Below are 144,179 nucleotides of genomic sequence, written 5' to 3'. Positions count from 1 at the left end.
CAGCTATAAAAATTTTCTGCTATTTGTGACAACATGGATGGATCTAGAGGTACTATGTCAAATAAAATAAGCATCTCTCTTTGTCTAGGAAAAGAAATAGCACATGATCTCACTCATACGTGGAATCTAAAAATCAGAGCAAACAATACAAATGAAAACAAATTCGTGGATACAGAGAAACTTTGGTAGTTGCCAGAAGGGAAGGACTGAAGGGGTGGCTGAAATAGATGAAGGAGATTAAGAGCTATAGCTTCCAGTTTTGTAATAAACAAGTCACAGGAATGTACTATACAGCATAAGGAATGTGGTCAACAATATTGTAATGACTTCGTATTTTGCATGGGGACAGATGGTTAGTATACTTATCATGGCAATCATTTTATAAGTTATGCAAATATCAAATCATGTGTAGTACACCTGAAACTAACATAATATTGTATGCCAACTATATTTCAATTAAAAAAATAAGGGAAAGGTAGTGTTTTGTTTTACAGTCTTTTCTCTATCACCAATTAACAGGAGGACCTGACCTGTCACAGGTTCATGAAATAGCATGTTCTATATGCCTAAAGTGAAGTGTGGCAGACGTTGAGAGGAAGTGAAAAACAGCAGAATTCAAAGATATGATACTATGGTGCCAGATCATCCTATATTTGATGAGAAATGTTTAGAAACAAGAAGTCATAAGAAACAATGGAAATATTTTAAATTTGATGTTATCAATAATTTAAAAGTTCACTGGCTAGACTGTTGAAGATAGTTTAGATTGTACCTGAAGATGAAACAGCATGCCACAGCAGAAAACAAAACAAGAAAGAGACTAAATCAATAGTAGTTGGACAAAGTGGGAAATGATGAAGATTTGAAGAATATTCAGAAATTTAAACTACTGGACTTAATATTTAAGTGTAGGAAGACAAGCCATGGGAGAACTGTAATCAGATTCGCAGCAGATTCACGGGTCTTTTATTTCTATGGGCTGAATGGCTTTGTGGTTCACTGAAATGGAACATACAAGAGGAGGAGCAATGACTCAGCAGCAGAACATTTCCCTTAATTATCTAACAAATTAGTAATCCCAGTCTGATGTCTTTACTTTTTTTTTCCCCTCTGAAATAATGTTCTTATGTATGTTACACTGGTCCAATAGAGCCAATTAATTAAAATCTGTAAGGGACTTGTGATATCGTATTCATGATTTACAGAAATCTCCGTGAGTGAAAGAGAGAGCCTCTGAGGAAAACTGAGTGATTTAAACTAAATACACTAATTTCACAGTTGATGACTTGAATAACATAACCAGACTCTGTATGATAGCCTCTTGTTCAACATCTCAAGGAGATCCTGTAACTGAAATAAATTTTCTAGAGGCAAGTCGTCAATCTTTCAGTGTCGCTTGGCTCTAATCTGTGGAGGGAATCTGATCACCAAAAACACAAGATTGAAAATGATGCATGAAATAAAATGTCCAAAACATATTGAAAAGTTAAAGGGTTGATGAGATTGGATGTGCATCCTCCTTACTGATTTGTCTCCCTTCCTAAATAACCACTTTCTGACAGAGGCCTTTTAGTGTTTCTTCCAGGATACTTAGACTGTCCCCCTAATCCACGTTCACATCCACCCAAAGCGAAAGCAAAGGTGTTTGTTCTAACTCTGCTCACGGAAGAAAAAAAAGTTCTATTTTACCTAATTTCTCTCTCACTGCCTTCCAATCCACATGTTCCATGCATTTCTGGAAATAAGGGGCCTCTAGTGTAGTAAATCGGAGAAGGCAATGGCAAGTCACTCCAGCACTCTTGCCTAGAAAATCCCATGGATGGAGGAGCCTGGTAGGCTGCAGTCCATGGGGTCACTCAGTCGGATACGACTGAGCGACCTCACTTTCACTTTTCACTTTCACGCATTGGAGAAGGAAATGGCAACCCACTCCAGTGTTCTTGCCTGGAGAATCCAGGGACGGGGGAGCCTGGTGGGCTGCCGTCTATGGGGTCGCACAGAGTCGGACACGACTGGAGTGACTTAGCAGCAGCAGCAGCAGTGTAGTAAATGGTTACAAAGGAAATGTGAGATTAATAGAGGGAGGCAATGTAGAAGGTGCAAAGCATGTTCAGTTCTGGGTTCAGATCTAGACTCTGGATCTCTGTGACTGAGTGATGCTGATAATGTATCAACCTCAGTTCTATTATGTGTAAAATGGAACTCAAATAACTCATAATAAACAGAATTAATGAGCTGGTGAAATGAAATACATGTCTTTAATGATACTGAAATGAAAATAATCTACTTGGAACATTTTTGAAATGATTAGTCTAACATAAATGCTCTCTAGCTCAGAGTCTTGAAACTTTATCAGAATGTTAATACTATTAATTATTTTTACTTAATTCCTACCTTTTTATGTAAAGCATACTTTTATTAGTTTAGAACCTTATTTTAAATGACACATTTGAATAATCATAGAGTTAGGAATTTAAAGGGAAATTGTTAAAGGAAGAATCAGCAAGATTGTTTGGGGCCCAAATAACTCCAGATCCGAAAGGTAAAACAATTAAAATTATTTTTAGCTTTAATTTTAATAATAATTAACTGCCCCTGATACATAAGTGATCTGATGTGTACTTTGTTGAGAAGTACTGATAAGTAGTGGAAAACTGCTTAAAAGTTGGAGAGTTATTAATTCAAGTTTCTTTTAATAATCTCTATTATATATCATCTATAGAACACTGCCTTAAATCTATGTGTATTTGTGTGTATTCATGTCTTCATTGGGAGGGGAAGAGATTCTCTTCTTCCCTGAAAATATGAATGCATTTTCTGTTTCCACTTGAAAAGTTCCAAAGTTTAAAAACATACTGATATTTCATATATTTGAAAAATTTCCTGCTGCTATGATAAATTATGCTTTAAAAATTATTATTTTGATGACATTATTTTTTGTTTTCAGTGTTGCCATTCAATAAATAGTTATCAAGGACTGAAAAAATAACATGAGAAAATAATTAGTTAAAAAGTAATAAAATCACGAGAAAATCAGAAAAATTGATATAAATAAAATAAATCAATTTCCAGGACCAGATGGAATTTCCCCAACAGTTTTGGAAGAACTCAAAGGTGTAAAATTGTTAGCCAAAGTGCATTACCTCTTGGAACAAAAGCTGGAGTGTCAGGGTATGAAAAGCCTGACAGTGCATCAAACATCTAGACAGTCTTCCAACATGTTTTGAGAGTTAATTCTTTCATTCCTAAGCTGGTGGGATACGTAAAAATGAGTGGATTATAGATTTTTTTATATTTTGAAAAAGGAAGCTTAATTTTATAAGCAAATTTTAGCTTTGCTAAGCTGTTTTTAAGAATTAATTTATCAAGAATTTCAAAAAGTATTATTGACATTGCTCTTCTACCAAAGATTATGAAATATTTTTATTTTGTGTGATTCTATCATGTGTATTCCTTAGAGACAGGAGTTTAAAAAGAGTCATACGTCTAGATGCATGTGTGTGTGCTAAGTCACTTCAGTTGTGTCTGACTCTTTGCAATCCTATGGACTGTGGCACACCAGGCTCCTCTGTCCATGGGATTCTCCAGGCAAGAATACTCAATGCAAGACTGGGTTGCCATGTCCTCCTCCAGGGGATCTTCCTGACCCAGGATTCAATCCCTTGTCTCTTACATCTCCTGCATTGGCAGGCTAGTTCTTTACCTCTTGCACCACCTGGGAAGCCCCTATGTCTAGATGTCAAAGTGTCAGTGGCAATGCTTCACCATAAGCCATGCTTTCTTGTTGTGGGCTGCTGCTTCACTTATGTTGGGCTCTTTGATCCTATGGACTGTAGGCCTCCAGGCTCCTCTATCCATGCAATTTCCCAGGCAAGAATACTGGAGTGGGTTGCCATTTACTTCTCCAGGGGATCTGCCTGACCCAGGAATCAAACCAGCGTCTCCTGTGTCTCCTGCATCTCCTGCATTGGCAGGCAAGTTCTTACCACTAGGCCACTAAGACAAGAAAGGAAGCTCCTTTTCTTGTTTTACCTATAGTTTTAGATGATAATAGAAAAATAGAGCAAAAATAGTAAGTTTGCAAGTATAAAATATTTTTAAATTATTGGCGGTTAGATGACATATTTAAGATCATAAAAGTCATTGTCAGCTGTATTTAACTATATAAACACACACCCATACCCACACACAAACTCAAACAGAATGTAGAATAGCAGAACTAAAAGCTCACACTAAAATAAGTAGTTTTTATTCAAATAAAACTATACTGGGTGGCAAGCTTGATATTATCATTATCCTATGTGCTATTGAATGCTAAAAATACAGACTCAAAAACATCAAAATTAATTCACAAATTAGCCAGTTTTTGCATGAAATTGGGGATGCTTGAAAATTCTTCAGTTCAGTTCAGTTGTTCAGTCGTGTCCGACTCTCCGCGACCCCATGAATCACAGCACGCCAGGCCTCCCTGTCCATCACCAACTCCTGGAGTTCACTCAAACTCATGTCCACAGAGTCGGTCATGCCATCCAGCCATCTCATTCTCCGTCGTCCCCTTCTCCTCCCGCCCCCAACCTTTCCCAGCATCAGAATCTTTTCCAGTGAGTCAACTCGTCCCATGAGGTGGCCAAAGTATTGCAGTTTCAGCTTTAGCATCAGTCCCTCCAATGAACATCCAGGATTGATCTCCTTTAGGATGGACTGGTTGGATCTCCTTGCAGTATAAGGGACTCTCAAGAGTCTTCTCCAACACCACAGTTCAAAAGCATCGATTCTTCGGCGATCAGCCTTCTTCACAGTCTTAAACCTTATAAATTTCCTGGTCTAGATGGATTACTGCTTAGAAACAGAATACCATAAACTATATATACTGCGTTTTTTTGATGCATTTGTCTAATAGCTAATTTTGTCACCTCATTACAAATAGGTGGAAAGGGAAATCAGTCTTAAGGTCTGAGATAATATAAATATTTAAACATTCAGTTCAGTTCAGTCACTCAGTCGTGTCTGACTCTGTGACCCCATGAACATCGAGTTGGTAATGCCATCAAGCCCTCTCGTTCTCTGTCGTCCCCTTCTCCTCCTGCCCCCAATCCCTCCCAGCATCAGAGTCTTTTCCAGTGAGTCAACTCTTCCCATGAGGTGGCCAAAGTATTGGAATTTCAGCTTTAGCATCAGTCCTTCCACTGAACACCCAGGACTGATCTCCTTTAGAATGGACTGTTTGGATCTCCTTGCAGTCCAAGGGACTCTCAAGAGTCTTCTCCAACACCACAGTTCAAAAGCATCAATCCTTTGGTGATCAGTTTTCTTTATAGTCCAACTCTCACATCCATACATGGCCACTGGAAAAACCATAGCCTTGGCTAGACGGACTTTATGGCAAAGTAATGTCTCTGCTTTTTAATATGCTATCTGGGTTGGTCATAACTTTCCTTCCAAGCAGTAAGCGTCTTTTAATTTCATGGCTGCAATCAGCATCCACAGTGATTTTGGAGCCCCCCAAAATGAGGTCTGACACTGTTTCCACTGTTTCGCCATCTATTTCCCATGAAGTGCTGGGACCAGATGCCATGATCTTAGTTTTTAAGTTGGACAAATACTCAGCTGTATGTAACATCATTGTCTTATTCATGGCTTCAGCAATGACCATGGCCTTGAGATGCTAAATGTGAAAATCCAAAGTTGCCTTTACCTGCTGCTGCTGCTGCTAAATCGCTTCAGTCATGTCCGACTCTGTGCGACCCCATAGACAGAAGCCCACCAGGCTCCCCCGTCCCTGGGATTCTCCAGGCAAGAACACTGGGGTGGGTTGCCATTTCCTTCTCCAATGCATGGAAGTGAAAAGTGAAAGTGAAGTCGTTCATTCGTGTCCGACTCTTAGCGACCCCATGGACTGCAGCCTACCAGGCTCCTCCATCCACGGGATTTTCCAGGCAAGAGTACTGGAGTGGGGTGCCCTTGCTTTCTCCGTGCCTTAACCTAGTGGTGACTAAAAGATGAGTGCTCTGAGACACTTGCAGTCTGGGTCCACTCTAGGGAAAGTCCTGCTCCTGATTCTAAAACATATCCAATTCTTAATTCTGTACTTTGATTTCTCTTTACTCTGAAGGGAAATAGCTAGCAAAGAGGGAGAGAAGTGAATTTTGTTGATAAGAGAATGACATGTAAGAACTGTCTCCTCTTCTGAACAAAATTTTCTTTGTAGTTTCAAGGAAGGAAACATCTTTCATGGGAAAGGGAGAATGAACATACACAATTGTTTTTTGATAAACTTGAGATGGGGACCAGCAGTGAAATATAGCCGGACTGAACAAAATGATTTTGCCAGGGGATAAGAAAATGATAAGGGAAGACACTGGAGAGTGAAGCTTATTCATTTATCTGAATTTTCCTGAGAGAAGCTAAATTTTAGCAAGTTGTTTTGTTTTCAAAACATCTGCCCAATTTTGTTCTTCTATGTTTCTTACAATCATTTTGATAGTTAGCACTGCTTCTGGTTTGCATATATGGAACTGATTATCTGTCACAGTGGGAGTGGGCACATTTAAATTTCTTCCCGGCTATGGAGAAAAAAAAAGAATGAGCTGCTTTATGATGGTACAAAGAGGGGTCAAAGAGATCCAAATATTAGAGAGAATCATTTCCAAACACACAGTGATTGCTATTTCTTAAATAGCAGGGTGACACTTATTTTAATGCTATTTAAATGCATCAAGATTCTTCCATACTGTTCTGTGTACATGTATTTATGAGAATGTCTACATTCTGTGCATAATGCATAGAATTTTGAGCTAATCATGTTTCATTTTTACATAGTTGCATATAAAACTATATATTCATTAATAACCTGGCATTTAATTAATGTAAAATATCCATCTGATTAAATCTCAATTAGATGCCTGTTTAAAACTGTGACATTTCATGTGTTATTAGACAACCTGACTGCCCACACAGATGGCATGCAATAAAAACATTAGCCAAATATTTTACTGTGACTGGTTGAAAAAACTAAAGCACATCCATCTTAATAAGATATATTATAGACCAGGCCTCTGCAATAGAGCCAACAATGAAATTATCACCATAACAGATTGGTGTTCACTCTAACATATGCTGCCAATCGAACGTATTTTGCTTTTGTGTGTGTAAACAAGCAGATGCAGATGTGTAATATTCTGTCTTGGATCTTGAGCACATTTTACTTAGTATTAAGTAATAAACACCAAAGCAGATGGTTATGGAACTACAAATTTGAGTATATCTGATGACCACTTAGGATATTCATCAGAAGTATGCTATTAAAATTATTTAAAAATTATTAATCATACTTTGGTTATTCATCAGTAGAAAGATATCTGTTTACTTTATCATCACTGGTTAGACAATTGGCAAAAATGTAAATAAAACAGAATACAGTAGTTCTTACTAATAGTTATAATAAACATTCTCTATTAGAATGCATGAGATATTATTCTAAGAGTTTTACCTAGATTGTGTAATTAAATTATCAAGCTGAAGAAATATTAATATTACATTCATATTTTACTGAGAAACAAAAGTATAAAGAGAGTATAAAGTCAGTTGTTCATGCTGGTGGAGTTTAGATCCAGGCGATCTGACTTCAAAATTCATAAACAATCTGCTGTGTTTTCTCTTTGAATACATTTACTCAAAGACATGACATCAGTGTTTCACTGAACAAAGAATTACTTTATAGAATCGACTGTAAGGTCAGCAAGTAAAGGACAATTTCCATTGATTTCTGTAATCTAGATACCTAATATAGTGCTTAAATAAAAGCAGACATTCAATATGTTTAAATGATTGATGAAGCAAATGGTCTATTGGTTGCTGAGTAGCTGATATAGGTGATATCCTGAGAAATACTGACTTTCTATTTATTTATTTTTTAATTAAGACAATATTTTTTGGAGTAGTTTAAGGTTCACAGTAAAATTTGGGAGCAAGTACGGAGATTTCTCATAAAGAATTTTCTACCATGAGTTCAGTTCAGTCACTCAGTTGCGTCTGACTCTTTGCGACCCCATGGACTGGAGCACGCCAGGCCTCCCTGTCCATCACTAACTCCTGGAGTTTACTCAAACTCACGTCCATTTAATTGGTGATGCCATCCAACCAGCTCATCCTCTGTCATCCCCTTCTCCTCCTGTCTTCAATCTTTCCCAGCATCAAGGTCTTTTCAAATAAGTCAGTTCTTTGCATCAGGTGACCAAAGTATTGGAGTTTCAGCTTCAACATCAGTCCTTCCAATGAATATTCAGGACTGATTTCCTTTAGGATGAACTGGTTGGATCTCCTTGAAGTCCAAGGGACTCTCAAGAGTCTTTTCCAACACCACAGTTCAAAAGCATCAATTCTTCAGTGCTCAGCTTTCTTTATAGTCCAACTCCCACATCCATACATGACTACTGGAGAAACCATAACTTTGACTAGGCAGATCCTTTGTTGGCATATAATGTCTCTGCTTTTTAATATACTATCTAGGTTGGTCACAACTTTCCTTCAAAGGAGCAAGTGTCTTTAAACTTCATGGCTGCAGTTACCATCTGCAGTGATTTTGGAGCCCCCAAAAATAAAGTCAGCCACTGTTTCCACTATTTCCCCATCTATTTGCCATGAAATGATGGGACCAGATGCCATGATCTTAGTTTTCTGAATGTTGCGTTTTAAGTCAACTTTTTCACTCTCCTCTTTCACTTTCATCAAGAGGCTCTTTAGTTCTTCTTTCTGCCATAAGGGTGATGTCATCTGCCTATTTGAGGTTATTGATATTTCTCCTGGCAATCTTGATTCCAGCTTGTGCTTCATCCAGCCCAGCAATTCTCATGATGTACTCTGCATATAAGTTAAATAAGCAGGGTGACAATATACAGTCTTCACGTATTCCTTTCCCAATTTGGAACCAGTCTTTTGTTCGATGTCCATTTCTAATTGTTTTTTCTACCTTGGACTGCAAGGAGATCCAACCAGTCCATTCTAAAGGAGATCAATCCTGGGTGTTCATTGGAAGAACTGATGCTAAAGCTAAAACTCCAATACTTTGGCCACCTCATGCGAAGAGTTGACTCACTGGAAAACACTCTGATGCTGGGAAGGATTGGGGACAGGAGGAGAAGGGGACGACAGAGAATGAGATGGCTGGATGGCATCACCAACTCAATGGACATGAGTTTGAGTGAACTCTGGGAGTTGGTGATGGACAGGGAGGCCTGGCGTGCTGTGATTCATGGGGTAGCAAAGAGTCCGACACGACTGAGTGACTGAACTGAACTGAACTGAACTGACCTGCATACAGATTTCTCAAGAGGCAGGTCAAGTGGTCTGGTAGTCCCATCTCTAAGAATTTTCCAGAGTCTGTTGTAGTCCATACAGTCAAAACTTTGCCATAGTCAATAAAGCAGAAGTAAATGTTTTTCTGGAACTCTCTTGCTTTTTCGATGAGCCAACAGATGTTGGCAATTTGATCTCTGGTTCGCCTGCCTTTTCTACCATAGCCTCCTCCATTATCAACTTCCTCCCTACCAGAGTGGTATTGCTACATTTGTTACCACAGATGTACCTACACTGACACATCATAATTTCCCAAAATACACAGTATATATTGGGTTCATTCTTGGTGTCATAAAAATTGACTTTTAAAGACATACTTGTTGATCATATCCTCATATAAATATTTTGGTTAGCTGGATTGAGACTGAGAAGACTTTTCAGAATTACACATATAAAATGTATACACCTACACATAACGTTTATGTACCTACATACGTATACAGATATGTACATATGGATATGGGTATGCAAATATGTTTGCTTAGAGGGATTTTAGACATTGTTGCGATAGCTGTCCTATTTTTTTTTTTGTAATAAATTTTCTTGCTTCTGTCTCTTCTGTGAAAGGAAAAACTGTGTTTTAGAACATAATTTTAGAGCCTGACTACTTCTTGGTGAATGAGTGAAGGCAGAAATTCCTGACTTACTTCCTTCTTTGTGACAGGAATCTCTTTCAGCTATTAGCTGGTATGTCAGTCTTTGTTTCCCCCTTTTTCTCTAATGATGCATCTCTATTTACCTTTTTTTGGATACCAAGGGTGTTTTGGTTGACATTCATGCAATCATTGTCTCGACAACAACAACAACAAAAAATCACTTGGTTCCATAGGAGAGCATACACTAAATAACACTCCTGTGTTATTTTAAATATTTGAAATTATCACATATCTTAAGGTTCATTTTCACATATTTAATTAGTGGAAATATCAAGCACCATCTGTCTGTATTTTTTCAAACAATGGCTTGTGTATTCCACAGAAACACGTTATTCACTATAGCATTTCTCTAACATAGATATGGAAAAGTTACAAACTTCCTAATTCCTTGTTCATCATTCAGTAAGCCGTTAAGTCTAATATTTCCCTCATAAGCAGAAGCATTTGTTTGGTAAGTATAATCTTTCTGATTTCATTTTCCTCCAACTCTCTTCTAATTCATATTCTGCATCATTTCAGATTGACTCTGGTAACTCTCCTCTTTCAAACCCTGTTCTCTTTGCTTATCCGGGTTAAACCTCAATTTACTTCAAAAGACAAAAAGTATACATCAAAGGTTCATTCTCTTTTCCACTACTCTTCTTCTTGATGAGTTGTTACATCTGTTCACTCTGGCAGTAATGTTCTTTTCTATTTTGGATTTGTCTCTGAGACAAAAAGACCAGTTGAATGGACCTCAGGGTCACTGGTGATTTGGAGGTTTACAGGGGATAAAGTCAGAAGTGGAGCAGCATTCCAAAAGAAAAATCAAGAGTATATTTCTGAAACAAAGACACAAGGCCTTATTCAAGAGAATAGCTATGTTCAGAATCAGAAGACAGTTATACAGAGGTCTGAAGGAAAGGAAAACAGCAGAATAAATGGTGACATCATTGCTTTGGAATTCTTAGAACATAGAAACAAGGGCAAAATATGAATCTGATTGAGCAGAATGAGTCATTAATCCAAAAGAGATATATCATAAGATGGCTTTTTATATGGTGTCCACACACTGAGTTTTGGTGTGGATTGGTCAGGACAGCTATTTAAACATTGAGCTAGTGTGAGCTTGAATTCACTAGAATTTTTTTATGAGACTTTTCTAATCATGCTCCATGGGAGAAGGTGGCACATTTAAACACCCTTTAAAAATGAGATGTGAGCTCTCCTTGATGCTGGAACTGAACTGACATCTGTGGTAACATGAAGCAAGAACCACCCATATGGAGCTCTCTAGTTCTTTTTTATTTTTAATCTTGATTATCAAGACAGGGTTGTCAAAATAGGATATCATAAAGTCTGGGTTCAGAAGAGACCTGTGAAGTGCATGCTGAATATTCCTAGGGTAACTATGAGCTCTGAAATTAGGATTGATAGTCTGAGACACTTGGAATGGATTGAGGTGACAGGGGCCTACATTGGAATGGGCTCCTCAGCAAATGGTTCTCTTTCAACAGTGTTCTGCTAGTTGGCTTGGACCTTAGAAGGGGATTGTGAGAGTTTTATAAAACAAGAGTTCCTGGCTGTCAGAAAGTTTTATCATCCTATTTAACATTTTAGGAAAAAGATTGCTAAAAATTATAACTTCCACAGAGGTGAATTGAAATTCATGGGGGGACTTTCACAAGTGAATTTGATCATGGGGAAATGGTGACATAATTATCCTGCTGGGAGGGGACATGTCATATACTATGTTCTATCTGGGTTTTAGTTTGAAGTGAAGTGAAAGTTGCTCAGTCATGTACAACTCTTTGTGACCCAATGGACTATAGAGTCCATGGAATTCTCCAGGCCATAATACTGGAGTGGGTAGCCTATCCCTTCTCCAGTAGATCTTCCCAACTCAGGAATCAAACTGGGGTCTCCTGCATGGCAGGCAGGTTCTTTACCAGCTGAGCTGTCAGGGAAGCCCAGGTTTTAGTTTAGAAGAAGCAGATATTGGATCAATAATTTCTAAAGGAATTTGAACAGGAATTTGACTATTAATTGAGAAACATGTCTAAAAATACTACAAAAATTTCATTGATATTTTAAATAGTATATTCTTAATTATGTTTTTAAAATACCTTTGCTAATTTTAGAAATGTAAAATAGATATATTGAACTTACATTCAATAATTTATAAAATTACTAAAATTTCTAATAAAATCTATCATCCCTTTGTGGTTTTCTATTTAGAAAATGACAATCTGTGAATGTGACAGTTTTGTTACTTCCTTTCCAAACTTTTATGCCTTTACTTTTCTTAAGCTATTACTTGGCTAGGTCCACCAGTGCACGTTTGGTAAAATGTATGTCAATTCAGTTCAGTCACTCAGTTGTGTCCAACTCTTTGTGACCCCATGGACTACAGCATGCCAGGCTTCCCTGTCCATCACCAACTGCCAGAGCTTGCTCAAACTCATGCCCATCAAGTTGGTGATGCCATTGAACCATCTCACCCTCTGTCATCCCTTTCTCCTCCTCCCTTCAATCTTTCCCAGAATCAGGGTCTTTTCTAATGAATCAGTTCTTCACATTAGGTGGCCAAAGTATTGGAGCTTCAGCTTCAGCATACGTCCTTCCAATGAATATTCAGGACTGATTTTCTTTAGGATGGACTGGTTTGATCTCCTTGCATTTCAAGGGACACTCAAGAGTCTTCTCCAACACAACAGTTCAAAAGCATCAAAATGTATGTCAGATATTGACTTTTATGTAATTTTAAAGAAAAACTTCTGATATCGTTTACTAAGGGTAGTAACTGTTGTAGGTTTGGGTAGCTACTTTTTATCAGACTAAGAATGTCACCTTTTATTACCGTTTCCTAAATTTTCACTTGTCTACTTATTTTTAAGAATGAATGGTAAAAGTTATCAAATATGTTTTCTAATTTCATCAAAATAATGTGAAAATATTCTCAAGCTTCTCATATAATCAGTAACAAACTTTTTAATGGTTTCATTGTTTTCTGAAAGTAATCCTGGATTGAGGTGACTAATATGTATTAAAAGTTTTCCATCTCTCTTCACTAGTGAAACTATTTAATAATTTTGTTTGCTTTTTCAATCAAGATTATTTTTAAACCAGAAAGACTGAGATGGAGTTCCTATTTCTCTTTCTTATCTGGAAGAGTTTGTGTAAGATAAGAATATTTATTCTCTGCTATTTTGCTAGATTTCACCTTCAAAGCAACTTGAGTTGATATTCTTAACTATTCAGTTAATTAATGCTTCTGTGATTATTTATGATTTACAATTCCTTGTAACATTTTTGGGCTTCCCTGGTGGCTCAGAGGTTAACGCGTCTGCCTCCGATGCGGGAGACCCGGGTTCGATCCCTGGGTCGGGAAGATCCCCTGGAGAAGGAAATGGTAACCCACTCCAGTATTCTTGCCTGGAGAATCCCATGGATGGAGAAGCCTGGTAGGCTACAGTCCCCGGGGTCGCAAAGAGTCGGACACGACTGAGTGTAACATTTTTATGTATTTTTAAATATATTGGAGCTTCCCTGGTGGCTCAGTGGTAAAGAATCTGCCTGTAAATGCAGGAGACCCAGGTTCAATCCTTGTGTCAGGAAGATCCCCTAAGAAGGAAATGGCAACCCACTCTGGTATTCTTGCCTATGAAATCCTATGGACAGAGAAGCCTGAAAAGCTAGGGTCAACAGGGTCACAAAAGAGTCAGACACAACTTAGTGACTAAAAAGCAGCAAATGTATTAGAACAAAGACTTACGTAGTATCCACTATATAGTTTTCATCTTTGATAAATTCTTCAACTTGATTTATTTCTGCCTTCAATCATTCACCAGAAATACCAGATACTGGACTTTATTACTAGTCTTTAAGGAAAAAAACTGTATATTTTGATCATCTCAGTTATAGCATTTTTTAATCCATTAATTTCTGCTCCATTAGCTTATGTTTCCACTCAAAGTCACTCAACCTTTCTTAAAGCATGTAACGGTTCAACTTTTTCTTATTTCTTTATTTATATACTCAAATAATTGATAATCAAGATTTTTCTTTTCTAATGTAAGAATGCAAGGAAATAAAATGTGAAAGTGTTAGTCACTCAGTCACATCTGACTCTTTGCTGCTCCGTGGACTGCATGAAGCCTGCCAGGTTCTTCTGTCCATGGAGAACTGTAGGCAAGAATACAGGAGTAGATTGTCATTCCCTTCTCCAGGGGATCTTCCTGACACAGGAATCAAACCCTAGTCTTCTGCATTGCAGGCAGATCCTTCACCGTCTGAGTCATGAGGGAAGCCTTGAAAGCAGAATTTTTACGTTTGAAGAAATATTGATATATAATATTTCAATTTTTCTTCAACTCAAAATATTTAACACATGAGCTATTTAAATATTATTGCTTAAATTTCCAAAACTACACTTATCTTTATTTGTCTTTCTATTATTGATACTAAATTTGGTGTCACTGTAGTCAGAGAATAGTATGTATGACGTAATTTTAAAATATGTTGAGATTTTCTTTATGATTCATTTTTTTCATTTATTTTGGAAACCATTAGGATCAATGGAGCCAGATTTTTTAAAACAACTTTAGAATATATGCTTAATACGTGTGTGTACTGGGTCTTCAATCAGCTTTCACTGAAGGGAGTTGCATTCAGTCTTTCACACCCCGGTATTTCAAGATCAGAAGCTATAACTTCTTAAATCATGAATGTTTTTAAATATTCCGTGTGTTTTGGACAAGGTTGTGTTGGTCTAATGCCTGGATACATAATTTTATACACACATGTAAAATTAAAATGCTTAATTCCATGATTCAGATTCTCTATAGGTTTATTTCTTTATGCTTAAAGGAGCAATAATTGAAACAATTGTGTCAAGAACACTCAGAATGATGACAGATATGGTGATTAGTCATTATACTTCTATAAATTTCATAGCATATTTAGATCATATATTTCATGAACACAATTTTATAGTTGCTACATTGGCCTGTTTTATATGTGTGATATAATTAGTAACAAAAGTAGAAAAAGAAAAAATATGCATAAAATTCTATTTTATATTTTTTTGGAAAAATACATACATATTTAAAGGCTTTAACAAATACAGTGGATGTCAATGGGAGGAACAGAAGTTAATGAAAATATTTAAATTGAAAAAATAATAAAATTCGAACAGTAACTCCGCCAAACTGATAAACTAAGGGGTAGACGAAGGGTTAAGATTGTCTCTCTGAACTGTGTATCTAAGGATCAAGAGAAAAAGAAAGAATAAAATATGAGATTATTCTGAGAGAATAATTAAAGCCTGGGTCCTTTAGCAAAGTTTTCTGAGGAAATTATTGATTATTCTGAACAATTGCTTAAACATTTGAAAGGAAGTCAAGGGGCTAGAAAACCCATAAAAGATAATATAGGAAAATATTTCCCTTGGAAATTAGAGAGGAAAAGCAACTGACCAAAAATATATAGAAAGTAGGAAATTCTTTTGTTTAAAATTTTGGAAAGCAAACACCATACCCTTTCCCTTTGCCAAAGAAAAATGTTAATATAGAAGATTCTTTGTGTTTGGCTTATTTTCCAGGCTTTTAAATAATTGCTATTACCAATTTATTGACAAATATTTTTATCATTGTAAAGCAATGAAACTATATAACTCTATGAATACTTCTAAGAGGAAGATAGTGGTCTTTACTACCATCAGAAATCGTCAATTATTTTTTGTATGGTTAAGAACAGTTTCCGGAGAAGGCAATGCCAAGCAACTCCAGTACTCTTGCCTAGAAAATCCCATGGATGGAGGAGCCTGGTAGGCTGCAGTCCGTGAGGTCGCTAAGGGTCGGACACGACTGAGTGACTTCACTTTCACTTTTCACCTTTCACACATTGGAGAAGGAAATGGCAACCCACTCCAGTGTTCTTGCCTGGAGAATCCCAAGGACGGGCAAGCCTGGTGGGCTTCCGTCTATGGGGTCACACAGAGTCGGACACAACTGAAGTGACTTAGCAGCAGCAGCAGCAAGAACAGTTTCCTTGTTATAAAAATAATACTTGTTCATTTTATCAAAAATTAAAAGATACGTATAAATAATTTAAAAACAGTGAAAAATAGCTTTAAGTTCCCAGTGTAGGGATAACCATAGTTAGCTTGTATAACTACTGATCATCCTTGTATATATATGGAGAGGCAGGTCATGAAGGTCTTTTTATGTCAGTGAATATTAATGACCAAAATAATTTTTAATAAGTAAAAAGTATCCACAGTGGGATGATTTATTTAATTTGGGCATTTATGTTGCTTTTTTTTTCTGCACATAATTTCAGTTATGATCCTATATTATTTTCTTGGGATTCATTTGCACAAATGGTATTACTGGAGTGAAGGAAATGAATACCTTTAAGGATTTTTAAACATTTGCTAATGCTAGACTAAATCACACTTCTGAAACCAGTTTAAGAAAACTATCTCTGTCCTCTGTCAATATTTAGATTTTTAATTCTTGAACTAAGAACTCATGTGTGTTTGTGTATATATCTATATATTTGTGTATACTATATATATATGTTTGTGTATACTATATATTTATGTTATATATATGTTTGTGTCTATACTATATATATGTTGTGTATGCTATATATGTGTGTGTGTGTGTGTGTGTGTGTGTGTGTGTGTGTGTGTGTATACACACGCATGTGTATGGGGGCCTCCCTGGTGGCTCAGTGGTAAAGAACCCACCTGCCAAGCAGGACACACAGGTTTTGACCCCCAGGTCAGGAAGATGCCCTGCAGAAGGAAATGGCAACCCACTCCAGTATTCTTGCTTGGAAAATCTCGTGGAAGAGCCGACCCATTGGAAAAGACCCTGATGCTGGGAAAGATTGAAGGCAAAAGGAGAATGGGGCAGCTGAGGATGAGCTGGTAAGATAATATCACTGACTCAATGGACATGAATTTGAGTAAGTTCTGGGAGATAGTGAAGGACAGAGAAGGTTGGCAGTCCATGCAGGGTCAAAAAGAGTAGGACATTATTTAGTGACTGAACAACAAATATATATGTGTATATATATACACACATATATAAATAAATGGATAGGTATCTTTTTATTTTTATACCACAATTAACTCTTTAAATGGAAAATCTACTTCATGAATAAAATAGCTTTATATTGCAAGTTATTTAATTATTTGTGATAGAAGAAATATACTGTCATCCTCTGAAATATTTTTCCCTCTGAAATAATACTTTAAATATATTTGATTCATATGAATGTTTTTCTGTCATGAATTTATGAAATACATTTTTGATTTTTTTGTTGAAAAATGATGAATGTATTTTAACTTTTTTAACATGAATTTGAAAATTATTGGATTCCTCTTATGAATAAATTAGACTCTACTTCAGTTCAGTTCAGATCAGTCACTCAGTCATGTCTGACTCTTTGCTACCCCATGAATCACAGCATGCCAGGCCTCCCTGTCCATCACCAACTCCCGGAGTTCACTCAAACTCATGTCCATTGAGTTGGTGATGCCATCCAGCCATCTCATTCTCGGTCGTCCCCTTCTCCTCCTGCCCCTAATCCCTCCCAGCATCAGAGTCTTTTCCAGTGAGTCAACTCGTCGCATGAGGTGGCCAAAGTATTGGAGTTTCAGCTTTAGCATCAGTCCTTCCAATGAACACCCAGGATTTATCTCCTTTAGAATGAACTGGTTGGATCTCCTTGCAGTCCAAGGGACTCTCAAGAGTCTTCTCCAGCACCACAGTTCAAAAGCATCAATTCTTCAGCGATCAGCTTTCTTCACAGTCCAACTCTCACATCCATACATGACCACGGGAAAAACCATAGCCTTGACTAGATGGACCTTTGTTGGCAAAGTAATGTCTCTGCTTTTTAATATACTATCTAGGTGGGTCATAACTTTCCTTCCAAGGAGTCAGTGTCTCTTAATTTCATGGCTGCAATCAGCATCTGCAGTGATTTTGGAGCCCCAAAAAATAAAGTTTGACACTGTCTCCACTGTTTCCCCATCTATTTCCCATGAAGTGATGGGACCAGATGCCATGATCTTTGTTTTCTGAATGTTGAGCTTCAAGCCAACATTTTCACTTTCCTCAAGAGGCTTTTTAGTTCCTCTTCACTTTCTACCATAAGGGTGGTGTCATCTGCATATCTGAGGTTATTGATATTTCTCCCAGCAATCTTGATTCCAGCTTGTGCTTCTTCCAGCCCAGCGTTCCTCATGATGTACTCTGCATATAAGTTAAGTAAGCAAGGTGACAATATACAACCTTGACGTACTCCTTTTCCTATTTGGAACCAGTCTGTTGTTCCATGTCCAGTTCTTACTGTTGCTTCCTGACCTGCATACAGGTTTCCCAAGAGGCAGGTCAGGAGGTCTGGTATTCCCCTCTTTCAGAATTTTCCACAGTTTATTGTGATCCACACAGTCAAAGGCTTTGGCATAGTCAATGAAGCAGAAATAGATGTTTTTCTGGAACTCTCTTGCTTTCTCCATGATCCAGCGGATGTTGGCAATTTGATCTCTGGTTCCTCTGCCTTTTCTAAAACCTGCTTGAACATCTGGAAGTTCACGGTTCACATATTGCTGAAGCCTGGCTTGGAGAATTTTGAGCATGACTTTACTAGCGTGTGAGATGAGGGCAATTGTGCGGTAGTTTGAGCATTCTTTGGCATTGCCTTTCTTTGGGATTTTAAATGAAGACTGACCTTTTCCAGTCCTATAGCCACTGCTGAGTTTTCCAAATTTGCTGGCATATTGAGTGCAGACTTTCACAGCATCATCTTTCAGGATTTGAAATATCTCAATTGGAATTCCATCACCTCCACTAGCTTTGTTCGCAGTGATGCCTTCTAAGGCCCACTTGACTTCACATTTCAAGATGTCTGGCTCTAGGTCAGTGATCATGTTATCGTGATTGTCTTGGTCGTGAAGATCTTTTTTGTACAGTTCTTCTGTGTATTCTTGCCACCTCTTCTTAATATCTTCTGCTTCTGTTAGGTCCATACCATTTCTGTCCTTTATTGTGCCCATCTTTGCATGAAATGTTCCCTTGGTATCTCTAATTTTCTTGAAGAGACCTCTTGTTTTTCCTATTCAATTGTTTTCCTCTATTTCTTTGCATTGATCACTGAGGAAGGCTTTCTTATCTCTCCTTGCTAGACTCTACTTAGTAATGGCTAAAGTAAATATATTTTAAGCCAAATAATTGAAAATGCTTTCTATTTTTAAGCATTTGAATTAAGCCAGATCAGAAAGCAACATTTCATTTAATTAAGAAAAAAAGTGGTTTGTGTGTATGAATATTGGAGAAGGCAATGGCAAGCCACTCCAGTACTCTTGCCTAGAAAATCCCATGGATAGAGGAGCCTGGTAGGCTGCAGTCCCTGGGGTCGCTAAGGGTCAGACACGACTGAGCGACTTCACTTTCACTTTTCACTTTCACACATCGGAGAAGGAAATGGCAACCCACTCCAGTGTTCTTGCCTGGAGAATCCCAGGGATGGGGGAGTCTGGTGGGCTTCCGTCTATGGGGTCACACAGAGTCGGACACGACTGAAGTGACTTAGCAGCAGCAGCAGTGTATGAATATTATTATAAAATGAGGTTAACTTTTGAAAGTTGTCTAAACTTTTTAATACTTTTTCTTTGTATTTAACAGTTCAAGCTTATACAAATAACTCAAAGAACTGGCTTTTAGATATCAAATGTAAATGACAAATTTTTGTCAATTACATTTTTGTGATAATATTTTAATTTGAGATTCATAAATAATATCATATTTAATAGGGAAATTAGTCATATTTTTGATTACAAACACTGTAATTTTCTGAGCAAGAGGTTAAGGAGCTTGAATTTCAGTTTGGTGTTTACACTATTATTTAATCTTGGTGCAAATTTTACTAATGCTATTACTAAGTAATTTTATCACTTTTGATATATCCTACCCTGATATATTTGATATTACTCTAATGGGCAATCACTACTTCTGAATGAAGTAAATGAGTACCCCAGTTAAATGAAATCCATTCCCATATATCTCATTATATCTCATTACAGCAATTTTTTTTTTTTAACTTCATAGGAGCTATCACCATTGTGATCATAACTTTCTTTATTTTTATTTTGATAAAAATCTAAAGTCAAAGGCACATCTATCTTATTCATTCTTTTTTTTTAAGTTGAAATATGGTTGTTTTATAATACAACATTCATTTTAGGTGTACAACATAGTGATTCAGTTTATTTGGGTGGTTATATTCAATATATTGCAATAACCTATCTTATTCACTCTTACAACTCTAGAGTTTAGTTGAAGCATAAACAACACTCTTTTTTGCTTAGACTTAGAAATTATTAGAGTCATGCTTACCTTTAAAATTATTACAACTTCTGCAAAAATAAAAAAGAGATAACTTTATTTCAAAATAAGTACTGGAATATTTTGTTGTTTCACTAATTTAAATAAAACAAGGAAGCTAGCTAGCATTGTGTTTTAGGAAAAAACATACACATTTCTGAAAGTTCATCTTAATTGAACCTAAAATAATCACCATATGGGTGATTGTTCAGAGACAAGAAAGCAAGTGATTCTTGAGTGAGCATTTTCAAAATAATTATTGTGAAATGTGGAGGTAAACTAAAGGATGGAAAGGTAAATTTCTTTTTATATTGACCAGTATTGGCACTGCTAAAACAGCTGGAGATGGTGGAGGATACTTTCAAAGAGCTACAATATGCTACCCACATTAAAAGGTATAAATGTGGCAATAAAATGTATTAACATCTCTCTGACTTCTTTCATGCTTTTATCTTTATAGCTCTTTTGTCCTTGCAATATTCTCTTCATAATGCTTGTGTTGGAGTTACTCTGTCAAGATTTTCTGCTCTGAAAAACCCATAATGTGCCTTGAAAAGATTTTAGATATACCTTGTGTATTCGTCAATATGAATAACTACAGAGGTTCTATTTTTTTTCAATGTTGTGACTTGATGAATATTTTCCTTAGTAATCTTAGTAATGCATGTTTATTCTTGGTAATTAAAAAAATCAGAAGTGCACTGTAATACTTCATTTTGCTGTTCAGTCACTCAGTCATGTCCGACTTTTTGCAACCCCATAGACTGCAGCACACCAGGCTTTCCTGTCTTTCACCATCTCTGGGAGTTTGCTCAAACTTATGTCTGTTGAGTTGGTGATGCCATCCAACCCTCTCATCCTCTGTCACCCCCTTCTCCTCCTGCCCTCAATCTTTCCCAGCATCAGGCTCTTTTCCAATGAGTCAGCTCTTCTCTTCACATCAGGTGGCCAAAGTATTGGACTTCACCACAGCATCAGTCCTTCCAATGAATATATGTATACTGATATGGAAATGAATTACCTAAAATTGTTATTCTAAATTAAATGTTAAGGGACTCTCAATAACTGTGGTGTTAGAGAAGACTCTTTTTAAGAGTCCCTTAATATTTCATTTAGGATAACCATTGTTAGTAATTCATTTATATATCAATATGCATACAAAATTTCAGATTTTAAATATAGTATATGAGAGTAGATAACAGATTTGAGGTAATTTTTCTTAAAGTAGTCTTTTTTCTTTCTCTCTTTTTCTATTTTTCCCCTTCCCACATTAAGTAACCCATGTTGGAATTTAGAAAGATGGTAACCTTAACCCTGTATACTAGACAGCAAAAGAGACATAGGTATATAGAACAGTCTTTGGGACTCTGTGGGAAAGGGTGAAGGTGGGATGATTTGGGAGAATGGCATTGTAGCATGTATATTATCATATGTGAAATGAATCACCAGTCCAGGTTCGATGCATGATACAGGATGCTTGGGGCTGGTGCACGGGGATGACCTGGAGGGAGGATATGGGGAAGAGGGAGGTGGGAGGGGGGTTCAAGAGGGAGAACACATGTACACTTGGGGCGGATTCGTGTCAATGTATGGCAAAACCAACCAATATATTAATGTAAAGTAATTTGCCTCCAATTAAAAAAAAAAAAAGAAGTAAATGTAAAAAAAAAAAAAAAAAGAATGTTGAATAACTAGCCCCTTCTCTTAGTCCTTCCTTAGACTCTGAGTAGCCTGTGAGACCAGATTCATTCTTGTTGGGCAGTGCCAACTTTACTCACAAAGGATGATGATTTTATAGGTCAAACTCTTTCCAGAACCACCAGCATCATAATTTTTGCCTTAGATTTCAATTGTAATGGAAAGTTCTCTGATCAGTTAAGTGTTGACCTAACAGGAGGAAAGTGTTGTGTCTTTGTTCTGGAGAAGAATACAGATTAGAGAGGGAGGAATTGAAAAAAAATTCAAGCTTACTGTTGTCTCAAAGATTCTCACCCATGATTCCACTAATTAGAAAAAAAATATGAGACAGGAAAAACTACAGGCTAAAATCAAATAATATTTTTTTAAATGGTAGAATTTTATCAAAATCTGGCCATGTGCCTCTTCCCTCTTTGGAGACAGTATAAATAAGGTAAGGTTATTTCAAAGCATACATGCAAATATGTATACAGACAGATGTAATTCAGAGTTACGTCCCTCTATATATACACACACATATGCTACCTACCTCCCATCTAATTTTGGTTGCATCAGTTACCATGCCCCTTGCAGCTGTCAGTCTCAGTGTACTGATGGAATGCAACATAAAATCTGTGCCTAGGTTTGAAATGATTGCATCATAAACACGGTTGTATGTTCTGTAGAAATAAACCTTTCTTTATTGATTCCTTCAGATGTTCTCTACTGCAAGTTATCAGAAACATTTTTACAGAGCATCTGCATCAAAATTCATGTGCAGCTAGCCTGCCTAGTCAAGCATTGTATTCTTTACTTTATGTTCAAGACAGTTGAATGATTCCACTTAGTTTGAGTGGCACTCTGCCACATGTATATTACAGCATGAGGGGAACTTGGAAGAATCGCTGAAGCTAACCATACATTACATGCATGGTGCACACCAGATGTCTCTTCTTGCATTGTTATGGTTTCATAAGCTACACTGACATTGTCATTAAGTTCAGAAATTTCATTCTGCTCACTGCCATCTTGAAAATAGATGACTCTGAGGGTTGCTGCTTTAACAAATAGAATTTGCATACAAAGAGAGTTCTGTCAGCAACACTTGTAAATAATTATGTCATTCCATTTATTCATATTAAGTAATAAGAGTCGATTCAGAAATAAGAAATCATACCAAGCCACAGCATGAAGAAATTCTAAAAATTCCATCACTGAGCTTTCTTTCCCACAGTATTCTGAAACAACCACTTGCCTACCTCTCTTTTATTCACTTTTGGAGTCATTTGTCTTTTATGATGTGTACTAACATATATGACCGAGTCTATAGAATGCCACAAATTGGATAATACTGAAGTATTCTCCTTGTTAAAGTTTGTGTGGCTTAGTTATAGAGCTCAATTTGTCTTTGTGGTATAAACCTGGAAATGCTGAGCTTCCCTTAATTACACCACTGATGACTTTCTGACATGTGGACATGCAAGTCTAAGTTTGCCCAAGTAATACTGCAGAGGGCTGCAGCATTGAGAAATGTTTGTGTGCTTGGAGCATTGCTTTTCCAGTATCGATGCTACAGATATTTCCACTGCTGATATTTCACAATAATCAAGAATTCACCTATGATTAAAACTGTATTTTTTTTTTATAAATAGCATTGTAAAGAAGGGTTGGGTCCTGGGATAATTAGAGTCCACTGTATTTTTCTCATTTGCTTATGTGTTTCTGAATAAATTTAGCTTTGACTAAAATTGCTTAATAGTTTCTATATTTATTACTGATGATTTGATAATGTTTTGTTAAATAAATTTTTCATTTAAATATGTTTTGCTCTAAGTGAGTTCAGTTCAGTTCAGTTCAGTTCAGTCGCTCAGTCGTGTCCGACTCTTAGCGACCCCATGAACCACAACACGAAAGGCCTCCCTGTCCATCACCAACTCCCGGAGTTCACTCAAACTCATGTCCATCGAGTCAGTGATGCCATCCAGCCATCTCATTCTCTGTTGTCCCCTTCTCCTCCCGCCCCCAATCCCTCCCAGCATCAGAGTCTTTTCCAGTGAGTCAACTCGTCGCATGAGGTGGCCAAAGTATTGGAGTTTCAGCTTTAGCGTAAGTCCTTCCAATGAACACCCAGGATTGATCTCCTCTAGAATGGACTGGTTGGATCTCCTTGCAGTCCAAGGGACTCTCAAGAGTCTTCTCCAGCACCACAGTTCAAAAGCATCAATTCTTCGGCAATCAGCTTTCTTCACAGTCCAACTCTCACATCCATACATGACCACGGGAAAAACCATAGCCTTGACTAGACAGACCTTTATTGGCAAAGTAATGTCTCTGCTTTTTAATATGCTATCTAAGGTGGTCATAACTTTCCTTCCAAGGAGTAAGCCTCTTTTAATTTCATGGCTGCAATCAGCATCTGTGGTGATTTTGGAGCCCCAAAAAATAAAGTCTGACACGGTTTCCACATCTATTTCCCATGAAGTGATGGGACCAGATGCCATGATCTTTGTTTTCTGAATGTTGAGCTTCAAGCCAACCTTTTCACTCTCCTCTTTTACTTTCATTTAGAGGCCTTTGAGTTCCTCTTCACTTTCTGCCATAAGGGTGGTGTCATCTGCATATCTGAGGTTATTGATATTTTTCCCAGCAATCTTGATTCCAGCTTGTGCTTCTTCCAGCCCAGCGTTCCTCATGATGTACTCTGCATATAAGTTAAATAAGCAGGGTGACAATATACAACCTTGATGTACTCTTTTTCCTATTTGGAACCAGTCTGTTGTTCCATGTCCAGTTCTTACTGTTGCTTCCTGATCTGCATACAGGTTTCTCAAGAGGCAGGTCAGGTGGTCTGGGATTCCCATCTCTTTCAGAATATTCCACAGTTTATTGTGATCCACACAGTCAAAGGCCTTGGCATAGTCAATGAAGCAGAAATAGATGTTTATCTGGCACTCTCTTGCTTTCTCCATGATCCAGCGGATGTTGGCAATTTGATCTCTGGTGCCTCTGCCTTTTCTAAAACCTGCTTGAACATCTGGAAGTTCACGATTCCCATATTGCTGAAGCCTAGCTTGGAGAATTTTGAGCATGACTTTACTAGCGTGTGAGATGAGTGCAATTGTGCGGTAGTTTGAGCATTCTTTGGCATTGCCTTTCTTTGGGATTGGAATGAAGACTGACCTTTTCCAGTCCTGTGGCCATTGCTGAGTTTTCCAAATTTCCTGGCATATTGAGTGCAACACTTTCACAGCATCATCTTTCAGGATTTGAAATAGCTCAATTGGAATTCCATTACCTCCACTAGCTTTGTTCATCGTGATGCTCTCTAAGGCCCACTTGACTTCACATTCCAAGATGTCTGGTTCCAGGTGAGTTACTACTAATATATTTTATTCACTTATGCTCTTCTGTTAATTATTTTGAAAGTAAGCATCCTAGAGGATTGTTTCTATTATTAGTCATCAACATTCATCTTCTTCCCTTGAAGGTGTATTTCTTTGACATTGTGGGATATTAGAATGATGATTTTTCTTGATGAACAGATTTATGGTTGATTCCCTTAGAAAGTAGATATGTTTGTTTGGTTTTTCATATTGAGTAAGCTTTGGTAAATTGCCCTCTAAATTTTTACAGATAATAATTTTCTATGATATGACGTTGGTCTCAATTTCTTATTTTTCTTTTCCATGTTATTTTACTTTAGTTCATCTTACCTACCATTTAGAAGTCAAAGTATTTAAAATGTTTAACGCAGGGTTGATTAATGCATTTACGACTTATTTCATTTAAATTTTAAATATCTTTTGAGAATGCTATCACAGAAAACCTCTTATTTTCTATCAGAATTTATATTACAGCCTTTCAACTTTGCTCACTATTATCAAATAATAGTATTATACCAAAAGTATACATTTAAAACTTAAGGAATTAACAGAATTCTAAATCCTTTATAGATAGTTAAGTTGGTATTATATTCATGATAAAGTATAATTTATTAAAAATTTTCCATCCAATATTTACTATTTTCCCATGTTAATAAGACTATAATGTAAAGGTTTTAATATTATAACATTAAATGATGATATAATGATGTAATATTATTTTAGTCTTTGATTTTCCTTTGGAATTTGAGTAAATAGTTCTTTCCCTGTGTCAAGTCCATGATGACTTGAACCACTCTTCAGTAATGAAAAGTCATATTATATTTCAAGTAAGAACACAAATAATTCAATTAAATAATTAAGATATCTACTTTAGTAATTTAAAGTTTCCTCTTGATTTAGAGTGGAGGCTTCTCTCATCCCTCCAGGTGGAACTGTTGGATGCCGCATGGCCTGTGACAATTGTAATTAGTAGAAGGACATGACTGAATTTTAAAGTTTTCTTCTCTAGTATTTAGACTTGTCACTGCTTAAAAATGCAAAGTATGTAGGGGAAGGAGTGTGTAAGCAGGATTGTTCTTTCTGATGAATGTGGCAAGGTGATTAATATTAGTGTCCTTTGAACTTAGCAGATGCTGAAAAATGACATTTTAGGTGCTGTCCTGTTCTGTTCTGTAAATTTCACACAGTCATGTCTGACTCTGTGACCACATGGACTGTAGCCTGCCAGATTCCTCTGTTCATAGAATCTTCCAGGCAAGAATTCTGGAGTGTGTTGCCCTTTTCTTCAACAGGGGATCTGCCTGACCTCAGGGATCGAACCCAAGTCTCCCACGTCTCCGCATTGGCAAGCAGATTCTTACCACTAAATCACCTGGGAACACCTTTTAGGTGCTATCTGCCATCTTTTGATCTCCAAGTCCTCTTTTTTCAGCCCCTCCAAGCCACTTTTTGAATGAAAGCAGGACGTCAGCTAAAGATTTACAACCTCTTTTTCTATAACAATCTGTTTGAATATACAACTGCTGTTGTACTTCATTCGCTAAGTCTGCCTGACTCTTTGTGACCCCATGAACTATAGCAGGCAGGCTCCTCTGTCCTCCAGTATCTCCCTGAGTTTGCTCAAATTCGTATCCATTGAGTCAGTGATCGGAGAAGGCAATGGCAAGCCACTCCAGTACTCTTGCCTAGAAAATCCCATGGACAGAGGAGCCTGGTAGGCTGCAGTCCATGGGGTCGCTACTAGTCGGACACGACTGAGCGACTTCGCTTTCACTTTTCACTTTCACACATTGGAGAAGGAAATGGCAACCCACTCCAGTGTTCTTGCCTGGAGAATCCCAGGGATGGCGGAGCCTGGTCGGCTGCCGTCTATGGGGTCGCACAGAGTCGGACACGACTGAAGCGACTTAGCAGCAGCAGCAGCAGAGTCAGTGATGCTGTCTAACCGTCTCATCCTTTACCACCCCGTTCTTCTTGTGTCTTCAGTATTTCCCAGCATCAGAATCTTTTCCAATAAATCAGCTCTTCGCATTAGGTGGCCAAAGTAATGGAGCTTCAGGAAGCTCCAGCAACAGTCCTTTAAATATATTTAAGGATCTAATATTTCTCTTTGAAACCAGCACCTATTATTTTAATCTCAGAAGGCATTGGAACAGAAAACACCCACTTCTGACATGCTGGTCAATAAATCCTTGACTGTATCTCTAACTTGTTAGTGTTGGTGTTGTATGTGTTTTTATTCCCCCCTAAAGAGTAGACTCATTAAAAATGTCACCTCCTTGGAAGGTAATGGGCATTTTTAAAACTCATAAGACATATTGGAAGATAATTTCTCAGAAAGGTTGGACCCCTTTTTGTAAACTATCAGCCATCCCCTCACTAACTCCTTGCCTCTAACATTCCACTGTTACCTTTGAAGATTCAGTGAGGCAATGGCAGATTGCCTTAATGGTTTAATTTACATGACTTTAATCACTAGCAAGAGTGATCTTCATTGTTTGTTTACCAGATGTCTGTCTTTTCTTAGGTTTTATCTAACCATGTCATTTTTCCATTTGCTGAGATAGCATTTTTTCAGTGCTTAAATATACACATACAAAATAATGTATAGTACAGTATAAATACCAGACATAATGTATAATATAATTAGGAACTAAACATCACTCAGTGTAAGAACTAAAGCATGGCCAACACATTTGGAACCCATCTGGTGTGAACCTTATGTTGGAAAAACAATTATCAACAATATTTTTGTAAGTATTTCTAAATTGTTGCTTTTGTTATGAGTTTTCATAAGTACTTTAATTGTTAAGTTACAAAATATCAACAAGCAATCAGCTTGATTGCAAATGAATTTGACATATAATTTATATTGAGATTAATGTAATTTCAATCTTAACATCCAGAAACATCTTTGCACTTATCCACATCTTCTATAATACCTCTCTATAAAGCTGAACTTTTTCATTTAGATCCTTGATCAGACTTGTTTGTTTATATCAAGTGCATCATTTATTATTATAGTAACTAACAGATCTGTTTTGTAACATTTTTATTGATATATTAGTATCAGTAATTGAGATTACTGATTATCAGTAATCAGTAATTGAAAGTATCAGTGATTGAAAATCAATTGATATTTCTAAGTAATTGACAAGCTAATTAAACTTCGGTTTCATTTATAAGTGATTCTCTTCAGTATTACTAAAATACAATTATATTAAGATGATTCTGTCATACTTTCTCATAGATATTTATCTTATTGCTATACGCTGTCATAGTATAATGGGTAAAATTTCTTGTAATAATGTAGTTTTATGTCCCTAACTTGAATGAAATATTTCTTATTACCTATTCATATTATTGATATTTATTGAGGTGTATTATTTCCAGAAAGCATCTCTCTTCTTATACTACTGAGTATTTTATTAGTTTGTTTTTTAGGAGAAGAGATTTACCTTTTTAGTACATACATATTTCCATATTTCTGCCAATCATTAGTTTGGCCTTCATCTAAAATGGTGTTGCTCTGCAAACACTGCAACCTATTTTCTGCATAGATTGATTTCCTAAGGAACTGGGCTTCCCAGGTGGCACAGTGGTAAAGAATCTGCCTTCCAGTGCAGGAGATGTGGGTTTAGTCCCTGGGTTGGGAAGATCCTCTGGAGAAGGAAATAGCAACTCACTCCAGTATTTTTGCCTGGGAAATCCCATGGACAGAGGAGCCTGTAGGACTACAGTCCATGGGATCACAAAATTTTCAGGCACCACTTAGCAACTAAATAATAGCAAGGAATTACAACACACTGTTTTTTTTTTGTAGTTAATTTATTTTTTATTGGAGGCAAATTATTTTACAATATTATATTGGTTGGTTTTGCCATACATTGATATGAATTTGCCCCGGGTTTACATAAGTTCCCCCTCCTGAACCCCCCCCCCCACCTCCCTCCTCCCTTTATCCTCCCTCTGGGTCATCCCCGCATGCCAGCCCCGAGCATCCTATAACATGCATCGACCCTGAACTAGTGATTCGTTTCACATATGACAACATACGTGTTTCAATGCCATTCTCCCAAATCATCCCACCCTCACCCTCTCCCATAGAGTCCCAAAGACTGTTCTATACATCTGTGTCTCTTTTGCTGTCTCATATACAGGGTTATCATTTGCATCTTTCTAAATTCCATATATATGTGTTAGTATACTGTATTGGTGTTTTTCTTTCTGGCTTACTTCACTCTGTATAATAGGTTCCAGTTTCATCCACCTCATTAGAACTGATTCAAATGTATTCTTTTTAATGGCTGAATAATACTCCATTGTGTATATGTACCAAAGCTTTCTTATCCATTCGTCTGCAGATGGACATCTAGGTTGCTTCCATGTCCTGGCTATTATAAACAGTGCTGCAATGAACATTGGAGTACACGTGTCTCTTTCAATTCTGGTTTCCTCGGTGTGTATGCCCAGGAGTGCGATTGCTGGATCATATGGCAGTTCTATTTCCAATTTTTTGAGGAGTCTCCACACTGTTCTCCATAGTGGCTGTACTAGTTTGCATTCCCACCAACAGTGTAAGAGGGTTCCTTTCTCTCCACATCCTCTCCAGCATTTATTGCATGTAGACTTTTGGATAGCAGCCATTCTGACTGGTGTGAAATGGTATCTCATTGTGGTTTTGATTTGCATCTCTCTGATTATGAGGGATGTTGAGCATTTTTTCATGTGTTTGTTAGCCATCTTTATGTCTTCTTTGGAGAAATGTCTGTTTAGTTCTTTGGCCCATTTTTTGATTGGGTCATTTATTTTTCTGGAATTGAGCTGCAGGAGCTGCTTGTATAATTTGGAGATTAATCCTTTATCAGTTGCTTCATTTGCTATTATTTTCTCCCATTCTGAAGGCTGTCTTTTCACCTTACTTATAGTTTCCTTTGCTGTGCAGAAGCTTTTGATTTTAATTAGGTCCCATTTGTTTATTTTTGCTTTTATTTCCAATATTCTGGGAGGTGGGTCATGGAGGATCCTGCTGTGATTTATGTCGGAGAGTGTTTTGCCTACGTTCTCCTCCAGGAGTTTTATAGTTTCTGGTCTTACATTTAGCTCTCTAATCCATTTTGAGTTTATTTTGGTGTATGGTGTTAGGAAGTGTTCTAGTTTCATTCTTTTACAAGTGGCTGACCAGTTTTCCCAGCACCACTTGTTAAAGAGACTGTCTTTTCTCCATTTTATATTCTTGCCTCCTTTGTCAAAGATGAGGTGTCCATAGATGCGTGGATTTATCTCTGGGCTTTCTATTTTGTTCCATTGATCTATATTTCTGTCTTTATGCCAGTACCATACCGTCTTGATGACTGTGGCTTTGTAGTAGAGCCTGAAGTCTGGCAGGTTAATTCCCCCAGTTCCATTTTTCTTCCTCAACATTGCTTTGGCTATTCGAGGTTTTTTGTATTTCCATACAAATTGTGAGATTATTAGTTCTAGTTCTGTGAAAAATATCGTTGGTAGCTTGATAGGGATTGCATTGAATGTATAAATTACTTTGGGTAGTATACTCATTTTTACAATATTTATTCTTCCAATCCATGAACATGGTATATTTCTCCATCTATTAGTGTCCTCTTTGATTGCTTTCAGTAGTGTTTTATAGTTTTCTATGTACAAGTCTTTTGTTTCCTTAGGTAGATATATTCCTAAGTATTTAATTCTTTTCGTTGCAACAGTGAATGGAATAGTTTCCTTAATTTCTCTTTCTATTTTCTCATTATTAGTGTATAGGAATGCAAGGGATTTCTGTGTGTTGATTTTATATCCTGCAACGTTACTGTAATAATTGATTAGCTCTAGTAGTTTTCTGGTAGAGTCTCTAGGGTTTTCTGTGTAGAGGATCATGTCATCAGCGAACAGTGAAAGTTTTACTTCTTCTTTTCCAATTTGTATTCCTTTTATGTCTTTTTCTGCTCTGATTGCTGTAGCCAAAACTTCCAGAACTATGTTGAATAGTAGTGGTGAGAGTGGGCACCCTTGTCTTGTTCCTGACTTTAGGGGAAATGCTTTCAGTTTTTCACCATTGAGGATAATGTTTGCTGTGGGTTTGTCATATATAGCTTTTACTATGTTGAGGTATGTCCCTTCTATTCCCACTTTCTGGAGGGTTTTTATCATAAATGGATGTTGAATTTTGTCGAAGGCTTTCTCTGCATCTATTGAGATAATCATATGATTTTTATTTTTCAGTTTGTTAATGTGGTGTATTACGTTGATTGATTTGCGGATATTGAAGAATCCTTGCATTCCTGGGATAAAGCCCACTTGGTCATGATGTATGATCTTCTTAATATGCTGTTGGATTCTGATTGCTAGAATTTTGTTAAGGATTTTTGCATCTATGTTCATCAGTGATATTGGCCTGTAGTTTTCTTTTTTTGTGGGGTCTTTACCAGGTTTTGGGATTAGGGTGATGGTGGCCTCATAGAATGAGTTTGGAAGTTTCCCTTCCTCAGCTATTTTCTGGAAGAGTTTGAGTAGAATAGGTGTTATCTTTTCTCTAAATTTTTGGTAGAATTCAGCTGTGAAGCCGTCTGGACCTGGGCTTTTGTTTGCTGGGAGATTTTTGATTACAGTTTCAATTTCCGTGCTTGTGATGGGTCTGTTCAGATTTTCTATTTCTTCCTGGTTCAGTTTTGGAAAGTTGTATTTTTCTAGGAATTTGTCCATTTCTTCCAGGTTATTCATTTTATTGCCATATAATTGCTGATAGTATTCTCTAATAATCCTTTGTATTTCTGTGTTGTCAGTTGTGATCTCTCCATTTTCATTTCTAATTTTATTGATTTGGTTCTTCTCCCTTTGTTTCTTGATAAGTCTGGCTAGTGGTTTGTCAATTTTATTTACCTTCTCGAAGAACCAGCTTTTGGCTTTGTTGATTTTTGCTATAGTCTCTTTTGTTTCTTTTGCATTTATCTCTGCCCTAATTTTTACGATTTCTTTCCTTCTACTGACCCTGGGGTTCTTCATTTCTTCCTTTTCTAGTTGCTTTAGATGTAGAGTTAGGTTATTTAGTTGACTTTTTTCTTGTTTCTTGAGGTGTGCCTGTATTGCTATGAACTTCCCCCTTAGCACTGCTTTTACAGTGTCCCAGAGGTTTTGGGTTGTTGTGTTTTCATTTTCATTCATTTCTATGCATATTTTGATTTCTCTTTTTATTTCTTCTATGATTTGTTCGTTGTTCAGCAGCGTGTTGTTCAGCCTCCATATGTTGGCATGTTTAACAGTTTTTCTCCCATAATTGAGATCTAATTTTACCGCATTGTGGTCAGAAAAGATGCATGGAATGATTTCAACTTTTTTGAATTTACCAAGGCTAGATTTATGGCCCAGGATGTGATCTATCCTGGAAAAGGTTCCATGTGCACTTGAGAAAAAGGTGAAATTCATTGTTTTGGGGTGAAATGTCCTATAGATATCAATTAGGTCTAACTGGTCTATTGTATCATTTAAAGATTGTGTTTCCTTGTTAATTTTCTGTTTAGTTGATCTATCCATAGATGTAAGTGGGGTATTAAAATCTCCCACTATTATTGCATTCTTGTTAATTTCCCCTTTCATACTTGTTAGTAATTGTCTTACATATTGCGGTGCTCCTATGTTGGGTGCATAAATATTTATAATTGTTATATCTTCATCTTGGATTGATCCTTTGATCATTATGTAGTTTCCTTCTTTGTCTCTTTTCACAGCCTTTGTTTTAAAGTCTATTTTATCTGATATGAGTATTGCTACTCCTGCTTTCTTTTGGTCTCTATTTGCGTGGAATATCTTTTTCCAGCCCTTCACTTTCAGTCTGTATGTGTCCCTCGTTTTGAGGTGGGTCTCTTGCAGACAACATATATGGGGGTCTTGTTTTTGTATCCATTCAGCCAGCCTTTGTCTTTTGGTTGGGGCATTCAACCCATTTACGTTTAAGGTAATTGTTGATAAGTACGATCCCGTAGCCATGTTCTTTATTGCTTTGGGTTCGAGTTTATACACCCTTTCTGTGTTTCCTGTCTAGAAAAGATCCTTTAGCATTTGTTGGAGAGCTGGTTTGGTAATGCTGAATTCTCTCAGCTTTTGCTTGTCTGTAAAGCTTTTGATTTCTCCTTCATATTTGAATGAGATCCTTGCTGGGTACAGTAGTCTGGGCTGTAGGTCATTTTCTTTCATCACTTTAAGTATGTCTTGCCATTCCCTCCTGGCCTGAAGAGTTTCTGTTGAAAGATCAGCTGTTATCCTTATGGGAATCCCCTTGTGTGTTATTTGCTGTTTTTCCCTTGCTGCTTTTAATATTTGTTCTTTGTGTTTGATCTTTGTTAATTTGATTAATATGTGTCTAGGAGTATTTCGCCTTGGGTTTATCCTGTTGGGGACTCTCTGGGTTTCTTGGACTTGGGTGATTATTTCTTTCCCTATTTTAGGGAAGTTTTCAACTATTATCTCCTCAAGTATTCTCTCATGGTCTTTCTTTTTGTCTTCTTCTTCTGGGATTCCTATGATTCGAATGTTGCAGCGTTTAACATTGTCCCAGAGGTCTCTAATATTGTTCTCATTTCTTTTAATTTGTTTTTCTTTTTTCCTCTCTGTTTCATTTATTTCTACAATTCTATCTTCTAGCTCGCTTATCCTGTCTTCTGCCTCTGTTATTCTACTGTTTGTTCCCTCCAGAGTGTTTTTGATCTCATCTATTGTATTATTCATTGTATATTGACTCTTTTTTATTTCCTCTAAGTCCTTATTAAACCTTTCTTCCATCTTCTCAATCCTTTTCTCCAGGTTATTTATCTGTAACTCCATTTTGCGTTCAAGATTTTGAATCATTTTCACCACCAAAATTCGAAATTCTTTTTCATGTAGATTCCCTATATCTTCCTCTTTTGTTTGTGTTGGTGGGCATTTATCTTGTTCCTTTACTTGCTGGGTATTTCTCTGCTTCTTCATCTTGCTTATAATGCTTTGCTTGGGGTGGCCTTTCCCTCTTCTGGCCGTTTGTGGAGTTCTCTTTATTATGTAGTTTCCTTGCTGTGTATGGGGTTGGACAGGTGACTTGTCAAGGTTCCCTGGTTATGGAAGCCTGTGTCGGTGTTCTGGTGGGTGGAGCTGGATTTGTTCTCTCTGGAGTGCAATGAAGTGTCCAGTAATGAGTTAGGAGATGTCAGTGGGTTTGGAGTGACTTTGGGTAGCCTGTGTATTGAAGCTCAGGGCTAGTTTCCTGTGTTACTGGAGAATTTGCGTGGTATGTCTTGCTCTGGAACTTGTTGACCCTTGGGTTTAGCGTAGGTATGGAGACGTTTGATGAGCTCCTATCGATTAATGTTCCCTGGAGTCAGGAGTTCTCTGGTGTTCTCAGGATTCGGGCTTAAGCTTCTTGCCTCTGGTTTTTGGTCTTATTCTTGGAGTAGTCTCTAGACGTCTCTATATGTCATTTCTAAGGTGGTTCCCTCTGTTTTAGCTTCTGTCTGCTGGTCTCTTCAGTGACTAATTTCCGCCCTGATACTAGGGGGTGGGTGGACACTTTTTAAGGCTCAGTTGTTCAGTCCTGTTCTGGGAAGGGAGGAACGCTGCAGTCGATTATCTCTGGCGTCTGTGGGGAGTGCTCGCAGCGTCTCGGCCACACTGGGTTTGCCCCCGCTCACAGCACTTATGCTGTCCCAGTCTACACTGCACAGTCTCTAGGTTGCTCTGCCGGGAACTGTCCGAGGCCGGCGCTGGGTTGAAGGACTTCCCAGGTCTGAGCGGCTCAAGTTCAGGTTCTCAGGTACTCCACAAAGGCGCAGACTTGGTTGGGCCTGCGTTTTGTGCCTTCCCCGGTCCGAGCAGCTCAGGAGACCAGGTGTTTGGCGAGCGCGGTCTCTGCGACTTATCGCCTCCCCAGTCCCCGCCACTCAGTTTTCTGGGTGTACAACCGGCTCACCTTCTCAGGGGGATATCGACCGGCCCGAGCCCAAGAAGTCCTGATTAGCAACAAGCCTGTCTGCAGTTTGTATCAGATGCCTTTCTGGGGCCGCGGTTGCCCGCTCCGGCTCTGGCTGCGCTCCCTGCCTGTCTCGGCGGGGGATGGGGGAATGGGCCGACCGCAGCCGGCTCGCTCTGCTCAGTCCTTTATTCTGTGAGCGGGGCTGGCCGAGTCATAGGTTAGAGCTTTCCGCCTTTTCGTGGGGAAGCTATCCCACAGTCTGCTTTGCTCTCCCCAGTTCTCTCAAATTGTTCTCGCGGCATTCAAGCCCAGTCCTCTCTCTAAGCAGTTCAGCCGGCTCCCCCCTGACCAGCCCCCGCTTGCTAATGGCGTATGCAGGCGTCTGCGCTGCTTCTTGGCTGCGAGTTACCGTTTGGCGGGTAATCTGTGGGTTTTAAAAAAATCTTAAAAAAAAAGAGGGTTATGTGGCCCTCTGAGCTTCCAAGGCTCGCCACAGAATCGCCAGTGAGAATGTTTCCTGGTGTTTGGAAACTTCTCTGTTTTTAAAGCCTCCCTTCCCGGGACGGAGCTCCGTCCTTACTTCTTTTGTTTCGCTTTTTATCTTTTATGTTTTTTCCTACCTCCTTTCGAAGACAATGGGCTGCTTTTCTGGGTGCCTGACGTCCTCTGCCAGCATTCAGAAGTTGTTTTGTGGACTTTACTCGCGTTCAAAAGTTCTTTTGATGAATTTGTGGAGGAGAGAGTGGTCTCGCCGTCCTATTCCTCCGCCATCTTGTTCCACAACACACTGTTAAGAAATCTTATCTTGGGTTCCAGATTCTGGCTCACAGAAACTCAGGCCCAGGATAGAGGGCCACTCATCCTCCTGGATGATACAGGTCTTCCGTATCTAATACAACTAACAAACACTGATGCAGGGGGAAGGGCTTCTTTTATAGCACATGTAGCTTACATGTGCCTTTCTCTCTGCTACCATTGATTTTGCAGTTAGTGAAAATCCCCTCAGATTATGGAAAAGGACACCTGTTTTTCTGAATACACACATGCAGTTTTTCTAATGAGATTTGAGTGCTCTCACAGAATAATTTTGATTATTTTTTTTCTTTTGGAATTAATTTTTCGATTATCTCCTTATATTTGTATATGGATAGAGTGAAACAATGGGGGTTTTATTTTAAATTATTCATAAGTTCATACTATTTCTCAGTTATTTTATAGCAAAACAAGTTATTGTGGTCATTATATATTAATAGTACTTAGGGAAAATAGCCACAAAATATGATGCCAGAAATGAACAAATTATATTTACTCATTAGGATGTTTCTGACTGCAAGTACAAGAAAACTCAAGTCAAGTTGCTAAACAACAACATAATGCATTGTTTCATATAACACATAGGGAAGACTTTGTTGGTCTAGTGGCTATCAACAAGAGTATCAAAGGCCCAGATTCTGTCAGTTGCTCTGTCTGCTGTCTGTGTTGTACATTTCCTCAGCTTATTTCTTTGTCTGGCTGTAGAAATTCTGTCGCTTGCCATAGGATTCTAGGTTACCTAGTGCACCTCTGGCAGCAGGAAAAGTGAGAACAACTCTTCCTCATCCCTTCCCTTTTGTCTACTTATGCAAGGCTAGCTCACATGCCCTCCTAGACCAATAACCAACAGTAAAGGGAAATCTTTGCAATGATTCCATGTACTGGTCTAGCCAATCTTCCCTGGTGGCTCAGATGGTAATGTGGGAGACCTGGGTTGGGAAGATCCCCTGGAGGAAGGCATGGCAACCCACTCCAGTATTCTTGCCTGGACAATCCCCATGGACAGAGGAGCCTAATGGTCTCCATTCCATAGGGTCGCAAAGAATTGGACTGAGCACTGGTCGAGCCCTGGATTCCTGGACTAGCAGTAAATCTAGGATTACTAATGAAGACTTTCAATAATCAGAATTTATAATATCAAAGTCTATTGCTGCCACATAAAAAGGGGAGGAACACAGACTTTATTGGGCTGTTGCATTTCCCCCCTAAAATTTGTTGTTTGCTATCTTGTATTGAAAGCATCTTTGTTCACAGAGGAAACAAAACTTACGTTTAAAGGTAAGAACTGTTTCATATTTGTTAGTATCTTTCAGGACTTAGCAATAAGGACTCAGTTCACTTCAGTTCAGTTCAGTTGCTCGGTCGTGTCCGACTCCTTGCGACCCCATGAATCACAGCACACCAGGCCTCCCTGTCCATCACCAACTCCTGGAGTTCACTCAAACTCATGTCCATCGAGTCGGTGATGCCATCCAGCCATCTCATTCTCTGTTGTCCCCGTCTCCTCCCGCTCCCAATCTTTCCCAGCATCAGAGTCTTTTCCAGTGAGTCAACTCGTCGCATGAGGTGGCCAAAGTATTGGAGTTTCAGTTTTAGCATTAGTCCTTCCAATGAACACCCAGGATTGATCTCCTCTAGAATGGACTGGTTGGATCTCCTTGCAGTCCAAGGGACTCTCAAAAGTCTTCTCCAGCACCACAGTTCAAAAGCTTCAATTCTTCGGCGATCAGCTTTCTTCACAGTCAGAATTAAGAAATCAGAACTAGTTATTTCATGGACATTTGCTAAATGAAGGAAATAGTTTCTTACTTCACATTTTAATTTTTTTTTTTTTTTTTTTGGTATTTAGGAAACAGACAAAATAGTTTCCTACTTCCTATTTTATTTTTCTTTTATATTTAGAAAATAGATGAAATAGCTTCCTACTTCCCATTTAATTATTTTGATGTTTGGGAAATAGAAGCTTACCCCTGTGTTTTGCAATAGTCATAGTATCATTAGTTTTTACTGTGACATCACCTCTTTACAGACCACAATTTTCTATGTGATTTTCCTAAATATGATTTTATATATAGATAAGCACCTTACTTATAATCATTTCTGTGGTAATGATAGGCTGTGTATATTATCTTTCAATCTGCCAAACTTGCCCTAAAGTACTCTGTTACTCAGATGCCTTGTGACCAGTGGAAATATGATGTTTATATATTTCTAAATTATATGGTGTTTATGGGATAGCAGAATAGTCTCTATAGTGTTCATAAAAACCTTTATATGAGATTTTGTTTTTTCTTTGGAATTGGCACCTCACCTCATGTTAAGGAAAAAAAAACTTTTTAATATGTTGTTGTGATGTTAAGTTGATCTGTAATAACGTAGGTGCTGCACTAACTAATAACATAGGTGCTTCACTTTGTGAAGAAATATCCATTCGATTTTTGTGTCTGCTGTAGAAAATGATGATCTATTTGCCAAGATTAATGTCTTGGGCTTTAACTAAGAATCAGTTCAGTTCAGTTCAGTCGCTCAGTCGTGTCCGACTCTCCGCGACCCCATGAATCACAGCACGCCAGGCCTCCCTGTCCATCACCAACTCCCGGAGTACACTCAAACTCATGTCCACAGAGTCGGTGATGCCATCCAGCCATCTCATTCTCCGTCGTCCCCTTCTCCTCCCGCCCCCAACCTTTCCCAGCATCAGAGTCTTTTCCAGTGAGTCAACTCGTCTCATGAGGTGGCCAAAGTATTGGAGTTTCAGCTTTAGCATCAGTCCCTCCAATGAACATCCAGGGTTGATCTCCTTTAGAATGGACTGGTTGGATCTCCTTGCAGTATAAGGGACTCTCAAGAGTCTTCTCCAACACCACAGTTCAAAAGCATCGATTCTTCGGCGATCAGCTTTCTTCACAGTCCAACTCTCACATCCATACATGACCACGGGAAAAACCATTGCCTTGACTAGACGGACCTTGGTCGGCAAAGTAATGTCTCTGCTTTTTAATATACTATCAAGGTTGGTCATAACTTTCCTTCCAAGGAGCAAGCGTCTTTTAATTTCATGGCTGCAATCAGCATCTGCAGTGATTTTGGAGCCCAAAAAAACAAAGTCTGACACTGTTTCCACTGTTTTTCCATCTATTTCCCATGAAGTGATGGGACCAGATGCCATGATCTTTGTTTTCTGAATGTTGAGCTTCAAGCCAACCTTTTCACTCTCCTCTTTCACTTTCATCAAGAGGCTTTTGAGTTCCTCTTCACTTTCTGCCATAAGGGTAGTGTCATCTGCATATCTGAGGTTATTGATATTTCTCCCAGCAATCTTGATTCCAGCTTGTGCTTCTTCCAGCCCAGCGTTCCTCATGATGTACTCTGCATATAAGTTAAATAAGCAAGGTGACAATATACAACCTTGACGCACTCCTTTTCCTATTTGGAACCAGTCTGTTGTTCCATGACCGGTTCTAACTGTTGCTTCCTGACCTGCATACAGGTTTCTCAAGAGGCAGGTCAGGTGGTCTGGGATTCCCATCTCTTTCAGAATGTTCCACAGTTTATTGTGATCCACACAGTCAAAGGCTTTGGCATAGTCAATGAAGCAGAAATAGATGTTTTTCTGAAACTCTCTTGCTTTCTCCATGATCCAGCGGATGTTGGCAATTTGATCTCTGGTGCCTCTGCCTTTTCTAAAACCTGCTTGAACATCTGGGAGTTCACGGTTTACATACTGCTGAAGCCTGGCTTGGAGAATTTTGAGCATGACTTTACTAGCGTGTGAGATGAGTGCAATTGTGCGGTAGTTTGAGCATTCTTTGGTTATACTTATTGGCATGTTGGTACACATGCATCTTATTAGATAGACAATGGCAGAATTAATGAAGCAAATAGATTGATACAGAATTTGCAAATTAGCATAACTAATTTAAATTTTGTTACTATAAAATAAATTAAATATCACCTTGTAAGCTCTTTTCAGTTTAACTCTAGATATTAAGCTAATTTACAACTGAAATGCATGAACTATTAATTTTTCCTCTTAAGAGATGTCAATTTTTAATTTTCTCAACATTTACTAAGCATCAGCAGAACATCATGTCAAACACTGAGAATGAAAAGATTAATAAAACAATTTCCATATTAAAGAAGCTCAAAATCTACTAATAAAAATGAAAATAAATGAGATAATTTAAAATATGCTAGAGTCATTACAAAAAATCTAATTGTAAAAAAAATCTTACAGAAACACAGAGAAGCTTTTGAGGGAGTTGGAAAACGTTCCTAATTGTGATAAAACCAAAAGTTGAAACTTAAACATATACATTTTTCTGAAAAACTTTTATTCACTTCTTACACTAAAATGAATTAAAACTGCATGTCTATTCAGCAGGAAAAGTGACACAGAATGTTCTTGCTACAATTAGGCTAGAGAAAGGCTTCATAGATTTCTATTTTGTCTAAGAACTCAGGAACAAAATAATTTTCTCATTCTCAAATTTCTGATGCTTAGATAACAAATCAAAAATTAATCATATGTGAAGTGTTGAAATAAATAACAAAAGGGAAGAAAGAAGGGCATGAAATTTATCAAACTGAAGATAAAGAAACTACTGTAAAAAGCTTTCAGTTCAGTTCAGTCGCTCAGTCATGTCTGACTCTTTGCAACCCTGTGGACTGCAGCACACCAGGCTTCCCTGTACATCACCAACTCCTGGAGCTTGCTTAAACTCATGTCCATCGAGTCAGTGATGCCATCCAACCATCTCATACTCTGTCATCCACTTCTTTTGCCTTCAATCTTTTCCAGCATCAGGGTCTTTTCCAATGAGTCAGTTCTTCACATCAGGTGACCAAAGTATTGAAGCTTTAGCTTCAGCGTCAGTCCTTCCAATGAATATTCAGGATTGATTTCCTTTAGGATTGACTGGTTGAATCACCTTGCAGTCCAAGGGACTCTCAAGAGCATTCTCCAACACAAGTTCAAAAGCATCAACTACTCAGCACTCAGCTTTCTTTATAGTCGAACTCTCACAGTCATACATGACTACTGGAAAAACCATAGCTTTGACTAGACGGAACTTTATTGGCAAAGTAATATCTCTGTTTTTAGTATGTTGTCTAGGTTGGTCACAGCTTTTCTTCAAAAGAGCAAGTATCTTTTAATTTCTTAGCTGCAATCACCATCTACAGAGATTTCGGAGCCCAATAAAATAAATTCTGTCACTGTTTCCATTGTTTCCCCATCTATTTGCCATGAAGTAATGGGACCAGATGCCATGATTTAGTTTTCTGAATGTTGAGTTTTAAGCCAACTTTTTCACTCTCCTCTTTCACTTTCATCAAGAAGCTTTTTAGTTCCTCTTCATTTTCTGCCATAAGGGTGGCGTCATCTGCATATCTGAGGTTATTGATATTTCTCCTGGCAATCTTGATTCCAGCTTGTGCTTCTTCCAGCCCGGCATTCCTCATGATGTACTCTGCATAGAAGTTAAATAAGCAGGGTGACAATATACAGCCTTGACGTACTCCTTTTCCTATATGGAACCAGACTGTTGTTCCATGTCCAGTTCTAACTGTTGCTTCCTGACCTGCATACAGGTTTCTCAAGAGGCAGATCAGGTGGTCTGGTATTCCCATCTCTTTCACAATTTTCCACAGTTTGTTGTGATCCACACAGTCAAAGGCTTTGGCATAGTCAATGAAGCAGAAATAGATGTTTTTCTAGAACTCTCTTGCTTTTTCCATGATCCAGCAGATGTTGGCAATTTGATCTCTTGTTCCTCTGCCTTTTCTAAAACCAGATTGAACATCTGGAAGTTCATGGTTCACATATTGCTGAAGCCTGGCTTGGAGAATTTTGAGCATGACTTTATTAGCGTGTGAGATGAGTGCAATTGTGTGGTAGCTTGAGCATTCTTTGGCATTGCCTTTCTTTGGGATTGGAATGAAGACTGACCTTTTCCAGTCCTGTGGCCACTGCTGAGTTTTCGACATTTGCTGGCATATTTAGTGCAGCATATTCACAGCATCACGTTTCAGGATTTGAAATAGCTCAACTGGAATTCCATCACCTCCACTAGCTTTGTTCGTCGTGATGCTCTCTAAGGCCCACTTGACTTCACATTCCAAGATGTCTGTCTCTAGGACAGTCATCACACCATTGTGATTATCTTGATCATGAAGATCTTTTTGTACAGTTCTTCTGTGTATTCTTGCCACCTCTTCTTAATATCTTCTGCTTCTGTTAGGTCCATACCATTTCTGTCCTTTATTGAGCCCATCTTTGCATGAAATGTTCCCTTGGTATCTCTAATTTTCATGAAGAGATTTCTTGTCTTTCCTATTCTGTTGTTTTCCTCTATTTCTTTGCATTGATTGCTGAGGAAGGCTTTCTTATCTCTCCTTGCTATTCTTTGGAACTCTGCATTCAGATGCTTATATCTTTCCTTTTCTCCTTTGCTTTTTGCCTCTCTTCTTTTCACAGCTATTTGTAAGGCCTCCTCAGACAGCCATTTTGCTTTTTTGAATTTCTTTTCCAAGGGGATGGTCTTGGTCCCTGTCTCCTGTACAATGTCACGAACCTCCGTCCAGAGTTCATCAGGCACTCTATCTGTCAGTTCTAGTCCCTTAAATCTATTTCTCACTTCCACTGTATATTCATAAGGGATTTGATTGAGGTCATATCTGAGTGGTCTAGTGGTTTTCCCTACTTTCGTCAGTTTAAGTCTGAATTTGGCAATAAGGAGTTCTTGATCTGAGCCACAGTCAGCTCCCAGTCTTGCTTTTGCTAACTGTATAGAACTTCCCCATCTTTGGCTGCAAAAAATATAATCAATCTGATTTCAGTGTTGACCATCTGGTGATGTCCACGTGTAGAGTCTTCTCTTGGGTTGTTGAAAGAAGGTGTTTGCTATGACCAGTGTGTTCCCTTGGCAAAACTCTATAAGCCTTTGCCCTGCTTCATTCCGTGCCCCAAGGCCAAATTTGCATGTTACTCCAGGTGTTTCTTGACTTCCTACTTTTGCATTCCAGTCCCATATAATGAAAAGGACTTCTTTTTGGGGTGTTAGTTCTAAAAGGTCTTGTAGGTCTTCATAGAACCGTTCAACTTTGGCTTCTTCAGTGTTTCTGGTTGGGGCATAGGCTTGGATTACTGTAATATTGAATGGTTTGCCTTGAAAACAAACAGAGATCATTCTGTCATTTTTGAGATTGCATCCAAGTACAGCATTTTGGACTCTTTTGTTGATCATAATGGCTACTCCATTTCTTCTAAGGGATTCCTGCTCACAGTAGTAGATATAATGGTCATCTGAGTTAAATTCACCCATTCCAGTCCATTTTAGTTCACTGATTCCTAGAATGTCTATGTTCACTCTTGCTACGTTCACTCCTGTTTGACCACTTCCAATTTGCCTTGATTCATGGACCTAACATTCCAGATTCTTATGCAATATTGCTCTTTGCAGCATTGGACCTTGCTTCTATCACCAGTTACATCCACAACTGGGTATTGTTTTTGCTTTGGCTCCATCCCTTCATTCTGGAGTTATTTCTCCACTGATCTCCAGTAGCATATTGGGCACCTACTGACCTGGGGAGTTCCTCTTTCAGTATCCTATCATTTTGCCTTTTGATACAGTTCATGGGGTTCTCAAGGCAAGAATACTGAAGTGGTTTGCCATTCCCTTCTCCAGTGGACCACATTCTGTCAGACCTTTCCACCATGACCTGCCCGTCTTGGGTGGCCCCACATGGCATGGCTTAGTTTCTTTGAGTTAGACAAGGCTGTGATCCATGTCATCAGATCCACTAGTTTTCTGTGATTACGATTTCAGTGTGTCTGCCCTCTGACGCCCTCTCGCAATACCTACCATCTTATTTGGGTTTCTCTTACCTTGGTCGTGGGGTATCTCTTCATGGCTACTCCAGCAAAGTGAAGCCACAGAGGGCTCAAACAAATCCTTATGTGCACCAGGATCCAGAGACCACACAGAGACTGAGCCAGACCTGTGTTTGAGTCTCCTGCAGAGGTATGGGTCAGCAGTGGCCTACCACAGGGGCAGGGGCTCTCAAGCAGCTACCTGGGTCACTCAACCTATGGCATAAACCCTCTTGGAGGAGGTAGCCATTATCCCACCATAGGGCTGCCGAGCAGAGGACCCACAAACTGCAGAACAATTATACTTGTACTGTTAAGAAAGTTCTAGGGCCCACAACAGATTCCCAGCCTGGTGATCTGCCAAAGGGACTGAGAACCCCCAGAGAATTTGTCTTTGGTGGACAGTGGGGATTGATTCTGGAACTTACCCAGGACTGGGGAAACAGACTCTTGGAGGGCACAAACAAAACCTTGTGTGCACCAGGACGCAGGAGAAAGGAGCATTAACCCCACAAGAGACTGACCTAGACTTGCCTGTAAGTGTCAGGAGTCCAAAATGCAGTAATTGGGTGCAATCTCAAAAAAGTTTTAAAAGGGGGAAAATATATCTTCTGAAGAGTAAAGAATTTCTAAAATGAACATAGGGCTAAGCAAGATGAGGTTAATAAATAAAAAATAAATCATTGTTGTATAGTTGCTCAGTGGTATCTGACTCTTTGCAACCCCATGGACTGCAGCAAGCCAGGCTTCCCTGTCCTTCACTAACTACTGGAGCTTGCTCAAACATATGACCATTGAGTTGGTGATGCCATCCAAACATCATGTCCTCTGTCATCCCTTCTATTCCTGCCTTGAATCTTAGCATGAGTCTTTTCCAATGAGTCAGTTCTTCACATCAGGTTGCCAAAGTATTAGAATTTCAGCTTCAGCATCAGTCCTTCTAATGAATATTCAGGACTGATTTCCTTTAGGATGGACTGGGTTGGATCTCCTTGCTGTCCAAAGGACTCTCAAGAGTCTTCTACAACACCACAGCTCAAAAGCATCAATTCTTTGGTACTCAGCTTTCTTTGTGGTCCAACTTTCTCATCCATACATGACTACTGGAAAAACCATAGCTTTGACTAGACGAACCTTTGTTGTAATGTGTCTGCTTTTTAATACACTCTCTAGGTTGGTCATAGATTTTCTTCCAAGGAGCAAACGTCTTTTAATTTTATGGCTGCAGTCACCATCTCAAGTGATGTTGGAGCCCCCAAAATAAATTCTGTCACTGTTTCTATTGTTTCCCCATCTATTTGCCATGAAGTAAAGGGACTGGATGCCATAAACTTAGTTTTCTCAGTGTTGAGTTTTATGCTAGCTTTTTTATTCTCCTCTTTCACTTTCATCAAGAGGCTCTTTAGTTCTTCAATTTCTGTCATAAGGGTGGTATCATCTGCAAAACTGAGGTTTTTGATATTCCTCTGGCAGTCTTGATTCCAGTTTGTGCTTCATCGAGCCCAGCATTTCACATGATGTACTCAGCAGAGAAGTTAAATAAGCAAGATGACATACAACCTTGAAGTATTCCTTTCCCAATTTTGAATCAATCCATTGTTTCATGTCCAATTCTAACTGTTGCTTCTTGACCTGCATACAGGTTTTCAGGAGGCAGGTAAGGGTGTCTGGTATTCCCACCTCTTTAAGAATTTTCCACAGTTTGTTGTTATCTGCACAGCAAAAGACTTTAGCGAAGTCAATGAAGCAGAAGTTGATGTTTTTTCTGGAATTCTCTTGTTTTTTCTATGATTCATTGGATGCTGGCAACTTGATCTGGTTTTTGTTCCTTTTCTAAATATAGCTTGAACATCTGGAATTTCTCAGTTAACATACTGTTGAAGCTTAACTTGGAAAATTTTGAGCATTCCTTCGCTAGTATGTGAAATGAGTGCAATTGAGAGTAGTTTGAACATTCTTTGGCATTGTCTTTCTTTAGGATAGGTGAAAAGTGACCTTTTCCAGTCTGTGACCACTGCTGAGTTTTCCAAATTTGCTGGTGTATTGAGTGCAACACCTTCATATTATTATCTTTTAGGATTTGAAATAGCTGAACTGGAATTCCATCACCTCCTCTAGCTTTGTTTGTAGTGATGCTTCCCACTTGCCTTCACACTCCAAGATGTCTGACTCTAGGTGAGTGACCACACCACTGAGGTTATCTGGGTCGTTAAGATCTTTTTTGTATAGTTCTTCTTTGTATTCCTGTCACCTCTTCTTAATACCTTCTGCTTCTGTTAGGTCCATACCATTTCTGTCCTTTATTGTGCCCATCTTTGTGTGAAATGTTCACTTGGTGTCTCTAATTTTCTTGAAGACATCTCTAGTCTTTCCCACTCTTTTGTTTTCCTCTATTTCTTTGCATTGATCACTTAGGAAGGTATTCTTACCTCTCCCTGCTATTCTTTAGAACTCAGCATTCAGATGGGTGTATCTTTCTGTTTCTCTTTTGCCTTTCATTTCTCTTCTTTTGTCAGTTATTTCTAAGGCCTCCTCAGACAACCATTTTGCCTTTTTCCATTTCTTTTAAAAATTCAATTGATTCAAGATATCAAAGATCTAAATTGACTTATCTAGAACATTCATACATTATAAAGAGTACATGCCAACTTTGTCTTTCTAGTCTCGTGAACACTGTTGTATACTTGATCCAGGAGCATTTGTTTTGTTATTTCTCTCTTTTGAAATCAGTCTCCCTATGCTGCAGTACTACTCATTTAAATGACATTTTCTAAAACCGTTCACGTGGTGAGATCTCAGCTTTCAACATAGAAGTTTAAGTACTGCCTTTTTATTTCTATTATCTTTGATAATTGTCTTTTATAGTTTGCTGAGTACTTTGATTTATATTTTCTTATTTAGCTTTTAAAATAACGTGAAATTTATTAGAACAATTTCAGATAAAAGCAATGATACATTTACTATATTACACTCCCTCTTGTATAGACTATACAAGCAGCCTTTGACACTGGAAATTTAATTATACTATTATTTACAACTATGTTATCCCTAACCACATTTATTATGTAACTACCATGTGTTTGGGGCTTCCTTGGTGACTCAGTGGTAAAGAATCTGCCTGCCACTGCAGAAGACCTGGGTTTGATCCCTGTGTCAGGAAGATCCCCTGGAAAAGGAAATGGCAAACCACTCCAGTATTTTTGCCTGGGAAATCTCATGGACAGAAAAGCCTTGTGGGCCACAGTCCATGGGGTCTCAAAAGAGTTGGACATGACTTAGCAGCTAAACAGCAGCAACAACCATATGTTTATTAACTTTCTTCTGTCATTCTATATCATATAGTTCATATGACTCCATAGTGTAATGCTGAGGCTGGAAGAATCTTGGGAAATGGGATGGATTGAATTGAACTAAGTTAAATGGTAGAAAGAAAGGAGAAAATATAAAAGGAACAATGAAAGTTATATTTGTACTTTAAAGTAGAATATTCATTTTGTTTTATGTGTTTAATTCTATGGCTCTGGTGATAAATCCAAATGAACAGTTCTGAAATATTTTAAGATTTAGTGATAGTGTTTGAATAGGATTTCCACTTTTCTGAGTAAATCTGTAAAGGACAGTTCTAAATTTGATGAACACATTTTAATATTATTAAAAAAATAACTCCAATTCAGTTTTTATTATCTTTATCACAAAGAAAAAAATAGTATCATAGAAATGATTGGATCATTTTATTAAAAATATCAGCATAAATTCTTAATATATTTTTAATGTACTTTTTTTTAAAAAAATTATTTATTTTAATTGGAGGCTGATTGAAATTGACTTAGTTGATTTTGAATTATTTAGCTAGCACTAGAAATACAGAGATGTTTTTATAATGAAATAATTTTATCTAAGATCAAATGAACAGACTTTTGGGGGAAGTACAGATTAGTTTATGCATTTTAATTGTATATAAATTCTTATGAGTCTACCATTATGAGATAGTGCCTAAAGAAGGAAAAAAAAAATTCTGCTGGACACCAGTCCTTATAATAACAAATAAATTAAACTCTATTGCCTGTGCAATCACAGGAAAAATTCACTAAAGGAAAGAAAAAAAACATCAACAAAAAACATGAAACTGTTTCTAAATTAGTTATTAGTTAAACCAAGCTGTTTTTTTCAAATGTCATTGAGGAGAACAGTTAAATATTGCACAAAGAAAACTTCCAAGATTTTGACAGAGGTTTTCTCGTTTCTAACTTTTCTGTAAAAATAATGTAGAAATTATGTAAATGATATTTCTAAAAATGTAGGTATAGTAATAGAATAAATTAAATTACATACAATTGATTTTCTGATTTATCATGTTGGTACATTTATAAAATTATCCTATTTTTATCAAAGGGCTAAGTCATATGTAGATCTATAATTGGTTTTTATCAATTTTATTGTCATTTTTATTAAAAAATAACATTGTGACCCATTCCCTAGATAAAGCAAAATTAAATTTGCTTTATCAGGCAAGCTCTAATAATTGTCAGGGGATAAAATTCTGTTTAATGGGATGACTGTATTCAATTTGAATTTCTTCTTTGTCATGAGTTTTTGTGGTGGAAAATGATCCTCTTGCTTTCTGTGGGGAGGTGTGCCTGAGATCTCCTTTATGGTATTTGAAAAACAATATGTTGACTGTGACATATCTTTTTTCAAACTCTGGGTTGAAAAGAACATTAAGTCATTAAAAACACTTGTGAAGTGGATTCTGTTCCAGATACTTAAATTTTTAGGTAATGGAGGAAGTATGCAATGACCTTGAGGTGGGACCATGCCTAAAGAATTTGGGTTGGAGGGATGGAGGAAAACTAGGGAGTATGCATGCAGGGGGAAAGCAGAGTAGAAGGAGATAAATTTAAAAAAATTTGAGTCGGGGTGGTGAACATAGCTAAGAGAAAAGAGTTTGTTGTTTGTTTGTTTTTTGTAAAATGGGATAAATCATAGTGCCTATGGCATACAGTTTTGTAAAGATTAAACAAAATAATCCTCTTTACTTCCAAGAGCTTAGAATAATTCCTGAAAAATAACTGGGCAAGATTATTATTCTTTAAATGTTTACTTTGTGTGTGTGTGTATGTTTATTTACAAATATGAGAATGCTACTGCTTTGTTTTGATATGTATATTTATAGTTAAGTGTTGCTCAGTCACATCCAACTCTTTGTGACCCCATGTGCTGTAATTACTACCGGGATCATTGGTCCATGGGATTCTTCAGGCAAGAATACTAGAGTGGGTTGCCATTTCCTCCTCCAGGGTATCTTCCCTACCTAAGGACTGAACCCGGGTCTCCCTCACTGTAGGCAGATTCTTCACCATATGAGCCACAAGATGTGATAATACACTTATTCAAACAGAAAAACTTAAATTCTGGGTGCATATTGCTGGACATAAAACTCTTCAGCTTGATTTAATCAAAACTCATCTAGTGCATCTGGATATACTTAGAGAATTATGGGCTAAGGCTTCTGAAATAACAGACAAGTTTATAAAGCCACTCACGGTCACTGCATATAACAAGATGCTGAGCAGTGAACAATGATAAGGTAAATTTTAATTTTTTAATGAAAAGAAGTTTTTGATAACAGTGGTTTTACAACACTTAGGTGATAGTAATCTCAAAATAATTAGATTTGCAATCAAAAGATGGAGATGAAAAAGGTTATTAGTGAGATAAAAATGCAAATAATAGAAAGTGCAATGTTTTTGTATTAAAGAAACTATAGAGGTTAATTGGGAGCAATAACTGAAGGAAAACTACTAATGAGAATTTGGAAATATTCAAAACATTGGAAATATTCAAAACTCCATGTTTTATGGAGACAGTTAAGACATTTACAACTAAGCACTTCAAAATTTAAACAGAAAATAGTTTGAATGGGTAAGAGTTTGATGAGAAGGGTTAATAGATATCTATTAACTATGCCCAGTAAGATGAGAATGTAGTCCCATGGTGGGCTGCAGTCCGTGGGGTCGCTAAGGGTCGGACACGACTGAACGACTTCACTTTCACTTTTCACTTTCACACATTGGAGGAGGAAATGGCAACCCACTCCAGTGTTCTTGCATGGAGAATCCCAGGGACGGGGGAGCCTGGTGGGCTTCCGTCTACAGGGTCACACAGAGTCGGACATGACTAAAGTGACTTAGCAGCAGCAGCAAAGGAGACCAGTCTTAGGTGTTCATTGGAAGGACTAATGCTAAAAAGCTGAAACTCCAATACTTTGACCACCTCATGCGAAGAGTTGACTCACTGGAAAAGACTCTGATGCTGGGAGGGATTGCGGGCAGGAGGAGAAAGGGTCGACAGAGAATGAGATGGCTGGATTGCATCACCGACTCTATGGACATGAGTTTGAGTGAACTCCGGGAGTCGGTGATGGACAGGGAGGCCTGGTGTGCTGTGATTCATGGGGTCACAAAGAGCCGGACACGACTGAGTGACTGAACTGAACTGATACAAAGAATTTAAATTCCTTGATTTTTCTTTTATAGAAATGTTTACAGACATCAGGCTCTCTAAATCTTGGGAAATGGTCCCAGTGAGGCTTGATGAGAGGAGAGATCTTTGTCAGGCCTTAGCCCTTCCTGAGCAATGCATCTGATGCAAGTTTTCCAGCTCTCCAGAAAACTTATCTTCTACAAAGATAAAAGGACACAATGCATAAGTAAAGACTAAAGTATGCTTTTAAGTGTACAAGCTGGTGACATCTTTTTCCAGGTTCTTAAATTCAAACTTGCTTGTAAAATTTAAAAAATCATACTATTGAAATGTTGTACTCTGATTAAAAAAAAAAAAAAAAAAGACAACCTGTATTTCATTGATTCACCTACCTAAAATGTGGTTTTATTCTCTATGGTATTCTATTATTTGGTAATTCAGTCACAAATGAAATATCTTTTTCTTTTCAGCCTGTGATTGTGTAAGCTTTGTGGCTTTAAATAGAAATCATCAAAAATGAGTCAGCTTTTATAATCCTCTAGTAGCCTTATTTCGGAGAAGGCACTGGCAACCCACTCCAGTACTCTTGCCTGGAAAATCCCATGGACGGAGGAGTCCAGTAGGCTGCAGTCCATGGGGTTGTGAAGAGTCGGACAAGACTGAGCAACTTCACTTTCCCTTTTCCCTTTCACACATTGGAGAAGGAAATGGTAACCCACTCCAGTGTTCTTGCCTGGAGAATCCCAGGGACGGGGGAGCCTGGTGGGCTGCCGTCTATGGGGTTGCACAGAGTCAGACACGACTGAAGCGACTTAGCAGCAGCAGCAGCAGCAGCAGTAGCCTTATTTTCCTCCAGTGGTCAATAAGTAATGGGAAATGCTTTTGGAAATATACCAATTCATTATCTTGTTGTTCTAAATATCCTTACCAACCTAGGAAAGGTGATTATGAAGATAAACTAGTTTGAGAGTTAAATGTTAGTTTTCCAAAACAATGCATATCTGCATTTATGTTAAAAATACTGATTCAAATGAATTGTAACTGACTCAATACCATGCTGAGTTAATAGATAATTTCAAATTTCCTTTTATCCTGATGTGATTTGCATTAATTTGGATAGCTTATAGATTAAATAGGAATTGGACCCTGTTTACTATTGGACGTGGAATAAAAGTTTCAAGTTCTATCTTTGATAGCTGCTAGTCATGTGACTTAGGAAAGTCACTTTCTAAATTATTATTAAAATTTTCTTCACACTGATACCTGATATAAATTCCTGCCTCAGTTTTGAAATTAAAAAGGCTGTCTTTCTTTTATTTTCCTTTTAAACATTTTAACTGTAGCATTTTTAACATAGAGTTAAAAATATGAATAAGACCCCTCGATTAATTCTTAGGTAGTGTTGTATACCACCAAACTAATGTAAGCGTGCTGATATCAGTGGTGATCTTAATTGCCCCAAACTTGAAACTGTCCATACGCTAACAAAATGGATAAAGGTATTCATGTATGGTTCTTCAGTGGAATTCTACACAACAACAAGAATCAAATGAAATATAGAGAATAACATATACTTCTCTAACTACATTTTAATGCTAGTTTCCTCGTGTATAAAATGAATAACATTGCCCAAATACAATCATTAATGATACTTTGCAAAAAATCATAGAGCACTCAATTAGACAAATGCAAAGTGATTTGCAAATTAGATGCATATGAAAATATATTTAGAAAGCCTGTACATGCTTAAGATGAGTTCATTAATGTCCTAAATATTTTTAGAACTGCTAGACTTTAAAATCCTAAGTTATGCACAAGGAAATAAGAATTCATCCTTGTTTGAGTTCAGAATAATTGCAACTTTTTATTTCATAAACATGCTTTCCTTTCCCTTTGCCTTTGTTCTAGTGTCACCTATGCCAACCATGCTCGAGCATAATCATCCCTGATTCAGTTCAAATGTTGTCTTTTTCATGGAGTTCTTTATTTCTTGAAAGCCTATAATGTACCCCAAATTAAGTTTGGTAAGAAAAAAGGCTCTCTTTCCACTGGTATGCTAGATAAACTTGCATCCTCAAGAGTTAACATGGTCTTCTATTTTGAAGTTTCTGCATTGAATCATATCACATTTCCAGTAGCAGAACCACAATTCTATTAAGATATTAAAGATGAATTGATCCTCAGACTAGCAAGAGAGAATTCTTAAAGTATAAAATGCATAATTATTACAAATTTTCAGCCTGTGAAAGGTAAGATTAAAAAATACTAATTTTACTTACTTAAAAAAATTTCCAAGTAAGTGTAAAGATGACTCTCCAAAGAAGGGGCTTGCATTCCATCAGGCAGTTTCCCTCCCTCCAAAACTAATTTATGGAGAGATACACAGTGGTTTCCCAGAATTTACAAGTATCCTGAGGTTTAACTAGTAGATCTTCCCTATGCAGTATGATGAGTGACAGGTGGAGTCTCAAATAATGGGCTTGAAAATGAAGCAATTCACCTAATAACCAGGTAATCAGCAGTCTAGGTTTTAAATCACTGACAGCGTCAAATCACGTTTACGTCTATCACCTGTCGTGGTACATCTGCCTGGATGCTACAGGCAGAGAACCTTGAGTCTTGGATGACAATTTTGCCAACAAATGTCCGTCTAGTCAAGGCTATGGTTTTTCCCGTGGTCATATGGATGTGAGAGTTGGACTGTGAAGAAAGCTGATCGCCGAAGAATTGATCCTTTTGAACTGTGGTGCTGGAGAAGACTCTTGAGAGTCCCTTGGACTGCAAGGAGATCCAACCAGTCCATTCTAAGGGAGATCAATCCTGGGTGTTCATTGGAAGGACTGATGCTAAAGCTGAAACTGCAATACTTTGGCCACCTCATGCAACGAGTTGACTCACTGGAAAAGACTCTGATGCTAGGAAAGGTTGGGGGCGGGAGGAGAAGGGGACGACAGAGAATGAGATGGCTGGATGGCATCACCAACTCTGTGGACATGAGTTTGCGTGAACTACGGGAGTTGGTGATGGAGAGGGAGGCCTGGCGTGCTGTGATTCATGGGGTCGCGGAGAGTCGGACATGACTGAGCGACTGAACTGAACTGAACTGGCTGAATCTTGACATTGCTTCGGTCATCCGTAAGCTCTTTTGTCTTCACAGTGGAGCAATGTGTTAGAATAATCCTAAACTGGACTTCCCTCCATTCTAGTCTCTCTTCAGGGTACTTAATTCCTTTTTAAAATCCTATTCCTCTTTCACAGTAGAGCTTGTAAGTCTATCAAGAGCTTTAGGAAACACTAACATATAATCTCTCCAGGCAGTGAGAAGGACACAGTCATTACAAACTCAAGGACAGATTTTCCGTTCCTGGAAATATGTGGAAATAACTATATAACTTTCTTTGATTCAGTCTTCCAACACCCACCTTCTCACGCCTACTTCTCACACATCTCTTTTTCAGAGTAGCTGTCAGCAACATAAACAAGAGTAAAAATAAAAATTCTCAGTGCTCTTGCTGCTAGTTCAATTTTGGAGGGGTGACCAGCTCTGATACACCGTGAAAATCTTTCAGTGTTAAGTGATTCCTTGTAATATCATTTATAAGCGATTTACCTTTGCATGATATACCACAGTTCAAACAAATGTCTATTCTTGTATATTGAGGTTGGTTCTATATGGTTAAGATTATTAAAAATATACATGATAAAAACATAAAGGATATTTGAGCACTATATATTTTTATTTTTAAAAAATTTTGTTATAAAATTTATGATAATTAAATTCAGAAAAAGTAAATAGGAAATAACAAATATCTATGTACCCAAATATCATACACAGTAACAGTTTGCAGTATTCCTTACCATTCTTTGTTTTTATGTGATAGAAATAAAACATTACAGATAAAATTGAGGACATAATATTTGCTTACCATCCTCCCCAAGGCATTCAATTTCCTTTTTCTGTGGAAGAAACCACTGCCATATACTGCCCATACAATTCTTTCAGTTCTTTTTATAAATTTTGCTTCATATAAATGAATCCATTACTATGCATATTGTTACATGTTTATTTAATATACTCAAATGACATGATTACAAAGAATTGTGAAATTTCCTTCTATATTTCCTTCATATATGTCATTTAATAGAATATTTTTGAGAATTATCCAAATGGGTGCATATACACCTAGCTTCTATATATTAGTTTATTATTTCATTAGATCATAATTTTTAATTTATTTACCTAAAGTAGATCTTTGAATTGTTCTTTTTGTTCTTTTAGAAACAATTCTACATTGACCTTAGTTGAATTTGTGTCCTAACAATGACATATTTTAGAGGAGCTAAAGTTCCTCTGAGATTTATACCCAAGAGCAGTATCACTCAGTCATTGGCTATATGTATAGCTCAAGCCTATTAAATGATGTCAAATTATTTTTAAAATAGTGCAATCTCCAAGTGGAGATTCCAATTTACTTTCCAAATTTGAGTAATAAAATTATTTTTCTCATATTCTAGAAGATTTTTTTGGGGGGGGTTAAGAGAATTTTGACTTCTGTCTACAGCTGTGGTTTCATTGATGGTTATTTGTTTTCACAGTAAGTTATTTCTTTAAATTATATTTGCCCTTACTAAAAATAGCTCATTTTACTGTCTGGTATTGTTGATCTAAAACTTGCATCTCTTTCAGTAGGTACGTATGAAGTACCTGTCACGTGCTGGGCAGTATAGGGACAGGGACTCTTCATAATCCTGTTTGCAAATATTTCCAAAGGGCTATTTTGAATGATGCTTTCCTCGGCCTTAAGTACTTTCTTCACATGTACATGCTGATCACAGTATTAAGCAAAATAGTTTATTATCAGAAAATTAATAAACTATAGCTATATATAATAAAATGGGTCAATTCACAAACATTGAGTGAAATAAAAAAGGCAAAAAAGAATATGTACTAAAATTTATTAATTTCTGAGCCAGATCTAAGTAATATTTGCATATATCTAATTATATTTGCATGCCCAGCAAATATAACAGTATCATAGTACTGTTTATATATGAGGGGTTAGTGACTGAAAGCAGACACAACCAGAACTTCTGAGTTTGAGGATATATTCTATTTATTAACCATCATGATAGCTGTACAGGTATATTTTGTGAAAATTCATTAAGCCATATACTTATGATTTATAAACTATTCTTATTTGTGACATGTTTTATAAATAAGGTAATAAATCAATAGATAATTGGAAAATGAAGTTGAGGAAACTTAAGCTAAATAGGAAAAAAATGAAACAGAATAGAGGAAAGAGATACGAGGAATCAGTCTAGGATGTAAAAGATAAGATTAATCGAAATTCTAGACAGAGGATAGAAAAACTTGAGATAAGTTGTCAAAGAGATTATAGGAAGAGAAATTTCTGGATCTAAAGGAAAAGAAATCTTCAAATTAAAAGTGTCAACTTAGGCCACGTGCAATGAATATGCATTGCTGCTGCTAAGTCACTTCAGTCGTGTCTGACTCTGTGAGACCCCGTAGACTGCAGCCCACCAGGCTCCCCCTTCCCTGGATTCTCCAGGCAAGAACACTGGAGTGGTTGCCATTTCCTTCTCCAATGCATGAAAGTGAAAAGTGAAAGTGAAGTCACTCAGTCTTGTCCGACTCTTAGCAACCCCATGGACTGTAGCCCACCAGGCTCCTCCATCTATGGGATTTTCCAGGCAAGAGTACTGGAGTGGGGAGCCATTGCCTTCTCTGTGAATATGTATTAGCAAAATTCAAACAACAGAAAAAGTTAAAGGGAACACTTAAAAGCTTCTGTGAGGAAATTAAAAGTACCAAAAATAAGTGAACTGGAGTAAGAATAGTATCAGATGTCTTATCGGTAGCATTGTACATTAGAGAACAATGGACTGATGTTTTTACTTTAAAAAAATTATTTTCTATCTAGAATTCTGTTCCAAATGAAAAAAATTAAAAGTAAGGAAAGAATAAAGGCATTTTCTTTTGTGATATACATTTATATTGCATGTTTGTTTACTAAAGAATTCAATAGAGAATTTATTTCCAACAAAACAAGATATTAAACCAAGAGAGAAACTATGAAAATAAATACATATGGATTTAACCTAGAAGAAAATAAAGAGACATTCAAAAACCATATATAAGCAGCAAGCTTTGAAAAGAATGGGAATTCTGAAAAGCCTCAATTTACAATGAAGGCATTTGATAGATGGTGAAAATGTATTTTCACTTGAACTTAATGCTATGTATACTATCTGTAGAATAATCTGAGAGGTCAGAATTAGGGTCACATTAAAATGCAATGCAATTGCATTTTTGCTTGATACTTTATTAAAAAATCTTATTTGCATCATCCAAGTTATCTGAATAATGTTATTAGTTTTAAGTTTCTAGAATCAATTTCAGAAAACTATGTTTACTAGAAGATATGAAAGTAAAGAATTTAGGAGATGAGAGGATGTGAGGAGAAGTGAAGGGGATAAAAATGTGCTAAGGTTCTCACCTAATAATGTAAAGCATCAAAAGATAGTGTCTGTGGTTTATAGAAAAAGAAATATTATAAGATTTCTGAAGAGGCAGAGGTAATTAGAACAGAGCGAATGAATGCCAATATAACATAACTAATAGGAGAAGTAGGAGCAAAGAGAGATGTAGTTTAAGAAGCTGTGCTTTTGTCATAAACACATCTGCATCACAACTCATAGGCGCAGAAAAAAAAAATCTATCTTTATGTCTTGGACTATTCCATTTTCACTCATATCTAGTTTCTGATTGCTGTTCTGATTCTATGGCTGATTAAATGTAGAGTCTGTTTCTTCTCTCAGCTTGCTCAGAGTCTGATAACTCTTCGTGGTTGATATGGCCTCATTTTGGGTCCCTCTGGCTGAAAGCTCTGAGATGCAGCTACATTGTGTATCCTTCCAGCTAACTGTCACACCATGCCCAGGCTCTGATGTGGAAAATCTCCTCTGGGAGTCCTCACAGCCAATTCATTACTTATCTATTTTGCATCCATGCCACAAATGAAATGCAGAGGGCTTGGAAAGCCTTATTTCAGACTCCATTTGCCTGAATAAGCTAGCAATGTTAAAGTGATATGGTGGGAGCATGGCCCTGCAGTCATTGCCTGAGTTCTGAAGGGAACTATATTGGTATCCTATTGCTCCTGTAACAAATTACCATGCAGTTAGTGGTTTAAAACAACATGAGGTTATTATTTTATAATTCTAGAGGTCAGATGACTGAAATGGGTTTCACTTTAGTAAAATAAGGGTGTCAGCAGGTTTGCATTTGTTCTGGAGGCTCATAGGAGAATCTCTTGTTACTTTTGTGGCGTGCTCAAGCAAGCCACCTGCATCATTTGAGGCCACATGCATTGTTTAGTTCTTGGCTCCTTCCTCCATCTTCAAAACTAACAGAATAACATTTTCACATCTCTTGCTCTCTTTTTTCTGCCTCTACTTATAAGGTCCCTTGTGATTACATTGGGGCTACAAAGGTAATCCACAATAATCTCCCCATCTCAAAATCTTTATTTTAGTCACATCAGCATAGTAAGGTAACATCTTCACAGGTTCCAGGGATGAGCATGTGGACATCTTTGAGGGGTCATTTTCCCTACTACAGGAGCCAAGGGTAAAGTCCATTCTGTGCCAATTGTCTCCACTACATTTCTAACACAACTCCTTTCTAGGAAGCAAAGTTGTCTGACAGTCTTGCTTTCCTATTCCCATCTCTCTGTTCCTTTCCCTTTAGCTCCCAGAATCCAATGAAGAGGTTTTCCATGTGTCATTCTCTCCTTTTTCTGCCTTCAATTTATCATTGAGTCATTATTGGATACAGGCATGATTTTTCCATATATTTGGAAAACTCCATGTTGACATAAGAAATAAAGTATGCAAGCATAGAACAAGGATGAGGTTAAATCAATTTAGAATTTCTTTTTAAAGACAATTGCATGGATCTCAAGATCTTTTGAGATAATCCTATTTGATAGATAAGAAGCTGATTATTCACCATATTCTTTCTCTTTGCTTTTTGTTTTTCCTGCAGCAAATATTCATGTTCTCTAAGCCCTAAGCCAGATAGATGTCTCTCAGTAGGGAGAAGGTCAGATAACTAAAGAGACAAAGAAGAACTATACAAAAAAACTATCAAAATATGAATGTGTTAGAAAGTACATCCTCAACTAGCAATGTGTAATGGGAGCTGTGAAAATATAAAGAAATATTATGGATGTGAAGCTATTCATTAGAAGTGTCAAAAATAGTGATTTTAAAAATAGAATTGGAAGGATGGACAAGAGACCTTCTGCATTATTTGATTCTTTGATTCTTTATCTATTACATGATTTGTATAAGAAACAAAATGTTGAAAGAATTTTTAATAAAATACTGGGTGAATTTCTGTCTAAGAAATTGACCTGTAGAAAAGTAAAGGTTAAAATTATCTCTTTTAGTTACAGATATTTCAGAGGTCTAAAGGAATATTTGAACAAAGCAGAATTGGTACACCCTCTGGGTAAATGCAGCCCTATGGGGTATACCTTAAGAAAATACATGTCTTTATACTAACTAGTACAATATGCCACTTCCTCTGGTTAGATGCAGTCATATGTCTGAGTTCACAGCCTGACAAGAACAAGGTAGGCTAGATTTCATCCCCCATAGCCCATCACCAGACACCCTCCTGAAGTCGACCACCAGCAAGACCAAATGAGGTGCTCATGCATGGATAATTCAGCTGTCCAGTATTCTCACTTATATTACTACAAAGTGGCTGAAGATGCAATATGTGCACCTTTAGAATTCAAAGAACTGTTGGTGTTTATGTTTGCTGTTGTTGTTTCAATATAAAAGCAATTACAATTTGGTTGGCATTTCTGCTTTTTTCAAAAGTCTCATTGTTTCATAGTCAGTAACAACATTGCATTTTTTTTCTTACTTTATAAAACTCAGTTTTGTGCCAAGGATCAGTTCAGTTCAGTTCAGTTCAGTCGCTCAGTCATGTCCGACTCTTAGTGATCCCATGAACCACAACACGAAAGGCCTCCCTGTCCATCACCAACTGACGGAGTTCACTCAAACTCACGTCCATCGAATCGGTGATGCCATCCAGCCACCTCATTCTCTGTCGTCCCCGTCTTCTCCTACCCGCAATCGCTCCCAGCATGAGTCTTTTCCAGTGAGTTAACTCGTCAAATGAGGTGGCCAAAGTATTGGAGTTTCAGCTTTAGCATAAGTCCCTCCAATGAACACCCAGGATTGATCTCCTCTAGAATGGACTGGTTGGATCTCCTTGCAGTCCAAGGGACTCTCAAGAGTCTTCTCCAGCACCACAGTTCAAAAGCATCAATTCTTCGGTGATCAGCTTTCCTCACAGTCCATCTCTCACATCCATTCATGACCACGGGAAAAACCATAGCCTTGACTAGACGGACCTTGGTTGGCAAAGTAATGTCTCTGCTTTTTAATATGCTATCTAGGCTGGTCATAACTTTCCTTCCAAGGAGTAAGCGTCTTTTAATTTCATGGCTACAATCAGCATCTGCAGTGATTTTGGAGCCCAAAAAAATAAAGTCTGACACGGTTTCCACTGTTTCCCCATCTATTTCCCAAGAAGTGATGGGACCAGATGCCATGATCTTCGTTTTCTGAATGTTGAGCTTCAAGCCAACCTTTTCACTCTCCTCTTTTACTTTCATCAAGAGGCCTTTGAGTTCCTCTTCACTTTCTGCCATAAGGGTGGTGTCATCTGCATATCTGAGGTTATTGATATTTCTCCCGGCAATCTTGATTCCAGCTATAAGACAGTCAAAATTAGTGTCTTAGTGCAAGTGAAAACATGGTTCCTTATATGTGGAGAATTCGAAAATAGTTAAATCAACTGTTAGCCACTCTGCTTCTTATTACAAACTTCTGCATTGGAAATCCTAAACATCATCCATAAGAAACCATTCCTCCCTGAAAAAAAAAAATTCAAAGTAAAAAGATGGTTGATGCATTAGTGGCATGTGAGTGATTGTGAAGTCGCTTCAGTCGTGTCCGAATTTGTGACCCTATGGACTATAGCCTACAGGCTTCTCTGTCCATGGGATTGTCCAGGCAAGAATACTGTGGTGGGTTGCCATGCCCTCCTTCAGGGGATCTTCCTGGCCCAGGGATCGAACCTGCATCTTTTGTGTCTCTATCACTAGTGCCAACTGGGAAGCCTGCAGTTAGTGGTATGCTGCTGCTGCTGCTAAGTCACTTCAGTCATGTCTGACTCTCTGTGACCCCATAGACCGCAGCCCACCAGGCTCCCCCGTCCCTGGGATTCTCAAGGCAAGAACACTGGAGTGGGTTGCCATTTCCTTCTCCAATATGTGAAAGTGAAAAGTGAAAGTGAAGTCCCTCAGTCGTGTCTGACTCATAGCGACCCCATGGACTGCAGCCTACCAGGCTCCTCCGTCCATGGAATCTTCTAGGCAAGAGTACTGGAGTGGCTTGCCATTGCCTTCTCCGGTTAGTGGCATATGTAACATCAAGTCAGCTTTTGAAATTCTTAAAATTTAACTTTATTATCAGTATTTTTGTGTGTGTGCTCAGTTGTGTCCCACTCTTTGTGACTCCCTGGGCTGTAGCCCACCAGGCTCCTCTGTCCATGGAATTTCCCAGGCAAGAGTACTAGAGTGGGTTTTCATTTCTTATTCCAAACAATTTGTTCATTATTGCTTTATATTTCATTTCATACTTGTTTTATACTTTCATTTGTTACCGATTAAGAAGCATTGTATGCAATTTGAAAGTTAATATGGAGAATTCTTAGTTATAGGTATATTCAGTCCCTGGCATGCACAGATTTAGCTACCTGTATTCATTTCTAGAGTACATTTTTAATGATTTGACATTACTCCAGCTTAATTCTGACACAGTTTATATCTCTAACTCCTGTAGTACAACAATTTGCTAAGTTTAGCAATTTTAAAAAGTGGTAGCACAGCGATTTTCAAGACAAAGAAATCAAGCTTACTTCAGTTCTATCACTCAGTACAATCACTCAAAAATTTTATTTGTATTTTAAAATACAAAAGTACGGATTTAAAAGAGTGCAAACTATAAGATGTAATATTTTTCTTTGATAGATACAAATTTTAGAATACATGGAAACATTTACTGAATTAGAATATAATCTTCAAAAAGTAAAACATCTTTTCTTTAAATTGTTTTTTTTTTTTTTGAAACTAAAGAATGAATTAGGAGAAAGAGAGGGAAGTAATTTAGGGATAACGTTATTATTGCCTATCATTCAGACATTCAGACTATTTGCTCACGTTATTCAATAAGCCACTATGTGTGTGCCATAGCAAGAATTTCATGGTATTAATGCATTGATTTTGTTGTTTAGTCACTAAGTCATGTCTGACTCTTTGCCACCCGATGGACTGCAGCACACAGGGCTTCCCTGTCCTTCACTACCTCCTGAAATTTAATCAAATTCATTTCTATTGAATCAGTGATGCTATCTAACCATCTCATCCTCTGCTTCCCTCTTCTCCTTCTTTCTTCAGTCTTTCAAGCATCAGGGTCTTTTCCAATGAGTCGGCTCTTTGCATTAGGTGGCCAAAATACTGGAGCTTCAACTTCATCATCAATCCTTCCAATGAATATTCTGGGTTGATTTCTTTTAGGATAGACTTGTTTGATCTTCTTGCTGTCCTAGGGACTCTCAAGACACTTCTCATCACCACAATGCAAAAACATCAATTCTTTGGTGCTCAGAACTTCTTTATGGTCAAACTCTCACATCTGTACATGACTACTGGAAAAACCATAACTTTGACTATATGGACCTTTGTCAGCAAAGTGATGTCTCTACTTTTCAAAGGGATAGATGAGTTGACTCAGTGGAAAAGACTCTGATGCTGGGAAAGGTTGGGGGCGGGAGGAGAAGGGGACGACGGAGAATGAGATGGCTGGATGGCATCACCGACTCTGTGGACATGAGTTTGAGTGAACTCCGGGAGTTGGTGATGGACAGGGAGGCCTGGCGTGCTGTGATTCATGGGGTCGCAGAGAGTCGGACACGACTGAGCGACTGAACTGAACTGAACTGAACTACTTTTCAATAAGCTGTCTAAATTTGTCATAGCTTTCCATGGACCAACTAAAACACTTATGGAATGAGCTGAAATACTTGTCTATGATAGCACAGAATGATTAGTACCCAGGATGGCTGTTTGGTGGTGTTGCCAGTCCTACTGGTTACATGTCAGTAGCAGGTTCAGTTCAGTTCAGTTCAGTTCAGTCGCTCAGTCGTGTCTGACTCTTTGCGACCCCATGAATCACAGCACGCCAGGCCTCCCTGTCCATCACCAAATCCCGGAGTACACTCAAACTCATGTCCACAGAGTCGGTGATGCCATCCAGCCATCTCATTCTCCGTCGTCCCCTTCTCCTCCCGCCCCCAACCTTTCCCAGCATCAGAGTCTTTTCCAGTGAGTCAACTTGTCTCATGAGGTGGCCAAAGTATTGGAGTTTCAGCTTTAGCATCAGTCCCTCCAATGAACATCCAGGATTGATCTCCTTTAGAATGGACTGGTTGGACCTCCTGGCAGTATAAGGGACTCTCAAGAGTCTTCTCCAACACCACAGTTCAAAAGCATCGATTCTTCGGCGATCAGCTTTCTTCACAGTCCAACTCTCACATCCATACATGACCATGGGAAAAACCATTGCCTTGACTAGACGGACCTTGGTCGGCAAAGTAATGTCTCTGCTTTTTAATATACTATCAAGGTTGGTCATAACTTTCCTTCCAAGGAGCAAGCGTCTTTTAATTTCATGGCTGCAATCAGCATCTGCAGTGATTTTGGAGCCCAAAAAAACAAAGTCTGACACTGTTTCCACTGTTTTTCCATCTATTTCCCATGAAGTGATGGGACCAGATGCCATGATCTTTGTTTTCTGAATGTTGAGCTTCAAGCCAACCTTTTCACTCTCCTCTTTCACTTTCATCAAGAGGCTTTTGAGTTCCTCTTCACTTTCTGCCATAAGGGTAGTGTCATCTGCATATCTGAGGTTATTGATATTTCTCCCAGCAATCTTGATTCCAGCTTGTGCTTCTTCCAGCCCAGCGTTCCTCATGATGTACTCTGCATATAAGTTAAATAAGCAAGGTGACAATATACAACCTTGACGCACTCCTTTTCCTATTTGGAACCAGTCTGTTGTTCCATGACCGGTTCTAACTGTTGCTTCCTGACCTGCATACAGGTTTCTCAAGAGGCAGGTCAGGTGGTCTGGGATTCCCATCTCTTTCAGAATGTTCCACAGTTTATTGTGATCCATACAGTCAAAGGCTTTGGCATAGTCAATGAAGCAGAAATAGATGTTTTTCTGAAACTCTCTTGCTTTCTCCATGATCCAGCGGATGTAGGGTGCTATTATTACACTTCTTTCAAGACCTTGGCATTGAATTCTTGTGCCGTTATTCTGTATCTCTGATCCTGGGGATCAACCCCCTTTGCCTATATGTCCACAGCAGCTGTCTCACATAGGTAGTATTGCTTTAATAGTAACATAAACAATAAATTTCATGTTAGTGAACAAGAGTGGAAGGAAAGAAGGTGAAATTCAGATACTGTGAACCATTCCCCTGAACTCAGGTAAGATTCTTTTCGATTACTATTTACAAGTTAAGAAGGGATGAGAATACCCAGGTGAAGGTGAGGATGGGGAAGATTAAATATTTGAGTCCTTATTTTCTCTTTAGTGTATTTACAGTGATAGGAAATGTGTGCTCAGAAAGTTTTGTTTCTTTTGACTATTTTAATCCTAGGCTAATTTCCCCTCCTATGTAATACTACTGTATTCTTTAAGGCAATTAAGAGATACAAATTAATGCCTTAGTAGTATCTACTTTGTGAGATTCATTATTACAGAATTTGATTTAGACATGCTACATTCTTTTCAGACATTCAGACTATTTGGTGAATGACTAATTACTGAATAATTTTATAATGAATAAATCTGAAGGAGAGTATTGAGTATAGCGTAAATATTAAAGAAATATAATTTTCTAAGCTATTTTTAATGAAAGTGAGTTCATTAAGATTTCAGGATTCAACTCATTTTTTTCTAAAAAACGTTAATAAAAACTGACAAAATTAGTGTCCTACACTAACAGTATCCTACAAATTAAAAAAAGCAAATAAAAATAGTGCTGAAATCCTGATTTTCTAAGATAGTTGGAGCTGGAAGAACTACAGGTCTTTGTTCAACAAGAAGATAGTCATGAGTTGTTTAAAAGTTTAACTTAAGTGAGTTACAATAGAAGGAATATATATTCTTAACTTTCAAAAAGGGTAAGCACATTAACAGTACTCTTGCCTGGAAAATCCCATGGACAGAGGAGCCTGGTGGGCTGCAGTCCATGGGGTCGCGAAGAGTCAGACATGACTGAGCGACTTCACTTTCACACATTGGAGAAGGAAATGGCAATCCACTCCAGTGTTCTTGCCTTGAGAATCCCAGGGACGGGGGAGCCTGGTGGGCTGCCGTCTGTGGGGTCGCACAGCGTTGAATATGACTGAAGCGACTTAGCAGCAGCAGCAAGCAAATTAAAGTTTCAGAAAAACAAATCCACAGTTAATGTAAAATTCATCATAAAAATGAGTTTCCTTGTTTTTTTAATCACACATTCTAAAAACATATGTTCTGATGATTAATATAGTATTATAGTTATTATAGGGCAATATTCTTGACTAGATTTTACTGAGAACTCAGTTTGTATGTAGTGAGGGTAGGAATATTTTTATGAAAATTCGATTTTGATGAAATATATAATATTTTTATGAATATAATATTTTGATGAAAATACTGTGAGTATAAACAAGAAACATACACAAAACTTATATCTAGAGCGTGAAAGTCACATTCAGATCTTTGTAGTCCCATGGACTATATGGTTCATGGAATTCTCTAGGCCACAATACTGGAGTGGATAGCCTTTCCCTTCTCCAGGGGATCTTCCCAACCCAGGAATTGAACCAGAGTCTCCTCATTTCAGGTGAATTCTTTACCAAATGAGCTATCAGGGAAGTCCTAGAATCCTAGAATAATACCGTATGTTCAATCTTGATCTTATACATATGTTTTGTTAGCTTTATCTTTTTTTTCCCTGAAGCGTGCTTCTTGCTAATTATCTGTGCTGTACCTTCTGACTCTCTAGGTTTGAGGCCTGTATTAGTCACTGTAGCCTAATTTATGCTGTGAAAAGAAACAACTCCAAAATATCAGTGGTCAACATTATGAAAGCTTGTTCAACTACACACTATGAATTCCACATGGGTCAGATGGTGCTTAAGTCCACAGAACACTCAGGGAATTAGAACCACCACCTTTAGAAGGGTGAGTATGGAATATATAGCTTTCTCCATCACATAGTTGTGGAAAAATAAACCTACAAAATCACAGGCACATTTTCCAGTGCCCTAACCAGAAAGTGTCAAACCACTTCTATTAATTAATGTGTCATTGGCCAGAACCAGCCACATGACCTAAATTGAATTGCTGAACAGAATGGCCTTCAACTGAGTGATGAAGAATTGATGCTTTTGAACTATGGTATTGGAGAAGACTCTTGAGAGTCCCTTGGACTGCAAGGTGATCCAACCAGTCAATCCTAAAGGAAATCAGTCCCGAATATTGATTGGAAGGACTGCTGCTGATGCTAAAACTCCAATACTTTGGCCACCTGATGCAAAGAACTGACTCATTTGAAAAGACCCTGATGCTGAGAAAGATTGAAGGTGGGAGGAGAAGGGGACAGGAGGAGAGAATGAGATGGTTGGATGGCATCACTGACTCAATGGACATGAGTTTGAGCAAGGTTTGGTAGTTGGTGATGTACAGAGAAGCCTGATGTGCTACTGTCCATGGTGTTGCAAAGAGTCGGACACAACTGAACAACTGAACTGAACTGAAATGAAGGAGGATGGGGGAGAAAAGGGAGGAAATGGGAGATCTGGTGAATAACCCTGTCATGGGGCCCTTCCTTACTCTTACCAGCAGTTAAGTTTTATCTCTTAATATGAGCATAGTGTCTTGGAAACTACTCTTTTATCACTGAATCCCTGTTTGGATTTCCAAGCATTATCTGCATCTGTACTCTTCATCTCAGATTTTGGGATGATATTTTTGTTAACCATGAATAGTTGGAAGAATCCCTTAATACCTGCTATAAAAAAAAAAATGACTGTACTCATTGTGTCTCCCAGGCCCTCTGAATTAAGAAAAAAAATTTTCAGAATAGGCATTAAAATTAATTTTATAAATGTGACTAAAATTTATTTAGCTCTCTGTTTGGACTACTTCCAATCTCTATGCTCTAGAGGCTCAGAAGTTTTTGAAATACTCTAGAAATAGAAACCATGGAAGACAAGGGGTAGCAAAACACTGAGTTAAGTTCTCCTTCCCCTTCTCTTTCACCCAGTTATCTTGTTCACAGACTTTTCTGCCCACAGTTTGTTTGTTTGTTTTTTCTCTGTTTATATGAATTTTTTAAATGCATTGAGGGGAAAAAAGTCAATGGAACAAAAGGCAATATACAGGTAGAGAGTTTGTTTGATTGGTTAATTTTCCTTTAAGAAGATTTGCTCCTGGGATTTGCATAATACATCATGTAGTGAAAACTCAAGAAAATATAAGAGCAGAGAGACTGTCCTTATGAAGCTGACATCATAGAGGATTCAAACATATGAGCATGCTCCAAAAATAAGCTAAAAGGAAAAGCATAGGAGAGAACAGATTTGAGTTCTAGTACCCAAACTCATCAATCAAAAAATGACCTATAGTGTCTTCAGGAGGACACAGAGCTGCAGAGGTTAACAAGGAGTCTATCCTGATGAAAAGCTCACCACATAAAAGATATGATAAAAGTAGAAATAACATTCCCCAGTTTTCCCATTCTTAATCCTTATGGACTTAGCCATTAAGCCTATGATGAACTGAGAATATGGTTAATGCCTCATAAATACTTCCTTCCTTCAAAAACCTAATCTCTGGAAACAACCACAGCCTCTTGTATGTATTATGCAAGAAAAAAATAAGGGGGTTTACAATTTTACCTCAGGAGATATTGAATGACCCAAATATTAAGATATTAAATCTGTGGATCCTCTGCTTATGGCCTCAAATAGATTACTTCTTTTGTTTTCGCTCTCTAATCATGACCATAAATTTCCTCTTTGTATAAAAATGAAGTAACAGGGACTAGATTTACTCTGTCTGAAACAACAACAATAATACAGAAAAACAATACAGAAAAAAAAAAAAAGAGACTGGTTTTCAAAACACTGGACACCAAGCAATGACGAAAAGGGAGATAGGAAACAAAAAAGGTGTGCTCTACTACTGCCCAGCTTACTACTTTAAGAGAGTTTTCAAGCCGCGGGTTCAAGGAGTGGAAACTGAAGTAGAGCCCTCGTATATTCCCTAGGTGGAAGGGACAGAGTTGAGGGTCTAGAGAGATCTAGAAAGCTAGTGTTCACAGGACACAATAATACAGAGGCCATCAAAGAGAGAGAATCCAGGAGACTCAGAGAGGGTCAATCTAAAGTGTCCAGCAAATTACTACCGAGCATACGTATGTGAGGAAAGTAGTTGAGGTTAAAGAAATAATGATGTAATAAAAAATAGAAGAATAGTTCCTGATGTTCAGGCAAGGCTGTGAAGGTGTCTTTTCGTACCAGATAAACAGGAAAAATCAATGAATTCATGGAACTTCGAATAGAGTATCCAGGAAGGTCTTGATTCACTTCAGTCATGTCCAACTCTGTGCGACCCCACTGACGGCAGCCCACCAGGCTCCCCTGTCCCTGGGATTCTCCAGGCAAGAACACTGGAGTGGGTTGCCATTTCCTTCTCCAAGTGATTATGAAGTAGCAAATAATAAATCCTAGACTGAGCACTGCTCTAGATCCACATAACAAACCATAAAAACAAGGTCCAAAAGAATAAACCATTTCCCAGTAACTTAGAACAAAGATCAAGAATGCAATTTTCTGTCAGTATCAGTTCAGTTCAATCACTCAGTCATGTCTGACTCTTTGTGACCCCATGCACTGCAGCATACCAGGCTTCCCTGTACATCACCAACTCCTGGAGCTTGCTCAAACTCATGTCCATTGAGTCGGTGATGCCATCCAACCATCTCATCATCTGTTGTCCCCTTCTCCTCTTGCCTTCAATCTTTCCCAGTATCAGGATCTTTTCCAATGAGTCAGTTTGTCATATCAGGTGGCCAAAGTATTGGAGTTTGAGCTTCACCATCAGTCCTTCCAATGAACAGCAAGCACTGATTTCCTTTAGGGTAGACTGGTTGGATCTCCTTGCTGTCTATGGGACTCTCAAGAGTCTTCTCCAACACCACAGTTCAAAAGCATCAATTCTTTGGTGCTGTTTTTTTTATAGTCTAACTCTCACATCCATACACGACTACTGGAAAAACCATAGCTTTAACTAAATGGACCTTTGTTGGCAAAGTAATATCTCTGTTTTTTAATAAGCTGTCTAGCTTGGTCATAGCTTTTCTTCCAAGGAGCAAGCATCTTTTAATTTCATGGCTGCAGTCATTATCCACAGTGATTTTAGAGCCCCAGAAAATAAAATCTGTCACTTTTTTCATTGTTTCCCCATATATTTGCCGTGAAGTAATGGGATCGGATGCCATGATCTTAGTTTTCTGAATGTTGAGTTTTAAGCCAACTTTTCACTCTCCTCTTTCACGTTCATCAAGGGGCTCTTTATTAATGCCTAAGGAAGAACAATTAGGAAATATGAAGTTACCCATATTGTCTTCATTAACATGGAAAAATGTTATAAAGGTACACTTACTTATGTATCAGACTATCTCTGTGAATTGTCCTTCCTTATGTTGTTAGCATCAAATGATTCATAGGACATACTCCGGGAGTTGGTGGACAGGGAGGCCTCGCGTGCTGTGATTCACGGGGTCGCAAAGAGTCAGACACAACTGAGCGACTGAACTGAACTGAACTGAATCCTTATGAATTATTTCTTAGCTAAGCCAAATCTTCAAAGCCTGTTGATAAAACACTCTCTAAGGCAGAAATCATGCGTATTTAAAGTACATGAAATCTGGCTCCAAGGAGCACTGTTAACTTCCCTGAATATGGGATTTACCTGAACAGATGCTCTACTACTTTTGTTTGAAGTAGCAAATGAGGCCACATGTATTTTCAGAATTAGCATATATAACAGATGAAAATTGGACATTGTACCCATTTTCACTGTTATGGGGATTGTGCTATGAAACACCCCAGATGTTACTCTTTGGCAAACAGTTGTTATTTTTTGTTTGGGGCTCAGAAGATTATTTTATGTTTCTGGATATGTACCAAACTTATTCTCCAATCGTCTGGTCTAATTTAGTCAAGCAGAAAATATAAATGGACTTCCTTACTAAAAAGGTTATATGTGAAATGACAGTTCACATGGTTTGGGAATCCTTCATGAATAACACTACCTTTCCCATGCAGTGTGATGTGCTTTGTTGTTTAATGAATGATGGTTGTTGGTTGAACAGAAGGCTTCTTGTTCAACATGGGGACAAATTTCTTAATTTATACTGTGTGTTACAGCTTCCTTTGGGCTCTACTAGCTTTCATTATAGTATGAGATTTTAATAGATGCTGCAAAGCAGGTTGTTTCTGTCAACAGTGGTAATTTGTTAGTTTTATTTCTCTTCAGTCTCTCCCATCAGGAAGCTTCCATAAGCCTCTTATCTTATCCATCAGAGGGCAGACAGACTGAAAACCACAATCACAGAAAATTAACCAAACTGATCACGTGTACCACAGTCTTGTATAACTCAATCAAACTATGAGCCTTGCTGTGTAGGGCCATCCAAGATGGACGGGTCATGGTGGAGAGTTCTGACAAAATACGGTCCACTGGAGAAGGGAACAGAGAAGGCAATGGCAAGCCACTCCAATACTATTGCCTAGAAAATCCCATGGATGGAGGAGCCTGGTAGGCTGCAGTCCGTGGGGTCACTAAGGGTCGGACACGACTGAGCGACTTCACTTTCACTTTTCACTTTCCACTTTCACACATTGGAGAAGGAAATGGCAACCCACTCCAGTGTTCTTGCCTGGAGAATCCCAGGGACGGGGGAGCCTGGTGGGCTTCCGTCTATGGGGTCACACAGAGTCGGACACGACTGAAGTGACTTAGCAGCAGCAGCAGCAGCAGCAGGAGAAGGGAATGGCAGACTACTTCAGTATTCTTGCCTTCAGAACCCCATGAACAGTATGAAAAGGCAAAGTGATAGGACACTGAAAGATAAACTCCCCAATTCAGTATGTGCCCAATATGCTACTGGAGAACAGTGGAAAAATAACTCCAGAAAGAATGAAGAGATGGAGCCAAAGCAAAAACAACACCCAGTTGTGGATGTGACTTTTGATGGAAGTAAGTCCAATGCTGTAAAGAACAATACTGCATAGGAACCTGGAATGTTAAGTCCATGAAATAAGCAAATTGGAAGTGGTCAAACAGGAGATGGCAAGAGTGAACATCAAAATTTTAGGAATCAGTGAACTAAAATGGGTGGAATGGGTGAATTTCATTCAGATCACCATAATATCTACTACTGTGGGAAAGAATACCTTAGAAGAAACGGAGTAGCCATCATAGTCAACAAAAGAGTCTGAAATGCAGTACTTGGATGTAATCTCAAAAATGACAGAATGATCTCTGTTTGTTTCCAAGGCAAACCATTCAATATCACAGTAATCCAAGTTTATGCCCTAACCAGTATTGCTAAAGAAACTGAAGTTGAACAGTTCTATGAAGACCTACAAGACCTTTTAGAACTAACACCACGAAAGATGACATTTTCATTATAGGGGACTGAAATGCAAAAGTAAGAAGTCAAGAAACATCTGGAGTAGCAAGCAAATTTGGCCTTGGAGTACAAAACAAAGCAGAGCAAAGGCTAACAGAGTTTTACCAAGAGAATGCACTGGTCACAGCAAATACCCTCTCCAACAACACAAGAGAAGGCTGTAAATATGGACATCACCAGATGGTCAATATTGAAATCAGATTGATTATATGCTTTGCATCCGAAGATGAAGCTCCATACAGTCAGCAAAAACAAGACTGGGAGTTAACTGTGGTTCAGATCATGAACTCCTTATTGCCAAATTCAGACTTATATTGAAGAAAGTAAGAAAACCACCAGGCCACTCAGGTATGATCTAAATCAAATCTCTTACAATTATACAGTAGAAGTGACAGATAGATTCAAGGGATTAGATCTGATAGAATGCCTGAAGAACAATGGATGGAGGTTTGTGACATTGTACAGGAGGCAGTGATCAAGACCATCCCCAAGAAAAAGAAATGCAAAAAGGCAAAATGGTTGTCTGAGGAGGCCTTACAAATAGCTGTGAAAAGAAGAGAAGCTAAAGTAAAGGAGAAAAGGAAAGATATACCCATCTGAATGCAGAGTTCCAAGATTAGCAAGGACAGATAGAAAGTCTTCCTCAGTGATCAATGCAACGAAATAGAGGAAAATGATAGAATGCGAAAGACCAGAGATCTCTTCAAGAAAATTAGAGATACCAAGGGACATTTCATGCAAAGGTGGGCACAATAAAGGACAGAAATGGTGTGGACCTAACAGAAGCAGGAGATATTAAAACAAGGTGATAAGAATACACAGAAGAACTATACAAAAAACATCTTTAGGAATCAGGTAACCAAAATGCTGTGATCACTCACCTAGAGCCAGACATCCTGTGATGCAAAGTCAAGTGGGCCTTAGGAAGCATTACTATGAACAAAATTAGTGGAGGTGATAGAATTCCAGCTGAGCTATTTCAAATTATAAAAGATAATGCTGTGAAAGTGCTGCACTCAATATGCCAGCAAATTTGGAAAACTCAGTGGTGGCCACAGGACTGGAAAAAGTGTTTTCATTCCAATCCCAAAGAAAGGCAATGACAAAGAATGTTCAAATGGCCACACAATTGCACTCATCTCACGTGCTAGTAAAGTAGTGCTCAAAATTCTCCAAGCCAGGCTTCAACACTACGTGAACTGTGATATTCCTGATGTTCAAGCTAGGTTTAGAAAAGGCAGAGGAACCAGAGATCAAATTGCCAACATCCGCTGGATCATTGAAAAGAGTTCCAGGAAAACATCTACTTCTGTTTTATTGACTATGCCAAAGCCTTTGACTGTGTGGAACACAACAAAATGTGAAAAATTCTTAAAGAGATGGGAGTACCAGAGCACCTTACCTGCCTCCTGAGAATTCTGTATGCAGGTCAAGAATCAACAGTTAGAACTGGACATGGAACAACAGACTCGTTCCAAATAGGAAAAGGAGAACATCAAAGCTGTATATTGTCACCCTGCTTATTTAACTTATATGCAGAGCACATCATGTGAAATGCTGGGCTGGATGAAGCACAAGCTAGAATCAAGATTTCCAAGAGAAATATCAATAACCTCAGATATGTAGATGACACCACCTTTATGGCAGAAAGAGAAGAGGAAATAAAGAGCCTCTTGATGAAAGGGAAGGAATAGAGTGAAAAAGTTGGCTTAAAGCTCAACATTCAGAAAACTAAGACCATGACATCTAGTCCCATCACTTCATGGCAAATAGATGGGGAAACAATGGAAACAGTGAGAGATTTTATTTTCTTGGGCTCCAAAATTATGCAGATAATGACTCAAGCCATGAAATTAAAAGACGATTGCTCCTTGGAAGAAAAGTTATGACCAACGTAGACATCATATTAAAAATTACTTTGCCAACAAAGGTCCATCTAATCAAAGGTATGGTTTTTCCAGTAGTCATGTATGGATGTGAGAGTTGGACTACAAAGAGCAATGAGTGCTGAGGAATTGATGCTTTTGAACTGTGGTGTTGCAGAAGACTCTTGAGAGTCCCTTGGACTGCAAGGAGATCCAACCAGTCCATCCTAAAGGAAATCAGTCCTGAATATTCACTGGAAGAGCTGATGCTGAAGCTGAAACTCGGCCACCTGACATGAAGAACGGATGCATTTGGAAAGACCTTGATTTTGGGAAAGATTGAAGGCAGGAGGAGAAGGGGATAACAAAGGATGAGAGGGTTGGATGACATCACTGACTTGATGGACGTGAGTTTTGAGTAAGCTCCAGGAGTTGGCAATGTACAGGGAAGCCTGATGTGCTACAGTCCATGGGTTTGTAGAGTCAGAAACAACTGAGTGACTGAGCTGAACTGAACTTTCTCTTCGAGTATTTATGAGGTTGCATCCCTTTTCATAACTTTAATTATTTCATTTGTATTTTTGGTGCTCTTTATTTTTAAATTTATTCATTTAGAATTCAAACTATTTATTGAAGTTCCACAATGAAATTGGTGCTGTGAAAATATGTGTGTTCTAAATTCTTTCATCATGGTGAGATATCTAAAACTGGTTTCATCTAGCCAAAATACATCAGTTGTGGAAACTTTTTCCTTTTTGCTTCCACTAATGGCATAAGCAGATGAAGTCCCATTCTTCAAACTACTTAAAAAGTTCTCTGAGGTATTGAATGAATGTTTCTCACTTTAGTCAGATAGAAATTTTTCCAATCAATAGTCACAATAAAAGTGCCAGAAGTTGCCTTTTATTTGTTTCAGTAATTAAACTACAGTCAGTGCAGTAATCTATATCCAAGCTATTGAATGGAGCTCTGCTCTCTGCAATGTCACCCTGACTGAGTACACCTTCTTTTCCTTGAAAAAGACCAGTTTAAGGCATTCCCATTTAATTGGTCAGTTCAGCTGAGTTTCTCAGTTATATCCAACTCTTTGCAACCCCATGGACTACAGCATGCCAGGCTTCCCTGTCCCTTACCAGCTCCTGGAGCTTGCTCAAACTCATGTCCAGGGAGTTGGTGATGCCATTTGATTGTTACTAATGCTTTTCCTGTAAGTCAGGGAACCAAACTGAGGGTTCTAGTTGAATGATGTATCTATACTAATTCTTTATTCAGAACTTAGGAAAATAACCAAAAATTGAAGCTTCAGATTCATTGGACTTTCTGCCAGACAAATTTTGACAATGGTATATTTATCAACCGTATTTCATACTTTGCCAGTCTAACTTGGTGGTCACCATAGGGTTTTATATAATCTAGCACAGAAGTCAGTTTGCACATTGTATGTAACGACCTTCAAAAGATCTGGGTTTTCTCCCTTCCCCAGTATATCTAGTTAGTTTGAAAAATCACAGCAAGGACATTTGGATAAGGATTGAGAATACTTACTTACAGAGACATTACAGGGTTCTTTTTCAAGAGAAATCAACTTTTTCAATTTATACCCTCTGACTCAGAACTAACCAAGAGTTATAAAGATGGAACTTCTATTCACTAGATTTTGTTTATCCAGAAAAAACAATTAAAGTTACCCTTGTTGACAATAAAACAGAAAGGTAACAACCAGGGTAAAACTAGAAACATTTTCAAAATAAAAGAAAAGGAGAGAAACACACAGGGACAGAGTCAGAGTGATATATAATAATATGGTAGAGTTTCAAGCAAACATTCGGAGAAGACAATGGCAACCCACTCCAGTATTCTTGCCTGGAGAATCCCAGGGATGGGGGAGCCTGGTGGGTTGCCACATAAGGGGTCGCACAGAGTTGGACACGACTGAAGCGACTTAGCAGCAGCAGCAGCAGCAGCAAGGAAACATTTCAGTTCTATCCATTAATGTAATGGGCTTTGTTCACATGTTGAAGAAACAGATTTTCAGATTGGCTCAAAAAAGCAAAGCTCATCTCTTTCTCTATCTGTAGTCAGTCTTTCTGAAATATCTTATTAGATATCTGGATATACATACAATACTATAGCACTATGATTATATCAATGTATATATAAATCCTAGCTTACTTCTCCAAAGGTACTTCAAAATTTAAATGCAGTCACCACTATAGCAACATCCATAACTAGCTCTTCAGTTCAATTCAGTTCAGTTCAGTCACTCAGTCATGTCCGACTCTTTGCGACCCCATGAATCACAGCACGCCAGGCCTCCCTGTTCATCACCAACTCCCGGAGTTCACTCAAACTCATGTCCATAGAGTCGGTGATGCCATCCAGCCATCTCATTCTCGGTCGTCCCCTTCTCCTCCTGCCCCCAATCCCTCCCAGCATCAGAGTCTTTTCCAGTGAGTCAACTCGTCGCATGAGGTGGCCAAAGTATTGGAGTTTCAGCTTTAACATCAGTCCCTCCAATGAACATCCAGGATTGATCTCCTTTAGAATGGACTGGTTAGATCTCCTTGCAGTCCAAGGGACTCTCAAGAGTCTTCTCCAGCACCACAGTTCAAAAGCATCAATTCTTCAGCGATCAGCTTTCTTCACAGTCCAACTCTCACATCCATACATGACCACTGGAAAAACCATAGCCTTGACTAGACGGACCTTTGTTGGCAAAGTAATGTCTCTGCTTTTTAATATACTATCTAGGTTAGTCATAACTTTCCTTCCAAGGAGTAAGCGTCTTTTAATTTCCTGGCTGCAATCAGCATCTGTAGTGATTTTGGAGCCCAAAAAAATAAAGTCTGACACTGTTTCCACTGTTTCCCCATCTATTTCCCATGAAGTGATGGGACCAGATTTCAGTTCAGTTCAGTTCAGTTCAGTCGCTCAGTCATGTCCGACTCTCCGCGACCCCATGAATCACAGCACGCCAGGCCTCCCTGTCCATCACCAACTCCCGGAGTTCACTCAAACTCATGTCCACAGAGTCGGTGATGCCATCCAGCCATCTCATTCTCGGTTGTCCCCTTCTCCTCCCACCCCCAACCTTTCCCAGCATCAGAGTCTTTTCCAGTAAGTCAACTCGTCGCATGAGGTGGCCAAAGTATGGACCAGATTTAGCTCTTCCTAAATAAAATTTCCTACTAAAAAGAAACCAGGTCTTCTTGGAGAAATGACTGATATCAGGTCTGAGATAGGGAAAGAACAAGGTGAGTCCTTGATGGATATATCTTGTGAGAGAAAGCAAGAGCGTGCTTAAAAATTGGCAGAGACATATCAAAAAGTTCAGACGAACTGGCTTGAAGGGCTCCCACTGGTCAAATCTGTACAAGTAGAGTATCCAAAGGAATAAATGATGGTAATGAATGTTTAACACTTAAGAAAATAGCTCATGAATTCATTATAATTCTCAAAGTTTGGATATCCTTTTTTCAGAAGAAAACCAAGAAAAACACAGGGAATATGGAACTCTAAAAATTACTATTTTACATTCACCAGTATAATAACTGATACTCTTAAGGATACAGGTAATTATAATCAATAATCAATAAATTTTAAGCCATTCAATAAAAGCTATTAAGGACAAGTACATTTACATGATCTCAACTGTCACTATGGATCACTAATTAATTGTAGAACCAAAAATAAACCTTACTTTTGGTGGAACACCACCAATTTAGCAAGTAGACAAATTTAGCATCATCAAATGGGTTAGACTAATACTGTGTGTCTCCTTGTAGAATGTAATATGAAGTATAAGATATCACCTCTATGGCATTCTTGCCAAAATATTTAATCTGAATCAAATTATTAGGAATCCATCAAATTCAGACTGCAGAATATTCTAAAAGATACCTGGACTAGACTCTTTAAAAATGTCTATGTCATCATAGTTTTAGATGTAAAAAAAGTTGTGCTTTGACTCTTTTAAATCAAAATGCACTAACAAGAATTAGGAGATTCCTCAAAAAACTGGAAATAGAACTGCCATATGATCCAGCAATCACACTCCTGGGCATACACACCGAGGAAACCAGAATTGAAAGAGACACATGTACTCCAATGTTCATTGCAGCATTGTTTATAATAGCCAGGACATGGAAGCAACCTAGATGTCCATCTGCAGACAAATGGATAAGAAAGCTTTGGTACATATACACAATGGAGTATTACTCAGCATTAAAAAGAATGCATTTGAATCAGTTCTAATGAGGTGGATGAAACTACAGCCTATTATACAGAGTGAAGTAAGCCAGAAAGTAAAACACCAATATAGTATACTAACGCATATATATGGAATTTAGAAAGATGCAAATGATAACCCTGTATACGAGACAGCAAAAGAGACACAGATGTATAGAACAGTCTTTGGGACTCTGTGGGAGAGGGTGAGGGTGGGATGATTTGGGACAATGGCATTGAAACAAGTATGTTGTCATATGTGAAACGAATCGCCAGTTCAGGGTCGATGCATGTTACAGGATGCTCGGGGCTGGTGTGCGGGGCTGACCCAGAGGGAGGATAAAGGGAGGAGGGAGGTGGGAGGGGGGTTCAGGAAGGGGAACTCATGTACACCTGAGGCGGATTCATGTCAATGTATGGCAAAACCAACCAATATAATATTGTAAAGCAATTAGCCTCCAATAAAAAATAAATAAATAAAATAAAATAAATAAAATAAACCCCCCCCCAAATAAAGAAAAAACAAGAATTAAAACCAAATGTCATGCATGGATTTTGATTGAAACCTGGAGGTTAAAAAAATAGATATAAGAAATATATTTGGGAGAATCTGAGAAATTTGAAATGTTTTCACATGTTTCCCATAAATCATATGGTTTTCCATAAACAAATGCTGAATTTCTTATTTGTGATTTGATTGTATAGAATATGTAATGTAACCGAGTAGGGATGATGCCCTTCTCTTCAGGAAATACACATTTAAGTATTAAGTGATGAAGTGTCATGATATTTGAGATATACTTTTAAATGATTCAGCAAAATAGTACATATGTATGATGTGTGTGTGTGTGTGTGTGTGTGTGTGCAAAGGTTGAAAACGGGAAGAGAGAATAGCAAAAAATATTAATAATACTGAGCCTAGGTAAAGGTTATACAATTGTTAATTATATTATTCTACACATTTTCTAATATTAGATACATAAACATAGTATATATATTAGATATTTCTGTATTTTAAAAATCGAACAATTTTAATGTTAAGAAATAAATCCAAAGGTAATGTGCTTAATTATCTCACCACAAAAAGACCATAAACATAACAATATCGCTGTCCTTAAGAGCTCTTAGTCTAATCATCTCGTGTTCTGGAAAATACTCTTTTTAAAAAAGCTGTAGACAAAAAAGGATTTGTGAACTATCAATTGTAAAGCTTTAAGCATTTATCAAACACATTTATCAAACATTTTTTGTGTGTGCACAGGACTATGGACTATATAAAAATCAGTATCATGGGCAATATTAAAATAAAAACAAAATAATTATTATCCCTTAAAAACTTTTAAAATTATCCCCATGTCAAATAATTGATGTTTCTCCTATTTTCAGTGATTAAAACATTTCCTGTATGTCTTGTGTAATATATTAGGTTTTATTTTTTCTGGTTTATTTTTAGGAATTTGCTAAATACATTTTTATGATTCTATTAACTCATAAAACCATTCAAAATATGAACTTAATATTTAATATAAATTTTAAAAAACTGGTTTCTGCAATCTATAAGCTCTCAAAGCCTCATTTTTCTCATCTGTAGAATAAGGAAAATAATATTAACTTTTTCATATGTGGATATTATAAATGGAACATTTCATATAAAACACATAATATAGTACTTAGCACATTGTCCAGACTCAGTAGTCATTTGTATGACTCAGTAGTCCGCAGTAATATAGACATTATTGATTATGCTTGCAGTTATAATATAACCGGTTTAAATGTTTCTATTCCTTATTCCTTCAAGATACCAAGATATTTTTTCCCTCTTTCCTGTTATCTGTAAGCAAATATCTGACAATCTGATTGGAAAATTAATTATAAGTCATTCAGTTTTTCCCTTGATGGCTTTTCCAGTTATTGACCACTGGAGTCTCAGATTGCATCCAAATTTTCTGAACAAATATGGGGCACTAGAAAGAAAGTTATAGTAAATGTAGGAATGTAGTTAATTAAGGCAAGATATACTCATAGAGTTTGAAGTGCTTTACCTAGAAAGAGATGGAGAAATTCACTCCCCTTATGAACACACGTCCACTTCCTTCCTTGTCTTCACCTAATAACTGGAGTCCACCTGCCTGCTGGGAACAGTGACAATCTTGTCTAGGTAATAGGTGCTATCTCACTTCAGAGAAAGGGTTGTTCAGTATCAGCTTACTCTCTTCAGATGCTGTCCTGGACCTATTACTTGGATCCACATCTCTTATTTTTCCACATACTTTTTTAATTACTTCAGCCATTTATCCTTGCTAATGTATTCATTCCTCCTACTCACTTTGGAGTTTTCTTGTCTGTCCTCCAAGCAGTGAACCTCAACTCTGTCTAGGCTAGCCTAAAATTTATCTGTAAATATATATATATATATATATACACTTTTTATGTTGTGTGTGTGTGCATTTTAAATAAGTCTCAGAATACTTAAGAAGCTTCCCTACACTCAGAATTTGGTGGAGGAAAAACTAAGGATCTAAGGATAGGATTGAGGTCTATTTCTTGGTGGTCTAACACTATTTCTCTGTACAGTGCACCATGATGCATTCATTTCCCACGTAGCTTTTAGCCCATTGGGCTTATAATAAATTTTGAATTATGATAATATGAATAGAAATTATAATCATAAACTTTAATGCGGGGGTTGTGTATATAGGTTATACAGTTCATATTTTCTGTCAAAGCAGGAACTCCATCTGAAAGAAGACAATTCCAACTTTTATTTACAGCCAGCAAAAAGAACTCCCCGCCCCGCAAACCACACATCAGCACATATGCTGGGGACAGTTTCTATTCTTAGACAAAAGTATTTCCTTACTTTAAACTGCTCTCATTTTTCTCCATATATCTGTTGTGAGCTTAATTTACTTTATATGGTTAATTTGCTAATACACGTGAAATAGTTTAAAATTGTCTTTCTAGCTCTCTCTTTCTACTTGTATATTCAAATTAGGTAAGAGACACAGAAAAGATTCCAAATCTATGTAGACGGTGATGATGGATAGATAGACAGATATAAAATGTACACGAAGCAAACAAGACTCAAAAACACTAGAAGAGGATGAAGGGATTCAAATTTTAACTACATTTGAATCAAAAATCTCATAATCTACTTTTGCCTCAAAGCTTCTTTGCAATACCTAAACAGCTATTTCCCCCCTGAAAAAAATGTATCAGCTTTAAGTATCCTGAGCTGGAACAAATTACAGTTTGCTTTCTGCCTTGAAATATTTGGAGAAATGTTTTCTATAGGATTGTGCTATTTCCTTTATTTGCTGAGAAGCAATATGCTATGGTATGTTTATGTAGTGAAAGTGAAAGTCACTCAGTCGTGTCCAACTCTTTGTGACTCCATGGACGAATCCATGGAATTCTTCAGGCCAGAATACTGGAGTGGATAGCCTTTCCTTTCTCCAGGGGATCTTCCCAACCCAGGGATTGAACCCAGGTCTCCCACATTGCAGGCGGATTCTTTACCAGCTGAGCCATCAGGGTAGCCCAAGAATACTGGAGTAGGTAACCTATCCCTTCTCTAGTGGATCTTCCTGACCCAGGAATTGAGGTGGAGTCTCCTGAATGGCATGTGGATTCTTTTCCAGCTGAGCTACCAGGGATCCTTGGTGTTTATGTATTTTCCCACAATTTGTAAAACATGTGCCTGTCTTTATTATTCCCGAATACAATGTGTTATAGTGAGTCTATTTATCATTATTATGACTGTAAATACGTTTTGGTTATTATGTAGTTATCTCAAAAATTTTGAGGCATCTCAGACATTCCTAACAGGCCAGTGTCAAATTAAAAGTATAAAAAAGAATAATGAAATAAAACATATTTTTTATCATTTTAAATCAAACCAGAGATACCATATGGCCTGCTATTCTAAAACTTAAAGAATCCCAAGTATATTTTATAAAATGGGCTTAACTTTTACTTTCTGATTCTGATATTGTATGAATTATTAAGGGAATGCCATAGAAGTGAAGACAGCTCCTATATCCAAAGAACACACTAGTTTTACTGTTGAGATATTACTCACTGTGATATATTATTTCCATAGCATATCTGAAGTTTTAAACTTCACACAACTGCAGCAAAAAGATGAGGTGAGAAGGATACTGGTGAATAAGTTGACATCTTACCCATACCATGCCAGGAAAAGCATTTAATATACAGTGGGCTTCCTTGTTACAATGGTATCTTCTCTAAATAATAGAAGAGAGGATTTGATGTATTTCAGTTATAAACATTTTACTTATTTCTTTATTCAGAAATCTCAGCAGGATCATATTAGTTCAGAATGAAACATTTTCACCAATACTTGTAACACTGAATAGAGTGAAAAAAAAAGATTTTCCATGCCACCATTGCTTCCTACAAAACAATTTTGGTTCTTTTCCAATGTGTCATTTGCTGAACATATTTCAGATGCATAGATAGAAGCTGTTGGCCGCCCTTACCCTGAGAATGTTCATTCATTACTTAATCAAAGCTCTCTGTAGTTTATTCTATTTGCTTCTTTCTATTTATCAATACAGTTTGTTCTTACTCTCTGGTGGATCAAATAAGACTCATTCTTGTGAAAATACATACACTATTGAAACTTCATTTGCAAAATAGTCAAGCAATATTAATTTTCATTTCATCTCATTTACATGCTTCAATCAATTGTAGAGACACAATTTCATGAAATTTTGAATTTCCAATTATCTATATTTTAATTTTTAATTATAAAATTAGTATATTATTATACTAAAAATAAAACACACAATTCACCTAACAATAAAAGCTTAGTTTATGTCCTTCCATGTCTTTCTTTTAATCACACAAACATATTCACACCATATATACTTATATGGGAGGTTTGTTTGTGGATTTTTTCCAAAATCAAATTATACCACAAATATTTCTGAATACTCCTTTTTACTGTATCATGTTTTTCATGAATATCCTTACAAATTAGTAGATAAAGATATAATGCAATACTTTCTATTTCCTTTTGCAAATAAACAGGTATGGTGGTAGTTTATTTGCTAAGCCATATCCGACTCTTGCTACTCCATGGACTGTAGCCCACCAGGTTCCTCTGTCCATGGGATTTCCCGGGCAAGAATACCAGAGTGAGTTGCCATTTCCTTCTCCAATAAATAGGCATATATAGGATTTATTTGCATCAATAAATAATCAATATAGTTGATTGATTAATTTTTTGTTGTTGCTGTTTTTTTTTATTTTTTAAAATGGCTTCCCTGCTTCTCTCCTTCTTGATCTTCATCCTTCTTGTTAATTACCTGAATTAACAAAGAGTTATATTCTTTAGTACGTTTTAATACACATATATCTATGTGTGCTTACATGCTCAGTCAACCAGTCGTGTTTGACTCTTTGGGACCACATGGACTGCAGCCCACCAGTCTCCTCTGTCTATGGGATTCTACAGGAAAGAATATGGAGATGGTTTCCTTTTCCCACTCCAGATATATCTATGCACATAGACACAAATACATAATTATTTTCTTCACTGTACAATAGCTACGTAAAACAATCTAAGCCCATATTAGTGGATGTGATCTATAATTTACATTGATTAGCTTCAAAATAATTCTAACACAGTTCAAGCATAACTTCTTATAAAGAAGAGGCTAAAAAGCCAACACTACATTTTCCTAACTCATCTGTAGGTACTACTCTGATTTGGGCAATGGATTATATGCAAATTGTCTATTTTTCTGATATGTTTCAGGGTAACTGCAGTAAGTTTTGGGAGTTTGCAGCTTTGGCAGCACCTTCCTGATTCCTCAATGTCTTAATCATGGCTCTCTTGTCTTGTCAGTTGAATATCATGGTTTTGGGAAACAGTGATATGCTGAAGCCACCTCACATCAGTTGGTCAGTGCTGGAGAGGTGGCTGCGTGATGCTAGAGTGACTTTGAGGAGATACCCCATGTCCAAGGGCAAAGGAGAAGCCCCAGAAAGATGGTAGGAAGGGTGAAATCCTGTTTAGAATCAAACCCCATACGTGCCAGAGATGCTTAGAGGGTTCAAACATACCTTGTCTGCACCAGGACACAGAGACTGAGACAGAACTGTGTGCGAGAGTCTCCTGAAGAGGTATGGGTCAGAAGTGGACTGCGGCAGGGGCAGGGGCTCTGGGTGCAGTAGACCTGGATATGGTATAAGCCCTCTTGGAGGAGGTCACCATTAACCCCACCATAGAGCCACCAGAATTTACACAGAACTGGGGAAACAGACTCTTGGAGGGCACAAACAAAACCTTGTGTGCACCAGGACCCAGGAGAAAGGAGCAGGGACCCCAGAAGAGACTAACCCAGACTTGCCCGTGAGTGTCCAGGAGTCTCTGGTGGAGGCTTGTGTCAGCAGTGGCCTGCTGCTGGGTTGGGGACACTGAGTGTAGCAGTGCGTGCAATGGACCTTTTGAAGGAGGTCCCCATTATCTTCATTACCTCCAATAGTTTGGCCTCAGGTCAAATAATAAGGAGGGAACATAACCCCATCCATAAACAGAATTGGAATAAAGATTTCCTGACCATGGCCCTGCCCATCAGAACAAGAACCAGTTTCCCCCTCAGTCAGTCTCACCCATCAGGAAACTTCAATAAGCCTCTTATCCTTATCCATCAGAGGGCAGACAGACTGAAAACCACAATCATAGAACACTAACCAATCTGATCACATGGACCACAGCCTTGTCTAACTCAATGAAACTATGAACTATGCCATGTAGACCAACCAAGACAGATGGGTTGGGTGGAGAGTTCTGACATAACATGGTCCACTGGAGAAGGCAACAGCAAACCACTTCAATATTCTTGCCTTGAGAACCCCATGAACAGTATAAAAAGGCAAAAAGATAAGACACTGAAAGATGAGATCCCCAGGTGGGTAGGTGCCCAATATGCTACTGGAGAACAGTGGAAAAATAACTCCAGTAAGAATGAAGAGACAGAGCCAAAGCAAAAACAGCACCCAGTTGTGGGTGTGACTGGTGATGGAAGTTAAGTCCGAAACTGTAAAGAGCAATGCTGCATAGGAACCTGTAATGTTAGGTCAGAGAATCAAGGCAAATTGGAAATGGTCAACCAGGAGGTGGCAAGAGTGAGCATTGACATTTTAGGAATCAGTGAACTAAAATGGATCAAAATGGGTGAGTTCATTCAGATGACCGTTACATCTACTAATAGGGCAAGAATCCTTTAGAAGAAATGGAGTAGCCATCATAGTCAACAAAAGAGTCTGAAATGCTTTACTTGAATGCAGTCTCAAAAACGAAAGAATAATCTCTGTTTGTTTCCAAGGCAAGCCATTCAAGATCAGAGTAATCCAAGTCTATGCCCTGCACAGTAATGCTGAAAAAGCTGAAGTTGAGCAGTTCTATCAAGACCTACAAGACCTTCTAGAACTAACACCCAAAAAAGATGTCCTTTTCATTGCAGGGGACTAGAATGCAGTGGGAAGAAGTCAAAAGATACCTGGAGTAACAGGCAAATTTGGCCTTGGTGTACAAAATGAAGCAGGGCAAAGGCTAATAGAGTCTTGCCTAGAGAACACACTGGTCATAGCAAACATCCTCTTCCAACAATACTAGAGAAGACTCTATGTTAGGAGCCCTAACATCTGAGTAGCCAGGATAGGCCTGAGACCTTGCTTAGGCCTAAGTTTTGATTTCCTGGAGAGAGGGTGGAGGCTAAGTCCACAGAATCTCCTCCCTAAGAAGATCCCGCCGGCGCCAAAATTAAGAAACTCCTCCCTAGAAAAGTCCCACCGGCGCCAAAAGTTGGGCCAATCAGAGTAAAAAGGGAAATCCCCCAGAAAAACCCCGCGCGCGTATAAACTGGCCAATGAGCTTCCGTGCGTGCATGAACTGGCCAATGAGCTTCTGCCAGCTTGATCTTTTGAACAGAAATAGGTGCTTATGTAACCTGAGACTATAAAAACCGCTGTGACCTGGGCTCGGGGCTCTTGTCCCACTCCACTGCGCTGGAGGAGGCATGAGCCCTAGCTCGAGCTAGAAATAAACCCCATTCTTGCTTTTGCATTGCTGTGAGTGTCTTATTCTACCAGTATGGGGGGACCGGACTCAGGGCATAACATCTACACATGGACATCACCAGATGGTCAACACCGAAAACAGGTTTATTATATTTTTTGCAGCCAAAGATGGAGAAGCTCTATACAGTAGCAAAAACAAAACTTGGAGCTGACTGGCTCAGACCGTGAACTCCTTATTGCCAAAATCAGAGGTAAATTGAAGAAAGTAGGGAAAACCACTAGACCATTCAGGTATGACCTAAATCAAATCCCTTACAATTATACAGTAGAAGTGACAAATAGATTCAAGGGATTAGATCTGATAGGGTGCCTGAAGAACTATGGATGGAAGTTCGTGACATTGTACAGGAGTCAGTGATCGCGACCACCCTCAAGAAAAAGAAATGCAAGAAGGCAAAATGGTTGTCTGAGGAGGCCTTATAAGGAGATGAGAAAAGAAGAGAATTTAAAGGCAAAGGAGAAAAGGAAAGATATACCTTTGAATGCAGAGTTCCAAAGAATAGCAAAGGGAGATGAGAAAGCCTTCCTCAATGATGAATGCAAAGAAATAGATGAAAACAATAGAACAGAAAAGACTAGAGATCTCTTCAAGAAAATCAGAGATACCAAGGGAACATTTCATGCAAAGATGAGCACAATAAAGGATAGATAGATATGGTATAGACTGAACAGAAGCAGAAGATATTAAGAAGAGGTGGCAAGAATACACAGAAGAACTATACCAAAAAAAAAAATCTTCATGATCCAGATAATTACAATGGTGTGATCATTCACCTAGAGTCATACATCCTGTGATGCGAAGTCAAGTGGGTCTTAGGAAGCATTACTGTGAACAAAGCTAGTGGAGGTGATGGAATTCCAGTTGAGCTATTTCAAATCCTAAGAGATGATGCTGTGAAAGTGCTGCACTCAATATGCCAGAAAATTTGGAAAACTCAACGGTGACCAGAGGACTGTAAAAATCAGTTTTCATTCCAATCCCAAAGAAAGGCAATGCCAAAGAATACTCAAACTACCACACAATTTCATTCATCTCACACACTAGCATAGTAATGCTCAAAATTCTCAAAGCCAGGTTTCAGCAATACATGAACCGTGAACTTCCAAAGTTCAAGCCAGATTTAGAAATGGCAGAGGGACCAGAGATCAAATTGCCAACACCCTTTGGATCATTGAAAAAGCAAGAGAGTTCCAGAAAAATATCTACTTATGTTGTATTGACTATGCCAAAGCCTTTGACTGTGTGGATCACAACAAACTGTGGAAAATTCTTCAAGAGATGGGAATACCAGACCACCTGACCTACCTTCTGAAAAATCTATATGCAGGTCAAGTTGCAACAGTTAAAACTGTACATGGCACAACAGTCTGGTTCCAAATAGGAACAGGAGTATGTCAAGGCTGTATATTGTCACCCTGCTTATTTAACTTACATGCAGTGTACATCATGAGAAATGCTGGACTAAATGAAGCTCAAGTCGGAATCAAGATTTCCAGGAGAAATATCAATAACTTCAGACTTTCAGATGACACCACCTTTATGGCAGAAAGTGAAGAACTAAAGAACGTCTTTATGAAAGTCAAAGAGGAGAGTGAAAAGTTGGCTTAAAACTCAACATTCAGAAAACTAAGATCATGGCATCTTGACCCATTACTTCATGGCAAATAATTGGGAAAACAATGGAAACAGTGAGAGACTTTATTTTCTTGGGCTCCAAAGTCACCGCAGATCGTGACTGCAACCATGAAATTAAAAGACAATTACTCCTTGGAAGAAAAGTTATGACCAACCTAGATAGCATAAGAAAAAGCAGACACGTTACTTTTCCAACAAAGGTCCATCTAGTCAAAGCTATGCTTTTACCAGTAGTCATGTATGGATGTGAGAGTTAGACTATAAAGAAAGCTGAGCACTGGAGAATTGAAACTTTTTGAACTGTGGTGTTGGAGAAGACTCTTGAGAGTCTCTTGGACTGCAAGGAGTTCAAAACAGTCCATCCTAAAGGAAATCAGTCTTGAATATTCATTGGATTGACTGATGCTGAAGGTGAAACTCCAGTACTTTGGTCATATGATGTAGGAACTGACTCATTTGGAAGACCCTGATGCTGGGAAATATTGAAGGCGGAAGGAGAAAGGGATGACAGCGGTTGAGATGGTTGGCTGGCATCACCGTCTCAATGGCCATGATTTTGAGTAAACTCTGGGAGTTGGTGATGGACAGGGAAGTCTGGTGTGCTGCATTCCATGGGGTCGCAAAGAGTCAGACACAGCTGAGCGACTGAGCTGAACTGAACTATTGTTCATATTTCTTCTTTACTTTGTGATTTTGGTGGACTGAAGTTGGACATGGTGGAGTGTTTGTACTACTACCTGCCCTGGGAAAGTTTTATGAGAAAATTACTAGACTCAGGTTCTAGTCTTAGCTTACTGGGTTACAGAACAATGGAAAATTTTTTTTAAATATCCTGAATAAAACTCATTACTTGTTTCAGAGTTCCTGAAACTAAAATTAGAAGAGGGTTTGCATCTTCCATGCATGAAGTTTAATTTTCATCTTCTGTTTCCTTATGTAAAAAAAAAATGGAAAATGAATAAGAAACATTGGAACCTACTAGGAAGAACTGTGACATTTAAAAGAATTGAGACAACTACAGGTACCCCATATTCACAGATGTCCTTGAGCCCCCATTACTGACAGACTGACCCTGCTTCACCTCTGAAGATGTTAGTTCAGTCTTGCCGGAAGATCATGTAACAACCATGCCTAAGTCAGAAACCTTCCCAGAAAATACCAACTTCTTTTCTGCCCTGCCACTGTTCAGTTCAGTTCAGTTCAGTTGCTCAGTTGTGTCCGACTCTTTGCGACCCCATGAATCACAGCACACCAGGCCTCCCTGTCCATCACCAACTCCCGGAGTTCACTCAAACTCATGTCCATCGAGTCGGTGATGCCATCCAGCCATCTCATTCTCTGCTGTCCCCGTCTCCTCCTGCCCCCAATCCCTCCCAGCATCAGAGTGTTTTCCAGTGAGTCAACTCTTCGCATGAGGTGGCCAAAGTATTGGAGTTTCAGCTTTAGCATCAGTCCTTCCAATGAACACCCAGGATTGATCTCCTTTAGAATGGACTGGTTGGATCTCCTTGCAGTCCAAGGGACTCTCAAGAGTCTTCCCCAGCACCACAGTTCAAAAGCATCAATTCTTCGGCGATCAGCTTTCTTCACAGTCCAACTCACATCCATACATGACCACCGGAAAAACCATAGCCTTGACTAGATGAACTTTGGTTAGCAAAGTAATGTCTCTGCTTTTTAATATGCCACTGTTACCTACCATTAACTCCCAACCTGTAACTGGAATCAGATGCTTACATGCCCAAGGAATAAACTCCAAGGTATACTCACTCGAGAAGAGGGAAATTAAGTTTTTTGTAAATAAATCATGGATACTAAAGAGTATTTACAAATATGGATTTTGAATTTACTTCACAAAAGAAGATAGGACAAATCCTAGTTGAGACTAAATTTGTTTAGTCTCACCTGGATTAACCTAGGTGGTAAGAATGGGTGTTATTATTTATTTTGTTGACTGGTTAAATCTAAACTTATGGTGGTCTGTGATGAATGGATTTGAGATTATAAAACTATTCGGTTTTTTTTATGTGGAACACAAATCTGTTCCTATTGAAAATCCAAGTATACAAAGATATTGGTTTTCTCAAAGCATGAGATGTGAATTAATGTGAGATTTGAGGAGATTGGAGGCTCTGTGTTACAAAAAATATTATCATTTTCTATTTGTGCTATCGATTGGGAAGATCTCCTGGAGAAGGAAAGGGCAACCAACAAGTACTCTTGTCTGAAAAACCCCATGGACAGAGGAGCCTGGTGGGCTACAGTCCAAAGGTCACAAAGAGTTGGACACAACTGAGTGAGCACAATAATTGTGAGATCATGGTATAAGAAAGTTTATGAAGTGCTAGTTAAAGAACAGATTTGCAAAAGTATGTTCATGGGAATGTTACACTTAATTTATCAGAAGTACCCTCTTATCCACTTAGTTATGTTCTCTAGAAATTTTTCTTTAACAAACCCTTGAGAAATGGAGGAGTATAAACATGCTTGAAAGAATCTCAGTGACATGGAAAAGAGTGTTCATCCTCTATAGTCTGAGAATAAAAATGGGAGATGCTGCCACTGTAGTTGCTTTACTGATTTCAACTTGAACAAAAGATGCAGTGTAGGACATCATCAATTCTTAGGTTATCAAGATCCCTTTGAATAAATGGGAGGGAAATTTCACTTGAGATGTGATCTTAATAGCATCATAATTTCATTCTCTAAATGTTCCTTTAACTCATCTTCAAAGTGAGCCATAGTCTTTATCAGGGTAACCATGCACTGATGGAAGAGAAATAAGCAAAATTTAGGGAATGATTAGAGGGATTCAGTGTCACAGTGATACTCTCATCATAGAAAAGGCTTATGGAATTTAAGTAATAAGTGTAGTTTTGTCCAAGTTTGTCTCATACTGGCTCTAGTGGCATAGATGAGACTATGAAATCACCCTGTTGACGGTCTAGTAACTATGGTAGTTACTGAGATAATAACTCAGTAACATAGTGCATTACCTCTTCCCCTCCCTTCCCTCTTCCCCCTAAACCATGGAGTGAGGAAAACTCAAGTGAAATCTCTGGGTCATAATGATCTTTCAGAAGATATATCGTATTCTGGTGGAGAATCAGAGAGATTAGGATCACCACTAAAGCACTGGAATATACAGCTGTAGTGATTCTTATCATATCCATATTCAAGTCTCGTATTCATGCTTAAAGAGGACAGATGTTTCTTGGAGAATGATATTGACTATTGAAAATTTAATCATGTGATGAATCCAATTTCAGCTGTGTCCCAGATGTGTTAACATTATTGGAACAAGCCAACAAAATCAGGTTGGCAGGTTTCTGGTTAGGCACCAGAATGAAACCTCTCTGTGTCCCCTTCTCTGGGCTGAAATAGACCCAACCAACTTATTTAACTTTTTCTCAGTTAGCTGGAGCAAGAAAAAGTAGTCACTTCCTGAAGACAGTCTTTATTTTCTCCAGGAATTTTTCAGGGTAGATTTGTTCTTAGAATCCCCCATGTTTAGCTCCTAATCAATAACCTCCTGACATAGATCCTCCAGTCAGTTTATAATGCCCCCTGTATTCTTGTCTGATACACAGGAGGAAACTTCATGTAATAGTTCTTTGTACCAAGTGACACATGCTATTGTATAAGCCCAAAAGCTCTTCTATGTAGAATGGATAAATGTGATGGTGTTGGAGTTGTGATTGTAAGGAAGCAATTTTGTTTTGCCTCCCTACTTCTAAAGTTCCCATGTATCGGGGACCAGCCTCGATATTGCCCAGGGTATCCTCGGGATGAACGGCGTCGGCATCAGAGAGAGAGAGAGAGAGAAAGAGAGAGACAGGGGCTGATGATTCCTTGGTTTACGCTGGAAACCAATAAAACCCCAGCACAGGGTTTGCTCTGTTTACGTAGGCCGCAGGTGCCCTCTCGAATCACTGGAGGCACCCCACCAGGGCACCCCCTCGAGTGGGTCTTAGAAGCCCAGGCAGATAAGTAAACTCAGAGGGCCCAGTGCTCCAAGGATCTCAACCAGAAAAAGGAGAATAGAGAAAAGGATGGAAAAAGAGAAAGAATGACACGGGGAGACCAAGCTTCAGTGAGCAAGGCCCAAAACTTTATTTTCCAGTGCTGCTTTTATACCCTAAGTTATGCGCATAAGAAACAGAGAAAGGGAGGTACAGAGTCACGCCAAAATTACGTGGGGTCAGCAGTCTTGATTCTTATCAGGATCAGGGCTTATTTTTGTGTGTCTCGTGATAAAAGTTTTAGGTGGTTTACATCATCTTCTGGCCAGGGGGCCTGCTAACAGTTTTATGGCCCTCTCTCCTAACAATAGGTTAGTTAGCAAGTAAAAGGCTTATATTCTTTTAAGGTGACTTTCCTAAAGTTAGGTGCTAGACACATAACAAAGTTACATTCCTATAAGGCACCAGTGTAGTGAGCTACAAGAAAGGAATTTATTAACTTAAGATCTGATGTGGTTAAATCAAAGGCTACTACTTATATTCTCTATATGTGATTAATATATTTCCAAGGATACAATAGATAGAGGAAACTTTGCAGCAAGCATTGATTCAACAATGAAATCTTTTTTAGTACTATTCTAATGATTTTAACTTCTTCAACAGATTCCTGTATTTTAGAATATTAGGCTTTCTGTCCTTGCATGGCTGGGAGGCTATAAACAGTCACACTCATAGTTGTAAGAGCCCGGACAAACTTGTCATGCAAGTTAGAAAGCTATCAGAGGGGCTTGGATTGTAACACTCCTATTAAGCTGAGGAGAACTTTTAAACTACAGCTCTGAATTAATGTTTTCAGAGAAAGGTGGTTGCGGGGAAGCCCCCGTAAGTATTAGAGGACTTGGTAAGAGGCGTAAGATAGTAAAGCAGTCAGACTCGGGTTTTCTTTGGGGTGGATGCTCAGGTAAGTCCAGGGGGTTCCTCGAGTCCTGATTAGCCTTTGCCCGTCAGGCATCTTCCCCAGTTGACCTTTGCCACGGGTAGGATTTCCCTTGCTGGCTCCCGGCACCCATGGAGTAATAAAAAATTTGTCTACTCTTTGTCTTGGGTTACTGGGAGGGAAACAAACTCCGAGACTTACCTGAGTGATAAAAATGACTTTGTTATTCATGGTGGGTCCCAATAGTTTATACTTTGAAGTCACTCTTGGTGAGCCTTTTGAGAGTTATGCCAAAGAGATAACTCAGAATTGGGGAAGATCATGCCACAAAGACCCACCATGTGATTAGAAGGTTTGGGTTCATTATTTGCAAACATTTTTTCCCAATCTATGGGTTGTCCTTTGTCTTGTTTATTGTTTCTCTTTGCTGTGAAAAAAGCTTTTGAGTTTAATAGGTCCAATTTGTTTATTTTTGTCTTTACTTCCATTATTTTGGGAGATGGATTGAAAAAGATATTGCTGTGATTTATGTCAGAGAGTGTTCTGCCTATGTTTTCCACTGGGAGTATTACAGTGTCCAGTCTCACATTTAGGTCTTTAAGCCATTTTGAGCTTATTTTGGTGCATGGTGTTAAAGAATGATCTAATTTCGTTTTGTTCATATAGCTGTCCAGGATTTTCCCAGCACCATTTGTTGAAGAGACTATCTTTCCAACATTGTGTTGTCTTTCCTCTTTTGTTATAGTGTAATTGATGATAGGTGCCTAGGTTTATTTCTGGGTGTTCTGTCCTGTTCCATTGATCTATATTTATATTTTTGTGCCAGTACCATACTGTTTTGATGACTGTAGCTTTGAGGTGTAGTCTGAAGTCAGGGAGCCTATGGTCAGGGTGCCTGATTGCTCAAACTCTGATTTCCTTTCTCAAGAAAAGAAAGAATAACCAATAGAAATGAATAGCTGATAGGTTTTGTCTCTTTGGAGTCTTTTGTGTTTCCATATAAAATTGGAAATATTTTTGTTCTAGTTCTATGAAAAATGCCATTGGTAATTTGATAAGGATTGCATTCAATCTGTAGATTGCCTTGAGTAGTATAGTCATTTTGAGAATATTGATTCTTCCAATCCACAACCATGATATATCTTCCCATCTCTTTGTGTCTTCTTTGATTTTTTCATCAGCATCTTATTGTTTTCCAATTATGTCTTTAATGATGTGACTGACAAAGCATTAATTTCTGAAATTTACAAATAGCTCATGATGGTTAACAACATAAAAACAAACAAGTTAGTCATAAAATGGACAGAAGACCTAAATAGACATTTCTCTGAAGAAGTCATACAGATGGCCAAGAGGCACATGAAAAGATGTTCAACATTGCTAATTATTAGAGCAGTGCAAATAAAAGTTGCAATGAGATATCACCTTACACCAGTCAAAATGGCTATCATCAAAAAATCTAGAAACAATAAATGCTGGAGAAGGTGTGGAGAGAAGGGAATCATTCTACACTGTTGGTGGGAATGTAAATTGGTACATCCACTATGGAAAACAGTATGGAATTTCCTTAAGAAACTAAAAATAGAGCTACCATATTACCCTGCAATCCCACTTCTGGACATATATCCAGAGAAAAATATGATCTGAAAGGATACGTGCACCCCAATGTTCAATGCAGCACTGTTTACAATAGCTGAGACATGGAAGCAACTTAAATGTCCATTGACAGAGGAATGGATAAAGAAGATGTGGTACATAAACACAATGGGATATTTCTCAGCCATTAAAAAATGAAATAATTCCCATTGTAGCAACATGGGTGGACCTAGAGATTGTCATACCAAGGGAAGTAAGTCAGAGAAGGAAAAATAACATATGACATACCTTACACATGGAATCTAAAAAGAAATGAGGTTGAAGTTTGACAGAAAACAGCAAAATTCTGTAAATCAATTATCCTTCAATAAAAATAAATAAATTAAAAAAAGAAATGATACAAATGAACATACTTGAAAATCAGAAGCAAACTAATAGACTTAGAGAACAAATTATGGTTTCTGGGGGAATGATGGGTAGAAGGGATAGTTAGGGAGTTTGGGAAGGACATGTGCAAACTGATATGTTTAAAATGGATAACCAACAAGGACCTGCTAAATAGCACATGTAACTCTGCTCAATGTTATGTGCAGCTTTGATGAGATGGGTCTTCAGGGGAGAACGGATACATGTATACGTATAGCTGAATTCCTTTGCTGTTCACTTGAAACTATCAAAGTATGTTTGTTAATTGGCTATACCTCAATATAAATTAAAAAGTTTAAAAAAAATAAAATGAAAAAAATGATTTGGGCTTTCAGGTATGTGACATCAGTGAGGAGGGAGAGTATAGTCTAGAAAGTGAGTTCAAACATGTGATCAATGATTCAATGAGTGATACCTAGGTCATGAAACCTCAGTAAAATCTTTAGGAATTGAAACTTGGTGATACTGCCTGAGATTAACACAACATTGTGCCAAGAGGCTAATATGTCCTGCTGGCATAGGGAAAGAGCATGAGTGTTGTGTATTCAGGACCCTCCTAACTGTACTCTGCATGTCTCTTCAATTGACTGATCCTGATTTGAATTATTTAAAATAATAAAACTATAATGATAACTAAGGCAACTTCCAGGGTCATAGAGTTGTTCTAGTGAATTAAGAAGCTGAGAGGGTTCTGGGAAACTCCAGGATTTTCAGCCAGTTGTTTAGAAGTACAGATGACCTGGGGAACCAACTGGAGTGAGGCAGTCACATTTGGACCCTTGCTTTATTTTTGAAATAGAGTTAATTTACAATGTTGTGTAAATTTCTGTTGTATAACAGAGTGATTCAATGTATATATGTATGTATATGTGTGTGTGTGTATGTATGTATATATAAAAGTGAAAGTGAAAGTTGCTCAGTTGTGTCCAACTCTTTGTAACCCCATGGACTATATAGTCCATGGAATTCTCCAGACCAGAATACTGGAGTGGGTATCCTTTCCCTTCTCCAGAGGATCTTCCCAACCCAGGGATTGAACCCAGGTCTCCCATATGGCAGGTGGATTCTTTACCAGTTGAGCCACAAGGGAAGCCCAGGAGTACTGGAGTGGGTAGCCTATTTTTTCTTCAGGGTATCTTCCTAACCCAGGAATTGAACTGGGGTCTCCTGCATTGCAGGTAGATTCTTTACCAACCGAGCTATCAGGGAAGCCATATATGTGTATATATAAGTGTATGTGTGTGTGTGTATATATATATACACACACTTAAAAAATATTATTTTCCATTATGATTTACCACAAAATATTGAATAGTTTCCTGTGCTGTACAGTAGTACTTTGTTGTTTATCCATTCTATATATAATAGCTTTCATCTGCTAACCCCAAATTCCCACTCTATTCCTCCCACTTTAGCAACCGCAAGTGTGTTTTCTATGTCAGTGAATCTGTTTGCTTCATAGACAAGTTCATTTTTATCATATTTTAGATCCCACGTGTAAGTGATATCATATGATATTTGTATTTTTCTTTCTGGCTTATTTCACTTAGGATGATAATCTCTAAGTCCATCCTTATTGCTGCAAAGGGATTTATTTCATTCTTTTTCATGGTGGAGTAGTATTCCACCGTATATATGCCCCACATCTTTATCCGTTTGCAAAAAAAAAAAAATATTAGGTTATTTCCATGTCTTGGCTATTGTGAATAGTACTACTATGTACATTGGAATGCTTGTATCTCTTTGAATTATAGTTTTGTCCAGATAGATGCCTAGAAGTGGGATTGCTGGATAATCAGTTCAGTTCAGTCGCTCAGTCATGTCCAACTCTTTGCGACCCCATGAATCACAGCACACCAGGCCTCCCTGTCCATCACCAACTCCCGGAGTACACTCAAACTCATGTCCACAGAGTTGGTGATGCCATCCAGCCATCTCATTCTCTGTCGTCCCCGTCTCCTCCCACCCCCAATCCCTCCCAGCATCAGAGTCTTTTTCAGTGCGTCAACTTGTCAAATGAGGTGGCCAAAGTATTGGAGTTTCAGTTTTAGCATCAGTCCTTCCAATGAACACCCAAGATTGATCTCCTCCAGAATGGACTGGTTGGATCTTCTTGCAGTCCAAGGGACTCTCAAGAGTCTTCTCCAGCACCACAGTTCAAAAGCATCAATTCTTTGGCGATCAGCTTTCTTCACAGTCCAACTCTCACATCCATACATGACCACGGGAAAAACCATAGCCTTGACTAGATGGACCTTTGTTGGCAAAGTAATGTCTCCGCTTTTTAATATACTATCAAAGTTGGTCATAACTTTCCTTCCAAGGAGTAAGCGTCTTTTAATTTCATGGCTGCAATCAGCATCTGCAGTGATTTTGGAGCCCAAAAATATAAAGTCTGACACTGTTTCCACTGTTTCCCCATCTATTTCCCATGAAGTGATGGAACCAGATGCCATGATCTTCGTTTTCTGAACTTTGAGCTTCAAGCCAACCTTTTCACTCTCCTCTTTCACTTTCATCAAGAGGCTTTTTAGTTCTTCTTCACTTTCTGCCATAAGGGTGGTATCATCTGCATATCTGAGGTTATTGATATTTTTCCCAGCAATCTTGATTCCAGCTTGTGCTTCTTCCAGCCCAGCGTTCCTCATAATGTACTCTGTCTGAGGAGGCCTTACAAGTAGCTGTGAACAGAAGAGAGGCAAAAGCAAAGGAGAAAAGGAAAGATATAAGCATCTGAATGCAGAGTTCCAAAGAATAGCAAGGAGAGATAAGAAAGCCTTCCTCAGTGATCAATGCAAAGAAATAGAGGAAAACAACAGAATAGGAAAAACAAGAGATCTCTTCAAGAAAATTAGAGATTCCAAGGGAATATTTCATGCAAAGATGGGCTCGATAAAGGACAGAAATGGTATGGACATAACAGAAGCAGAGGATATTAAGAAGAGGTGGCAAGAATACACAGAAGAACTGTACAAAAAAGATCTTCATGATGAAGCTAATCACGATGGCGTGATCACTGACCTAGAGCCAGACATCTTGGAATGTGAAGTCAAGTGGGCCTTAGAAAGCATCACTACGAACAAAGCTAGTGGAGGTGATGGAATTCCAATTGAGTTATTTCAAATCCTGAAAGATGATGCTGTGAAAGTGCTGCACTCAATATGTCAGCAAATTTGGAAAACTCAGCAGTGGCCACAGGACTGGAAAAGGTCAGTCTTCATTCCAATCCCAAAGAAAGGGAATGCCAAAGAATGCTCAAACTACTGCACAATTGCACTCATCTCACACGCTAGTAAAGTCATGCTCAAAATTCTCCAGGCCAGGCTTCAGCAATATGTGAACCGTGAACTTCCAGATATTCAAGCAGGTTTTGGAAAAGGCAGAGGAACCAGAGATCAAATATCCAACATCTGCTGGATCATAGAGAAAGCAAGAGAGTTGCAGAATACCATCTATTTCTGCTTTATTGACTATGCCAAAGCCTTTGACTGTGTGGATCACAATAAACTGTGGAACATTCTGAAAGAGATGGGAATCCCAGACCACCTGACCTGCCTCTTGAGAAACCTGTATGCAGGTCAGGAAGCAACAGTTAGAACTGGACATGGAACAACAGACTGGTTCCAAATAGGAAAAGGAGTGCGTCAAGGTTGCTGGATAATATGGTAACTCTATTTTTAGGTTTTGAGGAAACTCCATACTGTTTCCCATAGTGACTGTTGCAACTTACATTCCCACCAACAGTGTAGTTGGTGTTGGTTTGGTGGTTTAGTCGCTAAGTTGTGTCCAGCTCTTGCAAACCCCAGGCTCCTCTGTCCGTGGGATTCTCCAGGCAAACATACTAGAGTGGATTGCCATTTCCTTCTCCAGGGGATCTTCCGGACCCAGGAATTGAACCCTGGTCTCCTGCTTTGCAGGCAGATTCTTTACCCAGTGAGCTACAAGGGAAGATCCCTCAGTGTAGGAGGGTTCCCTTTTCTCCACACCCAGTGTAGCATTTATAATCTGTAGATTTTTTAGTGATGGTCAATCTGACCATTGTGAAGTGGTATCTCATTGTAGTTTTGATTTGCCACCTTATGCGAAGAGTTGACTCACTGGAAAAGACTTGATACTGGGAAGGATTGGGGGCGGGAGGAGAAGGGGACGACAGAGAATGAGATGGCTGGATGGCATCACCGACTAGATGGACATGAGTTTGGATGAACTCCGGGAGTTGGTGATGGACAGGGAGGCCTGGCGTGCTGTGATTCATTGGGTCGCAAAGAGTCGGTCATGACTGAGCGACAGAAATGAACTGAACTGAATAATTAGCAATGTTGAGTACCTTTTCATGTGCATGTTGGCCATCTATACGTCTTCTTTGGATCATATTTGTTCCAAATAGGAGAACGATTTTTTTATTTTGCTCATTTTTGATTGAGTTGCTTGGTTGTTTGCTGTTGAGTTGCATGATCTGTTTGTATATTTTGGAGATTAATCCCTTGTCAGTTGCATTGTTTACAAATATTTTTTTCCAATTCTATATGGTTTTTTTTCATTTTATTTATAGTTCTTTGCTGTACAAAACTTGTAAGTTTGATTAGGGACACTTGCTTTTTAACCTGTGGCTGCTGCTGCTGCTGCTAAGTCGCTTCAGTCGTATCCGACTCTGTGCGACCCCATAGACGGCAGCCCACCTGGCTCCCCCGTCCCTGGGATTCTCCAGGCAAGAACACTGGAGTGGGGTGCCATTGCCTTCTCCTTAACCTGTGGCATCTGATATTAATCCTTGGTGATCAGTGTCAGAACTGAATTGCTTTGCAGTGTTTTATCCACTTGTACAAATTTTTAATCAAAAAATTGTTTTCCATTTAATAGAGAAAATATTTGTGCTATGATAAATGTAATTACAAATATTGCCTTTACAAATTGTCTATTTAGTTGGTTCTACTGCCATCCAGTGAGGTTAAGAGTTTATTCCTTTATACAACTGTTAGCTTTATAATAACTGATGGTCATATCCTATAAAAGAACTATAACACCTTGTATTAATAAATGCATCACTGTCATGACTGTTTCTGTTTACCATTTTAACTTCAGGGACTAGCAATAGGGCATAGCATATAGTAAGTTGTTGTTGTTCAGTGTTCAGTCACTAAGTGGTGTCTGACTCTTTGTGACCCCATGGACTGCAGCATATCAAGCATCCCTGTCTTTCACTGTCTCTCGGAGTTTGCCCAAGTTCATATCCATTGAGTCAGTGATGCTATCCAGCCATATAGCATGCTATGGCATACAGCATGTCAGGGCTCAAATACTTCGTTCATGTTGAAGATTGGTAAAATGGGAAAGTTTTCTACTCTATGACTGTTTTATTCTGACTGCCAAAAAAATTGGAAAATGTATGTACTGTGGATAAAATATAACTAAAATCATTTATTTAACAGAATTTTTATTCTCTTCCATAACTAACTTACAATATACATGAGTTTGATAAATATACATACTATAAATCAGAGTTTCCCCACTAGGATGCCACAGATATATTACAGAGTTGCTTCTCTTCAAGGATCACCACAGACCTCAGTCAGTTTCTTCTAGCCTCATCAGGACCTTCACAAAGGGAAACTCAAGCAGAATTTGCTACACACATTACCTGTAGGCTGCAAATACATAGAGCTGCAAACCAGTACCCACTACTTTGATGCATGGCCAACGAGATTCTAAGAACTGGTCACTTATCTCACTCAACAAGATGCTAATGCTCCTTGGCTCCTCATAGCAAGAAGTTGACTGTTGCCAGAAAGGGGATTTCAGGTCCAAAAATATGAAAATCATGGTGAACTGTCCAACTGATTGCCAGTAAAATTGAGGGGAAACTAGAGAGAAAGGAAGCAGGCAGATACTTAAAAGGGTATTATGTCACAAATTCATGTCAGTTCCTTAAATTAGGACAGCATTATTATGTTTAAATGCCAGATAATAAAATACTTCAATTGCACTCAAAGTCTAATCATATTAGAAGTCTTTAACATTTTTTTTCTTACTGAAGGATGAGGAAAAATGTGGATTCTTTAAATATCACTTTTACTAATATGTTTTTGGATGATGGTAAAACTTGGTTTATAATTTATCCTCTACATATGCAGAGTTTCTTGAAGATAGTACCAATAAGACTCTGAAAATAATCACTTAAAATTCTTGGTTAACATTGGGTATAATCATTTTAATCCTAAAATCAAATATAAATGATTTATGTTTATGTCTGTGGCACATACTCAACTATCCCAATAATAATTTTTGCATTTCCTTTGCTTGAAATTATTTAATATACTCAAAATAAAATGAATTTTATTGTTCAATGACATGTAGACAACTCTTGTGGTTCAGTTCTGGATTAAGCAATCTTAAACATTTTCCTCATGTGACATAAAGTATAAAAGTTTGAGAAGTACTGCTGTAGCAGAACTGAAAAACTCATTTACCACAGAAGAGATACTATAAATTTATATGTAATTAATTCATTTCATTGTGTTATACTGTAGTGATTTATTTTTAAAAGATATATATCAAGATCCCTTGATATCTGCTTATTAGATAAAACTTAACAGTGATACACTTTAAAATTATATATATATATATGTATATGTATGAATATAAACACACATATCTTTTATTCATTAATTTTTAATAAAGGAATACCTAAGATACTTCCCAGGGAAGTAAAAATATTGTCAAGATAGATTATATTTTTAAAACATTAAAAGATCAAGCCAGAGGCATAGCTTAAGGGCAATAATATTAATTTTACAGAAAAATTGGAAATGAGAACTTAACTATTATATATACAAAGGAAATGAAAACTGATTTATTAATCATTGCTAGTTCATAGCTTAAAGAGAAGGGATTCAAAATAATACTAGAAAATATTAACCTATTTCACCTCAATAGATTATGGAAGATTTGAGCTAGCATATAAGAAATAGAAGAAAACAACAGAATGGGAAAGACTAGAGATCTCTTCAAGAAAATTAGAGATACCAAGGCAAAATTTCATGCAAAGAGGGGCTCGATAAATGACAGAAATGGTATGGACCTAACAGAAGCAGAAGATACTAAGAGGTGGCAAGAATACACAGAAGAACCGTACAAAAAAGATCTTCATGAACTAGATAATCACGACGGTGTGATCACTCACCTAGAGCCAGACATCCTGGAATGTGAAGTCAAGTGGGCCTTAGAAAACATCACTACGAACAAAGCTAGTGGAAGTAATGGAATTCCAGTTGAGCCATTCCAAATCCTGAAGATTATGCAGTGAAAGTTCTACACTCAATATGCCAGCAAATATGGAAAACTCAGCAGTGGCCACAGGACTGGAAAAGGTCAGTTTTCATTCCAATCCCAAAGAAAGGCAATGCTAAAGAATGCTCAAACTACCGCACAATTGCACTCATCTCACAAGCTAATAAAGGCATGCTCAAAATTCTCCAAGCCAGGCTTCAACAATATCTGAACCGTGAACTTCCAAATGTTCAAGCTGGTTTTAGAAGAGGCAGAGGAACCAGAGATCAAATTGCCAACATCCGCTGGATATTGAAAAAGCAAAAAAACATCTATTTCTGCTTTATTGACTATGCCAAAGCCTCTGATTGTGTGGATCTCAATAAAATGTGGAAAATTCTTCAAGAGATGGGAATACCAGACCACCTGACTTGCCTCTTGAGAAACCTATATGCAGGGCAGGAAGCAACAGTTAGAACTGGACATGGAACATCAGACTGGTTCCAAATAGGAAAAGGAGTACATCAAGGCTGTATATTGTCACCCTGCTTATTTAACTTATATGCAGATTAACGCCAGGCTGGAAGAAGCACAAGCTGGAATCAAGATTGCTGGGAAAAATATCAATAACCTCAGATATATAGATGACACCACCCTTATGGCAGAAAGTGAAGAAGAACTAAAGAGCCTCTTGATGAAAGTGACAGAGGAGAGTGAAAAGTTTGGCTTAAAACTCAACATTTAGAAAACTAAGATCATGGCATCTGGTTCCATCACTTCATGGCAAATAGATGGGGGAGCAGTGGAAACAGTGTCAGACTTTATTTTTTGGGCTCCAAAATCACTGCAAATGCTGATTGCAGCCAGGAAATTAAAAGACGCTCTCTCCTTGGAAGGAAAGTTATGACCAACCAGGACAGCATATTAAAAAGCAGAGACATTACTTTGCCAACAAAGGTCCATCTAGTCATCTATGATTTTTCCCGTGGTCATGTATGGATGTGAGAGTTGGACTGTGAAGAAAGCTGAGTGCTGAAGAATTGATGCTTTTGAACTGTGGTGTTGAAGAAGACTCTTGAGAGTCCCTTGGACTGCAAGGAGATCCAACCAGTCCATCCTAAAGGAGATCCATCCTGGGTGTTCATTGGAAGTACTGATGCTAAAGCTGAAACTCCAATACTTTGGCCACCTCATGCTAAGATTTGACTCATTGGAAAGGCTCTGATGCTGGGAGGGATTGGGGGCAGGAGGTGAAGGGGACGACAGAGGATGAGACGGCTGGACGGCATCACTGACTCAATGCATATGAGTTTGGGTGAACTGTGGGATTTCGTGATGGACAGGGAGGCCTCAGTTCAGTTCAGTTCAGTTCAGTCACTCAGTCGTGTCCGACTCTCCGCGACCCCATGAATCACAGCACGCCAGGCCTCCCTGTCCATCACCAACTCCCGGAGTTCACTCAAACTCATGTCCACAGAGTCGGTGATGCCATCCAACCATCTCATTATCTGTCATCCCCTTCTCCTCCTGCCCCCAATCCCTCCCAGCATCAGAGTCTTTTCCAGTGAGTCAACTCATTGCATGAGGTGGCTAAAGTATTGCAGTTTCAGCTTTAGCATCAGTCCTTCCAATGAACACCCAAGATTGATCTCCTTTAAAATGGACTGTTTGGATCTCCTTGCAGTCCAAGGGACTCTCAAGAGTCTTCTCCAACACCACAGTTCAAAAGCATCAATTCTTCGGTGATCAGCTTTCTTCACAGTCCAACTCTCACATCCATACATGACCACTGGAAAAACCATAGCCTTGACTAGATGGACCTTTGTTGGCAAAGTAATGTCTCCGCTTTTTAATATACTATCAAAGTTGGTCATAACTTTCCTTCCAAGGAGTAAGCGTCTTTTAATTTCATGGCTGCAATCAGGATCTGCAGTGATTTTGGAGCCCCCAAAAATAAAGTCTGACACTGTTTCCACTGTTTTTCCATCTATTTCCCGAGAAGTGATGGAACCAGATGCCATGATCTTTGTTTTCTGAATGTTGAGCTTCAAGCCAACCTTTTCACTCTCCTCTTTCACTTTCATCAAGAGGCTTTTGAGTTCCTCTTCACTTTCTGCCATAAGGGTGGTGTCATCTGCATATCTGAGGTTATTGATATTTTTCCCAGCAATCTTGATTCCAGTTTGTGCTTCTTCCAGCCCAGCGTTCCTCATGATGTACTCTGCATATAAGTTAAATAAGCAAGGGAGGCCTGCTGCTGCTGCTGCTGCTAAGTCACTTCAGTCGTGTCCGACTCTGTGTGACCCCATAGACGGCAGCCCACCAGGCTCCCCTGTCCCTGTGTTTCTCCAGGCAAGAACACTGGAGTGGGTTGCCATTTCCTTCTCCAATGTGTGAAAGTGAAAAGTGAAAGTGAAGTCGCTCAGTCATGTCTGACTCGTAGCGACCCCATGGACTGCAGCCTACCAGGCTCCTCTGTCCGTGGGATTTTCTAGGCAAGAGTACTGGAGTGGCTTGCCATTGCCTTCTCCGCAAGGGAGGCCTAGCATGCTGCAATTCATGAGGTCGCAAAGAGTCGGACATGACTGAGAGACTGAACTGAACTGAAGGTATGCCTCAGGACTTGCTTTATATGCAAGTTGTAAAAGCAAGGTGTTCCTATGTCTGATAAATGCATTAATAAACTCTGTACTTTTTCCTAAGTTTTACAACTTAATATAATCAGTTCAGTTCAGTTCAGTCACTCAGTCGTGTCTGACTCTTTGCGACCCCATGAATCACAGCATGCCAGGCCTCCCTGTTCATCACCAACTCCCGGAGTTCACTCAAACTCATGTCCATCGAGTCAGTGATGCCATCCAGCCCTCTCATTCTCTATCTTCCCCGTCTCCTCCCACCCCAATCCCTCCTATCATCAGACTCTTTTTCAGTGAGTCAACTCGTTGCATCCGGTGGCCAAAGTACTGGAGTTTCAGCTTTAGCATCAGTCCTTCCAATGAACACCCAGGATTGATCTCCTTTAGAATGGACTGGTTGGATCTCCTTGCTGTCCAATGGACTCTCAAGAGTCCTCTCCAGCACCACAGTTCAAAAGCATCAATTCTTCGGCCATCAGCTTTCTTCACAGTCCAACTCTCACATCATATATGACCAATACTATGGTGTTTATTATTCCTTTTAAAAAAGTGATTATTGAAATAGTTATTCAAATGATCCTGGAAATGACATCTGTGTCTGCAATTAATTTCTTTTTATCTAAATCAGTGTATTTAAATACTGAATAATACTCCAGTAATTTGTCTAGTATCGTTCTCTATTTTGTCTGTAGATGAATACTTAGTGATGGAAAAACAGAATCTTAGAGCTGAATAAATCATCAATCTCAGCTCCTTACATCACTGAATAAATCAAGCTAAGAATAAGCTAAATACGTTTTGGACTCTTTACTGTCTATAATTTTTATGCAGCCTCTTTCCATGTGATTGAAAATATCAATGAGAGAAGATCACAATATTTCCCAGTATACAAGAAAAGCTAAGTGTTAATATTTATTGAATATCAATATACTCAAGACACTGCTATTTACATATCTTCTAGTGTTTTAGTATTGTAGTTGAAAAGTTCTTCCATAAAGAAGAGTTTCAGACATTTTGATGTATGTGACTAAATGGTAATGAAATGGATTCTGTTATGAAGCAGGTATTTCCAACCATACCATATTAATTTAACATAGACTGTAACTCATACCTTTTCTTATTGATGTCTTTATATACAAAGCATCTTTCCAATTTCTTCTGCTGCTGTGCTGACAGTTCACATCACAACACACTAGGGTCAGTGCAAGGACAATTAGATAAAGGGCAGCACTACTGAACACAAGGAAACCTACTTACTCTCCTGGTGAGTTCTAGAAAAGTGTGTCATTGCAGAGGAAGAGTATTACAACATTAAGGTAGCATTCTCAATTGCCAGCCCCCACAAACCCACCAGAAGACATACTTCTTATTTTATAATGGTAAAATAGAAGCTTCCAGAGAGTTTTTCTTTCTACATAGAATCTTAGTAATTATAGAAGAAAATATTGTCCGTAGTATAGGATAAAGTTCCCATACTCCCAAGTTGTCAAACTGGTCAATTTCCAATATTATTTTTCAGAACTTGGGATTTTTTTTAATGTTCTAAGTTCATCTCTCTTTCTCACACACACACACACACATACACAGTTCCAATTATTTATACTCAATATGTATTTATGTTTTATATTTAATATGATGTTGTATGTGAGAGTTGGACTGTGAAGAAAGCTGATCGCCAAAGAATCGATGCTTTTGAACTGTGGTGCTGGAGAGGACTCTTTTTTTATTTATTTTTATTTTATTTTTTAATTTATTTTTTTTTATTTTACAATATTATATTGGTTGGTTTTGCCATACATTGACATGAATTCGCCCTTGGACTGCAAGGAGATCCAACCAGTCCATTCTAAAGGAGATCAATCCTGGGTGTTCATTGGAAGGACTGATGCTAAAGCTGAAACTCCAGTACTTTGGCCACCTCATGCGATGAGTTGACTCATTGGAAAAGAGTCTGATGCTGGGAGGGATTGAGGGTGGGAGGAGAAGGGGCTGACAGAGAATGAGATGGCTGGATGGCATCACTGACTCGATGGACATGAGTTTGAGTGAACTCTGGGAGTTGGCGATGGACAGGGAGGCCTGGCGTGCTGTGATTCATGGGGTTACAAAGAGTCGGACACGACTGAGCGACTGAACTGAACTGAACTATATATATTATAAATAAATTTTAATGCATTCTAGCCATTTGGCCAATTCATTCCCCTCTAGCCTAAATATCTGTGGTAGAATGATAGATCCCATTACCATTCAGAATTTTTCCATACTTAACATTTATTTCTAAAACTCTTCATTTTATTATATCAGTCTCACTCTCTTTCCAATTACATTTGTACATGGTCTCCTACTTTATACCAATACATTTTTCTTCTTCCCTATCTACAAAAGCCCTAGTATACCATCAGTCAAATGCTGTTTTGCTAATAACATATTCTCGACTTTCTGGTCTTGAATTATTTCACAAAGGAAAACTTTTTCCCTGATTGACTCCAGTTTCATTTCACCTTTTACACATGAATGCTAAATGCAGTCAGAGAAAATTACATGGTATCTTTACTTTGTGTTATAGAAATATGATTTCTAACTCCAAATGGGTAACTAATAAAGAAGAGATATAGAAACAAATAATCTTGCCTGTTGCCCATTCATTTCTATGTGAAACAGGAGACAAATTATCTGCTCCAAAGTAGAAAGAGTATGAGAAGTGTGGTAAATATATATGACAGAAATAAAAATTATCTTTTTATTGCTATAGAAAGTAAAAATTATCTTTATGTTACCTCTTTACAGCATATGTGTGTGTGTGTGTGTGTGTCTGTGTTTGCTATGTACCATATACTGCTATTTTCTGAAAATGCCACAGAATAAGATAGATGGCATTTGCCTTCAAGAAGCTTAGAATTTATGGGGTGAAATATATATTTTTAAGGATGCTTGTTCAGCTGCTTAGTCATATCTGACTCTTTGAGACACTATGGGCTGTAGCCAGCCAGGCTCCTCTGCCCATGGGATTTTTCCAGGCAAGAATAATGATGTGGGTTGCCATTTCCTCCTCCAGGGGACCTTCCCAACCCAGGGCTCAAACCTGTGTCTCCTGCATTTCCTGCATTGACAGGCAGATTCTTTACATCTGAGATACCAGGGAAGCCCATTTGGGAATTATACAAACACTTAGTCACTTATAGTTGTGGTAAATACTTCAAAAGAAAGTTTGAAGGTATAGTGAGAGCATGAAATATGGATATTTGACCTATCCTAAAACTGATGTGAAAATCTTGCCAGTTTAAAAAAAAAATACTATGGGGAAGGAGGAAAGAATATTCCAGCTTTAAAGTTTAGCTTATAAATAAGCACCAAGATAGAAAGAAGTTTGTCTACAAATACACAAATCAACAGATGAACAAGGCTTATGAGGATAGTAAGCAAGAGGAAGACTGTTTTGTGATAAGACTAGGGTGTTTGACAGGAGGCATGTTTTAAAGGTATATTTATATATTTTAAATTTTGGAAGGTAAGAAAACATTTAAGGACCACAGTCAAGTGAGTTAGATAGAAATACCTGCATGTTTGTAACTTCCATTGGCTGCTCATTAATCATTACTTCAATGGAAAAGACAACATTACACATAGGTATAAACTAGTCAGTTCAGTTCAGTCGCTCAGTTGTGTCCGACTCTCTGCGACCCCATGAATCACAGCACGCCAGGCCTCCCTGTCCATCACCAACTCCCTGAGTTCACTCAAACTCATGTCTACAGACAGAGTCAGTGATGCCATCCAGCCATCTCATTCTCTGTCGTCCCCTTCTCCTCCTGCCCCCAACCTTTCCCAGCATCAAAGTCTTTTCCAGTGAGTCAACTCGTCGCACAAGGTGGCCAAAGTACTGGAGTTTCAGCTTTAGCATCAGTCCTTCCAATGAACACCCAGGATTGATCTCCTCTAGAATGGACTGGTTGGATATCCTTGCAGTCCAAGGGACTCTCAAAAGTCCTCTCCAGCACCACAGTTCAAAAGCATCAATTCTTTGGCGATCAGCTTTCTTCACAGTCCAACTCTCACATCCATACATGACCACGGGAAAAACCATAGCCTTGACTAGACGGACCTTTGTTGGCAAAGTAATGTCTCTGCTTTTTAATATACTATCTAGGTTGGTCATAACTTTCCTTCCAAGGAGTAAGCGTCTTTTAATTTCATGGCTGCAATCAGCATCCGCAGTGATTTTGGAGCCCCAAAAAATAAAGTCTGACACTGTTTCCACTGTTTTTCCATCTATTTCCCATGAAGTGATACTCCAAATAAAAGATAAAAAGATAGTGAATTCCTTAGAGACAGATAGACATGCTCTTCTCCCTTTTGTATCAGGATGCAATGCCTGAAACAGCTGCAACCATCTTGCAACCAACCTGAGGGTAAAGCCATACCAAGGATGGTGGCACAAAGGAATGAAAAGAACCTGAGTCCTTGATAACATTAGTGAGCCCTTGCATCAATTAAGCCTGATGATCAACTAGGATTTCCAGGTATGAGAACTGAGGCCCAGAGAAAAGACCTGAAAGCTAGACAAGTATAATTTTTCAGAGAACTGGATTTCTTTAGGACTTTATAGTCTTTCTTGAATAAGACGGAGGCCTTGAAGAGTTTAAGCAATGCTTTGAAAATTTGAAGAACAAGAGACCATTTCCAGAGAATGTGATATTACAATTAGTGATTTTTCTGGTGATGTTTTGAATATTGGTAGGAGCCAGGCTGTAAGAAAGGATAATTTCATTGATGATAAAATGGTCAAGGAAATGAGAGATTTGAATTGGACAGATCATTAGTGTGAAATTGGAACACATTTAAGATTATGGCAGAAAAACTGTGATGGGAGGAAAAGAATGTGAGTCCAGGATGGAAATTTTTATATAATGATGAACAGTGACAAAGAACTAAGTAAATGACAGAAATGAAAGTGAGAATGTAATTGTAGAACAATGAGTCTCAGTGAAGCAGGGAGAGAGGCATAAATATAACTGGAATGACATTGGAATCAAGATCTTGATGTATATGAGATATGAAAGAATGCTCTGCTTACACTTGAGGAAGCACGAAGTAAATTTGTTCCTGAAAGCCAATTGTCATTTGAGGCTCAGAGATGGAAATAACATTCAGAGGTAGAGAACAAAGGGAATTAAAAAAAAAAAATTACAGCAGAAATTCTGAAAGACACAAGGAAAGATTTAGCCAAGATAAGGGAGCAAACAGAAACTGGATACAAAGCAAGAAAGATCAAACCATTCTAAAGAAGAGTACACTAGAATATAAATAACAGAAGGGTGTGTTAACACATGAGTCACTGACTCATGATAGATGCATTAGAGTCTTGGTAGATTTCTTCCTGATGAAACCTTCTTAGAAGGTTGGTGTTTATGATAAATTGTCTGCATTCTGAGAAGGAAGGCCTGCTGTTTGTTATGGGGTGAGGTATTATCTTCTGCAGGAGTTGGCATCTGCAAGAATATGTAAGTATGAGTGTCTGGGAAAATAAGTGTTTTGCTTGGTCACTGGAGGAAAGAAAATGTCTCTAAGAATATTAACCTTATTTCAAAATAAATTCAAATAAGACTATCATCAGTACATTGCTGTTAAAAGTCTATATACTAAATTTTATCCAATGATAAGTCATTCTGTTTCAATATAGAATCCTGTCTCAGTGTTTGTCTGAGGACTCAGGCTAACAAAGGCACCAAGATCCAATAAAACGCTAATAAAGGTACCAATTTCCAAAAAAACAGAATTGCACAGGAAAATATTATTGATCCAAAGGATGTACAACATCATGGCAATAAATTTTAACTAAAATTGATAAATTCACTGCACAAGGTCTTCTATCTCTTATAGAAATTGAATCCATGCTTAAAAACTTTCCCATAAACTTAGTTCCAAGTCCTCACATCTTTACTTCTGGAACCCAAAAATGTAAAGAAAATATAACACCAAAATCAAAGAAATTTTTCCAGAAAGAGAAACTCCTTGTGATTGATTTGATGTGGTTTAAATAAATTTGATACCAAAATCTATATGTTAGTCTCCCTGATAAATATTGATATAAAAATCAAATTATTAGCAAATGAAAGACATTGATATATAAAATTGATAATAATAATTACTTTGGAATACAAGTTATGTATTCATTGCAATAACAGAATATCATAAAAATCAAATGGAGAATATCTATTTATGATTAAAAACACAATAAACTATGAACAGAAAGGCTTTTAACCTAATTATGAATATCTGCAAACATCTACGGGGTCGCTAAGTGTCAGACATGACTGAGCGACTTCACTTTCAATTTTCACTTTCCACTTTCACACACTGGAGAAGGAAATGGCAACCCACTCCAGTGTTCTTGCCTGGAGAATCCCAGGGACGGGGGAGCCTGGTGGGCTTCCATCTATGGGGTCACACAGAGTCGGACACGACTGAAGTGACTTAGCAGCAGCAGCAGCAAACATCTACAGCAAACATTAGGCTTAATGAATTATTGTAAAGTTTCCTCTGGAGAGTATCAGAGTGATGTATTTATACACTGGAACAATCAATATTGTAAAGATATCTATTGTCTACCTATTTAACTATATTAATACACAAATTTATGAAATTCTGATAATAAAAATCCAGTGATCTTTTTTTGGTAAAATATAAAAAGAAATTAAAAATGTATGTAGAAACTCAAATTGGCCTAGAATATCTGAAATCATCTTGAAAACAAAAAACAAAATTGGAGAATAAAATACATTATAAAGCTAAAAAATTTGTGTGGTATTGACTAAAGGCTAGGTAAATAAACAAATGGTATAGAATAATGAATCCAGAAACAAACACATACAGGTATACTGCCTTGATACAGTCACTTATAACAAAGGGGACACTGTACTATAAGTAGAATATATATTTTTCAATAATTTTTCTGGATTATGTGAATATTTACTTGGGCCACTAGTTTATGCTATATGCAAAAATCAATACCACATAGCTTGTGTATCCAAATGTGAAAGACAATACAATTATAGAAAATAGATAAAGGCCTTACAGGCCAATTCTGTGACATTTAAAGTTCTTAATCAAATGAAAAGTAAAACCACACAGTGGTTTTTTTAACCACAGTGCCAAAAAATATTTAATAAATATATATATGTACTACATATGTATCTAAATAATCTGCCTATGTAGCAAATATATATACATATATTTCTAATAAATTAATCTTAATGGAATATATATATATACAAAGAAATAAATATATATAAAAAGAGTATATCCCTAAAGAACTATGTAAGTAGACACCACAGAAAAAGGGATATCCTAATGGCCAAAAAAAAAAATGAAACAGTGATCAATATTAAATTTTTTTGAAAATAATCAAATTAACCTCCATACACAACTACCAAAATGGACAAAACCAGAATTAAAGATACCAAATTTTGATTAAATCATGGAGAAAGAGGAAGAAAAGAGGCAATGGTGAACTTATTCATGCATGTTTTGTAGAAGACATGTTTGAATATTATGCTAGCAATATTATTCATAATAGCCAAAAACCTATCAACAGAAGACTGGTTAAAAAAAATTGTGCTTTGTTAACATACGATAGTAAAGTGCAACTATAGGAATGAAAAAAATCCCCAATTATTATGTTCAACAACATGGATGAATCTCACAAATATAATGGTACTTAAAAAAACATAGTCACAAAAGAAAAAATGTGTATAACTTACCTATATAAAGTTCAATCTTAATTAACATTAATATATAGTATTAGAAGTCTGGTTTATATGTTGAGTTATGAAAGTTTTATATGTATGCTTTGATTCAATTTTTATTTAAATTAAAACAAATTATTACTTCAAAAAATCCAGAGTTACTTTTAGAGTGAGAAAATTTATCAGAGGATTCCAATAGAATTACTCTCCTTTGTATTTGGCCAGAATTGTTTTTCATGACCAATACTGGCTCTATCAAGGGAATGGATTTATCAGATTAGCTTCAGCTAAACATAATTTATCCCTTGGGGAATATGGCTGGATGATATATAAATAAAATTAGAAAAGTGGAAGTGAAGTCGTTCAGTTGTGTCCTACTCTGCAACCCCATGGACTGTAGCCTATAAGGTTCCTCCATCCATGGAATTTTCCAAACAAGAATGCCAGAGTGGGTTGCCATTTTTGTCTCCAGTGGATCTTCCCGACTCAGGGATCAAACCCAGGTCTGCCACATTGCAAACAAACGCTTTTACTGTCTGAGCCAGCAGGGAAGCAAAATAATAATAATAATAAGGTTCTGTTATTAAGGAAAACATACTAGAATGGGTCTTCACAACTGCAAATTTTTAAAAAATTGCTCTCGTACAATTTTGTAATAAGTCACTTTTAACTTTGTAGACAAAAGTCATAAGATACATCTTTGAAAGTCGAGCTGATTTATGAGCGCTCACCCTTTACTATTTTCTGTTTATAAAGTGTTGCACTCCTGATAGGATCCCTTCCATCTTTGTTTCACAGGTCTTGGAAGACTATAGAAATGTATTAACATATATATTTGAATGAAAAAGTGCTTTATTTCTGCAATGCAAGTGTATCATCCTGCCTGTATCATATTTTATTTACAGTAATTTTATATAGCTATAGAGATTAATGACTTCACTATCAGCTAACTTGGTTCCATTTGACTATCTTTTAATCTTATCCATATTTGATATTTTATTCAATCAGCCCAGACTCTGCTATACACAGAACCAGTTTGAGTCAATTGAGTGATTTCTGACTGGGTCATTGTGCTGTGCTTAGTCACTCAGTCGTGTCTGACTGTGACCCGATGGACTGTAGCCCCGCCAGGCTCCTCTGTCCATGGGGATTCTCCAGGCAAGAATCCTGAAGTGGGTGGCCATGCCCTCCTCCAGGGGACTCTTCCCAACCCAGGGATCAAACCCAGGTCTCCTGCATTGCAGGCAGATTCTTTACCACCTGAGCCACCAGGGAAGTCCATGAATACTGGAGTCAGTAGCCTATCCCTTTTCCAGGGGAAAATCCCTGGAAAATCTTGACCCAGGAATCAAACAGGGGTCTCCTGCTTTGCGGATTCTTTAATCATCTGAGCTACCAGAGTCATTACAGGTGGGTAATTAGTTCATTACAGTCAAAATAATTTCAGTGCTTCTGTGTGGGGGTACATTGATATTAGCAAAATACAGTTTAAGTAAACTTACATTTGTAACTATGATTCAATCCAGAGGCAAAGATACAGTACTTTTAAACTTTCCATGTTTAATTAATTCAATAAATATTTGTTAAGCAACTAATACATTCAAGTACTCAATTTGGTCTCTAGGATGGAATAGTGAACAAAAAGCAAAATATCATATTCTTGTGGAGTGTGCATTCCAATGGCATGAGACAGACATTAAAAAATGAGAATAGTATAAAATAGGAATTGCTGAGCATTTGGAATGTTGGATGGGGAATAGTTTCCAATTTCCAACAGAGCAATCAGGATAAATCTTGTTAGAACTGTAGCATTTGAACTAAGACTTAGGTAGGTGCAAGGGTGACTGAGTGAAGAAGAATTCAGTTGAAGAAAGCAATCTGCAGATTCCTGCAAGACTGGAGTATTCCTTATATATTAAAAGGAAGGATGATAGTGATGCCTTTTCGTAAAACAGAGTAGTCAGGAGGGAGAGTAGTAAAATATGAAATTAGAGAGTAATTGAGGCCATTACAGGCCATTATTAGAAACTGTCTTTTATTCTGAGTGAAAATATTGCTAGATTTTGAGCAAAGGAGGGAGGTAAATAGACTTCCATTTGAAAATGATCACTCTAGCTGTTGTGTTTCAAAGCAGGAAGGGAAGGGCAAAAACAGGAGCTGTAGAAAAGCTACTTCAATAATATAGGCAAGGATTGCAGCCATGAAATTAAAAGACACTTACTCCTTGGAAGGAAAGTTATGACCAACCTAGATAGTATATAAAAAAGCAGAGACATTACTTTGCCAACAAAGGTCCGTCTAGTCAAGGCAATGGTTTTTCCCGTGGTCATGTATGGATGTGAGAGTTGGACTGTGAAGAAAGCTGATCGCCGAAGAATTGATGCTTTTGAACTGTGGTGTTGGAAAAGACTCTTGAGAGTCCCTTGGACTGCAAGGAGATCCAACCAGTCCATTCTGAAGGAGATAGATCCTGGGTGTTCATTGGAAGGACTGATGCTAAAGCTGAAACTCCAATACTTTGGCCACCTCATGCAACGAGTTGACTCACTGGAAAAGACTCTGATGCTGGGAGGGATTGGGGGTGGGAGGAGATGGGGACGACAGAGAATGAGATGGCTGGATGTCATCACCGACTCTGTGGACATGAGTTTGAGTGAACTCCGGGAGTTGGTGATGGACAGGGAGGCCTGGCGTGCTGTGATTCATGGGGTCGCAGAGTCAGACACGACTGAGCAACTGAACTGAAGAATAAAGACAGTGGCTCAGAGAAGAATAGGTAGCTATAGAGGTGATGAGGCATTGTTATATTTTGCATATAATATTTGAAGTCAGAGTCAGTAGAACTTCCTACTGGACTGGATTTGAGGTGTGAGAAGGAAAGTTTGGCCTTTAAACTGAAAGAAGGAAGATTCTCTCAAATAAGATGATGAATGTTGCTAGAGAAGGAGGTTTGGCCAGAAAGATCAAGAGTTTGGTTCAATATGAGATGATTTGAATTATCTACTAAATATCCAATTGGAGATATCTTGAAAGCAATTGAATTTATGAGGTCAAGCAAGGGGATGAAATATGAGCTGGAAAATAAATGGGTGTAATCACTGGCCTATAGTTGGCATTTAACATTACGATAATGAATTAGTTCATCAAGAAAGTGAGTGAAGCTTGAGAAGAGAGGAACACCTAGGACTAAACGCAAGGACATTTCATTTTTAAGAGGTTTGAGGACAATGGTAGGAATTCAGAAAAGTACTAAGATAAAGTTGAGTGAAAAAAAATTCCAGGAGAGAATGATGTTTTTAATTTTAAAATTGGGTATGTTTTACATGGCACTTTTGATCATATTTAATCCCTAATTTTGTCATTTTTGTCCTGTATACTTAAATACAGCTTAAAGTATTTCAAGTATTGAAGTAGTAATTTTTGTATACCTCAGAGTAATTTTTGTTTTATTCTCAAAAATTTCACTAAATTCATTAAGTAAACATGTACATGAAATCTGCTTATGAAATTCAAATGATACCCATGATATATTAGAATCATAGTATAAAACACCTGTAATTGTAAAAGCACATTTCATATGTGGAATGGAAACTAGGGCAAACACAATAAAGAACTAATATATATTATATCCTTGAAATGTATATATTTTATGTGTTTATTTATGTTAAAAAAAGACCTCTTTTAAAAGTATAGATTAAGAAAAATAGTAATCATGGTCACAAATAAAATAGATACGGGAAAATATAATTCATGAAACACAATGAATTGCCAGAGAAAATATTTGCCAAGGACATATCTAATTATCCAAAATCACAAAGAACTCTTAAAGTTCAACAATAAGAAAACAAGCAACCCTGTTAAAAAATGGGCAAAATACCTGAAGAGACTTCATCAAAGAAGATATACAGTTTCATATAAGAATATAAAAATGTTCAACATCATGTCATTAGGGAATTGAAAATTAAAACAGCAATGAGATACTGCTATACTCCTATTAGAATGACTAAAATCCAGAACACTAACAACACCAAATGACGGTCAGGATGGGGAGCAACAGGAAGCCTTATTTATTGCTGGTCAGTCAGTCAGTCAGACAGTTCAGTCGCTCAGTCGTGTCCGACTCTCCGCGACCCCATGAATCACAGCACGCCAGGCCTCCCTGTCCATCACCAACTCCCGGAGTTCACTCAAACTCTTGTCCATCGAGTCGGTGATGCCATCCAGCCATCTCATTCTCTGTCGTCCCCGTCTCCTCCCGGCCCCAATCCTTCCCAGCATCAGAGTCTTTTCCATTGAGTCAACTCTTTGCATGAGGTGGCCAAAGTATTGGAGTTTCAGCTTTAGTTTCAGTCCTTCCAATGAACACCCAGGATCTATCTCCTTCAGAATGGACTGGTTGGATCTCCTTGCAGTCCAAGGCACTCTCAAGAGTCTTCTCCAGCACCACAGTTCAAAAGCTGCAAAATAGTATAGTCACTTTGGAAGGCATCATGGCAGTTTCTTATAAAACTTAGCATAAGATCAAGCAATTGTGCTCCCTGGTTTTTACTCAAATGGTTTGAAAACTTATATCTACACAAAAGCCTGTACATTGTTGTCTATAGCAGCTTTATTAGTAATTGCCAAAACTTGGAGGCAACCAAAATGTGCTTCAATACGTGAAACAGATAAATAAACAGTGGTACATTAGAGAGTGGAACAGTATTTAGCACTAATAAGAAATGAGCTATCAAGACAAAAAGACATGAAGGAATCTTATAAATGCATAATACTAAGTGAAAAAAAGTGAATCTGTAAGGGTTATCTCTATGCTTATCCTAGCTCTGTCTCTGTACTATAGGATTCTTACTATATGACATACTGAAAAAGGCAAAACTATGGATACAGTAACAAAATCAGTACTTGCCAAGGGTTGGGAGAAGGGAGGTATGAATAGTCAGAGCACGGAAGAATTTGGGGATAGTGAAACTATTGGGTATGATCCTATAAAGGCGGATACATGTTCTATGGGTTTGTCCAAACCTATAGAATGTATCACACTAAATGTGAGCCCTGGTATAAAATATGGACTTTGAGTGATCATTTTGTGTCAATATAGGTTTATCAGTGTTAACAAATGTACCGTTCTGGTGCGGGATGTTGATAATAGGGAAGGCTGTGCATGTATGGGAAAAGGGAATATGTGGAATTCTTTGTACTTTCCAGTTAATTTTGCTGTGAAACTAAAGTTGAAGTCTATTTTTTTAATCAATCAATAAAGATAATCCTCTAGTAAAGTAAGATTTAAATACATAAATCATAGAGTGATTTAAGCCATTATATATGTAAGAGCCCTCAAAAAAAAAAAAAGGGCTGTTCGTAAAAAGTCTCACTGTGAATTAGCTGGAAGTGTTGTCAAGGATCATAGCTTTAAAAAAAAATGCCTGAAAAATGAATTATTCTATTTAAAAACCTAATTTGATGTACAGTATTTGGAAATGTTCTGTCTGCAGTATGAAAAAAAGAATATTAGTTTAATCTTTAAAACCCTTGTTTTCTTAGTTCCAACTACCTGATTTTCAAATATGTCAATGTCTATGTGCTAGATTCTATTATTAAATCAAAAATGCTAAATTGCTGCTTTTTAGTAAACATTGCTATTCAGACTGCTGGGTGTGAGCTGATTTAAATGTATATGTTCATCTAATTCCTTTACTGTTTTTTCCTTTCTGCTCTATGATCAAAATATTTTTTTGACATTTAGCTTATTTGCACACTGTGTTAGGGAAAGCCATGAAAACTAATTTCAGAGATGAGTTCCAATCATCCATAAAGCAGGTCAAATTTCCTCTGATATAACTATTTACTTCACTGAGTCATGGAGATCTTTTCACTAAATAGTTCACATGATTATTTTTTCAGTGTTCCCGATACCATTTAAATTTCATATTTCTGAGTTGAATGGCTGATCTTTCTCATTAATATCTCTTAGATATCACTTTCCTCATTAATGTCTTAAACAAATATGATTTTCAGCTATTGAAAATATATTTGCTCCACTTTAAAGAAAAACATTTACAATAGATTCTAAATTTTGCTGTTGTGTAAGCTAGAGCTGTCTTACAGCTGGACAGACTATCAGATTGCTATGGTATGTAATTTTGTCCATGATGATGATAACATGGGCTATCTAACAATTCATAAAGTGCTGTTTAAAGTTTGAAACTAGGTAATTCCCAGGACTAGCTTGTTTAGACTTAGAGACATGTAGATTGATGATTTAGACCTGATTTCGCCAGTTACAAATTCTGCCTTGGCTCTAATACTATGTGTACATAGGTGCCAAGCTATTTCAGTCGTGTCTGACTCTTTGCGACCCTATGGACTGTAGCCCTCCAGGCTCCTTGATCCATAGGATTCTCCAGGCAAGAATACTGGAGTGGGTTGCAATGCCCTCCTCCAGGGAATCTTCCTGACCCAGGGATCAAACCAATGTCTCTTATGTCTCCTGCATTGGCAGGAGTGTTCTTTACCACGTCACTTCAGTCGTGTCCGACTCTGTGTGACCCCATAGACGGAAGCCCACCAGGCTCCCCCGTGGGCTTCCGTCTATGGGGTCACACAGAGTCGGACACGACTGAAGTGACTTAGCAGCGCCACCTGGGAAGACCCTGTAATCCATTGGAAAATTTTGCTCAAGCTCTCCAAAAACCAAGATTCCTTATTCATCTTCCTGGTTCATACTCCTGAGGCAAAGTGTGCCCTGTGAAACTAAGACAGTAGCCTGTGTAGTTGTGCATGGAAGTCTCTTGGGACCCAGATGTTTATTGCGCTTTCTTTCTCCTGCTAACCCATATTTTCTACCTTGGATGAAGCCTATCACTAACACACCCTGAGAAATATTAGGAGTCCTTTCTATTGCCTGTGAAGTTGTTGGCTTTAGATGGTTTAAGGAAGTGTAACTAATAACTTCTTTAATGTTGAGTTCCAAATGCGTCCTCTCCCAATATAAAATTTCCTGAAGAAATAAAATATGACATTTAAAAAATATGTGAATACACAGGAATACTGTTTTTCATTAAAACATATTGCAGTCAAGAATTAAAGTTCTGTTTTCTCCATTAAGCAAATGGTTAAGAGCTTGAGCTTTAGCTTATATCCAGATTTCAATTTGATTCTGCCCCTTGTTAATTCTGTGACCCTGGGCAAATATTAAAAAGTATTTGTGCTTCAATTCTCTATTATGTAAGATGTGGATAACAATAGCATCTAACTCCTAAGATTGCTTTGAGGATTAAATGATAAATCTTAAATTTACAGATAAATGAATCATCAGTTCAGTTCAGTCACTCAGTCGTGTCTGACTCTTTGTAACCCCGTGAATCATAGCACTCCAGGCTTCCCTGTCCAGCACCAACTCCCGGAGTTCACTCAAACTCATGTCCATCGAGTCAGTGATGCCATCCAGCCATCTCATTCTCTGTCGTCCCCGTCTCCTCCCGCCCCCAATTCTTCCCAGCATCAGAGTCTTTTCCAGTGAGTCAACTCGTTGCATGAGGTGGCCAAAGTATTGGAGTTTCAGCTTTAGCATCAGTCCTTCCAGTAAACACCCAGGATTGATTTCCTTCAGAATGGACTGGTTGGATCTCCTTGCAGGCCAAAGGACTCTCGAGAGTCTTTTCCAACACCACAGTACAAAAGCATCGATTCTTCGGCAATCAGCTTTCTTCACAGTCCAACTCTCACACCCATACATGACCACGGGAAAAAACATAGCCTTGACTAGACGGACCTTTGTTGGCAAAGTAATGTCTCTGCTTTTTAATATGATGTCTAGGTTGGTCATAACTTTCCTTCCAAGGAGTAAGCGTCTTTTAATTTCATAGCTGCAATCAGAATCTGCAGTGATTTTGGAGCCCCCAAAAATAAAGTCTGACACTGTTTCCACTGTTTTTCCATCTATTTCCCATGAAATGATGGGACCAGATGCCATGATCTTTGTTTTCTGAATATTGAGCTTCAAGCCAACCTTTTCACTCTCCTCTTTCACTTTCATCAAGAGGCTTTTTAGGTCCTCTTCACTTTCTGTCATAAGGGTGGTGTTATCTGCATATCTGAGGTTATTGATATTTCTCCCGGCAGTCTTGACTCCAGCCTGTGCTTCTTTCAGCCCAGTGTTCCTCATGATGTACTCTGCATAGAAGTTAAATAAGCAGGTGACAATATACAGCCTTGACGTACTCCTTTTCCTATTTGGAACCAGTCTGTTGTTCCATGTCCAGTTCTAACTGTTGCTTCCTGACCTGCATACAGGTTTCTCAAGAGGCAGGTCAGGTGGTCTGGTATTCCCATCTCTTGAAGAATTTTCCACAGTTTCTTGTGATCCACACAGTCAAAGGCTTTGGCATAGTCAATAAAGCAGAAATAGACGTTTTTCTGGAACTCTCTTGCTTTTTCTATGATCCAGTGGATGTAGGCAATTTGATCTCTAGTGCCTCTGTCTTTTCTAAAACCTGCTTGAACATCTGGAAGTTCACAGTTCACATATTGCTGAAGCCTGGCTTGGAGAATTTTGAGCATGACTTTACTAGCGTGTGAGATAAGTGCAATTGTGAGATAGTTTGAGCATTCTTTGTCATTGCCTTTCTTTGGGATTGGAATGAAGACCCAATCCTGTGGCCACTGCTGAGTTTTCCAAATTTGCTGGCATATTGAGTGCAGTACTTTCACAGCATCATCTTTCAGGATTTGAAATAGCTCAATTGGAATTCCATCACCTCCACTAGGTTTGTTCGTAGTGATGCTTCCTAAGGCCCACTTGACTTCACATTCCAAGATGTCTGGCTCTAGGTCAGTGATCACGTTATCATGACTATCTTGGTCATGAAGATCTTTTTTGTACAGTTCTGTGTATTCTTGCCACCTCTTCTTAATATCCTCTGCTTCTGTTAGGTCAATAACATTTCTGTCCTGTCAAGAAAACTAAAGATATCAAGGGAACATTTCATGCAAAGATGGGCTCGATAAAGGACAGAAATGAATCATAGTATTCATTGTTAATAATTCCAATTAGGGTCTAACATAAGCAGAAGAGATTGGCACAGGGTACACAGAACTATATAAGAAAGATCTTGGTGACTCAGACAGCTGTGATGGTGTGGTCATTCATTAAGAGCTGGACATCTTGGAACGTGAAGCCAAATGGGCTGTAGGAAACATTACTTAAAGCAAATGGAGGTGATGGAATTCCAGCTGAGCTATTTCAAATCCTAAAAGATGATGCTATTAAAATGTTGTAATCGATACGTCAGCAAATTTGGAAAATTCAGCAGTGGCCACAGGACTGGCAAAGTCAGTTTTCATTCCAATCCCAAAGAAAGGCAATACCAAAGAATGTTCAAAGTACTGTGCAATGTGCTCATTCAATGATAGTAAGGTTATGGTCAAAATCCTTCAAGCTAGACTTCACCAGTACACGAACCAACATGCACTTCGACATGCACAAACTGGGTTTAAAAAAGGCGGAGGAACCAGAGATCAAATTGCTGACATCTGTGGATCACAGAGAAAGATAGAATTCCAGAAAAATTTCTACTTCTGCTTCACTGAGTATGCTAAAGCCTTTGTCTGTGTGGATCACAACAAACTGTGGGAAATTCTCAAAGAGATGGGAACACCAGACCACCCTACCTATCTCCTGAGAAACCTATACGTGGGTCAAGAAGCAATAGTTAGAACTGGACATGGAACAACAAACTTGTTCCAAATTGGGAAAGGAGTATGACAATGCTATATATTGTCACCCTATTATTTAACTTATGTGCAGAGTACATCATACGAAATGCCAGACTGGATGAAGCACAAGCTAGGATTAAGATTGAAGGGAGAAATAACAACCTCAGATATACAGATAATATATGATATCTACCACTCTAATGGTAGAAAGTAAAGGCAAACTAAAGAGCCTCTTGATGAGGGTGAAAGAGGAGAGTGAAAAAGCTGGCTCAAAATTCTACATTCAAAAAATGAAGATCATCGCATCTAGTCACATCACTTCATGGCAAACAGGTGGGGAAAAAAACGGAAATGGTGACAGATTTTATTTCTTCTGCTCCAAAATCACCGTGGATGGTGACTGCAGCCATGAAATTAATAGACACTTGCTCCTTGGAAGAAAAGCTATGACAAACCTAGACAACATATTAAAAAGCAGAGACATTACTTTGCTGACACAGATCTGTAAGGTCAAAACTGTGGTTTTTCCAGTAGTCATGTACGGATGTGAGAATTGGACCATAAAGAAGGCTGAGCGCCAAAGAATTGATGCTTTTGAAATGTTTTGTTGGAGAAGACTCGAGAGTCCCTTGGACAGCAATGATATCAAGCCAGTCAATCTTAAAGGAAATCAGTTCTGAATATTCATTGAAAGGACTGATATTGAAGCTGAAATTCCAATACTTTGGCCACCTGATGAGAAGAACCGACTCATTTGAAAAGACCCTGATGCTGGGAAAGATTGAAGGCAGGAAGAGAAAAGGGCTACATAAGATGAGATGTTTGGATACCATCACTGACTCATTGAACTTGAGTTTAAGCAAACTCCAGGAGATAGGGAAGGACAGTGAAGCCTGGCACAGCTGCAGTCCATGGGGTCGCAAAGTGTCAGATGTGACTTAGCAACGGAACAATAACAGCAGTCAAGAAGAAAACGTTTTTATGCTTTTAATCAAGCTGCAGGGAATGTTAAGGTTGTCTTGGTCAGAGTGTACATGTGCCCTCAGATGAGACAGTTTAAACTAAGTTCAAAGAGCCTTAGTAGGGGTTCACTGGAGTGAGTTTTCAGAGAAAGCAAGATAGGATAATGGTTAAGACTTGACAGGAAAAGAACTATTTATTTATATTTGTGGGGAAAAGAGTGAAAACAGGTGCCAAGTAGTCCCGTATATATTTCAAGGCTTGACATAGAGGAAGCTAACATTGATGGGCCTGAGAATAATTTTAGCTCAACAGTGATGTAGACTGAAATGTGATCTAAGTTCAGTAAACTATTTCCTATAGCTTGAGCTAATGCAGTAAGAAACAAAGGAGTTTAAAAGAGAAAGGAGAGAGAATTTCAGAGCTGGAAAAGTGTCAAATGGATGGAGCAGGGTTAAGATATCCTCAGGAAGTGATGGAAGAGGAAGTAAGAGGAAGGAAATAGTCATAGAAAAAGTGAAGGATAGTAACATTGATTCATTCAAAATGTTTGAGATCAAGGTGTAACCAGACTAACATGCAGCACACAATGACCGTGAGAGAAACAGGCAAGCAACAGATAACAGATTATAAACAAACACTGGGCCAAGGGCAACCAGATAGAAAGGATAAAATACAAAATTTTCCTGGAACTGAATATTATTCTTTCCTAAAAGAAGAGGGGAAAAAAGGATGACCAAGCTCCTGGTGTCTCCTTAAGACTTCTTCCATGTATTCCCTTACACTCCATTTATCTACAAGATCAGCAAAGATCTGTGAGACCTTTAATAATTTGCACATGAAATCTTAGGAGAAAAAAGTGTATATAGTAGTTGGCTTCCTTCAGTTAAACTGATACTTCTCCTATTTCCTCTTTCTTGATCTTCAGTACTGTAAAAACAGGACAATACTAATCCAGGAGTTAAGTATTCGCTCCTTCACTAATTGATGTCTAATGTTTTGCATATCACTTACACTCTTTACACTATTGTTTCTTTATGTTTAAAACTGGGGGTGGGCTAGAGTTTTCTCTAAAAGTGACTTTCATATTTGAAACATTACAGTTCTTGCTATCTACATATGAATATAAAATATCAAAATTGTGTATCAATATAAATATCTCAACGCTGGTAACAGTTTAACACGAAATCTTCTACAAATTAGCTACTGAGAATTAAAAAAACAAAACCAAACCCTTAACAGATTAACATAAATCAGCACATATGTTTTGAATGTTCTTTGTAACACAAAATCACCAGGTGGAAATATATCGAATAATAAATCCAGAGGAAAATAATGTTCCTTTAGGAATAAAGCAGAAAAGTTTTAACTTTGTGAGCACTCTCACCAAATATGTTTTATTTCCAGTTAGAAAAGCCATTGTATCTGTCCCTGTAGATCACAGAGCAATGTGAGTGGCATAAAGGCAAGACAATAAAGCTTCAGAAACTCATTGATAACGACCATAACCTTAATGATCACATGGTTAGAAGAATTAAAACAAGGTATTTCTGATGGGCTTAATGTGAGAGAAAGTAAAGCAAATAATTTAGTGGAACAGTTCAAGAACTTTTTATTTCTAACTTTAATTTAGTAGCATGATACAAACCTCCATCCTTGTGGAGTTGTTTTTTTTTAAATGATTAGTATTTGAATCTTTTAGAAATATTTTTTAATAAAGATGAACCAATATAATAATAGTAAAGCAGAAGACAGGTGATTTTAGCTGTTATTTTTATAATTTATATCTTTCTATTTTTTGTCTTTGAATTTATAACAGTCATTTCTAGTGAACTTGCCTTCAATTTGTCTTGAGTTATTTTGTATAAAGAAATGTACTGACCTTTCAGTACTGTCAAACTTTGGGAACATTTGTTAGCATAGCCACCTATTGAGTGTCCTTTTTTGCCTTGAATTGTATCAGAAAAGAGTATATATTTAGAAAATGATTGATAAGACCAAAATCTCCCCAATATTTCTCTTAAGAGCTTATTACAGGACTTCCAGGTGGGGTGTTCTAGAATTTGTGAAGGCTTGAGTGCATAGGACAAAGGTCACCTTGTCCAACCTACTCACCTTCCTTTATTTCATTCTGTAGGATCTCATTTCAGAACTCTTCTTCTAAAATCAATGCTTCTCAAACATTTCATATCCAGATTTTTCCTGAAATAGATTAGCCTGCCACCTGCTTGGTATAAAATATGATGCAGAGAACTTGGCATGCCTTGATCTCTTTAAGACTATCGCTTTTCATTTCTTTCAGTTATTCTTTACAACAAGAAAGGTTGTTAGTAATGTCTAGCCCAAGATATAAGTGACTCTCTTATAAGGAAAATCCTTGGATTTTTTTGTACATTAACTTAGCTTAAATGTAAGCTTAAAATAGTGTAAAGAGCTTGTGATCTTGAATCAAACTGCCTGATTTAACTTTTTTCCTTGTCAGTAATTATATGAAATTGGTCAAATTACTTAACCTCTCTTTTCTTAGTACGTGTGTGCATGCTAAGTTGCTTCAGGTGTGTCTGATTCTTTGGGACCCTATAAACTGTAACCCACCAAGCTCCTTTGTCCATGGGATTCTCCAGGCAAGAATACTGTAGTGGGTTGTCATACCCTCCTCCAGGGGATCTTCCCAAACCAAGGATTGAACCTGCATCTCTTATGTCTCCTTCATTGGCAGGTAAGTCCTTTACCACTAGTGCCACCTGGGAAACCCTTTTATAGGTTTGCTTTTCTGTAAAACTGGTATAAATATAATAAAACACACAATATGATTTTATAAAAGTTAACTGAATCAATATCTATAAAGTACTTAAAAGAATGTTTCTTATAAAATAAACACGTGATTATTATTATCTATTCAAGTTATGCTAATTTTCTTTTGCTTCTGCTTTCTTAGTAATATTTAAAAGTTGTTGTTTACTTTAGTTGCTAAGTCATATCTGACTCTTTGAGAACCCGTGGACTATAGACTTCCAAACTCCTTTATCCATGGGATTTTCTACACAAGAATACTGGAGTGGGTTGTTTCGTCTCCAGGGTGTCTTCCTGACCCAGGGACTGAACACATGGCTCCTTCTGTGACTCTTGCTTTCTAGGGAATATGTTCAATAAATAACAAGAATACTGGAGTAGATTGTTTTATTCTCCAGGGGATCTTCCTGACCCAGGGATTGAATACATGGCTCCTGCTGTGACTCCTGTTTTGCAGGAGAATTCTTTACTGCTGAGACCCTGAGGAAGCCCATTTAATTATTAGGGCCATCAAAAAAATACTTCTGATAAATGAGTTATTATGTTCAATAAATAACTTAGAAAACTATTTTAATTGTATTAAAACTTCCAGAAAAACACAAGTCCTTCTGAACTCCAAGTAATGAACAACTATGTGTGTGCATGTGCTTAGTTGCCTCCGTGGAGTATAGCCCTCCAGACCCTGTCCATGAGATTTTCCCAGAATGAATACCGGAATGGGTTGCCATGCACTCTTCCAGGGGATCATCCCAACCAAAGGATTGAACCCATGGCTTTGAGACTTCTGCATTGCAGTCAGATTCTTTAATGCTGAGCCACTGGGGAAGCCCAATGAACAACTACAAGGAAGTCTTAGATGAGGTCTTATCTTACAGAATTTTTTTGCATCTTTTCTCTCACTAGATTATAAGTTTATTTATAGCATGGACTTTTTATTTCCTTTTATCTGCTGTGAACTTTTATAGGGTTTATCAATTTTAGTATCTGCCATGTAAATGGACTTCCTTCACAGAAAACTCTCCTGTGGTTGCCCTTCTTTTCTGAAGGACTGGGCTAAAGCAAATAAGTTCTGTAATGTAAGTCTCCCAGGGGCAGATATCTAATCAAGGTATAGACATATTGATAAGGGCAGACAATTCTTACATTGTCAAAACTGATGAGGTGACCTGGATACAAAAATTCTCCCCCAAAACAAGAATGCTGGTGATTACCTCAGTGCATTATAATTATTTTTCTACAGATTTGTACTGGGATACCTTCTGCATGTCTCCTTAAAAACTGAGGGAATAAATTTAGCCAAGTATTTTCTTCTTACTCTATTTTTTTGGTAGCTTCTTAATTTTACCTACTGGTGATGATTTGAGTAGACATTTATTTATTCCTTTGGAACAAATGTCTTCAAATATTTGTACTTGAAACTAAGACCTGAGTAAGTAATTACTAATGTACCAATCTTTGATTTAAATCACTCATCAATGTATGAAAAACTTTTCAATGGAAACATTTTAACATCTGCCTGACACAACTATTTGCTATGTCTGCCCTTCTGTCTTTCCATGTGGGGATTTTAAGAGCATAGAATTTTCACTGGAGGTTATGATTCTGAAAGCTCAGCTTCTCTGTACACTGGTGCTGAAATGAATGTTGGAGACAGAGTTTTGGAGAAGCAGAAAAGTATAGCTTTATTACTTTGCCAGTCAAAGGGGGTCACAGCAGGCTAATGCCCTCAAAATGTATGTCCCAACTTGAAGACTATAGTGAGAAGTTTTATAGTAATCTCTCAAAGATGGCATGATCAGTTCCTGGACATTCTTCTGATGGATTGGTGATGAGATAAGTAGGAGTCAGCAACATCAACCTTCAGGTTTCAACTGGTCTGGTTGTGGGCACATACCACCATTAATCATTAACATCTCCCACCTGGAGGGAGTTTTAGTATCTGCAAAAGATATTGGTGTATCCATTGATGGGGAACCAAGGCCTTGCCCCAAAGCTGCACTATTGTTTCACTTGACTGTTTCTCCCTGGTTGCACATCTCTTCCCTCCCCCAATTAGCAACTGCTTGAATCTGCCCCTTGGAACCTATGGAGGCTGAATGAAGGCTGTTTCCTGTAATCAAAGAAATGGGGGACACAGAAAGTCTTTGTGCCCAGGAGCTCTGCAAGCCCTGCTCCATATCAGTTACATTTTAATAGTTGATTCAGTCTCTTCAATAGACTCAGAATTTCTATATCTTCTTGTCTCAGGATTTAGTCAGTTTTTAAAAAATTTTTATTTAATAAATGGTACAAAGCACAATGGCAAAAACATTAAGTTAAAATTTCACCAAATGAAAAAAATACTATAGAATACACAGTTGCAAAAAGCTACATTAAGTTATTTTACAACTGCCTCAAGCTGCAAAAAGAAAAAAAACCCCAATGCCATACCTAAGTTATCCCTCTCTCAAAATAATGCCATTTATATTATAAACCACGAGCTCCCCATCAAAAGATAGGAACTGTTTTTGTTAATTCATATATATATATATATGACTGTATCACTTTGCTATACACCTGAAACAAACACAACACTGTAAATAAAATATAGTACAATACAAAATAAAAATAAGTAACAGACCTTTGGGGCTTTACCCTGAGTTAGAGTTCCTATCAGAGGTATAACAGCACCACAGCCGCACTGAATCCTCATGAAGGAGGCACACGAATGACTGGGTTACAAGAGTTACAGGAATGAGAGCTGCTCACTTCCCAGAAACTACAGCTCACAGAAAGCCAACAAAGGCACGAGATACAGACCATTCACTTATGAATGTGTAAAACTCAAGAAAGTCCACATCACTCCTACAACATGTCAAAAGTGCCTCAGAATTCACACAATACCAACTTTCTCATGGTTCTGGTTAAATTACATATACCAGTTTATAACAAATGGCAAAATCTGTCAGTTGTGTAATTTGAAGAATTTATTGATTTCATCCAAATTGGCAAAGTTATTGACATAAAATTGTAAATATCTTCTCAATTTCTTTTAAATATTTTTAAATTTCCCTTTTGGTGATTTGTGTTTCTCTCTTTTTTTCTTGAATGATCTTGCAACAAGTTTTTCCAAATTATTATGTTAAAAGGCTTTATTATAAGTCCATTGTTTATTCATATTTTATTTGCTTTTGCCTAAAGTCAGTTTTTAAATCCGTATCTCATCCGGAATATTGCCTTACATTTCATTGTCATGTTTAATTATTCTCTTACTGACTGTGACAGTTCCTCCAACTTTTCTTGACTTTGATAACCTTGACCATTTTGAAGGGTACTTGTCTGGTGTTTTAAACTAGGATTTATCTGATGTATTTTCATGATTACTCTGGGATTATGAGATTTGGGGTGGAAAGTCATAGAGGTAAAATGCCTTTCTTATTACACTAACGTTCCCAGTGAATTTGAGGTTTTTCTTTCATTGCCAAACAATTCAGAGATGAAGTGACGGATAAGAAGTGGATTTATTTAGGGAGAAGCACACTCCACAGACAGGGTGTGAGACAGCTCCAAAATATGGCAAGGTTAGTTTTTATGGGCTGGGTAACTTCATAAGCTAATGAGTGGGAAGATTATTTCAATTACTTCAAGGAAATGGAGGAGATATCCAAGAATTGGTTCACTGCGCATTTTTTGACCATTTACGGTTGGCCACAGAACTATTGTGATGCTGGTGGTTGTTCTTTAGTCACTAAGTTGTGTCCAGCATTTTGTGACCCCATGGATGGCACAGGCCAGGCTTCCTTGTCCTTCACTATCTCCTGGAGTTTGCTCAAACTCATGTTCATTGAGTCAGTAATGCTATTCAACCGTCTTATCCTCTGTCAGCCTCTTCTCCTGCCCTTAATCTTTCCCAGCATCAAAATCTTTTCCAGTGAGTCAGCTCTTCACATCAGGTGGCCAAAGTATTGAAACTTCAATTTCACCATCAATCCTTCCAATGAATATTCAGGGTTGATTTCCTTTAGGATTAATTGGTTTGATCTTTTTGCAGTCAAGGGGACCTCAAGAGTCTTCTTTAGCAACACAATTCAATAGCATCAATTATTTGGCGCTCAGCCTTCATTATGGTCTACCTCTCACATCCATACATGACTACTGGAAAAACCATAGATATGACTATGTGGAGGTTTGTTGGCATACTTTTTAATATGCTGTCTAGGTTTGTCATAGATTTCCTTCCAAGAAACAAGTGTCTTTCAGTTTCATGGCTGCAGTTACCTTCCGTAGGGATTTGGGAGCCCAGGAAAATAAAATGTGTAAAGGTGAATCAGGGTTTATTCAGTTCAATTCAGTTCAGTCGCTCAGTAGTGTCCGACTCTTTGCGACCCCATGGACTGCAACACACCAGGCCTCCCTGTCCGTCACCAACTGGTGGAGTTTATTAAGACTCATATCTATTGAGTCGGTGATGCCATCCAACAATCTCATCCTCTGTCATCCCCTTCTGCTCTTGCCTTCAATCTTTCTTAGCATCAGGGTCTTTTCAAATGAGTCAGCTCTTCGCATCAAGTGGCCAAAATATTGAAGTTTCAGCTTCAGCATCATTCCTTCCAATGAACATTCAGGATTGATTTTCTTTATGATGGACTGGTTGGATCTCCTTGCTGTCCAAGGGACTCTCAAGAGTCTTCTCCACACCACAGTTCAAAACCAACAATTCTTCAGTGCTCAGCTTTCTTTATAGTCCAACTCTCATATCATACATGACTACTGGAAAAACCATAGCCTCGAATAAATGGACCTTTGTTGGCAAAGTAATGTCTGCTTTTTAATATGCTGTCTAGGTTGGTCATAACTTTTCTACCAAGGAGTAAGAGTCTTTTTATTTCATGGCTGCAGTCACCATCTACAGTGATTTTGGAGCCCCCCAAATTAAAGTCTGCCACTTTTTCCACTGTTTCCCCATCTATATGCCATGAAGTGATGGGGCTGGATGCCATGATCTTAGTTTTCTGAATGTTGAGCTTTAAGCCAACTTTTTCACTCTCCTCTTTCACTTTCAAGAGGCTCTTTAGTTCTTCTTCACTTTCTGCCATAAGGGTGGTGTCATCTGCATATCTGAGGTTATTGATATTTCTTTAAGCAATCTTGATTCCAGCTTGTGCTTCCTCCAGTGCAGTATTTCTCATGATTTACTCTGAATATAAGTTAAGTAAACATGGTGACAATATACAGTCTTGATGTACTCCTTTTCCTATTTGGAACCAGACTGTTGCTCCATGTCCAGTTCTAATCATTGCTTCCTGACCTGCATATAGGTTTCTCAAGAAGCAGGTCAGGTGGTCTGGTATTCCCATCTCTTTCAGAATTTTCCACAGTTTATTGTGATCCACAGTCAAAGGTTTTGGCATAGTCAATAAAGCAGAAATAGATGTTTTTCTAGAACTCTCTTGCTTTTTCGATGATCCAGCGGATGTTTGCAATTTGATCTCTGGTTCCTCTGCATTTTCTAAAACCAGCTTGAACATCTGGAAGCTCACAGTTCACATATTGTTGAAGCCTGGCTTGGAGAATTTTGAGCATGACTTTACTAGTGTGGGAGATGAGTGCAATTGTGTGGTAATTTGCATTCTTTAGCATTGCCTTTCTTTGGGATTGGAATGAAAACTGATCTTTTCCAGTACTGTGGCCACCGCTGAGTTTTCCAGATTTGCTGGCATATTGAGTGCAGCACTTTCACAGCATCATCTTTTAGAATTTGAAATAACTTGGTTGAAATTCCATCACCTCCACTATCTTTGTTCATAGTGATGCTTCCCAAAGCCCACTTGACTTAACATTCCAGGATGTCTGTCTCTAGGTGAGTCATCACACCATCTTGATTATCTGGGTCATGGAGATCTTTTTGTACAGATCTTCTGTGTATTCTTGCCACCTCTTCTTAATATCTTCTGCTTCTGTTAGATCCATACCATTTCTGTCCTTTACTGAACCCATCTTTGCATGAATTGAAGAGATCAGGGTTTATTAGAGGAGATTTAAAACAGTAAAATAACAGAATACACATTATTTCCTATTAAGTATACAGAGAGGTATACTTAAACCAGCGGAGAAGGCAATGGCAAGCCACTCCAGTACTCTTGCCTAGAAAATCCCATGGATGGAGGAGCCTGGTAGGCTGCAGTCTGTGGGGTCGCTAAGGGTCAGACGTGACTGACTGACCTCACTTTCACTTTTCACTTTTACACATTGGAGAAGGAAATGGCAACCCACTCCAGTGTTCTTGCCTGGAGAATCCCAGAGACACGGGAGCCTGTTGGGCTTCCGTCTATGGGGTCACACAGAGTCGGACACGACTGAAGTGACTTAGCAGCAGCAGCAGCAGCATACTTAAACCAGACAATGTTGAAGTGGACCCACCATGGAGAAAACTCCAGAAGACAGAATGAATCCTCATAAAATTCTGCATATTTATAGGAACATCAGGGAAGGAAACACCTGGGAGACTAGAAACTTCATAGTTGAGAAAGTGGACTTACTAGCAAAGGAAAATTTCTGAAAATTGGCATTTGTACCAGCCTGCCTTTCACTGAGGTAACTCAAATTTCCTGAGCCAGTTCCATGCTATTCTACTGAGAGAGGAAAGCAATAAGCCTTTAGAATATCTGAGTTCATCTCTCCTCATTCTTATCTTGATTTAACCCTGGATTTCATTAAAAATATTCTAAATTTTAGTTTTTAATAACTTCACAGCATGGAGTTGCATAAAGTAATTAAGGACAAGTGTAAATATCTTTATTCAACATCTATACCTCTTCAGGTGTTTAGAATTAAAGTGTTTGGGCTATTTATTACTTTCAGTTCATAGATGGTTAACTATTTATGAATATAATTTCGATTGTGACTATATTTTACAAAAAGGAAGCAATGTGATTAAAATTCACTTTAGAGATATTTTCAGTAAGGAGGAGTTCATCATTTAAGTATGGGATATAAATAACAAATTAGACCTTTTTTTAAATAGAGTTGTGAAATGTTTCCTTGAGATTGTTTTAATGCATGGTCAGTCCAGTTTCAATGAGTTTCAGTGAAATGTATATATTATACTTTAGGAAGCCTTAGCCATAATGGCTATGATTTTATTTATTATAAACTGTTATTTTGCTTAATTCACAGATTGAATTCTAGGAACCTAGATCACTTTTCCAGAGAAGGCAATGGCAACCCAATCCAGTACTCTTTCCTGGAAAATCTCATGGACAGAGGAGCCTGGTAGGCTGCAGTCCATGGGGTTGCTAAGAGTTGGACACGACTGAAGCGACTTAGCAGCAGCAGATCACTTTTCAATTCTAACTCTCCTCCCAGATACAGTGAGACCATCACAGTGGTGTTATTGCTCTTAATTTTCTCTTTTTCTCCTATCAAGTTATTATTTAAATGCTTTCCTGTTCCTGGGAACACGGAGTTTATTTATAGGGATTGGATTTTCTTACCTGCAGGCACACACATTGATTAGAAAGTTCCCCTAAATTTATGTATATCTCCCTACTCAATTCTCAATTGTGGTGAATCTAATTATCCAATCTTAGCATCTGTGCGGAGAAGGCAATGCAACCCACTCCTGTACTCTTGCCTGGAAAGTCCCATGGGCGGAGGAACCTGTTAGGCTTCAGTCTATGGGGTCGCTAGGAGTGGACACAACTGAGCGACTTCACTTTCACTTTTCACTTTCATGCATTGGAGAAGGAAATGGCAACCCACTCCAGTATTCTTGCCTGGAGAATCCCAGGGACTTGGGAGCCTGGTGGGCTGCCATCTATGGGGTCGCAGAGTCGGACACGACTGAAATGACTTAGCAGCAGCAGCAGCATCATCTGTGAACAGAGCTCTCAGTCCAAAGGCAACCTATATAAAAGTACCTTTGCTGGTGTTAAGATACTGAGAATGGTATACTCAGGGAATTTCAAACCCTGAGAAATTTTAGGACAATGTGAATTGTCAACAGCAGTTTTATTTCCTTTCCCATATTGGTGTGGAGAACTTGATAGTACTTAGAGTGAGGTTTAGGGTTAGTGCTGTTGAAATGCCACTGCAGGATGTTCGTAAAGATTGAATAAATTAGTTGCCATCCTCTAGGAGTCTGCATGGTTAACAAGTACATATTATTTCAGCTCCAGAATGGATACTTTTTAAATTAATTTTTTGGTCCCACTTGAAAGACAGAGAGTCCCTTGGACTGCAAGGATATCCAACCAGTCAGTCCATTCTAAAAGAGGTCAATCCTGGGTGTTCATTGGAAGGACTGATGCTAAAGCTGAAACTCCAATACTTTGGCCACCTCATGCGACGAGTTGACTCACTGGAAAAGACTCTGATACTGGGAGGGATTGGGGGCGGGAGGAGACAGGGATGACAGAGAATGAGATGGCTGGATGGCATCACCGACTCTATGAACGAATTTGGGTGAACTCTGGGAGTTGGTGATGGACAGGGAGGCCTGGCGTGCTGTGATTCATGGGGTTGCAAAGAGTCAGATACGACTGAGCGACTGAACTGAACTGAACTGAAAGACAGAGAATAGAGGTTTTCCTTTTTTGCAGAGAACATTTATTTTAATATCTATTAAAGATAACTTGTTCTTCCAAGGAAAAAAGATGGGACAAGGAATGAATAAAAGGTACCCTTTATTTGTTACACGCGGGAAGGAATAATAGTTTTAATTGAAGAAGGTGATACATTGAATTGCTATTCTTTTTTTTTTTCCTCTAAGATATATTTTCAATTTTTGAACAAAATAATTTTCCATCTGGTGAATTTTAACTGCTGTAAATGTGTATCCAAAATCACCACAATTTTCTTATCCCTTAAGTTACTGCAGAGATTAAAAAACAAAGTACCATAGGAGTTATCAGGCCAGTAATTTGAAAAGGGTTCTACCATACTGCAAGTGCAGGTCATGGATAAACAGCTACTCATGACAGAAAATTAACAGAACATCTTAATGACCCTCTGATTTTCCCTGTTGTTCAAGCAGCTGACTCAGTCCCTAATAGTTATAATTAAACAAAGCAATCTGTCAAGGAAGATAGCTGCTCTTGTTAATTCTGTAAACCACCATGGTGGCTTTTCCTATTGTTCTCTGTGGCTGACACACTGTCTTGAAATCTTTTTGCTGAAGCAAGCTGCCAGGGGATGGATGAATCTCTAAACAAGCAGCCTGCGGAATGAAGCTGAAGATACTGGTGAACTCTAGCAGTGAGTTACTATTTTCAGTTTGGAAACAGGCTGTCCTGGAGCGAATACAAAAGAGAAATACTATTGTGTTTGTAAGTAAAAACAAACAAACAAAGCCCCCAGAAATCTGACATTACATTTTGTAGCTGAATTTCATAATTGATCAGTTGGAAGTTATTCTTTTATATTTCTGGAGATAAAGACTTTAAACAACTTGTTTCCTTGAAACCCATTATCAAATATGCCAAAATCTCTTGTTAAATGAGCACATCCTATTCTTATGTGTTCTCTCAGCTTCCTGCCATTATATATTATACCCCTCTCCTATAGAGCATTTTTGAGGCAGTTCCACTGTGTTTAAAGAACATCAGTTTATATGAAATATAGAAATAGTTGAATCCAGTAATAAGACCAATTTTATGTGCATTTTTCTTTACATCTAACAAACACTATTTAGCATAGTTACTATGTAATGCTTGTGTTTGGTTTGAGGTAGGTAAATAGCAGTGGAAATCAGAAGGAAGCTAAATCTCTCTGATTAGGATAACTTCTAAGAATTTATATACTGTATAAAATAAATTGTTGTTTATTTTGCAATCAGTAATTTTAGGATAGTCCTACTTTTCTGATTGAGATTTTCACAAATAAAATGAGGATTGTAAAGCCCATCTCTCTCTGGACATACAAAGTTTTAAAATATGAAAATATTATTTTATGTGGATTGAATTTATGTCTATTCTCATTTTCCCTCTTGCCCTTCCTTCTCTGTGACATTTAAGCTCCCATATATGACAATTGGAATGTCTCTCTCTTTTCTTCTACCACCATAGTTTTTCATCCAGCTTTCAGTTCAGTTCAGTTCAGTTCAGTTCAGTCGCTCAGTCGTGTCCGACTCTTTGCAACCCCATGAATCACAGCACGCCAGGCCTCCCTGTCCATCACCAACTCCCGGAGCTCACTCAAACTCATGTCCATCGAGTCAGTGATGCCATCCAGCCTTTAGTTAGTATATAAAATTTATAACTATCTTTGTTACCGAGTCTAAGCTCACTCTGCTTGCCACATGATAGGCCAATGAATCCAAGAGACGAGCTGTAGAGAAAGGAAGAGACTTTAATTGGAGAGCTAGCGGGCCAAGAATATGGTAGAGTAGTGCCTCAAAATAACTATCTTATTGGGGTCTGAATGCCAGATTCTTTTACAGATCTGAGAGAAAAAAGCAATGAAGAACTAAAGTCAAAAAGCAGAATAGAGAGGGAGATGCAGTGGGGAGCTAAAGTGAAAGGGTCTTCAGTCTTGCAAAACATCTCCAATGCAAATCATCAGTCCTTCCAATGAACACTCAGGATTGATCTCCTCTAGAATGGACCGGTTGGATCTCCTTGCAGTCCAAGGGACTCTCAAGAGTCTTCTCCAGCACCACAGTTCAAAAGCATCAATTCTTCGGCGATCAGCTTTCTTCACAGTCCAACTCTCAGATCCATACATGACCACAGGAAAAACCATAGCCTTGACTAGACGGACCTTGGTTGGCAAAGTAATGTCTCTGCTTTTTAATATGCTATTTAGGTTGGTCAAAACTTTCCTTCCAAGGAGTAAACGTCTTTTAATTTCATGGCTGCAATCAGCATCTGCAGTGATTTTGGAGACCCAAAAAATAAAGTCTAACACTGTTTCCACTGTTTCCCCATCTATTTCCCATGAAGTGATGGGACCAGATGCCATGATCTTTGTGTTCTGAATGTTGAGCTTCAAGCCAACCTTTTCACTCTCCTCTTTCACTTTCATCAAGAGGCTTTTTAGTTCCTCTTCACTTTCTGCCATAAGGGTGGTGTCATCTGCATATCTGAGGTTATTGATATTTCTCCCAGCAATCTTCATTCCACCAGCCCAGCGTTCCTCATGATGTACTCTGAATATAAGTTAAATAAGCAGAGTGACAATATACAACCTTGACGTAGGGAAAACCACTAGACCATTCAGATATGACCTAAATCAAATCTCTTATGATTATATAGTGGAAGTAAGAATAGATTTAAGGGACTAGATTTAATAGAGTGCCTGATAGATGGAGTGCCTGATGAACTATGGATGGAGGTTCATGACATTGTACAGGACACAGCGACCAAGACCATCCCCATGGAAAAGAAATACAAAAAAGCAAAATGGCTCTCTGAGGAGGCCTTACAAATAGCTGTGAAAAGAAGAGAGGCGAAAAGCAAAGGAGAAAAGGAAAGATATAAGCATCTGAATGCAGAGTTCCAAAGAATAGCAAGGAGAGATAAGAAAGCCTTCCTCAGTGATCAATGCAAAGAAATAGAGGAAAACAACAGAATAGGAAAAACAAGAGATCTCTTCAAGAAAATTAGAGATTCCAACGGAACATTTCATGCAAAGATGGGCACAATAAAGGACAGAAATGGTATGGACCTAACAGAAGCAGAAGATATTAAGAAGAGGTGGCAAGAATGCACAGAAGAACGACCAAGATAATCACGATGGCGTGATCACTCACTTGGAGCCAGACATCTTGGAATGTGAAGTCAAGTGGGCCTTAGAGAGCATCACTACAAACAAAGCTAGTAGAGGTGATGGAATTCCAGTTGAGCTATTTCAAATCCTGAAAGATGATGCTGTGAAAGTGCTGCACTCAATATACCAGCAAATTTGGAAAATAGCAGTGGCCACAGGACTGGAAAAGGTCAGTCTTCATTCCAATCCCAAAGATGGCATACTAGCCCCTAAAAATAACCATCTTGTTGCGGCCTGGATGTCAGATTCTTTAATATATCAGAGGTGGGGAGAGGTGAGGAAACAAACTAAAAAGACCGTTTTGTTTTTGTTGTTCAGTCACTCTATTGTGTCTGACTCTTTGTGACCCATGGACTGCAGCACACCAGGCTACTCTGTCCTTCGCCATCTCCCCGAGCTTGCTCATAGTCATAGACCCTTTGAGTTGTTAATGCCATCCAACAGTCGTCCTCTTTTGTCCCCTTCTCCTCCTCCGTTCAAACTTTCCCAGCATCAGAGTCTTTTCCAGTGAATTTGCTTTTCACATCACGTGACCGAAGCACTGGAGCTTCAGCTTCAGTGTCACTCCTTCCAGTGAGTATTCAATGTTGATCTTTAGGATGGACTGGTTGGATCTCCTTGCAGCCCAAGGGACTCTCAAGAGTCTTCTCCAACACCATAATTCAGAAGCATCAATTCTTCGATGCTCAGCCTTCTTTATGGTTCAACTCTCACATCCATCCATGACTGTGGAAAAACCATAGTTTTGACAAGACAGAACTTTGTTGGGAATGTAATGTCTCTGCTTTTTAATATGCTATCTAGGTGGGTCATAGTTTTTCTTCCAAGGAGCAAGCATCTTTTAATCTCATGGCTGCAGTCACCGTCTACAGTGATTTTGGTACCCCCCCAAATAAAGTCTTTCACTGTTTCCACTGTTTCCCCATCTATTTGCCATGAAGTGATGGGGCCGGATGCCACGATCTTTGCTTTTTGAGTGTTGAGTTTTAACCCAGCTTTTTTGCTCTTCTCTTTTACCTTCATCAAGAGATTCTTTAGTTCCTCTTAACTTTCTACCATAAAGGTGGTGTCATCTGCATATCTGAGGTTATTGGTATTTCTTCCAGCAATCTTGATTCCAGCTTGTGCTTTATCCAGCCCCGCATTTCACATGATGTATGTACTCTGCATATAAGTTAAATAAGCAGGGTGACAATATACAGCCTTGATGTACTGCTTTCCCAGTTTTGAACCAGTCCATTGTTCCATGTTCAGCTCTAGCTCTTGCTTCTTGAGCTGCATACACATTTCTCAGGAGGCAAGTAATGTATTTTGGTATTTCTATCTCTTTAAGAATTTTCCAGTTTGTTGTGATCCACACAGCCAAAGTCTTTAGGATAGTTAATGAAGCAGAAGTAGATGTTCTTTTCTGGAATTCCCTTGCTTTTCCTATGATCCAACGGATATTGTCAATTTGATCTCTGGTTCCTCTGCCTTTCCTAAAACCAACTTGAGCATCTGGAAGTTCTCAGTTAACTATTTCTAAAGGCTAGCTTGGAGAATTTTGAGCAGTACTTTACTAGCATGAGAAATGAGTGCAATTGTGTGGTAGTTTGAACATTTTTTGCATTGCCTTTCTTTGGGATTGGAATGAAAACTCACCTTTTTCTAGTACTGTGGCCACTGCTGAGTTTTCCAAATTTGCTGGCATATTGAGTGCAGCACTTTCACAGCATCATCTTTTAGAATTTGAAATAGCTCGACTGAAATTCCATCACCTCCACTAGGTTTGATTGTAGTGATGTTTCCTAAGGCCCATTTGTCTTCACACTCCAAGATGTCTGCTCTAGGTGAGTGATCACGCCGTCATGGTTATCTGTGTCATGAAGATCTTTTCTGTACTTCTTCTGTGTATTCTTGCCACCTCTTCATATATCTTCTGCTTCTGTTGGGTCCATACCATTTCTGTCCTATATTGTGCCCATCTTTGCATGAAATGTTACCTTCGTATCTCTTTCTTAAAGAGATCTCTAGTCTTTCCCATTCTATTGTTTCCTCTCTTTCTTTGCATTGTTCCCTAAGGAAGACTATCATATCTTTTCTTGTTATTCTTTGAAACTCTACATTCAGATGGGTATGTCTTTCCTTTTATCCTTTGCTTTTAAATTCTCTTCTTTTCTCAGCTATTTGTAAGGCCTCCTCAGACAACCTTTTTGCCTTTCTTTTTCTTGGGGGTGGTTTTGATCATTGCCTCTTGTTGAATGTTATGAACCTCCATCCATAGTTCCTTAGGCACTCTGTCTATCAGATCTAATCCCTTGAATCTATTTGTCACTTCCACTGTGTAATTGTAAAGGATTTGATTTAGGTCATAACTGAATGGCCTAGTGGTTTTCCCTACTTTTTTCAATTTAAGTCTGAATTTGGTAATAAGGAATTCATGATCTGAGCCACAATGAGCTCCCAGTCTTGTTTTTACTGACTGTATAGAGCTTCTCCATCTTTGGCTGCAAAGAACATAATCAATCTGATTTCAGTATTGATCATCCGGTGATATCCATGTGTAGACTCTTTTCTTGTGTTGTTGGTAGAGTGTGTTTGCTATGACCAGTGGGTTCTCTTGACAAAACTCTGTCAGCCTTTGTCTGCTTCATTTTGTACTTCAAGGCCAAACTTGCCAATTACTCCATGTATCTTGACTTCCTACTTTTGCATTCCGGTCCCCTATAATGAAAAGGACATCATTTTTTGTGCTAGTTCTAGAAGTTCTTGTAGGTCTTTATAGAACCGTTCAACTTCAGCTTCTTCAGCGTTACTGGTTGGTGCATAGACTTGGATTACTGTAATTATTGAATGGCTTGCCTTGGAAACGAACAGAGATCATTCTTTCGTTTTTGACATTTCACCCAAGTATTGCATTTCAGACATATTTGTTGACTATTAGGGCTACTCCATTTCTTCTAAGGAATTCTTGCCCCCAGTAGTAGATATAATGGTCATTTGAATTGAATTCAACCATTTTGTTCCATTTTAGTTCACTGATTCCTAAAATGTTGATGTTCACTCTTATCATCACCTGTTTTATCACTTACAATTTACCTTGAATCATGGTCCTAACTTTCCAAGTTCCTGTGCAGTTTTGTCTTTACCACATCCTATTTTACTTCTACCACCAGACACATCCAAAACTGGATACTGTTTCTTCTTTGGCTCAGCCTCTTCATTCTTTCTGGGGCTCTTTCTCCACTCTTCTCCAATAGCATGTTGGGCACCTACTGACATGGGGAGTTCATCTTTCAGTTTCCTGTCTTTTTGCCTTTTCATACTGTCCATGGGATTCTCAAAAGAAGAATATTGAAATGGTTTACCATTCCCTTCTCCAGTTACAATTAAAAAGATGATTTAACTGCTGCAGATATCTCCTAGAATGTCAAGCCTTAGGTAGTGAGATGTGTTAGTTTCACTTTCTTACATTCAATTCATGGGTGGTGTTAAATGGAATGGGGCTTCCCTGGTGGCTCAGAAGGGAAAGAATCCGCCTGCAATGCAGGAGACCTGGGTTTGATCTCTGGGTTGGGAAGATCCCCTGAAGAAGGGAATGGCTACCCACTCTGGTATTCTAGCCTGGAAAATTCCATGGACAGAGGAGCCTCGCATATAAACAAAGATGTCACATTTATCTGTGATTCTGACCGTTCCATATGTGAATTTCTGGGCTGAGCTGGTAAGTAGCAGACTAGGGGCTTCAGGCTCACAGCCATTTACCACAAAAACAGTTCAAGAATGTCACAGTCCTTCACAAGTGGGTGGGGTCATGTTTTCTCCCCAAAAGTGAAATTTTTAGTTGCTCAGTTGTGTCTGACTCTGCGATCCCATGGACTGTAGCCCTCCTGGAGAGGGTTGCCATTTCCTTCTCCAGGGGATTTTCCAGACCCAGGGATCAAACCTGGGTCTCCTGCATTGCAGGCAAACTCTTAAACAGCTGAACCACCAGGGAAGTTTATTTCCTCAGGGAGAAACCAAATAGTTTCTCACTGAGGCAGGCCATTATGTATGCCTACAAACGTGGCAAGATAAGAATTAAAGCCACAGAAGCAGAACCAGTGTAAATTCAAAATTAGCCCTTCCTGCTTGCATCTTCACTTTTGACTGTCTTTAAATTCAATAAAAATAATATAATTATTGGACATAGGAATATACTCCACATTCTTAAAACATTAGAACTCGCAAACTAAAACTTCAAATGTTTTTCTCCATTCCTACAAAAGATGTTTGTCTAATTTCTGTGAAAAATTAGAATTCCTTTGCCTTGTCCCATTTTAGAGACATTCTCTTATTAAAAAAACTTATTATTAAGGACATTGTATTATAGGAGAAGAAAACTGGCTCTCTAAATGAAATATATGTATTTCATACATTTTCACTGGCAATGAAACTGGACAGAAAAATCAATTTTAATGAACATTTTCTGGGCATTTCTGGGTCATTTTGATTGCACTTTGGTTGTAAGAGCTGGAAAATCTTGGCAGGCACAAAGTGACACGTAAATTCATTTTTCATAAATAATTTTAGAAATACTGCATAAACTTTCATCTTTAGTTCAATAAATCCCCCATAAAGCAATTTTATACTACCTGATATCCTGACTGCCCAAGCAATAGATTTGTATGAGTAGTGTGTGGCTTATTAGTTATGTCAGTATGCACTTTAATGCACACGAGTTCAGGATGAAAAGAAATGTTTTAGATAAGTTTCCCTGGAGAAAAAAATGTGTAGAAAACACTTGAAATTTGTATGTACACTCTATTAAAATCCCAAGTCTCTCTGTGACCTCTTAAATGGAACACCAAGAGTGAGAACACTGCAGCATGCAAAACAATTATTAGTCCAAATGGTTTGGTTCCTTTTCTGTGTCTTCAAATAAGTTTTGGTTTATTTTCCTCATTTTTAGACAGTCTATTCTTTCATTCCTCCAGCTTCTGGTTATTGTTATGTTAATTACTTTAAACTACTCTTTTCATCTTCTAGTATCAGTTTGAAGCCCCTGTGAGAACTTCCAGGATGTAATCTGAAACCAGCTTCCAAAGTCAAGGAGGGCAAGAGAGACACAAGAAAGAGACAGACTACTCCAGATTGATAGGTGGCAGATTTAATAAGCAAGAAAAATTACTTATGAGGCTTTTTTTGGGAAGCTTAAGGATTAGTGGATTTATGTATCTGCCTAGCAAATCTTAAATGTTTATGTAGAAGTGTTTACTGCGTTCAGTCACATATACCATCCAGGTGGTCTTTACAACATATTTCTATCCCAAGCCCATATCCTTGGGGCAGCTCCTGGGAATGGGAGACACAAGGAAGCTGCACATTTCAAGGATAGGGAAGTGTGAAGATCCTTTGATTACCTGGGTCCAGCTCATGGGTCAACCAGCTGTCATCATCTTCTTGTGATCCCCCTCAACACAGAGTAACCCCAAAGCAAAACTTAGACATACAGAAGATAAAGAGAAGGGAATCAAGGAATGCCACTATGAAAAACCATCAATTCACAGAAGAGTACAGCAAGTTGTTGTTCAGTCCCTAAGTTGTGTCCAGCTAGGCTCCTCTGTCCTTCACTGTTTCCCAGAGTTTGCTCAAAATCATGTGTGTTCATCTGTATCTAACCACCTCATCCTCTGCCACCCTCTTTTCATTCTGCCTTCATTCTTTGCCATTATTAGGGTCTCTTCCAAAAAAAATTAGCTCTTTGTATCAGATGGCTAAAGCATTAGAGCTTCAGCTTCAGCATCAGTTATTCCAACCAATATTCAGGGTTGATTTCATTTAGGATTGACTGGTTTGATCTCTGACATCCAAGGGACTCATGAGAGTCTTCACTAACACCACAGACCGAAAGCGTTAATTCTTTGGTCCTCAGCCTGCTTTATGGTCCAACTCTCACATCCCTATATTTTGTTGCTGTTCAATCACTCAGTCATGTCCAATTCTTGCGACTTCATCAACTGCAGCACTTCAGGCTTCCCTGTCTGTCACCCTCTCCTGGAGTTTGCTGAAACTCACATCCATTGAGTTGGTAATGCCATCAAACCATCTAATCCTCTGTCATTCCATTCTTTACCTGCCTTCAATCTTTCCTAGCATCAGGGTCTTTTCCAATGAGTTGGCTCTTTGCATCAGGTGGCCAAAGTATTGGACCTTCAATTTCAGCATCAGTCCTTCCAATGAATATTGGTATTCCCATCTATTTAAGAATTTTCCATAGTGTGTTGTGTTCCACAGAGTCAAAGGCTTTAGTGTAGTCAATGAAGCAGATGTAGATGTTTTTCTGGAATTCCCTTGCTTTCTCTATGATCCAACAAATGCTGGCAATTGATCTCTGGTTCCTTTGCCTTTTCTAAACCCAGTTCGTACATCTGGAAGTTCTCAGTTCATGTACTCTTGAAATTTAGCTTGAAGGGTTTTGAACGTAACCTTGCTAGCATGTGAAATGAACACAACTGTACAGTAGTTTGAACAATCTTTGGCATTGCCCTTCTTTGGGATTGGAATGAAAACTGACCTTTTCCAGTCCTGTGGCCACTGCAGAATTTTCCAGATTTGTTTATATACATTTTGTCTTAAAATGAGCAGAACTTGACTTTAGGTGATCAAGTCCTTCTGTTCCTTTTCAGTTGTAATTCTGATTGGTCATTTTTGAGCCATAACCATGTTTGAATATGAAACTAGAGATTATTTAGGCTGAATGAATTGATGATGATTAAAGGGTCAGTTTTTTGTTTTTTAAACTCTTCCCTTCTGGCTTAATAAGCAATTGCATTTTGGCAATACTGTGGAATTTTTTACGTATACAATAGAGAAAGCTAAAAGTGTGATTAGAATTTTCAGACATCATTCTGTAAAATTATATTTCAAATGAAAGGGTAGGTTAGTATTAAAAAGAAATACCATATTCCTTATGTTGCTTTATAACACATTAAGTATAATTTTTAAAAATTGTTGACCCAAATATAATCAAGTATAAATGATCCTTCTTCTAAGCATGGTTTCAAATTATCTTTGAAGAAAATAAACAAATAATAGA

The sequence above is a fragment of the Moschus berezovskii genome, chromosome 9 (genome assembly GCF_049115385.1).
Source record: "Moschus berezovskii isolate FMDL1 chromosome 9, NW_MosBer_1.0, whole genome shotgun sequence".
In the NCBI taxonomy this organism is placed as follows: Eukaryota; Metazoa; Chordata; class Mammalia; order Artiodactyla; family Moschidae; genus Moschus; species Moschus berezovskii.
Note: the sequence above shows the minus strand (reverse complement) of the source record.